Raw genomic sequence first — 122969 nt, 5'->3', positions numbered from 1 at the left:
CTTGTGTGTTTTACAGACGCTTCAAAGTCACCTGACGGGAAAGTGGGTGTGGCATTTGTAGTACCAGAGCTTAAGATGTGCAAAAAAGAAAGGCTAAACAATGATCTTGCTGTATACACCGCAGAACTAGTAGCCATCCTCGCTGCTTTGACCTGGATAGAGGGGAATAGACCAAGGAATGTGTGAGTATGAGTGCTAATTGCCTCAGATTCTGCTTCTGCCCTGATGAGTATTCAGAGTACCATGTCGGAGTCCAGACAGGATATTGTTTTAGAAATTGCACAGATGGTAAATGGACTCATAAACTCAGGCACCGATATCAGCTTCCTATGGGTACCAGCACACGTTGGCTTACGAGGGAACGAGTTGGCGGATAAGTACGCAAAGAAAGCATGTGTGACCCCTGAGGTTACCTTAGAAGTAGCTTATAGCAAGTCAGAGATAAAGTCACTTGTCAAGACAAAGTCCAGGGAGATCTGGCAGAGTGAGTGGAGTGGTGCAGCTACTGGGAGAAAGTACTTTGCCATCCAAGGGGTGGTTGGTCATGCTAGACCAACAGCAAGACCCACCAAAGAGGAGGACATCATATCTAGGATGAGGTTTGGGCGTTCTGGTCTGAACAGTACGCTATTTGTTTTTAAAAAGCATGTTGAGCATTGGGACTAAACGGTATTTACTCGAAAATATTAATGTATGCGGATGACACAACATTTATGATCAAACCAGACATATTATCCTTGGAAAATCTCATAGACGATCTGGACCAATTTACCAAAATATCAGGCTTGAAACCCAACTATGAAAAATGTCACATTATGAGACTAGGTTCACTCAAACACACAAATTTTACTCTTCCATGCCAAATGCCAGTGAAATGGACGGATGGTGGCATCGACGTTTTAGGAATCCATATACCAAAGAACATTAAAGAAATATCGACTTTGAATTTTAACATCAAATTAAAACGGCTCAGCAAAGTACTACAACCTTGGCAAGGAAATAAACTCACTATTTTTGGCAAAACAACACTTGTAAATACACTGGTCGTGTCACAGTTTACATATCTAATGCTCTCCCTTCCAACACCTGCAGAATCCTTCTATAAGGAATACGAACAACAGATATTTAAATTTATATGGAATGGAAAGAAAGATAAAATTAAACGCATATATTTATATAATGATTATAATGTTGGAGGCACGAAACTGTTGAACTTAAAAGCTATGAACTTATCTATAAAAGCATCTCTTATTCCAAAATTATACTTCAACAAGGAATGGTTCTCTAGTAGGCTGGTGGGAAAGATACACCCTTTGTTTAAAAAAAACCTATTCCCCTTTATTCAAATACACTCATCACAACTTTTCACAATGAAGGATATCTTCTCTCAACTCTCGGCTTTCTTGACTGAAGCACTGCAAAGCTGGCTCCACTATCAGTTTCACCCACCAGAAAGGAATGATGAAATACTGCAACAAATGTTATGGCTCAACTCCAATATAATGCTGAAAGGTAGCACCTTTTTTTTAGAACATATGTTCACAAAAGGAATACTTTTTTTCAACGACATTGTGGAGAAAGGTGAAATATTGTCATATGTACAGATAAAACAAAAATATGGTGATGTAGGCACACTGCATCAGTATAATCAGCTGGTAGGATCGATACCTCGAACTTGGAAAAGAAAAATAAAAAGTTTCTCTGTATCACAATGGGTATGCAGGCCCAATATAAAATTGGGTAAGTGGATCACAAAAAAAAAATAAATAAAGAGATGTATAACTTCAATTTGGTGAACAGTAAACTTATAGATATTCCTTATAAATATATTGACTACTGGGAACGTCAGCTGGATACTCCAATACCATGGAAATATGTTTTTAAAACACTATACAAAGCAACACTAGATAATAAAATAAGATATTTCCAATACAAAATGTTCTATAAATTTTTGGAAACAAAAAAAATGTTGTATGTGTGGGAAATAGAACCATCCTCAAACTGTCGATTCTGTCAAGAAGAGGAGGAGACAGTGGAACATCTTTTTTGGTACTGTGCAAACTCTGGGGTGTTTTGGTTTGAGGTTGAAAATTGGTTGTCTGTACACGGCATCCAACTACATACAAGTCTGTTTACGGTGCTATTTGGTAACCTGGCAGAGGCAGAAGGCATACAAAATATAATCCTTTTACTTGGGAAAATGTTTATTTTTGGTTCAAAATGTAAGAATAGATTAAATATCAAAAGGTTTATGAATTATGTTAAACTATATTGTAAAATTGAATGTGGGATGACATATGGAGGTAATAATGAAATGTATGGAAAACGATGGATTAAACTTATAGAAGGGGAACATTGGGAAAACTGAGACAAAGAAAAAAAATAAATAAATTAGCCTAAAAGGTAACTCAAAAAAGATAAATTTGCTATAAAATGGTTTTTTTTGTTATAGTGATCATTTATTCTTTACTTTAATGTTTTTTATTTTTATTTATTGTTGTGTTATTATTATCATTATCATGAGTGAAACAGCCTATGTAAATTGTGTTTTGATCTATGTTATAGACTTGATTAAAAAGGAAAAAAAATAAATAAATAAATAAATAAATAAAAAAAGGATAAAGAAGAAAAAAGGTCCTCCATTAGGGGGGGGTGGTGGATGGGTTGGAAAAAAAAAAAAAAAAAAAAAAAAAAAAAAAGCATGTTGATGGAAAGTGTAGTGTATGTGGTGCTACTGAGACCGTGGAGCATGTAATAGAGCAACGTGTCAGGTTTGACCAGGAGAGGCAGCACCTCATCCTAGGACTAGAGTCAGAAAGTGTGCAATTAAACATTAAAACAATACTACAGAAGAACTCAAGTGAGATGTGCTTTAAGTACCTTTTTCACTATCTAGAAGCCACATGACTGATTAGAAGGATATAATACCTTTTTTTAATTATTTATCTATTCTTATTTTTTTATATTTAGCTGAGATAGTTTTCGCCCAGACTCACACTCCATTTCAATAGGTGGCGGTAATGCTTCCAAAAGTTGTTTGCCAACCGCCAACAAAATAGAAGAAGAAGAAGAAGAAGAAGGGTGAGGTGAGACCATAGACATCATATATGATCTCCATGGTAAGAAAAGAGCTGCTGGAGCCACCGGAGCTTTTACTTACTCACTGGCTCATTAACGTCCTTGTGATAAGTGGTAAGCCCTCAAAGCAAACTAATGTAATATTTTTATCACTTAAGTAGTTGATCAATGGCTCCATAGATGAGTCTCACATACATAGTCAACAAGTAATTCACCTAATCTGCAGAAAAAACATTTATTCGTTTTTTGGACAACATTAAAAAGTAATACAGTTGTTTATTATTTGATGTCACAGATCAGAGCAACCCCACGTAAGATCCAGTGGTCTGGTGACTGGACAGTAGGTAGCACCACTGCTGTGATGTAATTGAGGTCTGTGCGCCTTGGTTTCTTGTAGATGGGGCAGGCGTACAGCTTCGGATCCACAGGAGCATTGGATTTGATGGCAAACATGTGGATGACAGGCATGGGTGTGAAGAGTACTTTGGGTGAGGACTCGATGAGAGTGATGTTCTTTCTGTTCCAACCAGCCCCTTCCAGGAACAAACCATAGACATAAACCCCTTCCTGTAGAGGAAAGGCATTCAATAACAAAATAGCACACGGTTAAATTCCTTTCACATTTCCAGTGAGCAGAAAACACCCACTCACCGTTGGCGAGGCTGTGATCTCCTCCATTGACTTCTTCAGGACATTGTTGTTCAGTGTGACTGTGTCCAGAGCCCAGCCTTTGTTCGCCCTGGTTACTTCTTGTCTCATGGCTGTTAAAAAACCTGCAAACATTCAAGTAAACATTAGGTCTAATAACGTGTAACTTTAGCTGCTGGAAGTCTTTAAGACGTGTCAGCTCCATCATGCTCAAAACTTCAAGGTCTTAACCAGTAATGCAGCCAACTCAGTGTTTGACATTGTAAAAGGCCTCATTCCATCAAAACCACAAACTCACCCTGAGGGTTAAAGAAACCCGTCATCCAAAACGCTTTGGGCCTTCCTTGAAACACCCAACTGTAGAACTGTTTGTTTCTCTGGATAAGCTCGGTGTACCAAAAGCCCAGAGTGGAAGACTCCCAGGAGATCTTCCTCCACAGGCTGGGCACACGAGCGTCAAAAATATTGTCCAGAGCATCACGAAGGTTCTAGGAACAAAGTACATACCAGGAGTTCGAAAGCATTTTAAAGCCTCCTGAAAATCTAATCTAACTCTAACAGACAATCGTTGATGAAAAAACTGAGTAACAAACATACAGAGAAGTGCGTATCTTAAGAAGCAAATATGAAGCGATGTGCTGAGGAATCAGAAATCTTACATCACTCATTATTATTGTGCCATCAATGGCCAGCTTCAGGTCAGTCAGACTCGAGCGCACCACAGAGATGATCCTTTGCATTCGATCCACTTCCTGACGTAGGAAGATGTTCATTGGGTTAAGAGCTCCCATTGTCAACAGTCTGGCTCTGACCTGAACCCATCAAAGTTACAGAGTTTAGATTAAGAGAACGTGTACATTGGCCTGTAAAAAGCCTAATGATCCTACCAACTGACCTCATGTGGAATGTAATTAGCGGGCAGTTTGTCCAACATGTCCTCTGCCATTTTGTGGACGATGGACTCCCGAGTCTCTCCAGATCCCCCTCCACTTTCCTTGGGCTGAATATTTGTGATTGTGTCTAACACCTCAGCAGATGTGTTTGTCTGGTATCTGGTCAACATTCATTATAGAAGAGAAATGCAATAACCTCAAGAAAACCTAAGTATAGTAAATACAACAAGACCGCTTTTAAAGCTGCAGTCGGCAGGTTTTCAAAATTCCGAGTCTAAAGTCGGAAAATTCAAACTGATACACTCTCAGGTCCCTCCCCCAACCTCTAACAAGCTCCGAATCGCCCCCCAAACCCCTCCCCCTCTGTGGACGAGGTTGTGCACGTGAGTTCACACCAGTGTGAGCGCACACAAGCTGGGGCAGACTCACGCTCAGCAGCGTGTGCACAAGCTGTGATTGACAGGTAGGATTCCTCCGCCCTAACTTGATTGGTTAAAAACAGCCGGGAGCGCTCGGTTTTTGCAAGCATGATTACAGGCTTCAGAGGGAGCTACAGATTTCGTTATTTTTCCTAAACAGCCTATTTAATATTCTCCTTCCAGAATCCCATGACAGTTCAAGCTAATATGACTAAAAAAAAGTTGCCGGCCGCAGCTTTAATGCCTCATCATGACGACACTCTCCTTACGTGATATCAGCATTAGCGTGCAGCCCCAGTGCTTGGGGTGAATCCTCAGTGGGTAAACTCTGAATGTTATCCATGTACTCTTCTATTGTCTTACACACCGCAATTTTGTAGCCCGTGTAAAAGCAAAATGTTGGGTCAAACATCTTCTTACTGAACCACACCTGTAATTAAGAACATTGAGCTTCACGTGTCGTATCAAATGTAATACAATGCAACATAAAACACCGGGAGTTGTAACACACGAATCAACAAAAAAACTGGGATTATTACACGAGCAAAACACTTCAACAGGCGTTTGTCATAGTCATCTGTGACCCTTCCTCCATATTGCACCTCAGCGAGCATGTATCGCAAGGTTATCCATGACACATCCTGTGGGGGGGGACACAAAGTAGTGAGTGAGGGAGGGAGGATGACATACAAATATTAAACCAGGGCTGCAAAACGCTCACCTTCTTGGGGCCGCAATCATCCAAGTGTCTTTCAACAAATTCAACACTTGCAGAGAAATCGGCCGAATTGAACTCGTAAGGTATGTTCCAACCTAAGGGTCCAAATTTACGTCGTTCCTTACAAAGCCAAAAAAAAAGAAAAGGTTACCATGTAAAATCAGAAAATCCCTGTGTTATTATGACGAACAGCCTTCCTTCTACTGGAGGAAAAAAGTCACAGACACGAGTTGATTTGTGCTACACTGGAAAATACAAACCACTCAAACTTCAAAAGGCTATAAAATAAACTAAAGCCAACACATTCTCAATAGGGTAATGAGGTGGAAAATTTGCCTAATGCATTATTAAAATGGCACAAATGATTTCATTATCAATTATGAAATTAATAAGAAAAAAAAGGCTACCAAATTAAGTAGTGCCATTGTCAAGGTTACGGTACTTCTAAATATGGTTAGTTCACTCTGTTTCTCATATAACCTGTGCCAGGAGCAAAGCATGTATTCTTTTTTAATATTTCCTTTAAATAAAGTTCCACTATGACACGCGTGAACTTAGAATGCGCAGTACCTGCACAGCAGTGTGTAAAAAGGCCACACCGTACAGCAAAGGCTTCCACATGGGCAGGTTGCTGACTTCCAACTGGTTCTGTGAAATTCCTGCAAATGTTCGTTTCAAACCAGCACGTATTCCCTGGGGGGGGTCGTTGGTGAACTTGATGGAAGACTTAAAAGGTAAAGAGTGAGAGACAGTCTGTGCGTGTACAAAAACTTTTAACACCTTCCTTTTTATGACGATGTTGTCAAGTCTCACCTGTAGGAGTGTGATGGAGAACAGATCGTGTGGCTCTGTGGTGATCCACACCCTGAACGTGTCATGCATGCTCTCTGTAACTGTGATAGTTTCTAGCAGCTCATCCATAAACTGCAACCCCAGGTGACAGTTCTGCAGAAGGACCCAACCTCCCTGTACACATCCAGACACAAAAGCCACGGATCAGGTAAAACAGTCAGCCATTGCTGTTGAAAGCAAGAAGCAACACTCTAGCTTGCACATCAGGACAATCCAATACACTCCCACATGAAAGCATTCACCAGATGCCGTCACCTGCTGGAAGCTGCTTTACTTTGTGAACTTTCTATGAAACCATTTGCTTGTCCACATGCACGAGAGCCACTCCTGAGCCTTGTGGTCATATACGTTCGTTCCAACAACACAGTCAGCATTTATGATTACCGCCCTATGAGGGGTGCTTTCACAAATGCAGTTTGCATCTAGGCTTATAAATGGTATGTAATGTTTTAATACTGCCAGCTGGCATTTCTAAGCCCTGGCTGCAATGCTATTTATAAACTCTGATTTCCATTACAAATCCCACTCAGACATGGTCAATTCTGTGTTTATGGCCATTTGCAAACCACAACTGGCAATATTAACACTATCTAAAACATCAGATGAAAGATGACATCATTAGCTTTTCGATGCTATATCGATTTTACGTCTAAATGTTCCCCTTGCTCAGTATTCATTTATTTATCTTTTTAATGGCGGTCAAACTGTTAGCTGGTCTCAGAGTTCACAGGTTCCCTCCAGACCCTGAATTGAGGGGTTCTTGGTCAAAGAACTGGTACCAATCCTGGAACTGCCTCAGTTGGAAAGGCTTAACTCATGCATTATACTTCTTCAGTAACTTCTAAAAGCACCTCTGTCATTGATGTCTTGACCAGCTTCCTTGCATGCACCTCTTGTCCTTGTCCCATAGATATTGCTCTGCATTCTGTAAACCGAAACAGTGGGAGTATTTACATAGACATGAACATATAGAGTGCATTTAAATAGTGCTTTCCCCCCTGGTCTAATCCACCACTCAGGACTTTGCAGTACAAGCCACAGGCCTTTAACTATACTGTACATACAAAACATAATTATCTTTCTAACACAACATAACACACACACTTACACAAGGATGAAACATTACGGGGAATTAAGGGCCACGGATCAAACCACAGACCTTTCAATTAGTGGAATTTTAACAGCCACAATCAAATGAATTTATGCTCAGGAAAACAAATACATGAGCTGGATTGCCCAGTGAACACCCAAGGTGCCACTGCAAAGAGCACACAGCAACCAACATCCAGGATACAGTTGGTTACCACGGTCACAGGGACATCAATCACAAAATTTGGGTTTCATACCGTTCTAACTGAATCAAAAGTAGATAGCGTCGCAAGTTGGGAACTGGTCTGAATGTAAACACAATCAGACGTCAGGAGATTTTGGCATTACATCTTCAGCAGAAAATAAAAAAGTTCAGTAAAATAAAATAAAAAATGGGGCAGGACAGGGCAAACTCACCGAGATTAAGTTTCTTGGCAAGTGCTTCGATTTGTTCGGTGGGATCTGAGCCCATAGAAAGGAAGCAAATGAGGGGGGTGCGAGGATCACTTTCCTGCCAGGTGCTGTGAAGGTTCAAGAGGACAGGCTCAACGAATCTCATGCCCAAAGAGTCTCCCACATACTTTCTGGCCTGAGACAAGGTGCGATCAGGGCACCAAGACCTGTGAGAAAAAAAGCTTGTGAGGTGATTGCATTTTATAATATGGTGTATTCAAACATGTAATCAACATTCAAGTAGGAGGACCCAACCTTATCAGCAAAAGCTTATGGAAAACATCAAGAGAGTTGTATCCATCTGGAGTGACGCCTTCCTCTGGGGCATCAAGATTGAGCCATGCTTTCCAGTTTTTCCCATTTTGGGACACCTACAAACCATGTCAATACCAAAACTGATGACACTACAAGCAGATGAAGAATTCAGATGTCCAGATCATTCGTGGATCTATGGCTTACCTGGTTTATAATGTTAGTGAACTGTGGCAGCTTGCTGAGTTCTACCAAGTTCAGCCACACCATATCCAGGATCCAGCTGAATGGCTTTGATGGACAGGTCTTCAGGTCAAGAGCTGCGCCACCTATTGTTTCATCAATTATGTTCAGAGATGTCAAGTCCAAAAGGCAATTCAACTTTTCCTGGGAATGATGCACACCTTACCTTTAATAAGAATCTGAAATTTGTTGTGTTGTATTCTGTTATTCTGTAAGTCAATCTTGAGGGCCAGCAGGAGTGTGAAGATGAACTTGTGGTTTTCATAAAGGCTTCTGACTGTGTATCGGAAAACCTCAAACGTCAGATATTCAATAATATTTGCAATCCGCTTCTGAGTTTTGGAGGCCTTCTCAGACCTGCAAAAGCGCATTAATTAAAAACAAAAAATCAGCATAAAAAAACGAGGGAGACAAAGACACAGAGAACAAAGCATATTTGAAGAATACGACCACACCACAGCGTGGTTAAAGAAACATCTTTGTCAACCTATTGTTCTTTCCAGACAAATTTGTTGGTCATTAGAGGAAGTAATGGTTGGAATAGTTTCCGAGCTTTAATCTCAAACATCTTATGATAAGACTGTGCAGACATACTTCTTAAATCACGATAAAGCCATACCTTGCGAGTGACAGATCAAAGATTTTGAGGAACTGACCCAAGGAGGTCTGGTACATGATATTGACCATGCTCATCTCCGTGATGAGGAAGTACAATGTGCTTCCTCGAGAGGCAACTGGATGGTATTCTTCTTGAGCGACATTGATCTTTACTTCTGCTTCAGCTGCAACACTGAGCTTTGCACTAACTTCCGCAGCAGTTTGCTTAGTCGTGGTCAGAATGCCAATCATGGAGTCATCATCAACCAAAGAACCTTTAACCAGACAAACAGACACACTTTCACTTTAGGAAAAAGAACAGGTATGACTGGAGAAACTGGCATTAGTCTACAACAGTAACTATAGGACCTTTAGTGCTGCTGAGTTTGTACAGCAAATTGTCTTCCAACTCCTGCATCTTTCTTTTATTAGCAGTTACATCCTCAATTAGTTTCAATCTTTCTGCTTCTAGCTCCTGTTGAGATGAGTGGAAAAAAACCAAGAGCCAGTCAATATCATATTCTTACACTGGAAAAACAGTTATCTAAAACAATCACAGATAAAGTTATATTTTTAAACCAAATGGGGAAAGCAAGCTGCGTTTCTGGAACAAATGGCACACTCACGTATTTTTCTTTGAGGATGACTCGGCCGAGCAGCTGGTTCTCCAGGCCCTTCATGTTTACAGTGAAATCAATAATGGATGTTTTTGCGCTGACCTCTGGAGTGTATGCTGGATTAGGCAGTTTGGTAGTTATATAGAGCTGGAACCCATCCATTACGTTTACCTCTTTGTCTCCTACTTTGACCTATAAAAAAACATTGAAGACAATTTTAAGAGTGTACACATTTTAAAGTTGTATTGGTAAATTTGAATGGACATGAAGGTTAAAAATACCTTGAAACTGGTCCCAGATTTGATAAAGTTTTTCTCGAGCACGTTGTCCAGGGCAGGGTCGAGCTCCTCAAATATATCCTGTTGTGGAGAAATTAGAGTCGAATCCCGCGTTGGTCAGCCGTCCATTGGGGAGTTTATTGAACAAACCGTCACAGCAAATGTGCATACAGAATGTACAAAATGTCCGACGAGCTCATCTAGTGACACCCTTTTATACCGTTTTATCATAACAAGTGTACGTGGCCCTCTCCGGAGGCGCCTAGCTTTCGCAGTTTATCATAAACACGCTCCTTCTAACTATCAACAATATTCTGAACCAGTCAACAAGGCCCAGGATGTAACTAGGCCAGAAGTCATGAACATGTCATGACATCCTTCTCCCACATAGTCCCCCCTGAAATCACTTATCAGTGATTTAATAAAGAAATAATCTAAAATAAAAGAAAATCATCCCACATAGTTAATTAAGAATTAATTAACATAATCAACACTAAATTATTCTAATAATTCTACAATATCAATCAACGGGACCATTTTGAATACATGAAAAGGAATATATATATGTGTCTACTCGAATCATATTCAATGATTAACTTATATTACACGATATTGATTCCAACAACACTACAAGTTTTACATTGCCATCACACTTGTCCACTGTTCGCAGTGCATAGGTGCGAAAAACCCACCGGCTGCTACTTTCGTAACTCATGTTCTTCTCTTGGGAAAATTCACCTACGGCCCCCCCCACTGGCGACCGACCATTTTACCAAGGTCGCACTCGAACAGTTGACTGACACAATTGGCAATGGACATATCAGTGATCAGTTTTGATTGATAATACACATAGACTGAATACACCACCTTCAAATCAGTTAATCACCGTTTTGTATCAAGTACAATACATAAAATTATGGATTATCACACAACAATAGTAATAAAATGCAATGTAATGCAGCCCCTCCAGTCCCGTCCCATCTCCTGTGCTCTGGTGTCGTCTGCTTCTGGCCGAACATCCGTCCGGCTGGGTCTGGAACTGCTAAGCTAACTCTGGGAGGAGAGGTCGCCAGTACGTCACTCCCAATCAAAGAGATCTTCAGCATCTCTTCTCCCTGTCAGACTATACTTGGTTCCACCCTCGAGGAAAGAAACTTGTGAACCGTCCGTTGATAACCTTCATCCGTTGACCCGCTCTCCCCTGTGTTGGTCCTCAGACCTGGTCTCGCATGGTCATCCGCCTCCTGATTCCTTCCACTGTTTGTTTGAACATCACTTGCAGCAAACACCTTCTCAGAATGGGTATAATGCAACACCCCAATAGGGAAACCATCCTCACTATCAACAATATTGCTATTCCCGCCTTAACTGTCATCGCTCCCCCTTCTCCCAAAATCCCAAACAGACCAGTCCACCACCGTTCACCTCCACCAGCATCACACGTCAGCTCCTCTCTCCGTTCTCTGAACTCCTTCACGGCCGTTGTAAACGTTCTATCAGCTGCAGTGTTCCCGGTTATAAATGTACAACATTTTCCCCAACCATCTGGCACGCACCATTTTCCCTTCTAATATACCTTCTAAAACTTGTCTGTTCTACCAAGCCATCATACTCGTCTCATGTCGTTGTTCTCCAAAGCCTGCAAACCCTTCACTCGTGTAGCTAAGAATTCTCTGTTGGTTGTATTATATGTAATTAGTCCACTCCCCATTTTGTTAAATATGATTCCCTGCAAACCAGCCTCAAATCCAGCTGCAATCTCCCTGCGTGCTTTGAGCTCAAAGGAATCCCTCTCGGCTGCCCTATTGCATCCAAGTAAACGTGCTTATCCCTGATGTAGCCATCACTAGATCTTTTAACTCTCCCTTCTTCCACATCCAATCCTAGCATCTCGTTTACCTTGTCATACACTAACACAACCGATGTATTCATCCTCACCAGTGCCCAAAAACCTATCTCCCTGTTGGGTAGCACATTTAACAAAACATGATCTCCACACATCCCGTAACTCTCAGCCACTGGGTGTGTCTGATCCCCAAAAAGATATAGAGTTAAAATGATCATTTCTATATTTTCACATTATTGATCCAAATAAATAAATCCCAATAAATCTTGTTTTCATTTAACATTAGTACTACCTACGCGAGTTCCAAAAGCATTCAAGCTCACCATCGTAATCTACTCTATAATCAGTGGGAGGCCCCTCCTGTGATGTACTCAGATTAAATTCCGCACAAGAAGACTCAAATTTGTGGCCCTCCCTTATTTTGAAAATAACTATGTAATTTATTTGGCCCGAACATCAATCTGCACTTAATACCACACATAGGAAACAATAACCGTTTATCCTCCTCTGATGTGAACCTACCTTCTCTGCATTCCCGTTGCTGGACCACTGCACAATCCCTGATGGTGTGTGGCTCTGGAACAACAACAGGCAATGCTCCTGGAGCGTCTGCACATACGAGACACTCCGTCGCTGTCAGTTCCCTCGCAGTGTACCATGCCCATCTATACCACATATCCTGTGCTGCCTTAACCCATTTTCCACAGTTACACTGTTTCCCTGACTTTACCTGTGCATGTACACTCCGTCTGTTCTTGGATTAACATGATTATTCTGCCCTGTAGTGCTAATGGTATCAAATCCCCCTAGTCTCCCCCGAAAAATCTTTCTATCCTTACAACCATTGTGAACAACTCCTTCTGACCCAATCTGACCTGATCTTACCAGATTGCCCCTTTGTCGTGGCGTCCAGAGGCGGTGATTTGGTCGTCTCCTCCACCGGACCCATGATCCACACTTCCTCAAATCGTTTATTCCATGAACTTAAATTCAAGCTTAGCAGATACCTCTTCACGACTAGCTCTAGTGTGTATTGCTGGCAAAGTTTGTGGCGTGGCATGGTCTGAGTGGGTGTGTATTGTTGCATCATACTCATCTGACCCAGGCTGGCTACTTCCCTGCGTGGTGGCTTCATCACGGGACCCTTCCAGCCTCTCCAGTCTGCGGGATCCCGTCCCACATCTCCAGGCTTTGTTCTCCTGAGCCCATGCTGTCGGCCAACACCCACACCTGGATGCTCACAGTGTCAGAAATCTTAACCTCTTCCTTTTGTTCATCCTTTCCCTCGGACTTAACTCCATCTGTGTCTTTAGTTCGAACCTTAGTGCAGTGATTCAAATGGTACCATGTGTTGCTACCTTCCACTTGAACTGCTGTTGATGTTGCTCGCACCATTGTGTACGGTCCTTTCCGTCTTGGCTCGTGCCACTTCCTCCGGAACACTTTGATGTACACCTGGTCGCCTGGCACCACTGGCCTCTCAACCAGCTGTTTGAGACTCAAGTCTCTGGACCCCTCCTGTAGATAGATTGTTCTGTGGATTGCAGTTAGTTGCTTCATGTAAGCTGTCCACTCTGTTCGCACCTGCTCAAGTGGGAACTGAGGTGGCGGCCTGGGTCGACCCGTTAGCATTTTATGCGGTGTTAGTGCGTGACTCTATGAGTCTGCATACGAAAGCTCATTAGTGCAAGCGGCAAAGCATCTAGTTAGTTTAGTTGAAACACAGATTCAATTCAATTTCACTTTCCAGGTTCCATTGATCCTCTCAACCATCCCTTGACTCTGTGGATGATAAACGGCCCCACAGCGCTGCTTGATTCGCAGCTGCTGCAGAATGCCTCTTGCACTTTTATAACCAAACACTTAACCATTATTTGAGCTAATCTCTGATGGAATGACAAACAGATGAATCAATTCTCTTACCAAAAAAAAAATTTACGACTATTTATCCAATATGTATGACCAATATCCTTGTGATGGCGCGACCTCTGGCTCCAGTGACACCATTGGTGCCAAAACAGAAAGCTGGCACTTTGATGCTACTTTCGCTGCTTCATCAGCCGCGATATTACCTTTACCAACCATTTTGTTACCTCTATGATTATTTGACATTGTATCACTGCCAATTTACAATTTTCATGACCGCAATCCGCTCCTTCATTTGGACCTCCTGTCGCACTGGACTTCCGTCTGACCTCCTGAACCCTCTCTGCTTCATAACTGCTCCAAACGAAGAGAAAATATCATGAGCATATGCAGAATCTGTGTATACATTCGTAACCTTACCTTTCACCAGTCAACATGCTTCCGTTAGTGCCTTCAGTTCAGCCAACTGTGCCGAACATGGCCGTTCACACTTCTCAGCTTTCACCGTCACAAAGTTTCCACCTTCCTGTTTCACAACTGCAAAACCTCATGATCACCCAAATGATCTCACAACATGAACCATGCACAACATAAGTGACATCAGCCTGCACAAGTGGAGTTGCTCCTATGTCAGGTCTCAGTTTAATGTATCTCACAGCTTCTGCCCCACGCTCATGTGGTTCTCCTTCAAACTCACGTGGAATGACATCTGCAGATCCCGATGTAGTACACTTCTGTATTCTCACATCTGGACGTGTCAAAAGATGCACAACCTGCAAACATCCTGTCCGAGTCACAACATACCTACTCTGATTTATTAGTTCTGAAATCTTATGGTTTTTATTGGAGACATATAAGAAAAATGGCTTCTCATAGACTAGTGTTGGCCGTTTTGGATGACCCTTGCTAATTCCGTTTCAAATTTCCAATGGCTAACTTAGCCTCGGTTGTCCTCTCCAGTTGGACTTCCAACCTTTGATCTTTGGATCTTTCATGATTCCTTCCAGAGGAAGCGCATTTTATTGCATAATCTTCCCAAAAGAAGATCATACTTGTTGTATTTTAATTTTACTTATTATTCATTAGTTATTTATTTATTTATTTTGGACATGGCGCTTTTCTTACTCCCTCCAAGTGGGATGGAGAGATATCAGTAATTCCCTATGGGCTAAATAGATACTCTAATTCAGACTATCAATGCTAAAATTTAAATTAGAAACTTTGTTCCGTTCAAATTTTAGAACTTCGTAATAGTGGCACATTTAAATTTTAAATTCAGAAACTTTGTTTTGTTGTGTCCTAGTAACAGTGACCTATTTAAATTCAAGTTTTAGAAACTTAGTAGTCGTGATACATTTAACTTAAAAACTTTGTTTTGTTTTGTAATACTGACACACATGAGGGCGGTTTTTAAACCCTTTTGAGTACGTCTGATGTAAGTGTACTTCTTACCTCTATATGTCAATGTAAACCAATACTGGGATTCCTCTGCCAGAGGAACGCCTTGGACCTGCCGGGCCACTTGCTCCGCCCCCCAGGGACTGGCCACGGTCCTGCCGAACACTCGGGTTTCTCGGTGCTCTCGGACAGCTGTAAACAAAGTGTCCCCTCTCGCCACAGGCCCAACATGCCCCCGAGGACCTTCGTCCTCCAGGTGCACCTCTTCTTGACCTTTGACAGGGTCGACGATGGACTTGCCCCTGTGATGGCAGTTCAGCGGCCCCCGCTGTCATGGCCTCATTTCGTACCTCTTGCTTCGCTTGCAGTTCTTCTAACTGCAACCGTGCAAGTTCCCTTTGCATATCCTCCTCCTGCTCATTCAGTTTCAGTTCTTTTCTGTATTTGTTTACTGCATGCACCACGTGGTCTCGGAATTGTCCATGTGACATTGAATTCAGCCCCACCACATCCTCCAGCCTCCCCTGAACTGGGGCAGGCAGAGCCTCTTTGATGGAAACTCTGAACAATGTCACCAAAGCTGGGCTCTTCTCGATTTCTCCCTCAGACTCTTGTCTCCATTTCTTCAATTGTTGTGCAATGTACACAGCCGGACTCTCTGTTCCTGACAGTGGCTCCCCCTTTAATGCTTCGAGGTCCACTCCCACAGGAAACTCAGCTCGTAACGCTCTCCAGAGTGCAGCTCGATATGCATTAAAGTCAGTTCCATCAGCTCGGTGGCTCAACATCCAGTCATTCTCACTGTGTCTCAAAATGCCCTCCATGGTAGAAGTTCCAAAACACAGTGCCCACACTGCCTTAATGTGTCCCACAGACAACAGTTTATGCACAGTCTCTTGTTCAAACGCTCTTATCCATCTACTTGCACCTCTGTGAATGTCCGGCAATCGAGCAACCAGCCCCCCTAGGTCGAGCGTCTGCCACGGCACATACTGTCCCTGCGTCATTTCTATCAAACTCGGTGCTGACGCTGTTGGACTCTTATGTTCTTCAGAAGATGCCTTTTGAACTGGAGGTGCCAGTTCGGGTGATTTTTGGTATTGTGGGAGCTGTCCCCTTGCCTGATCTGAATTACAGATGGCGTCTGGCTCAGGAGCTCCATGACTGCTTGATGTAGCTATTTGTAGTTCTGGACGTTCATGAGATATTTTATGATCTTTTATTTCAGAATCTCCTTGTATGTTTGCTGCTCCTGGCAGTGTTGGAAATAGCTCTGCATTTTCAAAGAAATGTAAAACTTTTAATTCAAGCTCTCTCTTTTCCTGTCTCTTTTTGCTTTTGTCCTTTGGTTTGTAAGCTTTAATCCTTTGTTCCATAATCTTACAGGTAGTTACATTGAAAGTGCCACCTTTTGGCCAGGGTGAGACGTTATTTTTTGTTCGTTTTTCCCATTTTAGAGATATCTTTTTAATATCTTTGGAATGTTCAGGATGTTTGGCGCTGATGGTTATTGTTGGTGTTACATCCATTGTTTCACCTAGTTAGTTCCCTTCTATTGTCTTTTGACTTTTTCTTTTTATTTACTCATCTATTTTCTAAATTTTCCTTATTTATTATTCGTATTCCCCCTTTTTTTTTTTTTTTTTGAAAGTCAATTTAAATGAACTAATTATTCAACTCTAATCCATGCTAATTTAATGCTCGGCTAAATTTAGCTTAGATGCAGCTAATTATTGGATTGGATGTTGTCAATGCTAATGTTAAGGTTAGCCTACGTTAGCTTTAAAAGCTTATGCTCTAGGTTGTTTTTTTTTTTTTTTTAAATTAAATTAAACCAATGTTAATTCAATGTTAGGCTAATTTAGCTTTTTGACTTCCGGTTTGGAGTTCGGTTACTATTATTGCTAATGTTAATGTTTGCCAACCAATGCCAATTGATGTTAGCTTCCTAGCTGTTGCTAATAAATGCTAACCTATTGCTAATTAAGATTTAAACCAATATTTGCCTTATTGCTATTGCTAATCAATGCTAATTGTCTTTCTGATCAATGCTAATTATGGCTAATGAAATGCTAGCAAATGCTACTAATGCTAACCAATGCTAACTATTGCTAATCAATGCTACTTATTGCTAATCAATACTAGCTTCCTTGTTGACCAATGCTAATTGAATGCCAATTATGCTATTCAACGCTAGTGATTGCTAATCAATGCTAGTTATTGCTAATCAATACTGTTGATTGCTAATCAATAGTTGCTGTATTGCTAATGCTACCCAATGTTAATTTATTACTAATCAAAAGCTCAGTTAATGCTTACTCTGTATGAAGTGACTCAGGCTAAAGGCGTTGCCCCAACTTTTGCTCACCTCCGGATGCTTCCGATCCAATCCACACACAATGTCCTCCACCAATCCAGATGATCCAATGTACGTCACAGCTACGTCAATTCTGACCAATGAAATAAAAATATTTTTTGACCAATGAAATCTGAACACACCTCTAAATCTAACTCCAGTGAAACACGTCTACGACAGTAACTTCTAACCAATAAAATATGAACACACCTCTAAGCCTGCCTCCAATGAACCACATGAATTTCTAACAAATCAAATATGAACACACCATCACTTCTGCTTCCTAGACTGTTATTAACTCCTCCCAAGCATAACAATTGAACCAGACATAACAATTGAACCACACCCCAACTCAAAATGGCGTTTGTCACACTTTGTAACAAGTTAAGAAAAAGGAGGAAATACAAACTTTCAGCTGGACAGAGAAGAAATACAATTTAACACAGAAATAACAGTTGCACTATTCTTCACCTCAAAATGGCGTTTGTTAAGAAAGAGAGAGAAATACAATTTAACACGCTGTGGACAGGGAAACTACAAATCAAAAGATACAGAAACAATGCATAAGCGAGAAACTTTCTTTATCAGGAATGTCACATTCACGTCGAACGACGTGATGACTCAATGGCCTACGGACAGAACCTCTTCCTTAGGAATTGCGGAACCCTCATTACTCGACTGATAACAACTCTGCAATTAGCACATTACCTAAAGAAAACTAATAATTATTACAGTACAACCATAAATTGCCCCTGGAAGACACAAGGAAAGAAAGTGTGATCACACACGAACATTTGAAGCAGCAGGAAACTCTCAAGGCCAGAGCACGCACCCACACACTAGCCGCGGGAGCGCGCAGCACCCTCTGTCCCCCTGAGAGCCAGAACACAATTCACTCGCCTGTTAAGAATAGAACTTTAGAAACTTAACACCAATCACAGCAGTATTCAATAATTCAATAATAACAAGATGCACTCAACGAAAAAGTCATAGCACATTACTGCAACAACTCCTTATCTCCCCAAGTTATTAATGTGGCAACTATAACAACGAAGCAAATTATAACAATGAAGCAAATTATAACAATGAAGCAAATTATAACAATGAAGCAAATCTGAGTTTAACTTAAAATGCTACGAATACTCAAAAGTCAAGGGATGATATGAGTCAGAACCTTTTTTTTTTTCTTCTCTTTCTTGATTCACACAAACATCAGATTTCACACACACATTGACAGACAACAGAGACCGGTCCCACGCACTCACACCAAGTCGGTCAAAAGTTTTGTCAGTCACCGTTCAAATCTTCACATTTTTAAATTATCAATTTCTTTCATTTAGACTTTTAATTTTTCAGGAGATGTTGGTGTCGGCAATATATGGAATACAAAATGTGTTTTCCCTACAAGCCTTGTGATATGGTTTCTGACCAAAGCAACAGATGCTGACGTGTACTTTACCAGCTTCGCTGTGACCTCTTAATAAAAATCTCCTGTGGCCAATTCCATAAACGAATTTGACTTTTCTTCTCCAAATGTCTTTATACTGAGGTCTCGGATACTCCAAAGAGTTCTAAGCAGATATATAAAATGATATAAACATATATACTTAAACTGTGCCCGTATAGAACTGGAATTGACTTTTTCAGAGTTTTCTTGAACTGCCGTTTTGATTCCACCTCCAAACTTTTATGTTCGCAAGTCAATCAATTACCAGCATTCGTCTACTCCTTGACTAGTGAAAATAACTTTCACATATATTAATGACTAATGCGAACCATAATCCCACGGTAGCCCGAACCCCCAATGCATTAAAGGTCGGCCGTTGGCTTTATGGCATCACTATGGACGAGTGTTTTCCACCCTGCCCGCTCTAAAAGCGTATTATACTATTCCAGTTTAAACTCATCGATTTATTTCCTGCCCGAGCATTAGCGACTAGTCCTTCTTAATTATCACAACAATACATCACACGATAGCCCGACCAACTGCTCACAGCTGTCTGCTTTACAACTCACATAAGCTGCTGTTCACCCAATTTTATCCAAATTCACACATACGGCACCTCTTGGCCCACAGTTTCCCAAACAATTTCAGCAGCCCCCCTGCGCAGAAGTAAACAATGGAAGGGCTTACCGTGTGCAGGATCCGTCTCTCTCCTGTGTCCTTTTAAATTTGGGGAAGCCGGAAGAAGCCGTCAGCTGTGCTCCACTAACCGAGATCAACTGCGTAATGGTAGGAACAAAATCCCACCTGCCGGCTTGTAACAGCCGATGTCGGCTGTCGGGGCACAGCGAACACGCTCCGCCGGGATCCAGATGCAAACTCTCACGAATTCGGGGTCACCATTATGTTGTGGAGAAATTAGAGTCGAATCCCGCGTTGGTCAGCCGTCCATTGGGGAGTTTATTGAACAAACCGTCACAGCAAATGTGCATACAGAATGTACAAAATGTCCGACGAGCTCATCTAGTGACACCCTTTTATACCGTTTTATCATAACAAGTGTACGTGGCCCTCTCCGGAGGCGCCTAGCTTTCGCAGTTTATCATAAACACGCTCCTTCTAACTATCAACAATATTCTGAACCAGTCAACAAGGCCCAGGATGTAACTAGGCCAGAAGTCATGAACATGTCATGACATCCTTCTCCCACAATCCTCAATGAGCATTGGGCGTCCCATGGAAATACAATCTTCCAAATGTGTGCGAAAGAATTTGTGGTTGAGGGACGTGACCTGAACATGAAATCAGTTTACTTCTACGACATGCTTTACTTAAGCGTGTAATTAGGGTAAAAATGACACAAGTGAAAATCATTTGGCTATATACTTGAAGTTCGTTGGCCTCTTCCTTTTTCTTAATCCAAGCTTTTCCCTGAGTCTGTGGATCGATGAGGAGGGGATATCTTGTTGCTTTTGTGACGATGATGCCATTCTGAACTGACAAGTCATCTCCCGGGAGTCCCTGAAGGTTCCACTCACTTATCTTAAATATTAAAAATGATAGTCAATGGTTCAAATGATTTTTTTTTACTTTTCACAGGACTAGTATCAAATAAAAATAGGCTGGCATTGTTCTCACATTGGGAGCATCCACCAGGGCAGAAATGATGTTGAGATTTTCTGTAAAAGGGATTTTGTGCTTCCGGAGCTCCGCCTCCCAGATGTCCTTCAACAACATATCACGGAAACTCTGGTTGAATGGACCGCAGTACGACAAGAAGCCGGTGAGCTGGAGTACGTCACCCACAAGTCTGAAAACAAAGGCAGAAGCAGCTGGACTCATATAAAAGCCATTATCAAAACCTTTTAAATCTGTCCTTGAAGAACCAATCCTTAATTCTAGTAATGAACCTCTTTAAAGACTAACCCCCCTTGGAATATAACATTTTGATATTCAATTGCATTTCCTTTGTAACCTGCCTGTTTATTTGTGACTTAAATTCTTTGCGTTGCTCGATCCAGCGAGCTTTCTCTCCACTAAGTCCGTCAATAAGTGCAGATGCAGCCTGCATTTTATTCCTACACATCTCAGCATCATCCACCAATTCCTGAAAGACAAGACGCCTGTGTCAGCTACAATCTCTAGATTTAAGTCAACGCAGTCGTGACATTTTTCAAAAGGGTGCGTCACACCTGTTTCTCTTTCATTGCAGCGTCGCATTTGGCCTTGACTTTGTCAAACTCTGCTTGCTTTTCAGCCAGCTGAGTCTCTGCCGCGCACAGCTCGTTATTAGCCACAGTTAGACGGTTCTCTTGAATGGCAAGGTTGGCCTGGAAACAAACAATGCAGTTATACTGTAGCATAAAAAGGCTTTGGGCTAAAAATGAGGTTTAATCACCTATTTACCTAAAATGGATTCAAACAGGCTGAGAATAGAGAGTTTTAAATGGCATTATTGGAGAAGAATAGCCGCCTACGACAAATCTAAAATGAAAAAGAAAAAAAAAAAAAACAGTCGCCAACATGATGAACTTTAACTTTACCTTGAGTGGCAACACTTCTTTGTTGATGGCAAAGAATGAGGCCATAGCACGAGTCCATGCGAGCAGACCAGCTACACTACCACACACTTTCTTGGCATTTTCCATGGTGTAATCCTCCATGTCAAAGTAAGGCTGCAGTAGTTCCACAGTTTCCTCGTTAATGCTGTCCTTTGGGAACTGCTGGAGGCTTGTCAAGAAACCAGAGCCACTCATAAGCTGAAAAGGACAAAACAAATGAATTCATGCAAATGCCATTTGTGAGGAAGAACACGCCGCTCAGTTTTGCACTCAGAGCAGAATTATCCAGCTGCCATCTTTTCATCCCCATCCAACTTCAACTTTAAATCGTGCTGCATTCGCTTTAACCCAAAAGCCAGATGTCAAGACTAATTTGTTCTTGCTTTTTGTTTAGTTAAGTTTACTTAAGAAATCAATTTGATAATAATCCAACTTCTTACAGGCCTTCTTTCATTTCATGAGCTTTCAGGCTACCTACTGTACCTTCTCACATATTAATGCACTTTAAGGGTTTTTAGGTGTGAATTGTGTCCAAATTTACATTTGCATGGAAGCATCAAAGCTGTAGAACAAATCTCAAAAAAGGCACACCCTGCAGAAGAGAGGAGCAGAGTTGAGTCCGCTGGCTCACTCCACCTCCTAAAACTAATACTGAAAAAAAGGCCTGCAAATGTGGGCTTGAAAAGAGCTGCTGTGTTATATCTCTGTAGTATTTCAACCAAACATGACACATTTAAGACCTCAGGGCACAATGTGTCTCCTTTAATATATGAGTGGAATTCATATATTTATCATTTGCAACAACTGAATTTTTAGAAAAAGGAAATTTGTTACCTTCAGTGCTTCTGACCATGATGGTTGAAGACAGCTTCGTTCTGGATCACATGTAACAGGGTCTAACTTTTTGTTAAATAAAATCAGACAGCAGTCCATGATCCTCATGACCAGGTGTGGAGGCTTGGCCAATTTTCTCACTGTGGCAATGTCAGCTGGCTTGATGGTCTGTGGAGTTTTTAAGTATATCATGTAACATATCGTAGAATGCACGGTGTAAATATCTTCAAATAAGTCAGAGATATCTCACATTCAGTGCAGCTGTAGCTTCTTCTAAAGCTGGCCTGGCAGCCTCCAGCTTTTCCTCAGCTATAGCTTTCTCATACTCTATTCCATCCACAATTTTCTGGGCTCTGTCCTTCACAACTTGGACCTCATTCTTCACAATGGTTGCAGCTTTAGCACTGACTGTCACCTCTGCCAGCACCTTGGTGAATGCAAAAATAAACATCTCATGCCTTCAAATGCATCATACGCGTGCGTCCATGGTGTTGACCTTTCAAACAGCTTTTCAGAAATGACAAAACCTCTGTCAGCTATTCACATCAAACCAGAAGCTAATTTCCACAATGAACCTATGAATAAACTGATTCTGCTACCTCACTATGTACAGAACTCAAATTGTTCTTAATTTTATGGTTTTACATTACTGTGGAAGTACTGATTGGAGGAAAGTTGCTCATAAACATCCATCCATCATCAATCTTATCTGCAGGTCACAGGAGCTTGGACGTATCTGATTTACCTTGTCAGCTTTGGCAGATGCAATAGCGAGCTCTTTTTCCTTTACTTCAAGATCTTTTGATAATTGAGCCACCGACTTACTGGCCTCCATCAGTTTGTCCAACCCTGGAAATCAGTAACATCTGGTGTAATCTTTTACAGGAGTAGACCATACAAAATCCTCCATAAAGTACACAATCTTTATAAAGACACAACTGCCTTCCTGTTCAAATTCCTTACCAACATTCATGCGCTCTGCCAAAGTGTTGATATAGTTGTGCTTTTCGGCATAAAATGTTTTGTAACCATTTATAAAAGAAAGGTAAGATTTAGGGGTGACGTGAGCTCGTCTTCGAAACCTGAGAGATGAACAACATACAGCGTTAGGACTGTGTTTGATAGCGTATGTTTCTGAACAAATTGGATTTGTGTAAATGTGATACCTTTCAAAGTAACTTTCACATGTTTCAGATACTTTGTGATGATAAGTTCCCATGGTGGTCATCAATGAAGTCTTCACATCAGCTGGACAAACCATGTGAAACTTAGATAAGAAATAGGTGGACACAGCAACCAGAGCCTCATTGGGCCAAGGGGTGAACCAGTCCATTGTGCAGCCGGAAATCAAGCCCGGAAACTTCAGACATCTGGAGCGAAACTTCTGCCCCACCTTTAAACAAGAGTAGAGTAAAACTCCAATGAAAAGGTTCATTTATGGAGGTAGTTATGGGTGTAAGTGTATATATAATGTCACTGTTGAGCATCTAAACATGCTGTGAATAAAAAGAGATTTGGAATAAAAGTAGCAAAAGTTTGGGCGGTTGCTTTTGGGTATAAACAGAAAATATACAAAGTTTCAACTTACCGGTGAGAAGCACAGAACAACGTGTAAATTCTTCCTAAACCGAGATATAAAGTAGTCATAAAGATTGTCAAAAGTTGGTGGAATTCGAGGAAACTCCTTTTTCATAACTGGGATCAGGTTCTGGGTGATCTCTTGCATCTCATCTTTTGCAAAAAGATTGGAGACCTGAAACGATTACAACATGGTCAGGACCAGCGAAGCTTTTCCTTTGAGACGTTACATTCTGCCCCACCTCTTTGTTTCAGTCATACAGGACCAATTCCAGTCCGTTTCAATTAGACTGAAGATTCCAGTGTTCAGTTACACAATCAGCAGATATTCAGATACGCCTTTATACCTTTATGAGATCTCACCTCTCCAGAAGAGAGAATATTGTTGAGGTACTCGAGGAAAGCCTCATCCTTGATTTCGTTGTCTGTAAAGACGAAGGTGATGCCTTTGCCCTCAGCCCCCGCTGTGTTATACAACAGTTTCAGGTCATCCATGAAATTACTCATGTTGTATGTTCTAAGTAAGGAAAAATAAACACCACATAATTGGAAAGAAGGCCCAGCATTTCACTTTCAGTGCAAATGCAACTACAAACAGCTCGTGGCTTCATAGGACACTCATTCTTGTATTTTAAAGGTAGGGTAGGAGATCCTGGATTTTGGGTCCAGCGAAGCTGCATTTTGAAAATACACAGGTAAAAAGTCCCAACCCTTTTCTTCACTTTCCCCCCGAAGGCACGCCTCTAGAGTACATGAACGCGCACGAGCAAGAAGGTGCACGAGCGCTGTTCTGACAGCAAGCATCGATTGTTGCCGTATTTAGTATTTAGTATTTAGTTTATGCTAACTATACGTTTAATAATGCTAGGTGCTAGCCAAGCTGGCTCTAGTTTAGCTTCCTGCCAAGCTTCTAGACGTATAATTCGTTCACGGAGCAGGGTACGCGCACAGGGGGGGGGGGGGGGGGGGGAAGCAGATTGCAGGTGATAGACGGCATCAGAATCCAATCATTGTGAACGATCCGTTCACAAAGATTGCATACTGTTTTTCCTAGATTGTACGTTCTAGAGGCCACTAAAAAATTTCATATTTGTGTCAAAACTTTTAATTAATTGGTTGCAATGGGGGTGTGAAGAGTATTTCAAGCAATATGTAAAAAAATGTTCCAGAAAAAGATCCCCTACCCCGCCTTTAATAGGTACGTTTATCGAATTGAACTTTTTATTTGTTTCCTACTTTTAAGGATAAAATTAATTGCAGTTAATTAGAGCTGATCTTAGTACTGTATTCATGTGCTTGACCAATCACCCGAGACCCTGGAAGAACGTCTATAGTAGGAGCTCACAGTTTATAGAACTCCTTCTGTGGCGTCTTTAATTTCTACTTTGGAGCGGGAGCTTTCCCAGCATAACGGAGACATGAAGGTGACGTGATAGGTCCAGATGAGGTAAGTGTACAGTGACTGGTTGAAGGTATGAACACACCACTGGAACCACTACTATCAAAGGGAAGTAAAAAAAACTAAAACAAACAAACCTATTTAAAACATTGCCTATAAGCAATATATAATAAGAAATTATTGTATTATTATTATTTTTTTGAAACAGAGGAATGGACTTAAAGTGACACCTAGGGCTGACTGAGACAGGTTTGCAGGTTATATCACTTGAATGCAAGCAGAAAAAAAGCCCCTGATGGTTCATTGTCCTTTGGGGAGCGCCTCTAACCCTCAGAGAGCCCCAAGAACAGTTTGATCAGTGTGATTAAAGTCCCTACAAACAGAGCTCTCACAACTATGACTCATCTCACTTGGTTAATGTGATCTGGAAGATGCTGTATCCAGCTATGTATGAGGCCAGGCGCGTCAGACTCTGTTTTCCTGATCCTCCCACTCCCACAAGCAGGGCATTTCCATTGTCAGTGCGAATGATTCGTGAGACCTAAAGAGGAGCAAATCTAAAAAGAATCAGTATTATATCTAGCCTAGTCTACAAGAAATGCATCAGCTATACTCGCTTCAGGTGTCACCTTGACAAGATGAGTCATTGCGTCTTTGAAGAAAACCAGATCCAGGGTGGAGCCCCTTACTACCTCATTGTGCTGAGCTTGATACATCACAAGCTTATCTGACAAGAACTGAAAATCTGGCACCTGAAACAAGTTGTTCATACAGATTATGGTGACAGTTTCCTCCATCAACTTACTACCATGAAACTATCAAGCGCTGATGTACGAATTCAGATTTCACACCAGTTCATAGATCTTAGGGGCATCAAAACAGGCATCATCGTCTTCCTCTCCAGTTGGCTCAGGTGCATCTCGGAGGAAGTCCACAAAATACGGCTCAGAATGAAGCTCTTGAACGAGGTTTGGGTCAACGTGCTCTTGGATGACACGACATACAGCCTTCTCAAACCAATCTCTGTCCTCAGAGCAAATAAACCTGCAACAAAGCAAAGTCTTAGAGTAATGCTTTCTTCCAACTTTTTGTTTTTTAACTTAAAAAAGGATTTTACCTGTCTGCTATCACCCTTGTACATTCACACTTGAAAAGAGCCAATAGGGTGGAGATGTCACCACACTCCTCTGCCTTAACGTTTAACATTCCCTGCCAGATCCTGGACAAGTCCCTCAAATTGAAAATGTAGTGGAACTTTGATGGTGTTGGAAGCATTTTGACCTTCAATGTGGTGTCATAAAACAAGTTAACAAACTTATCAATACCATATACCTATAATCAATTCCTATTATAAACTTCTCATCATATTCCAGGTAAGTACCTTTGTCCACTGCCAAACGATCCTCCCAGCAGACACTAGACATTTAACCATTGCTGATATGCTTGGCTGGAATGCCCTGCATTCATGGAAATATCCAGAGCCAATCACACCTGCACAAAAAGAACATGAAGAAACCGTTAACTGTAAAATGAAAACTACAGTAATGGAAGCAGAACAAATGGGATTATTTTAGACCAACCTACCAAAGATCTTATCAATGGAGGTGTTGGCTGGCAGAGTGCAGTTGAAGACTGTAAAGTGTCTCTTCAGTCTTTGTGGGATGTCATTTCTACCCCCACCAGGGTGGATCATGGCAGCCAGAATCTGTGCATCCTCAATCGTGGTGAAATCTCCTGGTTTATCCAGATTGTACATGCCAGTCATTTCCATCATCTGGCGGACTATCTCATTTGTGATCTGGTTGGATAGCCACATAAAGTAACTCATCAGATTAAAGCGACAGATAGACAGACAGATGTTCATTAAAAAAAAAAAAGAAAGCAACACCTGATCTCCCCATTCGTTGACAATAGGCATATTTATGTCATCGATGAAGATGGTCATCCTGCGTCCTCCTGGGGGTCCATAGGTGCTGCCAATCCTTTTCTCAATGTAACTTTCCACTGATCGCTGTGTACGAAGAAAGTTTTTGCAAACATGAACCAATGTAGGACTGTAAAAATTCAAGCACAAAAAGCATTTTAAAATATCTTTTACCTGATACATCAAGGGCTCTGTGGCAGATGAGAAGTTCAGTGATTTGAACAGATCCGTCTCAGGATCGTATTTCTTTGCATAGCCTTTGATCATCACTGTCTTCGCTGTCCCTTGTTCACCAATAAGCAGTACGGCCTGTACATATAAAACATTTAGAGTTTAGACAAAAAGTAACATATTTTTAAGTATAAACATTATCTAAATATTCTTTTAAAAACCACAAGATCACCTTGTGTTGTTTGGCAATAGTCTCCAGCAAGAAAGAGGTTCTTGTGTTATCCACATTTGGAACAAGAATGGAGGTGTAGTCAGGCACATGGTCAGTTGGATAGACATATTCCTCCACAAGATTGTTCCAGTGACACCATTCACCTAAAACAAAAGTCGCCATTCTTTTTAGTCACATATAAACCCATTCTCATCCCATCGTTGTCAAAGCTGGCGATGTGCTGAACGTATGCACAATGGGTCCTTTCATGTCTGTGCTGTGGCGCACCACTCGAGGCAGTATCAGACATCTAAAGCAAATATTTCTAATACATCTTATTTCACAACAATTAACAACGTATAACTGATACTAAAGATTACTCTCAGGTGGGTATATGCAGTGCGAAGGGGTCTTAACAAAATCTCCGAATCTGATGCCTCTGGAATGAGACCAGATTCTGTAAACCCTGTTGAGGGTAGCAGGAAGCTGAAGCCTTTAACAGCTGCTATTGGTTAAGAAGGCAGGGACGCTAGAGCGTCCAACACAAGACTAATACAGAGACGGACAATCAGACACTCGCAACTACAGTGTAAGCCATGCAGATACAGGGAGGGCACACAAACCCCGCAATAATACCCTTTTTGCTGTGAAGTGCTAACTTAACCACCATGCCACCACATTCAAATGCTTGTTCACTTTAAACTATACAAAAAAAAACATCAAATTGATGCTCTTTTACGTGTCAAATAACTGTACCGTTTGTGTTGACCATGTACTCAAATATAGTCTCTCCCGGCTTGGTTTGAGGCACATCAATTTCGCTTTCATGACCTCTCATGAAGACCTCCAGCTTGTCTCTGTCCTCTAATTCTAAAAGAGCTCCCAGACTCCACATCAGGCAAAAGACAAAGAGGCGCTCAAGGTGCTTGCTTCCAGCAAAGCCCTCTGTCTCCTTGGTTGGGAGGAGGCCCTCCAGCAGATTGACGGACTGAAGAAGGAACATAGTCAAACAATTCAGGCTTCGAGGCATCATCTGATTCTGTTTTTATTCTCAGTCTTTTTTTTTTTTTAAATACACACCTGTATTATGTAGTTACACTCCAAAAGCTCCATTTTGGGTTTAAGGTTTTGCCTCATATACATGTAAACATCCTCAAATGTCTTTTCATATAAACCGATGATGCTCTCTGCCTCTCTAGCAGGGCGCTTCTTGGCCCATCCCTGCAATACAAAAGCCAAGTTCTATCTAAGCACTGCTTACAAAGCATTGTTCTTTTTCAGGAAAAAAAAAGTCTTCAACACTTAGATATCACAAAAGTACCTGGAGGATGGGTAGCCAGCTGAGAGCTGAGGAGCTTATAAAAACCATTCCCACACGGGACACAGTAGCAGGGGAGGCATTATCCATGTTGTGCACCTCAAACACCAACTTGCAGGATGGTGACATGACGATGCGGTCACCATTAGCCAGGGTCAGTGTTTTGTTATCATCCAGGACTGAGTTGAGGTTCTCGATCCATATTGCATCAACGGGACCATCCAGCACAATCCAGATGACTTCCCCTGAAGAGTAAACCCGTCGAAGCAATTAAATGTTTGAGTTCTCCGGCAGCCTCTGGCACTTTGTCAGTCACTAATGAGCCGCTGTCCCACTACTGGATCAAAAGTGGGCGAGCCAGTGTGTGCCAAGGACAACAGCATCTCCACTGTCATTCCCAGAACTTAAAAGGGGCCTGTTTTGGGGTCCCGTAGGAACAGGAGCCTGGGATTTGCCCCAGCTGCTACCCTCGGACCAGACAAGGCTAAGTGTAGTTCCGTATGCGGTGGTGTCAATCTGAAAGGTGGGTTTACATGTCAGGGACGAGGTGCTTACGACCAAGGCACCATTTTGTTTTGTTGTGTTTTGGTTACAACGCACTGTGCAGTAAACCATACTGGCTGTCTCATGTGACGTCTCATATTTTAGCTCTAAATATGCATGAACTGGCATCTATAGCTTAAGAAAAGTGCTCAGCTTCTGAGCTGACATTTTCATTGTCTTGTTGAAGCTGGGCAGTAATATCGTGCAGATGCAGTATTTAGCATCACATTAAAATTGCAACAACCTTTATATTGTGTTATACTGAATGTAATATGATAAAAATGTCTAAAGTACAATACTATGTATTGCTTAGATATTATTTAATACAATACCGTTTTCATTTGGACAGTTTTATATTTTTTCTTAGGATCTCATCTGTATTAATCACAAACACTTTCTTAGCTTAGATGTTGACAAAATGTTGGAATTACCCTTCTTAGCTTTGAGTGACCTCCGCCACAGTGTGGAAAAGATTCCATCAGTCCAATCATTAGTTGCTGCATCCAGACGACCAAACATCTGCGGAGCAGTGATTGCTTTGGGGTTCATGCGCATCTCTCTGTGTGGGGTTCCACATTCACTCAGTGATCTCATAAGAACGTTGATAACCGAGGTCTTCCCGGCCCCACTTGGGCCTAAAGTCATCAGCCCATGGCGCACTCGAGAAGACTCATAAAGCTGACCCAGACAGCAACAGTGATATACCAGTAAGAAAAGTACTTTCCAAAAGCTAACTTTATAATAATTATGCTAAACAACAATTTTAAGGCACCTGAACAAGCTTGAGGTTCCACGGTGGGTGGTTAACGAGACCGGCAAGCTCAACTTGATTAGCAACAGCAGCTTGAAGTTCAGTATATGTGCTGTTGTCCTGCTGGATACCAGGGAACAGGTCATTGATAAGACTAAGGAAGAGGGGCTCATCCTCATCCACCTGAAACACACAGATGGATTTTTTTATTCACAGCACTGTATCCAGTGTACAGAGTATACTTTCACACCCACAATTCAATACAATTCAATATATCACAGCTGTTGGTAAGAACTAAGTTTGTGTGATACCAGTTTGGACAGATTCATGTCACGAAGCACTCTCATGACAGTGCTGGACTCAGTGTCATCAGGTCGAGCTCTTTTACACGCCCCAAGTGTTCTCAACACAGACAGGATGTTCCTTAGTCCAAAGTCATAGTGGACCTGTCAAATAGCAGAGGTTATATGTCAGTAGTTCAATAACCAAACAAAATAGGACTTATGAAATGCTAACAAGATTCTCACCTGTTTTGTGAGTTGCTCCTCACAAAGTTTGTAAAGAACAAAGAATTTCTGTGCTAAGTTAACATTCTCATTGAATCCACAACTGGCTAGTTTGACTCTCATTATAATCTGTCGGAGACAAAAGTGTAGAGGGATGTGTTAGGACCACAGCAAAAAGAAAAACGTTTCTCTCCACAGAAAGAAGCCTTGACCCACCTGCCTGTCTGGCACCATCATGGACACTGTCCTGAACTGCACTTTTAGATTTTCAGGAAGTTCCTGACGGCCTGCATATCCTGGATTCTAGATACAGAGGCATGACATATCTTTGTATATACTGTATATCTAATGTTTTCCATCTAGTTTCAAGGAGTTTCTTTTAATAGGACTGTGTGTTTCCATGTCTTACCATGGTGATAAACAGGCCGAACTCTGGATTCAAGTTCACGCAGTCTCCGTCCGTAAAAATGAAAGTGCTTCTGTGTTTCTTTCGTGATGTCAGAACAATTGAGATCTGCTGAGCAGCAACGGAAAGCACTGGCAGGTCGATTCTGTTGAACTCATCGAAGCAGCCCCAGGACCCTGACTGTGCAAGGCCTGGAAAATAAAAACACAATAGGACATCACATAAATGAAACTGTACACCACTGCTCGATGACTTGTTTCATTGCCTAATGTACCTTTATATATCCTGCCGAGTCCTCTGAAGTCCATTTGGTCCGAGCAGTTGAAGACCACAACGTACTTGCCAAGGCAACGACCCATGTCTTTGGTGGTTTCAGTCTTACCGGTGCCGGCTGGCCCAGCAGGAGCTCCTCCCATACTCATGCCCAGAGCCTGGGCCAGTGTGATATAACACCTTTGTAGAAAAAAAAAAATGTTCTTGAATGCAACATAGGAATTAAAACCTACAAGCAAAGTTGACTTATTACAGCAAGTTGCTTATAAAAATCAATTTTCTCTTTTCTTGCCTGTCAGTCAGAGGGGTGATGACCAGCCGATCAGTACAGCCTAAGAACTCGTTCTGATAGATGAAGTCGACATTAGTTATGGATACAATGACTTTGTCCAGATCCTCCTTGAAGTAAAATCTGCTCTGCTTCAGCCATTCAAAGTCGCTGATACATTTCACACGCTTCTTTACCTGCAAACAAAGCGGAGCTTAACTCAAGTGTTTTACAGAAAGAAAAGAACAGACATTTACTGAAGAAAAAAACCTTACCAGGTCATTAAAAATGTCACTCTGGTGCACATGAATTGTGACAAGTGTTTCATATTTGACTCTGTCAAATTTGCTCAGGTCACAGGTGGTTTGTTTAATGAGCATGCTGAGTAGGTTGTGAAACCTCTTTTTCGTAAGAGGCATGATCTCCTTCTTATCGGCAGCGATTCTTAGGGCCTCTTCAGAATCTCTTGTCCAAAGCATCTGGATTCCTAACAAGCCCACCTTAAAACAGACAAGGCAGAATAAAATGAATCTTGGGAACTCTATGAATATAGAAATCAATTATGATACCATCGTATCTCTCAAAACTACGGAAGCCCAGAGCGGACGTGGTACGTATAAACTTTTTTTTTGATGGTTTTCTCCAGATAACGAGATAATTATCTCGTTATCTGGAGAAAACGATTATTGTTTTCTGGAAATGATCGAAAACCATCAAACAAAAGTTTATACGTACCACGTCCGCTCTGGGCTTCCGTACAAAACTCCAAAGATATTCACACTTGTTATTTAAAAAACTTTTTTCCACAAAGGAGGAAAGTTGTGTCATAGATTTAGTACAAGACTGAAGCTGTGGAGAAAATCTATAACAAAAGCAAATATCACACAGTACAACCTGCTGGAGGTGCAAGCCATGGCGACCTGATAGATACTGGCTTGCATTAGAAATCAACCTGCTAAATGTATTTCCAAGCGGCCACAATGTTGTCTACTCACCTGTGCTTGATATTTGTCAAGGAAAGTGAGAAGGTCAAAGTCTTCATCGTTTATCTCTAGATCTGAAGCTCTGATGATGGAGTGTAAGGAGGCTTGCTGTTGCAGCAACAGCTCTCCAAGCCAGAGCTCCACAGCTCCCTGCGCCATGACACATTTGTCCAGCTGAAAGCAGAAATACACGTTTATCAAACTGCAATTATCAAAGATTTCTAAAAACCGAAGAATTGATACACCCAAGCAATGTTACAGATTAAACTACCAAAGATTAGAAATCTTTTTTTTTTTTCCATTTACACGAACTGTAAAAGGGATTTACAGCCCCAATTTCAATATAGTCGGGACACTCTGTTGAAATTAGGTCAAAGAAAACATAAAATGTTGAAAGTGAGACATTTTACTGTTTAATGAAATATTTTGAACTTGATGGTAGCAAAATGTCTCAAATAAGTTGGGAAGGGATCTGCAATAGGCTGGAAAAGCAAGTGCTACTAAAAGGAAACAGCTGGAGGAACGTGTAGCAGCTGGATATGACTGGGTATTGGAAAAGCCCCTTAAAGTAGCAGGGAGCAGGGGCTCAGCAACCTGCAAAAAAACTATGTCAACAAATGTTGGAGCAATTTCAGAACACTGTTCCTCAAAGTAGCACAATATTTCATTGTCTACTGCAGTGTTTTTCAAACCTGGTCCTCGGGGACCACTGCCCCGCATGTTTTAAAGGTTTCCTGCTCCAACACACCTGATTGAAATGATCAGCTCGTTATCAGGCAACTGCAGAGCTTGTACTGGTCTACAGTACAAAATATCATTCAAAGATTGATAGAATCTATCTATGTAGAATCTCTGTCGTCGTTGGGCCCTCAGGCAGCTCTGTATTACAAACTTTTCACAATAATTTTGTCATGGAATTCACTACATGTGCTCAGGAACACTTCCAGAAACCACTGTCTGTGAGAACAGCTTGCCTTGCCATGCACAAATGCAAGTAAGAAGCTCTATCATGCAAAGAAGAAACCTATGTGAATGCCATCCAGAAACGCTGCCATCTTCTCTGGACCATGGTTCATTTAGAGTGAACTGAGGAAAAGTGTAGAATTGTTTTGTCATTAGACAAATCAAAATTTAAAATTCTTTTTAGAAATCACAGACGCTGCGTCCTCCGGACAAAGAAGGAGTGGGACCATCCATGAGATTTGTAAATCACTGCATTCCGTTTTTAATTATACATTAAACAGTGGTCAAACCTTTTAGGAATTGGGGCTGTACAATGGAATATTTTTACATGTTGAGAAAACCAAAATGAATCAGTTAAACTCTTTAAAAGCACACGACATACCGGTAATTTCTCCCCTTCCTGTGAGAGAACGGCCAAAATCTTGTTATATTTCGTTGGATGAAACTCTGCTTCGTTGACATTGTCAAACACTCCAAGGAGATGAGACTGAAACACAATTGTATCAAAATTGACTTTTGTCAAGTGATAAAATGTCAACTTGAAAGTTATCCAAGTAAAACTTAAAGAGGTCATAGTGATTATTTGAATTTTCATTTTAAGACATCATGCAAACATTCAGATGTATGGCTGTAATTTATATTAATTAAAACAATAACTGAATACATAAATAAATGAATTTAAAAATGATATATATCTATATATAGGTAAATGTATATCCATATATTCATAGTGACAACAATGTTCAAACTCATTCTAACCTGAATTGTATGAGAGTCGCTGGCTTGTCCAAGGATTTCCAAAAGAGATGGATCGGATACAAAGAAGAATCTTGGAAAAAGGAGCCTCTTCTTCTCAAGGTAACTGTTAAATTAGAAATACGTAACATCAACACCCACTGCACTGGTATAACAACAATCTATTTAATTCTGCACATCTTATTTTTTGAGTCAATCTAAAGTATTTGGACTAATGTTGTTCGTAAAGAATTACCCCGCAAGAGATTTCTGACAGAGCTCTAGCTGTTTCTGAAGCTCGGGTAGGTGATGCCCTAACATTGGGTCACCCACACAGCAGTCCACCACTTTTGGCACCTTCTGAGCACGCTGCATGACCTTAATCCAGGACTTGTCGATATCTTGAAAGCGTTTTGCCTCCTGTAATAGAAAAAAAAAGGGCGGTTTGAATTTTACTTAAGGAAGCATTCTAAGGTGTAGTTTTCCTCAGGATAGAAAGCATGAACTGCACCTGTGGGAGGTCTTTGGCGATGTCACCCCCAACAAACACAGCTTCCAAGTAGATCCACAAGTTTTGCACAATAACCCACTGTTCAATGACTTCCGATGATGTTGAAAGATTGGAGAGCCAATCCTGGATCTCTGTTTTGTAGTATGCACTGTACCTGTACAAAGCAGATAAGGACACAAGCTACTTAAAACTTTAAAGGTGTTGTAAAATGCTGTTGGTAAATGTCAAATCTGTTAAGAACAAGATAAGTTTATTTCTACTTCTTCCTCTTTAACTAAGTGCGTACATTCACTTTAGTTTAACAGACTTTCATTATATTGTTCCGGAGTTCAAGGCTCCTTAGGAACTGATTTAATCAGTGGAATGTAAATCTGAAGCTGTTGTTAACTTGTATTACCTGTTGCTTAGCAGTGAGCCCAGTACCATCAAGCTATCCTCCAGGATGGTAAGAATCTCTGCTGTCTCTGCCCCCTTCAGCATTAGTTCTCCTCTATCCTTGAATGTCATCAAACTAAGGGTCTGACCAGACCACAAGTCTTTTACCTGTGACAATTTGGCCTCAATATCCTTCTCTTTTACAGCAGATATGGAGATGTCCTATGAATGAAGAAAGCCAGGCTAAGGAGGTTAGACACATACAAAAAGAAGAAATATTGTTGCTAGAACTGTGGAATTAAATGTATTCAAACTTCCAGCGAACCTCAATATCATCCTTGTACTTCAGCAAAGGGGCTTCCATGATGTTCTTCAGCATAAAGGTTTTGGACTCCACCTCAAATTGGTGTCCAGTTAAGTCTCCAATCCGGTCCCAGTGTCTCCGCATCATGGATTTGTTTGCCATCAATTCCAGCAGCGGGCACGACTCATTGAAATCATCAATGGTCCTCTTTAGGTCAAGGAAGGCTTGCCAGTCCTTTAGTGCTTTGGGCAGCTTCCGGCACCTACAAATAGAGATGATAAACAATATATCTATCACAGGAATACAAAAGAAATCAAAAATACAATGCTGGCACAAAGCAGGTTGTAATGGCTCAGAAATACTCCACCTATTCTGAAATTCCACAAGTTCTGCATTGATCTTTTCAATGTCCACGTCTGTCCACAGGATTTTATAGTACCCACTGATCTTACTCATCACTGTATCATACAGGCCGTAGAGTTTCCGAAGCAGCTCAAGCTCTTTTCTAAAAAAAAAAAAGGAAAAATCCTTAAAAGATATTACAATCTTTGTTAGTTAATATTAATGGAATTTTCATTGATGGCTCTGATAGAAAGCTTTGTCAGGATAGTAACAAACTTCTTCTGGTGTAGAAAGTTATTCTCCGTAACAGGTAAGCCGAGAAGTTGCTCCCCAGAAGTATATGTGGTGAAATTTCTCCACAGTTCATCAAATCTAGCCTGAGTAAAAAGAACATTTTTTGGCAATAAAATTAGATTCAGCAAACGAGAAGAAAACTGCCATGTTTATAAAACCAAAACCAAAATTCAAATTAAATGTAATTTCACATTTTTGTACTGCTGTTTCATGTAGTTTGTAGTCTTTTGATTTGAATTTCTTTTCAATTTGTCTTTATAAGTCTCTATCAAAATAGATAATCTTCCACTCAAAATAAAGCTAAAGGCTTTTCTTCTTCTTCCTCACATGTTTTAAGCGTAAAACATTAACTGGAATATAGAACGGTGAGAGTGAGCAGTAATGGTACCTGAAAGGCTTGCAGCTGCCTGCTGGCTACTTGTGGAGGAATTCCTTCAACCATTGGGCCTTCCTGAAATGCAGGATCATATGAGCTGATAAGAACGTCTACATTTTTCCAAACACCCATAGAAACAAGGTCATTCACAGATTACTTACAGAGTCGTATTCTTCCTTAAAAGAGTAAACATCCTTCTCGAAAACAGCAACACATTCCACAAGGTTTCGTTTGAACTTGGGCTGCATGCAAACCAGCTCATCTTGCACTGATCTCTGAGAAAATCCGAGTTCAAAATTCATTATCGAAGCTTTGTTACAGAGGAACACATCATGAAAAAAATCATTTAAAGAAAAAAGCCTGAATGTCTTGATAGTACTAACAGCTTTAGACTGAAGTTGTGTGAAGAGATGCCTCAGATTGTACACTCCTTCTGCTTCTCTTTTGGTCACTTCTGCTTCATTTTTGGTCAATATTTCAAAGGCTTCCTGTAAACAACATTATTTCATGTTTCTTATCAGTCTGCAATGTTTGCAACTGTAAAGGTCAAAGAGGGAGCTCTGCTTAAGGTACTGTATATGTCTAAAAAAATGAATGACCGTCCTAGTCATACCTCAATAGAAATTAATGTCATATCAGTCTGAATTTCAGCATCTCGAAGCTTTGACAGGGTGCCCATGGCATGACGCACATCTTCCAGATTAGAAACAGAATGCGATACTTGTACAAGGTATTTGTTGATGTGTAAACTGATGTTAATCATTTTCTTCTTGTAATCCTCCTTCAAGTATCTGCAGATCAGTTTCTTCCAGGCTTTGGTCTCAGCCATCAATGCCTTCTTTAATAAACCTAAAAAAAGGAAAGAGAAAGAATTTCCCATGTAAAGCTTGAATCACTCCTTTAAAACACCAAATTAAAAAAAAAAACTAGCAAAGGCTAACATGTGACGGTACAACCAATATCATGGGTTTTCCAATCAGCATTTACCCTGAAAAAGATTGTACACCCTCCTTCAGTTTTAAGGTTTAACAGATCATAATGGATAAATCCTCTGATCCTTACCAGGCCGTAGATACAGTGCCTTGTGAAAGTATTCGGCCCCCTTGAACATTTCAACCTTTTGCCACATTTCAGGCTTCAAACATAAAGATATAACATTTTATTTTTTTGTGAAGAATCAACAACAAGTGGGACACAATCGTGAAGTGGAATGAAATTTATTGGATGTGTCAAACTTTTTTAACAAATAAATAACTGAAAAGTGGGGCGTGCAATATTATTCGGCCCCTTTACTTTCAGTGCAGCAAACTCAGGCCACAGTTACACATAGCCGGGTATTTAGAGAAACGAATATTTCCCCCCCTCCGTTTTCAATAATAACATCGTGCACACAACATCGTTTTCAAAAAACTTGTCATTTACATCAACCCGCATAAAAGCGCGAATAAAGCCATGCAAGCCAATCAAAATCCTCAGAATCGAGGACTTTCCTCATGTGAAGGAGGAGGTAACGCGAGCAAATATCACAACAAAACTGAAGGCAATAAGAGGGAAATATAGACAGTCAGTGGATACTGGACGCAGGAGAGCCACGGAAAAGTGATGCTCCTCTATTTTGAACTGTGCGAGCAGGTTTGGGGTGGCAAATGCAATAAGGCCAGAATCGTTTGCACAAACGTAAAAATTAGTAGAACTTTAACATCATCCATGATAATCCTGATCAGTAGCCAAACAAACTGTAAACATAAGGCGCTCGCATGACGTTAAGCATTTTCTGGCGCATAATGTGACGTTTAAGAACCTAGAACGCCGTTTCTCCCAGTTGACACGGCAACACATAACCGGCGTTATCAGACATCTCCACTTTGGCCGGAGGTTTTAGAAATAATCGTTTTCTGTGATAAAAACGGGGTTTTGGTGTAAATGAGAGGCCAAACCGCAGGAAAATATCTGCGTCTTCCTATTGTGTAAACGGGGCCTCTCTCCAGAAGTTCAGTGAGGATCTCTGAATGATCCAATGTTGTCCCAAATGACTGATGATGATAAACAGAATCCACCTGTGTGTAATCAAGTCTCCGTAGAAATGCAGCTGCTCTGTGATAGTCTCAGGGTTCTGTTCAAAGCGCAGAGAGCATCATGAACAACAAGGAACACACCAGGCAGGTCCGAGATACTGTTGTGGAGAAGTTTAAAGCCGGATTTGGATACAAAAAGTAGGGATGGCCGGTGAAGCCTCATGAAGCTTCCACAGAGTTCATCTGATTGTGCCAGGAAATGAACCAAAGTTTCGGGGCTTTGAAACCACACAGAACAGTGGAATCTGGTGGTGCACCGCAAGTATCATCTGCTTCAACCAGCCTCATTGTCCTTGTTATACTTTAATATGTACAAAATAAAAAGCGTAAAAGAAAGAAAATTGTGATTTTATATGACAAGTGCTTGTGTTACATTGAAAGTGGCTAGTAGTTCTACTAGAACTACTAGCCACCGTACCTTGAAACCTTTATCTTCCACAATAGAAAATGGTTGCACATCCATAACAATCATATCCACCCACACAGAATCAAGCTTTTGCTTCCTTGACACTACAAAAATAAAATTCTGCATATCAAGAAAATAAACGCAGGGCAAACTTGTAAAATGCTGGATTCAAACTCATAACCTTTGGATGCAAAAGCCACTAAGCTAATCACTGAGCTATCAGTTAAGTGACTGCGTCAACCCACCATCTACATGATGTCTAGTTAAAGACATCATCCATAGCTAAGAATAATAGTACACTTTAGTTGTTTTAAATAATTCAGAAACACTTTGCGTAATTAACACACCTTTCTGTCAGAACACAGACAGAGAGGCTTTTGGTACACGGGACACAGCTGTGTAATAATGGCCGCAAGCGCTTTGTTTGTGATATGTGCTAAATAAACAAGTCCAAAATGAATGTATTGTCCTACATAACTTAGATTCTTAAATGTGCTGCCCCCTTATTTTAAGAAGAGAACTATATTAGCATGCATACCCATAATAATAATAAAGCTTATATTTACACTTGAAAAACAAAAACTAGCAAACATCTTACATCACACAATAGTATATTGTACAATAGTAGGGGTGGGCGGTATGGCCTAAAATGTATACCCCGGTAAAATTTGAGCCACTGACGGTATACGGTATATACCGCGGTATGGTACTTTTGTATATAAATTACAACAGAACAGTTTCTCAGTGGTTACCATAGCACCAAATAAACACTTTCAATCAGGATTTTTGCAGCAATATTAAATTAAATTTATTGTGCAAAACAGAAAACACAGGAAATATAAAAAATATATACGTTATATTTATATTTAAAAAACAAGAAAAGGTACATTTCCTCGAATAAACTCTGTGAGAGAAAAGCCGCTGCCTCTTGGATAATGGAACTTTCATAGGCGCCTTCCACTTATTCAACATGCTCAAATATGCGTCATGTTTCAGACACCCCATTTGTGCATGTTAAACTGCTTGTTAATACGATGAGTGTTTTATTACTTTCCATGTCTTCCAAAAGAGAAAATAATCAGGATTTTGAGGATGTTACCGTTACACACCAGCTGAGACGCAGGGTAGCAAAACATTATGGGCGTGAAAACGAAACTTAGAAAATCGGCTCGGCGCATGCGCAAAACCACAAAGTAGCAAATCTCGACAAGTAGGAGAAATCGACAGAACACCGGCTTTGACTCGTTTCATATTCCGGAGCATGGTTACCCCGCAGGTGGTAAAACAAATTACTCGTGTTACCTTGTCTTGCAATTACTGTCGCACGGCATATCCAAGCGGATGTTCAAAACTTTGCATTACTGCCATCTACAGGACTCATGAGCTATTGCGGTATAAGGTATGGCAAAAAAATCTCTACCATTGGTGAAAAATACCGCATAAGGTATGATACCGTGCATACCGCCTACCCCTATACAATAGTATCACCTTATTAGGAGAAACCAAGGTGAAGTGATCCCAAGCCACAAAACGTTTCTTGCCAGAAGCCATGGAAAAGAGCAATGAATTGAATTCAATTCTGACAGGGCAACAGAACTGGTTGGGAAACCAGTTTGGGATTCATTCTCCTTTTATAGAGAATAGCGCGCCCAAGTGTTCAAACGATGAGAGACCTCTGAACCGTGGTTCCACCAAACAATGCATTCGGCGCTTCGGACGTCATCAATCACGTGATTAGCGCCATTTCATACACGCCCCGGAACATTGTGCCGAACCACTTTGCTTCACGAAGATGAAACGAGCGCCGAAGCGTCCGTGTCAAACGAGCCATCCCTAACAAAAAGATTTCCCAAGCTTCCCAAGGAGCACTGTGCAAGCAATCATACTGAAATGAAAGGAGTATCAGACCACTGCAAATCTACCAAGACCCGGCCGTCCCTCCAAACTTTCATCTGGAACAAGGAGAAGACTGATCAGAGATGCAGCCAAGAGGCCCATGATCACTCTGGATGAACTGCAGAGATCTACAGCTGAGGTGGGAGAGTCTGTCCATAGGACAACAATCACACGTACACTGCACAAATCTGGCCTTTATGGAAGAGTGGTAAGAAGAAAGCCATTTCACAAAGATATCCATAAAAAGTGTTGTTTAAAGTTTGCCACAAGCCACCTGGGAGACACACCAAACATGTGGAAGAAGGTGCTCTGGTCAGATGAAACCAAAATCCAACTGTTTGGCCACAATGCAAAACGATATGTTTGGCGTAAAAGCAACACAGCTCATCACCCTGAACACACCATCCCCACTGTCAAACATGGTGGTGGCAGCATCATGGTTTGGGCCGGCTTTTTGTCAGCAGGGACAGGGAGGATGGTCAAAATTGATGGGAAGATGGATGGGGCCAAATACAGGACCATTCTGGAAGAAAACCTGTTGGAGTTTGCAAGAGACCTGAGACTGGGACGGAGATTTATCTTCCAACAAGACAATGATCCAAAACATAAAGCCAAATCTACAATGGAATGGTTCACAAATAAACGTATCTAGGTGTTGGAATGGCCAAGTCAAAGTCCAGACCTGAATCCAATCGAGAATCTGTGGAAAGAGCTGAAGACTGCTGTTCACAAACGCTCTCCATCCAACCTCACTGAGTTCGAGCTGTTTTGCAAGGAAGAATGGGCAAGAATTTCAGTCTCTCAATGTGCAAAACTGATAGAGACATACCCCAAGCAACTTGCAGCTGTAATTGCAGCTAAAGGCGGTGCAGTTTTTTATTTGTTAAAAACGTTTGACACATTGAAATTAGTTTCATTCCACTTCACGATTGTGTCCCACTTGTTGTTTTCTTCACAAAAAAAATACATTTTCTATCTTTGTGTGAAGCCTGAAATGTGGCAAAAGGTTGAAAAGTTCAAGGGACCGAATACTTTCGCAAGGCAGCATAGAAGTAAAAAAGAAAAAAAAAAACAACAGCTTACCTGTTGAAAGTTCAGTAGACCCAAAAACAATCTCAGGCTTGATAGCATCAATGTCTTGCTCAACTGAGTCGTAGTACTGGATTTCAGATTTAATCTGAATCAGGGATGGATTGCTACCCATAAATTCCTGTAAAAAAAAAAAATGAAGACAATTAAACCGTTATCATTATAGGGGAAAAAACAGCCAACATGTCTTCTAGGGAAAACAAACCTGGACTTTGAGGTTCCTGTCCACATTCCAAATCACCCTGAAAGGATCGAAATGCTTCAAAATGTCACTTGCTTGTTCCTTCTGGGAGCTGATTGCAGTTTTCAGATCGACCACAACTTTTTTAATGTCCCTGTGTTCAAAAACACTCTGGAAGAAATTGTTGCCTTTTGTGATGAAAATAGGACAAAAAAAAGGGAAAATAAATTAATTTAAACACAGTTTTAACCAAACGTTGATCTTGACAATTTCATGAACAAAACCAATCCTGTTCAAATGATTGTTTTACTTATCAGACACCTGATTGTCAGATGAAAACAGTAAGCTATTTTGACAATGTCTGTTGTGGGATTTCATTTTTAAAGCAGTATTTGTGCAGCCATTGTATTGTTAAAAGTTACATTTTACGCAGGATAACAGCTTTTTGGGGGATTTAGGTTGCTTGTTGACTGCTGATAAGCTGCATCTTTATACGGTCATTTTCTGGTGGAAACTATAGCAATTGACCTTGTTATCCCATGGAAAGTAGTTTTGTTATCCTCAGATAAAAGTAGAATAAACTCATGATCTCGTGATAATGTCGTCACAATAACTAATTGCAGCCAAGGCCCCTCGCTCCTGTTTACACACACAAGTCAGTGCACTTGAAACATCTTCACAGACTTCTGCATGCTCGTATCTAACAACTTAAAAAATGTATGATATTAAAACTAATATAATACATGAAAGTTTAAATGAAATAATCCTAATTATAACTGATCAAATGACAATTTATGGGAGATCCCCATTTGCGGACTTGTTTTATCAGGTGTCTGCTGTCATGTATGTGCATGCTGACAGTTAGTAACCTTTGTTCTGTGTGTCATCTTGACTGTACTCCTTCTGCCAAGCAACACCCTTGCTAACCTCCAACACACAGTCAACAAGTTGATTTATGGCCTGTTGGATCTCATCTACATTGGGAATCATTACCTGAGGACAAATATCAGACATAGTAGCAACATTGTAGTGCTTGACAAGACAGGCAAAGAATTAAAGATAATGTATTTCCCCTGACCATAAACCATTGTAGCGAATGAAAATCATCCAACCATGAGTAGAAAGAAAAAAATAACTCACCATATTGGGTTTGTCCAGTTGGGCTTCAGACTGAATCAGTGGGACCACCTTCGGCTTAATCTTTGCCCTCTGGTAAGTGCTAAAATACACATTTATTGATTTTACTCTTTCAGAGGTTATTTCCTTTCTTTGTGATACTGTTCTTCTTATTTAAACCCAGAAATACTCACTTGGTGCCACAAATTCTCCTTTTAAGGATCTCCAGGGATAACTTGGTGCTTTTGACAAGTGCATCGAATACCTTTGTACTGAAGAGTTCATAAAGCTTCTTAAACTCCTGAAATGAGGATTTTTTATTTGAGGCATTAATGCCTGTGTTGGCACACAACAGTTTATAGAAAAGACATGTTTTGCAGTTGGTATCCAATCATACCTTTTCGAACTTGATCTGTTTATCTTTCAATGGACCCTCTAAAAGCCTCTTGCTCTCTCTTGAGAAGGTCACACTCCTCCCTGAAATTTATATATATATGTATAAAAAAAGCTGAGATGCTAATTATACGAAAAGAAAAGTCATTTACATTTGTGCTACACACCTTGAACAGGTTCCTCCACAATCTTGGTGCCTTTTGGTTCATAAATAGCACTTAACACATTACCCAACTCCATAACAGCTCCTTTAACATAACTGCATTTGTAATCCAGTGTCTTTGCCCACTCCTTACAACGGTTCTGAAAAACAAAAGAGGAATAGTTGCACTACGAGCGTTTCAATGAAACAGAATTCAGAGTTCATTGGAAAACTCAAAAGTTTACTCAAACCACGACATCGAGCCTTTGCTCTTTGACAAAGTAATGATTGTTTCAAACTCACGTAATGGATGAAAAACACTTTAACTTCCCTTAATGGATATGGAGAATAAAAATAAGATGGTCATGCCTTATTGTGGTCAACCAGCTGCTGCAGCAAAGATGCACGGCCTTCTGGGAGCTCTATCAGAACAGTCTCAGACATGTCTTTGAGGACATCATCAATTTGTATCTTACAAATATCCTGCACCTGAAAAAGAAAGTGGCATCTAGAAGCGTGGCTTTTGTCCAAGAGAGCTGTCACACCAACCCAAACATATCTGAACAATGTGACATTTAACCTGATGTTGATACTTTTCAGTATCAGTAGAATTTTTATTCATCAACAAACCTTTTTTACAAGATTTTGGAGCTCAGACAGAGCAGTTTCAACATTTTGAAAGAACTTGTCCAGGAGGAGGGAAGACCAGGTCAGCAGCACCGAACCGTGTCGAAGTGCAGATTCCACCTGGACATTTTAAGGATGTAGAATTACAATCAAAAGCTCTTCAGGACACGTCTGCTCGAGACATTTCTCAAATCGGCAAAACCCCTTCCCACTGCCTACAGCAGGGTTCACATTCATCAAGTAACAATGTCCCACTAAAGAAGACGGACCACCTGCCGTACACACGGTATGAAAAGCTTACGTTTTTTATTTTTGAAGCCATCAAACTGTTGAAGTCTGCGGGTATGCTCTCACAAGTGGATTCAAAATCTTCCAGAATGGTCTATAAAAAGGCATACAGGTCAAATTCTCTTAAGTTAAACAATCCCGTAAAAAAAATGTAAATCCCGGTTTACCTTTAGTCTGAGGTGATGGGCATTTATTTTGCTTTCCATCTTGATAAGAAGCGAAGCCTGCGTTGGAACCTTATGCCCCATTTTCAACAAACACTTAGCCTCCCGAATGACTTCGGTTATTTTAGGGTCAAAGTTGACGACTAATTTTCCAGTATTTGGGTGGCGAACCAGCAGGGTAATGTTCAAGACTGTTATACGGAACAGAGAAAGCTCGTTTTAACAGTGTGCAATAATGGAATCGACAGGGGCTGTTTTCTGCCATTAGTGTCAAATTATGACATCAGAACAAGAGAACCAACCGTGATCTAGTTTGGAAACTTTCTCCATCCACGTTTCGTGTTGAAGAAGCTCAAAGTCGACCAACATAGCTGCAGTCCCATTGTACATTCTGACCACATCTTGTCCCACGGGACTACATAGGATGTCCGAGTTTTCCTGCAAAGGAAGGGAGATTTGATCGTCGTTAAAATGTCACTGTGAAGTATAACTGTAAAGTTGTTTTGCTGATAGAAACTGTGTCTCACTTTCATGTACAATATCGGCTCCTCTATCTTTTTATAGAGGTGTCTGACCCAACCAATCCTGCCAGCCACTGGTGGCATATTTCTGGATAATGGAATGTCATCCTTCTGATTGTCAAAGACCTGCAAATGAAGTTTACAAAACATACTAAAATCATTAACAGTTTTCTTCCATTTTCAATTCAAAATGTTTCACTCATCTGAAGATTTCTTTCAGCTTAATACGTTTAATAAGGTTTATTGTTTGGTATCTAAGCCCAAGCAAACTGAATACCTTTTTCACAAACTCCACCTCTGAAGCAAAGTGCTGAAGAATAACACCCAAAATGTTGGAAATGTGAGTTGCAAGACAGGGAAGGTTCAGCTTCTGAAAACTATCAAAACAAATTTCATAGATTGCTTATATTTTTTCCTTTTAATGCCACAGTTAGAATAGAGTCTTCATGTCATACTTCCAAATTCTGCAAATTGTACTGACCGCTGTAGCAGGCAAAGAGCTTGCTGAGATGAGATGATGTTTGAGAAGTACGAACACATAAATGCCTGGAGCTGACTCTGTGGAAAAGGACAAGATTGTGGGGATACTCTGAGAATACAACGTCAATATTATTTTCTTTTTTCAGCTTCAAGCTGTGTCGATACAAGCAGTAGATCCTCATTCCTCAGAGATTCTACAATCTTACTAGTCCTTCTTTCTGTTCCTAAACGTGTAATTCTTTTAAGTGTGGCCATGTGTGAATGCAACGGCTGTTTGGAGTAAATGAGTGTTGCTGTGATGTTGCACGTATGAACCTGTTCCCAACTTTCACTAAAGATCTTCATCTGGTTGAGGCTTCCTGAAAAAATGAGCTTGAACCAACATTTGGGTACAAGCTGTAGATTACACTTACCTCAATGTGGCTCATTTGAGCCATGAACTTCACAAAATCAGTTTCAAATTCAGTCGTCCTCGGGGACAACATGTCATACTTCTTCCTTTTCAGATTCATGGACACAGTGTGGAATTGTCTGGCTGATTTCTCAATGCCTTCAATGTTTGACTTTTCAAGAGATTCAAATGTCTTGAACACTGTGATTATTTTCTTGATCTACAAAAGACAATATTCGTCGTCACATTGCAAGGCCTTATGATAGAAGTGGGATGGAGATTTAAGAGAATGAACAAAGACAACACCTTTTCAAGTTGCTTGCAGAAGCTCTCAAACTTGCAAAAAATCTGCATCTCTGAAACCTCAAGGAATGTTTTCCCAGTTTCTTCCATTACTTGTACCTTTTTTTTCTGGAAACAGGTCTGATACTCCTGATATAAGCATGTACAGACCTGCCAAAGATAAAAGAAACATGATGACAGCTACAGTCTACTGATGTCAAAATGTGTAATCTTAAGCCTTGGTAATAATAACCCAAATGTTTAGTAATATCAGCTTCAGTCACCTGCATTTTTCTGATGAGTTTTTCAGCATCTTGATCCCATATAAGACAACTGCCATCGTCAGTAATGTAGGATCTGCATGCTGTGACCATCTGATTTGTGATCTGGAAAAGTGGTCAGTTGTGTGGCTACAGTTTTACAAAGGGAGCTGGATCCTTGCACTGCGTCTTCTCATGAAAGTTACGTTTTCCGGTGACAACTTAAATATTTCAGAAACTGAACACACTTCACTTACTTTGACAAGCAGCGCAGACATCTTTTCGCTTGTATTGTAATATAGTGAAACACGGTAAATCATGTGAATGGCACTGATGACCTTCGGCACATTTTCTGTCATGGAAACCTGAAATCACATTTCAGGATTTAGGAGGGTCAATGAAGATGAATTATCATCTATTTCTACACTTAAGTTTGCCAAACTTCCAAACTTTTTACTAATTCTTTGTTAAAAAAAATGTATATAAGTTGTCTAAATAATGGCTGCCTGGATAGTACAAAACAATGTAATAAGGACATATTAATTCAGTGTTACCAAACACAAACTATTCATTAGAATCAAACTGTTAAATGTACATACGGGGTCACTGTTGTACAGAGGATGTAAGACTTTCTCAAGTGTTGACAAGAATTTGAAATTGTCTTTTGCCTCATTGACACGATATGTTATCCTCGTGTCGAGATCCCGCCACACCTGCACGGGTACAAGACTGCGTTAATAGGAATCCATTGATTGATTTAATAAATCTAGTCATTCACAAATGATCTTAGCATAGGATTTTATCAGAATACATGAAATAATTCAGGACTAGGCTCAGATGTGACACCAACACTTTCCAGTGAAATGAAACAGTGCCTACTCAGCATCATCTTAATGCAGAACGGCTACATACTGTACTGTGTTAACAAATAATCATTTCCAAAAACTATTTTTTTCATACATCTGTGAAGATCACCTACATGCAGTGAACACTGAATCCATGATCATTGCAAGCTATCCAACGTCGATATCTTCTACATTGCAATTTTCAGGCATTTGTCATGATTTATGTATCACAGACTGTTTTTAATTTCTCTTTACATGCAGCAAACCTTAACTACATACACTAAAACTGATACAAAGTGAAAATGTTCAATAGCTTTGGTATTACTCTGTGTACATTGAACACTTGTGTCAGTACCTTCATTATTTTGGAATGGTTGAGATGGAGCACCATCACCACCGCCTTACACTCTGGGCTTTTGATGTGATCGATGATAGAGTTGTACTGTAAAGACATTCGTTTCCAGTGTTCTAACTCACTCAGTGGTCCGGCAGAATCATCCTCTTTCCTCAACAAATCACTCTCCATCAGGACCTGATGACAATGGATACATCACCAACATCACCATTAAGCTTTGCTGTCTGAGCAATCCTATCATATTCCCAATCTTCCATAACTATCTGATCCATCTTGGCCTGATGTCACCATCTCTAACCAATGAGCTTTGTGCCTATCACAGTCATCGCAAATTCATTTTTAGCATTTAACAGCACAAATTAAGGTTGTTGGATCAAATATAATCTCTGAAATCTACCAACCTGCTCGATTTGTTTGCACCATTGCATCAGAATTTCTTCCAGCCGTTGCACCATGTCAAAGTTGGCAGCCGCAGCTTTCATATCATCCAGACAGGCCAGTTTAGACAAGTCAATATCTGTGACTGTTTTCAGATGAACGACGCTCTCATTGCTCCTCTGGATATCTGAAGTATAAATAAGACAAAGTACAAAATCATCAGTACTGGTTACAAACCATCTTTTGGTTACAGTATTGCTTGTTATTGTGTACTTCAACATAAGATGGTTTTAAATCAGTTGAGTAAGATTTGCCCGAGAGATGGAGCTTAAAGTTACAATCTTTCTAAAGAGCCACCCTCCAATAACTTATTCACATTCAGTTGGCAATAAATGTGAAACATTCTTACCATCTAAAGAGTTCAAAAAATGTTTAAAGGAATAGAAGAAGTTCGTTTTAAGTTTTGCTCCATGTCTAGACTTGTCTACAGCTCCCCAGTTCTGTCCTGTAGTAAGGGCTGGAAGCAGTGCATCGTAGGAATCCCTTATTCCTTTCAGGAGGCCATCCCTGGCATCAATCATTGAGAAAAAGATTTCCTGCAAGGCATCAAGAAAAGACAACCCATCACTTAATGAAATCCGAAGCAGAAAACATTTCAACTGTGAGGGAGAAACATGATTTGGTTTGAGATGTTAGGGTTCTCATGAAAATGTGCTCTTGCTTCGAACTACTGACTGACATTACATCAGCTGTGCCAAACTTTGGTACCTGATAATGCATCTGGTTGAGATAGCAGAGTACACAAATATAGAGAGCGTGATTTCTGTAAATCACGTAAAGAACATAAACCACTTCATTTGAAAAAGTAACAAGCAATCAGCTCTGTAAATTCATATGAATTGACCCCACAGAGGTTGAAAAAAGAAACGTTCAGATTATAAACCAGCGGCCAAAACGCACAGCAGCTCACACCTCACATCTGGGCAACAGGAAAAACCAGAGCAGACTAAAAATGAATGTAAACGTGTCAGTCCAAGGGAATGAAATCAAACTTCTCAAAGCCAGACTAATATACGCAGATAATGCAGTTGGGAGTCGAATCCATCCTGCATGTATACACTCAACTAGACTTAATATATTCTCAGCGCTTCACAGATCTTATCCAGGAAAAAGGTAGAGAAGAGGAGGGCAACAAAAAAGAAGAATCACAAGGAGATGCATGCATTTGTAAAAACAAGTAGACCGTCCACATCAAAGTCCGCCATCTTTTTACATAAGAAGCCCCCTCCCACGCTCAAGACGAGAAACAAGTTTGAAGCCAACACAGCACACCATGTCGGTGAGTCGTTACTCTGTAAACGGTGTTTCCGTAGATCAAAGGCTCCTCAGTAAACAGCCATTTTTTGTACGGTGGGGTGTTTGTCTGTGGAGGTTTTACTGCTCGCGTTAGTTTAACATAGTCATCAAATAACGTTGTGGAGCACATAACATTAGCTAACTGCTAATAATGCATTAAACTCCTAACATAACCTTAGTAAAGTAAAATATGTTTGGTTTTAATCCTTAGGTTAAAAAGACCAACAAATGAATAACTTTAAAGGGGAACTCCGGGGCATTTGAAGCGTGTTTCCATTGCTAGAGGTTGTCAAATAATGATAGTATGACACAGAGAGGTGCGTATCTGCGCTCCCTGTGTGGAGATTGCTCTGTCCGCACAGCATGTCATGCGAGGCTAATACGTGGTGGCTAAGGGGCAAGCGCTAACCCTTCCACGTAAAACAACAACTTGCACACTGCAGAAACGTCACACCACTTTATAACCCATCCGACAATAAAGTCACAAGCCTTACCATCAAAACCATATGCATGGTTCTCACATTACTGGCATGGGGACGTTACAAAAAAACTTTATAAACAGCATGTAACTCACCGGCTGGTTGTAGGCTCGCGCATGTGAAAGCCCAAAAGAGTCGATGGAGAATAATCCCATATACAAAACAATTATATTCTCTAGAAAAACTGCGTTCAAGTATTTAAAACATTACAACAATATTACTGGGCATGTATTGTTGTAATGTTTTAAATACTTGAACGCAGTTTTTCTAGAGAATATAATTGTTTTGTATATGGGATTATCCTCCATCGACTCTTTTGGGCTTTCACATGCACGAGCCTACAACCAGCCGGTGAGTTACATGCTGTTTATACAGTTGTTTTGTAACCTCCCCATGCCAGTAATGTGAGAACCATGCATATGGTTTTGATGGTAAGGCTTGTGACTTTATTGTCGGATGGGTTATAAAGTGGTGTGACGTTTCTGCAGTGTGCAAGTTGTTGTTTTACGTGGAAGGGTTAGCGCTTGCCCCTTAGCCACCACGTATTAGCCTCGCATGACATGCTGTGCGGACAGAGCAATCTCCACACAGGGAGCGCAGATACGCACCTCTCTGTGTCATACTATCATTATTTGACAACCTCTAGCAATGGAAACACGCTTCAAATGCCCCGGAGTTCCCCTTTAAGAACATTGTGCATTATCAAAGATCACTTCGCCATCCTAAATGGCTTGTGTATAAACAGTGTTTATTAGTGAATTAACTTTTTTATTAGAGATTCTCTTTGTATGACAATAACTGGACGTGACAGCTGTAACAATGTTATTATTGTGATGTAATACGTTGCTACACACACTGCCATGAGGTGAGCTGCTCAGGGAGGGAACCCGGAGGTTTAAGGAAGATGCTAAGCTAAGACGTAGCTGTGCCATTTTTATCTTTTGTCTTGTTCAATAAAGTTTCCAGAAGCAAGGGTAACACTTTAATCATCAAGTTTGTATAGAGTAGTGATAAAGAATAAGCTGAAACAAAAGCTTTTCTATAAAGTGATTACATCTTTTGATATGACACATAACACAAGAATAAATACTTAACAATTACTGAGACACGCCACCTTTGACCTTACCTCGTGTATGTTTTCTGGGTTCACAGGAATGTCCACTCTGGTCCGTGTGAAGGAGCAGCAGATCCCTGTGAGGCACGTTTTTGCTAAATTGGCTAAAAACAGCCTCATTGCTTTGCCCCCTTTGCTTGGTCCAGGATATACGCGCCCACATTCTGAAATCAAATCCAAATGGTTTTGTAAGAGATGAAAAAACATTCCAGTTCATAATGTTGTGTGGAATATCTGGGTCTTTATCATGCAAGATAATCAATCAAATTTGATTAGAAGACTTTCCCTAAAATTGTATCATCTATCGGTATTTCAGTTTTTCGAAAATAGGACGTTTTTCCTATTTTACTTCAAAAAAAATACTAGTATATAAAACCCGGCATAACAGCTGTCAAACGGAAAAAATTTCAATTAAAATAAGCATGGACAGTCTTTCCAATTGAAGACTTTCCAGATTTCTTCATACCTATTCCTGGGACTTCGGACTCCTGATACACAAACGAAATGGTTTTGCTGCCCCCCGAGGCGAAGAAATGATCAAAAGCGAGCAGCTAGTTAGCAAGAAAAAAGGAAGAACACAAAAAACATTATTAATCATTGCATCATATTACGATGCAAGTATAAAACAACCAAAAACAAAACATAACCTTGGAACGAAACGTTTAGAAAGCATCACACCAAACTGAAGAAAAAGCCACAAAAATAACGCGTTATGAATCAATCCCACAAAACCTCAGCTGATCACCTGACTTCTGATTTGTGTTGGTGAGATATTTCTGCTTTTGATAGCATTAGTACCAGTTTGGAGTCACACTGAGGAGGAACTTACTGAAGGAGAATCCAAAACAAATTCCTCCACCTCTGTTGGTGCCAAAGACAGCCGGTCAGCCAGGATGTCAATCATGTACTTGTGTGCAGGGGTGAGCAGCTTTTTCCTCTCTTCTCTTGCCTGCTTATGTTTGGCCTGAAGGAAGACAAGAGTCGTAAATAGTGTAGAAGTGTATTTGCTCTACGTAACTAGAGCTGTATCTCAACGAATAAGCTGAATCAAATGGGCTGCTTTAATTCTAAAAAGAAACAACTGAAACTTACCTGAGACACACACTTGTTTGCTTTTGGATTGGGTGTGTCCATCATAACGATGTCTGGAAGGGAGAATCACCCCTTAAGCCGTAATACTCAACGGTTCCCTTTATTCCCTCTGAGAAAACACTATTAGCCACTAATGTTGTTGATTTATCAACTTTTTCCTGTAATTCAGTAAATAAAATGCATACAGTGACATCAACAGTCTCCTCAGTTCCTAAGCGCTGGATGTGCAACATCTGATCCATGTTTCAAACATTTTTAAAAGTAATTCCTTCAAATTCAAAGGAGCAGGTAATTACAAAAAAATGTTTTTATTGTGTTTCTATATTATTTAAACTTACTTTGGTGAGGTTCCTGATCAATTTGAGCATGAATAAACGCTAATTATTTTTCTTTCTAGCTGATAAGGTATGTTAGCTCAACCGTTACGTCTCAGTTTATGTTGTTTGTTCATTCACTTTTTCAAGTTTGATATTCTGCTCTTACCGAAACTTTATCATCCGACGTATTTGTAGCTTCCAATGTTCAGCTTTTCTTCTTGTGTCGTTTCTGAGTTTCTGAATTATTGTACCATGGAAATATTTTTCTCCAGCCGTTGAGAACTGCTACTGATTCCAAACGTTTATTTAACCGTTTTTTTGGTTTTGTTTTTTTTAACTTCCTTTTAAACGTTGAGATGTCACGACCGTTGGCGCGTGGATGACGTAGGACTGTTGGATGAGCTAACGTTTTAATAATTAGCTCTCACACTCTGTTTTTAATGGGTTGCTTAAGAATTACAAGTATATGTCCAATATTTTTTTTTTTCCTGAGCCATTACCCAAATTTTGTTCACAGTAAAGTTTTGTTTTGATTGTCAAGAGCTACCACACGCAGTGTGGTGTACAGTAATGGGACAAACTAGTGCATAGCCTTTGAGGACAAAGAGATACATATTTCTAGGTACCAAACTCGGCAAAATGTCTTCCGTCACAATTTGACCTTCTCCTTACACAGGCCTGTGACAGGCCTGTGACAGGCCAAGTTTTAAGAGGTATTATCAAATCCCACATAGCCTGTCCCTTATTCTTGAATGGATAGACTCTATGGTTTAGCGCAACTGCTCTGCAGAAAAATCAACAACAACTTTGTAGTCTTGTTTCAAAATAGACATAAGAATCAGCACCCTCAAAGCAGCGTTCCCAGAGCCTTCATACTCTTAAGGCTGTTCAAGGGCACACAGCCTCGTGTCTTTTGGTCATATTCCCATCCACACAACCAGCAACCTCAAACTGAAAGTTATTTTGATGTGAAAAATAATTCTAAAATCAATCTTTAATGAGCTTTCGGTCTTGATAAAAATGATGGTGCACTTGCACTCAGTGTACATTGAAAGATAGCCCATATTAAAGCTTTGTGTGTTGTTTCATTCACTTGAGGATTTACTAAGTTGATTCAGTGTCACAAAAGGTTGTGTGTAACTGTTGTTGGAATCTATGGCCAGGAGGGGGGAGCAGAGAGCAGAAAAGCAAGACTGAGATATACAAGGAACTGACTCTGGAAGACAAGAAGAACATGAAAACAAAAACAAATAAGCATAAAACAAAGACAAACTTAACAAAACCTAACACAGAACTTGCTTGTTTGCTTGGGCACATCTATTCAAATAGTTGAGTCATTCTGCTGAGTGTATTTATACAGTGCAGTATACAAAAATGAATTTCTAATTTTCAGTGAGTATGACTCTCAGTGACTATTGTGTTGCCTGCAATATGAGGAGAGAGAGCCTACAAATACTGAATAATTCATCATTCTATTACTAACTTGGTCGGCCCCTGAGTTAATTATCTGCTGTTTGATAGCTCCCTCGATACCTTGCTCACAGCATTAGTAGGAACAAAGAATCGTTCCAGTAACACTGTTAATCCATGAAAGACATGTCACGGGCTGACAGCCAGTCACTCTAATGTGTGAGATTAATGTTGAAGCAAAGGTAACATTGAACTCAAACACTGCCCTGCTGATCTGGAACACAGCCTCCAAGCGATGCTTGCACAGAATCATGGGCCAGATGTGATAATATGCTTTTCTTTTCCATAAAGTATCATTTTTCTTCACTAAAGATGCACAGTGTGCAGATCAGTGGAAGCTTTAAAGGTGATTCACTATCACAAATCAATTCAAACCAAGCTATTCACACTCCTGCATGACTTTCTTTCTTTCTTTTGACCAGATATTTTACGGAGAGAAATATCTTAAACAAAAACAACAGACAAGTACATTTTGAATGTCTTTTACCAGATCAGACTAAACAAAAAAATTCTATGTAGCTTTAACTAACACAGAGAATGCAGAACCTTTTCATGTCTAAAACTGTTTGAAATCATATCAAAAACTTGCTTTTTCTCACTTTAGTAAATGTTGAGCACTATGTTTAACACTTTTTTCATGTCTTATGTAGATCCTGGTTGTAAATAGAACACATTATGTATATCATTTTATAGAATAAAAACACAAGAACACAAGCATACTGTGACAAACATTGAGACTCCTGCCACCAAATACAACATTTTGTTGTAAAAGATCTGTGCCAACACTGATGTTCAAGTTTATATCTGAAATGTTTAACTTTGTTTGGGTAGTCCATTGAGATTAGTTTGGTGTCCATAATTTGTCATTATTGTCTTCAGAGTTTAGAAGTACATCAAAAACCATTCGGACATGATGCAGTATACTACATGCATGCTTTTGCCTCTGATAAATATGAGTTCTTATCCATTTACAGTGAAAGCTTAAGATATTACCTCCTAAATGTAATTTTCTCTTTCTTAATTTAGGCTTTTCTCATTTCTTGAGATGATTTGGAATAAAATACTCTTGTTGATATGTTTATATTTTCCAGAAAACCTCTCAGGTTTTAAATTGCTCAGATATGAATAGCTTAGAAAGCCTGACATGCAGTTTATAGAAATTTCAGTGTCTGAGGAAGCAAACAGACAATAGGTTACCGAGGTTGAGTTAACAGGTAATCAACATTGTCTAAAATGGCTCTTCTAACTTTGCGCAAATGTTTAAACAGAGCTGTCATAAAGTGATGAAAGACACAGCTTCCCATAACAGTTTAGTTGACCTTTTTATTACTCTGGTTATTCAATAATCAATTGCTTGCGTGCACTGCATGTGTGCTCAGAATTGTTTGGGAATGAAAATATCTGAAAAACGCGCAGGCATGAAGGGCCCTTGTGAAAAACTCTTTGCTGAAGTTCTATGTTTACTGTTGAACCGTGGATTAGATCAGTAACAAAGGGACATTTTAGGAAGTCCCACGTCAAAGCAAACGTTACTAAAGGGTGGGGGCTGTTTTCATTTAGCCATAAAGGATGTTTCACAGGTGTGGTGGTTAGCACCGTTGCCTCACAGCAAGAAGGTTCCAGGTTCAACTCCCAGCTGGGGCCTTTCTGTGTGGAGTTTGCATGTTCTCCCCGTGTAAGCGTGGGTTCTCTCCGGGTACTCCGGCTTCCTCCCACTGTCCAAAAACATGCATGTTAGGTTAATTGGTGTCTCTAAAATTGTCCTTAGGAGTGAGTGTGAGCGTGTATGGTTGTTTGTCTCATTTGTCTCTGTGTGGCACTGTGATGGACTGGCGGCCTGTCCAGGGTGTACCCCGCCTCTCGCCCATTGACCGCTGGGATAGGCTCCAGCCCCCCCGCGACCCGACCGACGGATTCAGCGGTATAGAAAATGGATGGATGGATGTTTCACACTATATTGAATGTTATTAGTTTAATTTGTCTATATTCATGTCACTACTCGCAATTTGGTATCATGACAAGGTGTGAAATCTTCAAATAAATATAATCCATTTATTGTGTCAACAGACAAATTTTGCTGCTTTTTCTTTATGTGCTACAGCACATGAAAATAACTGTCAACGCATTGTCACAGCCTTGGTGTAATTGTGACATATGGACTGTTGCATCACATATGTAAGGACAATGTGCTCATTGAGAAATTGAGAAATTTCAGTCTTTCCTTGCATTTTCCCCCACTGTTTCATCTCCTTTTTACACATTACAAACTTCTTGGTATTGAAAATGATGTGATTAAGGTTGGGTGTTAAAAATGACTTGACCAAGCTGAGGTTATAAAAACAGGATGACAAGAGCCAAGAGCTCTCCTCACACCACTCCAGTTTTAGTCACTCCTAACATTTGTCATGTTTGTTGGCCTTACAAGGCGAGGAGGGGCCTTGTCTTAGGATTCCTACATTAAAAACATTGCGAGTAAAAGAAATAAAAGTTTGCTTGAACACATGCAGACCCTGTGTTACAAACTGAACTGCTACCTGGAGACAAAGACCAAAATGAACAGGCACCAACACAGGTTTGGGTGAAAATGAACAGAGAGAGTTAGTAAGTAAAGTCACATGACCTGGCCTCAATCAAGGTTGTCAATTGAGAGCACACTCAGATAGTTAAGGCCCTCAACAAGCATCAATCAACACCCCCACTTGTTCTCACATTTACAACAAGAAAAACAAAAACATTGCAAAGAGCAAAATCACATTTTGGTTCGGCAATCACCTAAATAGAAACCTAGAAAAGGCAAGAAGCTTCCCTTTTGTAGCTGGTTTTGTCATTTGGTCAGCAACCATTTGATCTGTTGGGCAATACTCCAAAAACACATCACCATTTTTTACAGTAGATCTTACAAAATGATATTTGATGTCAATGTGTTTGCATCTCTGTCGGCTAAAGGGATTCTTTGCCAATGCAATTGCCCCCTGGTCATCTTCATAAATTACAGGTACATCATAATGAGAGTCAAGATGTTTAAGCATTTGAGACAGGTACAAACATTCTTGTGTAGTGACAGCTAACGCCATGTACTCAGCCTCACATGTTGACAGTGCTACAGTTGGCTGCTTTTTGGTCTTCCAAGAAATCAGAGGACCATTCTTACATAGGCTAACACAATAACCAGATGTACTACGTCGGTCAGTTGCATCTCCTGCCCAATCCGAGTTACCCAGGCTCCGCCCTCGCAGTGACGCAACACCTTCGGCTCTGCTACACTTACTCAGGCAAACTGCTCATTCAGGTGGATTCGAGTTCCCGAAAAAATGGGAACTCCACCCACTTTGTCGGGAAGCAATCGACTTTGAGCAGCGCCAACGGCCCAGGGTAGAGGCGTGTTCAAGGTAGTGACGTGATTGAACTGCCACTCAACCCATGGATTGTACACGGAAGCGCTTCATTCAATATCAACATGGAGCAGCGTCAAGCTTTTGACACTGCTGTAGATGCTGTAAGAAAAGTGTTCGACGGGAGATTCTCGTTAAAAATCGAGCAAAGAACAGCCCTTGAATCATTTCTTGACAGGAAAGACGTTTTCGCCTTGCTCCCTACTGGCTTTGGTAAGAGTTTAATCTACCAGTTAGCCCCGCTGGTAGTTAAATCATACGTCAGAGGAAAGAGTGGTGTAATTGACTTAAGCTTAGGCACAGCCTTTTCTGGCCACAACCAGTAGCAACCCGAGGGAGGCGGGTTGACCAGGCCATTTCGAATCGTATTCGTTATGGTCTTGGTCAGACCAGAATCTCGAAGAGATTTGAAAGTCTATGTTAATCAGGCTAAATCCGAGTCACTATAAGCCACCAACTGTAACCCATCATCACATTTCCTGTAACACAGCATCTTGTCAATTGTGCCTTTCAGATATTTCAGTACATGTTTTACAGTCGTCCACTGCTCTTCTGTTGGCGCACTGAAATATTGTGAAAGTTTACTTACGACACAACTCAAATCTGGTCTAGTGCATGAACTAAGATAGATTAGGCTACCCACTGCTTCTCTGTATTTCCTGAGGTCACTCATCTTTTCATCGTCATCAACTCATTAAGAATGATCTTAAATTCTAAATGACAAAACAGTAACATACAAACTATCAACACAAAATTAAATGAGCCTTGAAAATTCACTAAACATGAGCCCTTTTAAACAGCCAGTCATGTACTGCCCTAAGGGGTTAAACACATTAACTGGGTGGGTCAAACTATGAGTGCCCCCTATTATTTGGTGAAGAAGGCCTACATTCAATCCCACAGGGTGGATGAAGGATCTGCCAGCCAGACTCATTCATTTTTTTGGTCAGAGTTCAAACTGGTTAAAATGGGTTTTAACCAGTAAAACTTTAATCAAGTGACATACTTTAGTCAGCCTCCTTCAGATATGTTCTACAACAACTTTTGAAACATCGATACGCGTAACCTGCATGAAGATGTAATGTTGAGATAACCTGTTAAACCCTAAAGTGAGCATCATTTCCTTAGAGAACTCTTTAGTGCTGCTGGGATTATCCCCCCTGCAGATTGTCGATGGGCCTTGTCCGAACAGAGTAAGCAGGGCAGGGCCTTTGTTAGAGCCTTTCAGACAGAGATACCCCTCCCCGATTCCCCCTGATCCCGAGGCGAGATTGGTCGGGTATCCGTAATTGAGTCATCTGACTCGGTCGGACCTTGCCTTCCACAGCTGAGTAAACCAGCACAAAGAGACTCTGGCTACTTTCCAGGTTAAGTGTGCCGCGTGTGTGCACAATTCCAGCACATTAGCCCCATGCTGTTAAGATGCAAAACACTTTTACTTGACCTCTGAGATGCCCGTGGCTTCTTTCTGTTAGCCTCATTCAGACAGAGCTAAGCCCATAAGAGACAAAATGCTGCTAAAGATGAGTTGAACCAAAAAGCATGGAGATTGAGAGACTGGAGAGACTGCAGCACCAGCAGAGGAATGATAGATTCTTCTTCTGATCTATAAATACCACAGTTAAATAGTTCTGGAAAGCTTGCGGACTTCCACCATGTTTCAATCAAAGCAGTCTCTCCGGCATCAATCTCAGGTGTACTCACACAGAAAAAAATTGAATTGAATTGAATAACTTTACATTAAAGCTGCAGTCTGCAGGATTTGTTGTTGTCATACGTAAAGTCCTACTTTTTGGCATTTTAAGAGTTTACATGATCTATCAGAACGCTTGAAGTTGAAAACGGTGACCTCCGTAGTCGCAAAATGCAAGAAATGCTTATTTTTTAACCGAAAAATAAAAAGTTATTCAACTTTCTGTCCCGCCCCTTCAAAACACATGAGAACTCGTGCACGTAGACGTGCACGCCAGATGCGCCTACACGACTCCTCATTCATCAACTCACCTGTCATTTGCGATCATGGAAGACACAGTAAGTAGACTAGCCCGTAATGAAGTTCAATAGTCCAGATAAATAAGCGTGGGGACGAGCCTACCTTGTATCGCGCGTGCACAATCGGTGATTGACAGGCAGCAGAGCCCAGCTCGTAAACCTGATTGGTTACCTTTTACCGGTCCGGTCTGCAATTTTGTAAACAAACCTGCTGGCTTTGGAGGGACCTAGCGGGACATATAGGGGACCTAGAGAACTCATTTTTTTTTGTATTGGGGTATTTAATGTACTACTTTCAGAATCCCCGGACAGTTCCAGGCATTATGCTTGAAAAAGAGTTGCAGACTGCAGCTTTAATGCCAGCAGTGATCCCAGCAGTCTTCAGAAGTGCAACACGCTGAAAGAATAACAGGGGAGGCCTGTGGTTGCAAGAAAAGCTTCAAAGTTGCTTGATCTGTACGTTTCCATTTTTTACTAAGACTGAGGTGCCCAATATGATGGATTCTATAAGGGAAAAATTATTTTACGTGCACATCTCCTGCAAAACAACTTAGTAAAAGACATTAAAGCAGACATTGTTCCCCGTGATGCATACGAAAGCCATGGGGTTCAACTGGTCGTTCAACTGATTTTACACCTTCAGCGACGTGTTTTTTCACTTTTAATGCAATAAGCAGCATGACTCCACAGCCAAAGTCTTAATGACAATGATTTTGCTTTACTTTTACCTGTGCGGATGATACTCAAACAACAGCTTCCCATCCATCATATGGAAAATAATGTTAAACATCTGCTCTTACTTTTCCTCCAGCAGGTGGCTCTTTGATCAAATTCAGTATAAAAATGTGCCGTCAGTCCCTGACAAAAAGAGTCTGCTTATAAGTTCAGATGGATGTGGACTGACATGTTTATAATTTCTAATGAGATTAACACTCTAGACTAAAAGTTGGATCAATGATTCTGACACAACATATCAAACGGGATCTTTTTGCACACGTACCGACGTGATGCTTGTTAACAAAATGAAACACAAGTTGATGTTGCTCAGTGGTGGGGCTTCTCACAACAGCTTTAAACATACCGGGATCTTCAGACACTTTGATTGAATAAAAATGGACATAATATGCAAGTTTCAGCAACGGATCATAATTGAAGGCCTTAAAAAACAACCCATACATGCAGTTATTTTTCACTTTTATGACATAAAAATCCAAAAAAACAGACACATGTCAAAGTTGTAACACAACAAAATAAAGATGCCAAAGGGGATGGGCAGCTTTACAAAGTAGTTTGTGTTCACATCTGGTGATCATTATGCCAACCAAAGCTTTCACTGCTTTGCTGCACACATAAGAAAATATATGAGAACAAACATTAAGGCTGAAGAAACACACGAGGCAGTTAAGCTGATCGTTATTGTATCCAGTGGATAGTAGGTCAAAAGGAAAGTGAGTATGAAGAGGGTACAGATGAGAGAGCACTGGAGCCACCTCGTATGTAAATGATCACTTCTCAACATAACATGTGGAAAGTGTGCGGCTCTCCTGCTCTTGTGAAATAAACAAATCAGCCTTTTCAGAATGCTGATAAATAGCGCAGAACAATTCATTTGAATAACAGCTTACCACCTGAGATCAGGTGTCAGCTATGAAAAGATGTGAACGTAATTAAAGGGTTTGAAAGGGCTGGCTATTCCATAAGAACAGCTTGTCATGCTTTCAAGTGGACAAGGGCCCCAGCATTTAACCCCAGCAGCTTTGAGGAAAGTCTAAGTGCATCTTCAGCCAGCCTGTTGTTGCTTTTTATTCTTGGAGAAATCACTTGGCCTGATCTGACTCTCCTGAGTGGATATAATGAGGAGGAGGTGTGCATCATCACCAGAAAACAATTACGTAGGTGCTTGGGAACCAAACAGACTGTACGGGCAGAATATTGCATTATCAGCAACAGTAGCTGTGAAGAATAAATGGCGTATAAATAAATTGATCAAATAAAATCACACAAATATGTGGCTTGTGTCTGCAATGGGAAATGGTACAACTGACATTCTGCCCCCGTCAAATGATTCTACATCAGTCCCCCAGCTCAGATGGGGGATGTAAACGTAAAACCCAATGGACATTGTTGCTGAATGTGTCGTGCTCGGGTCTGCTGGACAAACATTTACAAACCAAAACTTCTCAAAAGGAGGCCCTGAAGCTGACATGACCGATCCATTTCACCCGTCTGCACAGCAGCTGGAGGCTCAAAGTCCACCTATTTAGGACCAACTCCTGTGGTCCAGTCAAAAATAATAAACTATATTTTTCATGCTCAACAGAAACTGTGGTCCGTCACATCCTGTAGGATGGTCCAACGGCATTCCTTCCTGTTTCAGAAGTGATGGTGTTTGGTCCCAGTGGCTCTTGCAAATCCCCTCCTGTTGACTTGGGCCCCTTGGTGCAATACAGGAAGCCAACAGTCGCAAACTTGGGTTTTAAGATGGACAGTGATTTTAAATTGGACCGGCAAATTGGTGCAATAGTGAAGTCCAGCTTTTTTTGTATCTTAGTCTAAGTGTATCTGGTCTTAGGTGAAGCCCTTCTTTGCACATACGCACTTTGAAACAGTAATCAACGCCTTTATTACATCTCGGCTAGATTACTGCAATGCACTTTATTCAATTCAATTCAATTCAAAAATACTTTATTTATCCCAGAGGGAAATTAAATGTTGATGTAGCTCAATTAAATCAAAGAGTTATTATAGATGCTGATGGCTGTGGGCAGGAAAGATTTCCTGTAGCGGTCCGTTTTGCATCCAAACTGAAGAAGCCTTTGACTGAAGAGACTCTGTTTTCTGATAACAGTCTCATGGAGAGGATGTTCAGGGTTGTCCATAATTCTCTTGATTTTATGCAAAATCCTTCTTTGCATTATTGTCTCCAGAGGTTCCACAGTCGTCCCCAGAACAGAACCAGCCTTCCTTATCAGGTTGTTGAGTCTTTTTAGGTCCCTGGTTCTGATGCTGCTGCCCCAACAGATGATGCAAGAGGAAATGACGCTCTCAACAACAGACTTGTATTCTGAGTTGTACGTGGTACCGATAACAGATTAGATAAATTCACCCAGCAGGTTGACTGTTTTCGATTCCTTCTTTTACTAACTAATAGAACATACAATAGTGTGTGTGTGGTGCTGGTGCTCCTTTTCTATACAGTGTTGTGTGTGTTGGTGAAATATTGCTTTGCTTATCCCTGGCTTGGGTCTGTGGGACCCATTTTCAGGTTTTGCTGAAGGAAAATGGTATGAATACTTTTTTCACAATGAGATTCACTGGCCAGAGCTCAGTGCTACGCCGTGTGCTACCCCACCTCAGCATGCTGATAGCCCAGCTGCTGATACAACCTCCACACCAACAGGGCCTCCAGTCACCTCACGCTATGGTCGGATTACCAGGCCACCTAAAAGACTGGATCTCTGAAGGGAAAGAAAAATATGTATTCTGGTTGTTGCCAAATGTTTATGTTTGTTTATGAAGTTGCTGCTGCCAGTATAAAACCAGTTGTATTATGTTGCCAAATGTTTATGTTGTTGTCGCTGCCGGTATAATGTACAACAGTGATAGGTTTTGGCATGATAAAACAAGTAACTTTCTTGAGTACTCAGTAGGCCTTTGTTTCAGGTCTCAGTTCATATGCCATTGCTTTAATTAAGAAAAGGGAGATGTTGCAGGACATGTGCTGCCACCTAGCCTGGCGACGCCATCCTACGTACTTCCGCCCAAAGATTTTGGCTCCGCACATAGTCTGGCCAAATCCCCCTACCTCGGTTCGCTCAGTGTTTTGCCAATCAGCAAACAGTTGCGAGTGGTGACGCAGAACTCACGCGCGGAGTCCATTGTAGTCCATATAATTGTAGTTCAACCGCAGCGGAAATAAACATGGCGACGGAAGAACGCTAGAAGCTATCCATGAAGTTGTCTCAACTCTGGAGATCATTACACAATTAAAACGAGAGCAAGAGGAATGCCTCGTCAATTTTGTTAGTGGCAAGGATGTCGTAGCTCTCCTTCCAACTGGCTTTGGGAAAAGTTTGATTTATCAAATGGTACCGGTATAATGAAAGCGGATGTGGGAAGCGTGATTCGCGAGCTAGAGCCTCGCGAGAGTAAGCATGAACCTCGGCGCATAACCAACGTCATTTCTAAACATTATCATTGGTTAAGGGAACTCCGTTACTCCAATAAATTTAAGTTGCTGGGTAAGGTCCCGCCCTCCATGGAAACGGATTCCTCTTGGGTTTTCCCAGACTGTTTGACAGAGTCAACAGTCGGCTTTCGCCCAGGCTAGCTGCCACCTGCCTTTATAAATGTGTTGCTGCTGCCATCTGTCTTTGTTATGTGGTACTGCATTGGTGGTTCTCCTGGTGTATGTTTACCCACTGTAACTTGCGCTCTGCTGTTTTAGAACATGAATAGTCAAGTATACCAACACCACTGTGTCCTCGTTCATGAAACAAAGTGTGTGTGTGTGTATATATATGTATATATTAGTGGTGGGCATAGATTATTTTTTTTAATCTAGATTAATCTCACTGAAATCTTGAAATTAATCTAGATTAATCTAGATTAAAATGGCTCATTCAGGGGGGACAATCCGCGGCGTTCACGGAAACAGACGTGTAAACTTTGGTTCCTATCCAAACAATAGTCGTTTAATCCTGAGACTGTTGCAATTGCCGTGTCGAGTGCTTCCATACAATAGTGTAGTAACCCCAAGCATACCTTTCTCACTGCAATTAAGTTTTATTTCGGATTTATTTCGGATTTACTTTCGAATTTAGTTTATTTTCACAGCTGCCTCTGCTATTCCTGCTCTTCTCAGGTGTACCTAATGTAGTTTTACATAATTTGTAAAAGTGATGTATATCTTGTATAACAAATTGTAAATAACAACATGTTTATTCGTGTTCCTGCCCTCTCTTTCCTCATGTTTTTTTCCGCGGGGGTGCTGCACAGCCGCGGGGCCTTTAAGAATTGAACATTCTAAATGTGACGTCACGAGCTACCAAAGCTACCAAAGCAAATTCTCAAGCGAAGCTTCTCCAGCGAGTCAGCAACATTAGGGCAGACCAGTTTATTCACATGCATGGCTCCAGCAGTTTCTCTAGCTACGCCAACTTCTCATATTCAGCACTTGTTGGGAGGGCCAGATGGTGCTGCTGTTGAGATAGCGTTGTGTGCAGTGCGTCTCTGTTGCGCCACACGCGCAGTATCCTCCCTGCGGCCACCATATTAGGAGCGCTGTCTGTTCCAACAGGGCAGATTTTGTCAACTATCCCCCACAGATAAGCGACCTCCATAAACTGCCTAGCACAGGCTTCTGAAAAGTAGCGTTCTTCTGTTTTAATCACACCTAACGGCAGACAAAGTACATCGGCCCACACCCGAGCTAAAATATCAAGGTAAAAGTCATCACAGTTTGCTTAGGCTACCTATTTTGACCCAGTTCCCAACCCAACTTTGAGAATAGATTAACGGCGATATTTTTTATATCGCCCGATAAGACTCTCAAATTATCGCAGCACGTTAACGCCGATAACGGCCCACCACTAGTGTGTGTGTGTGTATGTGTATATATATATATATACATATATATATATATATATATATATATATATATATATATGTATAGTGTGCGTACTGTAAAAAAGCATAAAATCTATCTCTCTTTGTTTCTACATTGTCCTGCTTTTTTGTCCTTCGCCAATCACATCGGTGGTTTTTGACTGCTGGGCGTATAAAAAGAAAAAACACATGAAAGATAATGTTGCTAATATTTTGCTAATGTCTCTTCAGGCTCCCACCAGCTGCAACATCCCACCTGGGCCAGCCACACCCACCACCTCCACTGGGAGGTCATACCGCTCGGTATACTTTCATACTCATGTAACCTAGCTGACTGTTTGTTTGTTTGTTTGTTTTCTGTGTGGTATACTGTTTCCGTTTTGTTTCCAATCATGGTGGCATATTTTACACTAACACGTGACAATATAATAACGTCTTTGGTATTTTGTTTATATTTTAAAACTCCTCAGGGTTCCTGCTCCAGCGCTACCATACCTTTACCAGCAACAGACCTTGCTCAGTAAGTACTCATTCATATTCATGTTCATATTTGTTTGATTTACTTCTCATTTACCTCTCAGTAACCTCTCATCTTTGATGGTCCATGTTATTTAGTTAAACATTCCTTAAATAAACAAACAGTACAATCTATAATTCTCTTCAGTCAGAAAGATGATGAGTGATGTGAATGCTCATCTGTTAGGTCTATAATTTCCTCTTGAATAACCCTTGTTTGTTATAGAAACATGCCAAATGTCATATTCTTTGCTGTGTTCTAGAATGACTAACAAGGAAGACATCAGATTTCCAAAGAGGAGCTTGAACATGTTCTTTCACTGAAAACCACCTTTACAGAAGCGGCATCTATTCTTTCAATCTCGAGGCCAAATTTCTACAAGTTACTGCAAGACTATAACATCCCAACGTCAAAATTTAAGAGCATCAGTGATCAACAATTGGATCTTGAAGTGTCACAAATAAAAACTGAACACCCAAATATTAGAGAAGTGATGCTTATGGGGCATGTCCGCTCCAAAAACATTGTGGTTCAAAGACAACGTGTAAGAGATTCACTGCTAAGGATGGACCCAGTTGGTGTCTTAGCCAGGAGAAGAACAGCAATAGTTCGGCGAGTGTACTCTGTCCCACATCCAAATTTTATATGGCATGTCGACGGAAATCACAAGTTGATTAGGTGGAAATTGGTTGTTCAAGGTGCCATAGACGGCTACAGTAGGATGTTGATGTGTCTTCACTGTTCCAACAATAATCGTGCTGAAACTGTGAGAGACCACTTCACTGCAGCTGTTGGACAGTTTGGCAGACCACTGCACATCAGGACTGATCACAGAGGAGAGAACGCTCAGATTTGGGAGGACATGCATGCAAGCAGGGCTGAAGGCTCTGTCTTAACAGGAAGTTCTGTACACAACCAGAGGATCGAGCGTTTTAACCGAGACTTGAACAAAAACTGCAGCCATATTTATGCACCCATTTTTTATGAACTGGAATCCCTGAGTATCCTAGACATAGATAATGCAACAGACCTATTTTGTCTCCATTAGCTCTTTCTACCCAGAATCAACCGTACTTTGGAGGAATTCTAAGCTGGATTTAACAATCACTCTATCTCATCTGAAGGAGATAGAACACCAGTTCAGCTTTTTAGTCTGGACAATGATTTGCCTCATCTTCACAACCCAGAACTCTCAACAGCAGGGATAGTTTTTTGTTCCTCACCAAACTCTAGAAGAGGATTTTCCCCATTGAATGGCAGGGATTTGCAAGAACTGAATGATGCCATTAACCCTCTTCTACATGACAACAACAATGGCAAAACATTGTTTCAGAGAACACAACAGTTTATTTTGGATAAACTTGTAAATGTGTGATCTCAGCATAACATGGACAACTGGGTAACATTAGCCTCATTGTACTTTCAAAAGTCCACTTTTGTAAAGAGCTTGAGGAGGAGTAGGATGAGGAGAAAGAACACATTCTTCAGTTTGTCACAACATATTCAACATCAGTGAATCTGAATAAACATGCCTTTCAATGGTGAGGAGGGGAATTAAAAAATGTAATCTGAAAAGTACTCCAAATTTCTACTTAAGTACCTTACTTGAGTAAATGTACATAGTTTCATTCCTTCACTACTGTTTGTTGAGTATAAAAAAACTAGTAACTCTAGTTGCTGATTTAACTCGAGTTAAATTCATAACAAGATGAAAAGAATGTGGAGCAAGATGGGAAAACACAAGCTATAGTCTTTATTTTTCAGCTTTCTTATGTAATGCAATTGAAACCACTGCTTTCTAATATGAACAAACTCTATATGCCTCAAATCTCCTCTATGGAATACATTTACACATGGACACCATCAGCCACTGGGCTGTAGTGGAAAGTTTTAGGGTTGTTACCATGCGAGGGGCAGAGGGTACACAGAACAACACAGCAGCCTGATGAACTGATTTCAGTAAATTATTAGTAGATTTACAGTAAAAATTAAAACTAGGACAGCACATTTATGCTAAAGTTGTGCTTGCAACAACAAAGCCTTTACTTGTACTTTAATGGTAGCTGTTAAACATCTCAAAACACAACAATACTTTAGTCCAGTTGTAGACAACATAAATACTAATAGCACCTCATATCCGAAACTAAAGAGTGGAATCCTGACATTTGTTGAAATGGTGCTGAATAAAAATCCATTCATTAATGCCACTAGGAAGCAGTAGTTGAATTCATCATCATCAGTCATTGTTGTTGCATTCACAAAAAGGTGAAGCTCGTTGGCACACGTATGTGCAGTGGGAAGATATCTGTCTTCATCATGAATAAATATTCATTTAGGAGTTGGATGAAAAACCAATGGCTGGGACTTTGCTGCTCCCTGTAGCAAACGCAAAGATGTGACCAGGGCTCAAAGTCTTCAGGAATGCCTCCTCCTCCTCGGTTAGAGTCCTGTCCCCATATGTGTCTCTCAGCTCTTTATCTAAAACAGAGGTCTTCAACAGGGGGTCCGCGGAGGTACTGCAGGGGGGTCGCGAAATCTTTGGTTGATTAGACAATTTTTAACATTTAAAAAAAAAAAAAAAAATTTTTTTTTTTTCAAACAATTTTTTCTCACAAATTTTGTGCACACGTGTGCCATTCACAGATGCTTTGAGGATTCATTGCCCCATCTACATGCATGTTTAAAGTTAAAATCTGTGGATTATTTGAATAGCTCAGTGTTGTATGCAAGATGTTTGTTTATAAATGGCAGTGGCACGGCAACCCTGTGCCTTGCACATGTTTAAAATAAAGACATGAATATATTAACCTGTGTATTATTTGAATAGCTTAGTATTGAATGTACAATAACAGAGTAGCTATATTTATAAACGGCACTAGGCCCCGTTAAATATAAAACACAATTGTATGCCATATTAATAGTAGGGGGGTCCCTGCTCCAACTCTCCATCAGTTTGGGGGTCCCTGGCCTGAAAAACGTTGAAGACCCCTGATCTGAAAGCAAAGGGAAACCAGTGTTGACTTGGAGACTCGGAAATACTCAGGTTTAAGAAAGACTGAATCAATGACTAATTGAATAACTAATGGTTTACTGTAGAGGTATTTTGGTGAAAAAGCAATGTTATTCTTACAAGCTATCATAACAACTGTATTCTTGTTACATGGTACATAAACATTAGATAGGCACAGCTTCATGAGTTGTAAAGAATAAAATAAATCTGTACGTTTCCTGGATTTCCTTATTGTATAATATACTGAATTAAAAATACAAACTTACTTTCAAGACATTGGAGAAACTCCCTAAATGTTCCCATCATCAACTCCTCCCTAACTCTTCCGTTGCTCCCCAGTACAGAGTAGCTTGGTTTGAGAATACCAGCTACAAAATCAGCTGCTCGACCTTTGACCTTTCCTGGTATGTCAAGCAGCACATGCAAGCTGGGGTTCTCTCTAAGGAGTGATAAAAACTAGAAGGAAATTCAACACCATAAATGAAAGGCCATAAAAATGAGTAGTTATGGTTAAAGGCGGGGTAGGGGATCTTTTTCTGGAACATTTTTTTACATATTGCTTGAAATACTCTTCACACCCCCATTGCAACCAATTAATTAAAAGTTTTGACACAAATATGAAAAGTTTTAGTGGCCTCTAGAACGTACAATCTAGGAAAAACAGTATGCAATCATTGTGAACGGACCGTTCCTTCTCCCTGTGCGCGTACCCTGCTCCGTGAACGTCCAGAAGCTTGGCAGGAAGCTAAACTAGAGCCAGCTTGGCTAGCACCTAGCATTATTAAACGTATAGTTAGCATAAACTAAGTACTAAATACGGCAACGATCGATGCTTGCTGGCAGAACAGCGCTCGTGCACCTTCGTGCTCGTGCGCGTTCATGTACTCTAGAGGCGTGCCTTCGGGGGAAAAGTGAAGAAAAGGGTTGGGACTTTTTACCGGTGTATTTTCAAAATGCAGCTTCGCTGGACTCAAAATCCAGGATCTCCTACCCTACCTTTAAATGGGGATATGGCAATTCTTAGTCATTTTACCACAGCACGGAGCAAATATGATACAGAACTGTGAGGTGAATCTTACTCCATAGTGGGACAAGCCATCAATGAGTTGATCAAGACAGCTCTGCCGTTGCACAACAGTATGGTATAGAACTGCATTTTTCACAAACAAATCTCTGTTGGCCATGGTGACAACAAGTGGAAGACCCTCACCTTATATCGCCATTAGTCACAGCTGCTGACTGCTTTCTCCAAATCATCCTGCAAGGTTGCCTGTTGAACCTAAATATTACAGATCAGATCTTTAAAATCTTATTTTCTCAGGGTGGTCAGTGGTGTAGTGGGTTAAGCAGCCGCCCCATGTACAGAGGCTACAGTCCTTGCTGCAGTGGGCCCCGGTTCGAGTCCCGCACCGGACAGTCGTTTGCTGCATGTCTTCCCCCTCTCTCTGCTTCCTGTCTCTCTCCAACTGTCCTATCATTAAAGGCATAAAAAGCCCCCCCAAAAATCTTATTTTCTCAAATGACTGCATTTAATCAACATTTACAGAAGTACTATGTAGCATTTCACTTACACTTAGTTACCTACCAATGGCAAGAAAGTCATTTTTAGTTATTTATTGGGTAATATGAAACCAAAATTATTTTGATAATGCATTCTACCAAAATAAAAGTAACTGTACTGCTGTGGAATAGTCAAAAAAAGCAAAGGCTTGCTACAATAGTCTTCAGGTCAGAATATTGCCCATTACCTTTTTAGGTTGAAGGATGTCCCCAGACACAATGTAGTCCACGACACTCGGGGACAGGAATGCAGGTGCTTCAGCCCCTACAGTTATTATTACTGTAGACTTCATCCTGCCAATGGTTCCATACAGTCCATTTTGCAAGTGGAGAATGTTCAGTCTTGGTGTGCATCCATTTGGTGTGCCTGAAAGATTAAATAAATTAACACCGCATTCTGTATCGTGTACTCTGGCATTTTCAAACCAATATATTTAGAAAAAACCTTCAAAAGCTCCACTGTCTTGGAAGATAGGCTTCACCAGTAATCGGAAAAACTCTCGCCTGGGACCTCCAAGGTCGGCAGCATCTTCCTCAGCGTCATGTTCATGGCTTGCAAATGTGACATAAAGCATGTCACAGCTTTGTGCAAAACAGGTTCTCTTAAACACACGTTGGGCTGTTGGCCAAGCATTGGCTCGACTGATATAGATCTGTCTTGTTTCCGATGTTATAACTCTTTCACTGTGAGCTTGTAGAAGGCCTGCAACTTCTTCTTTGCTCGGCATTTCAGATGACCTATATTAAAAAAAAGACAATGACAAAGATAAACAGACCTTTGGCTACCTCTGCATTTACTCCACTATCACCTTCAGTGCATGAGGAATTGTTCCATGTTGTTTGCGATGTTTACGCTGGTGTAAACAAGAGTTTTACTGTAGTAAAAAAATACTTGTAACTCTTACTTTAGAATATTAACAGCACAGTCTTCTAGTAGACAACACTGAATTGCCTCTTCAAGATTCTCATCTTCCTCCAGATGAACAGGGCTGAGCAAACGAAGATAAACAGGGACAACAGAAAATTCAGCAGAAAGCCCAGAAAGAGAGAGAGAGAGACTTATATCAGAAGTTCATAATGTAAATAGACCAACATCTACACTGCTGTATTTCTATGAAGCCCAAACAATATCTTACACAACTTGTGCCACATTATAAGGAAACAATCGTCTCGGGTCCCCTGCCTGGCCCTGATTTTCTCTTGAGTGCTGCTCTCTGTCTCCTGACATCTGGCCTCACTGTCCCTTGGTGGTGAAGGCACTGGACTCCGCATTGCATAAAGAAAAGGAAGTCAAAGGGAAATATTTTTGTAATGATGTTAATCTAATCTTGTCTAAGTGCAACTTAACCCTAATTCCATCTTTTAAGCGTGTTTCCTTTAAAAGGCAGCCTTTAAGGATTTAGGGTGAAGCAAAACTGAATGAGATGAGCAAGGTTTGAGAGTTGCCTCTCCCATTCGGTACAAATGACTGAATTGTGCTACTAAGCTCAGTCTACATCTCTTATAATGACTTGTAGGTAGATGAATGAAGACATCCAATCCAAATACAGTTTACAGGTCGCTTACAGTGATCCCACTGAGTCTGACAAAACAAAAACAAACTGCTGCTTAAATTCTGTTAGGTTGGCATTTAATGTTAAGCTTTGGTCACACTACATGACTTTCAAAGTCTTAAAGGGATAGTTCGCCTCTTTTGACATGAAGCTGTATGACATCCCATATTAGCAACATCATTTATGAACATTTTCTTACTCCCTGCTGCGTCCTGTGAGCCGAGTTCCAGCCTCGTTTTGGCGTTGACGAAGGTAGTCCGGATAGTTGGCTGGGGTCACAAAAATAAAGCGTCTTGCTTCTCAAAACAATATCTGTTCAAAAGAGTAATACATTTGCATCACAAAATCGGTAGCCATAAAAAAATCAGACCTCACAATCGCATGGCGCTATTTCTCTCTCCCTTCATATCACTACAGGCTGTGTAAACCGAAAAGCAGACCGAGCAGTCCCCTGCTTCCGAGCAGTAAACACCGTAACAGGTGCAGCTGTCGCTATGAAGGGAGGCAAAAATAGCGCCAAGCGATTGTGAGGTCTGACTTTTTCTGGATAACCATTTTGTGATGCAAATGTATTACTCTTTTGAACGCATATTGTTTTGAGAAACAAGACGCTTTATTTTTGTGACCCCAGCCAACTAGCCGGACTACCTTCGTCAACGCCAAAACGAGGCCGGAACTCGGCTCACAGGACGCAGCAGGTTTTTTTTTTTTTTAACCCTTCTGCTTGGGGTACCTAGCACACAGGTTCCAGGTAGCCAAGGTAACCAGTCAGGTTACGAGCGGGGCTCTGCTGCCTGTCAATCACCGATTGTGCACGCGCGATACAAGGTAGGCTCGTCTCCACGCTTATTTATCTAGACTATTGAACTTCATTACGGGCTAGTCTACTTACTGTGTCTTCCATGATCGCAAATGACAGGTGAGCTGATGAATGAGGAGTCGTGTACGCGCATCTGGCGTGCACTTAGGCCTGCACGAGTTCTCATGTGTTTTGATGGGGCGGGACAGGAAGTTGAATAACTTTTTATTTTTCGGTTAAAAAATAAGCATTTCTTGCATCTTGCGACCACGGAGGTCACTGTTTTCAACTTTAAGCGTTCTGATAGATCATGTAAACTCTTAAAATGCCAAAAAGTAGGACTTTACGTATGACAACAAGAAATCCTGCAGACTGCAGCTTTAAGCTGAAGAAGCTTGGAGGTGGTTCCAAATTATGGATGTTATGTGTTATTTGCTGTTATTTGCTATTTACGCTTCGGCACGCACTCCGCCCACCCCTGAGGGTCCCCTTTGTACGGTGGGAACGCAAGCTGACCCCAAAGCGAGCCGAACCGTAGCGTACTGCATAGTGGAAACGAGGCTTAAGATTTATATGCAAAGATAAATGATCTTTGTAAAAATTGACAACAATGTCAAGTTTTCAACTATTTACTTGGAATTGCGTTGTTTTTTCTGCATAACCAGAAAGAAGATAAACGAGCGACTTTATCATTTGACCACAGATGTCAAAAGAGGCAGACCCTGAGGAGGAGATGGGCAGAGTGGAGTGGAGTGGGTCCCTCCGCTTTCCTAAAGTGACCCACTTGAACAGAGGAGTGAACTAACAGGTCTCCTGTAGTGTATCCCAGATATTTCATGAGGACCTCAGGATGCTGAAGGATTGTTCCTTTGAATGTGGTACAGCCTTCTGCATTTTCAGTGGTCAGTCCTCAGAACATGGTGGAGTTTTTATTTTCCCAAAAGCCTCTGCACGCATTCTCCAAACATTCATTAGTGGTTCTTGTAAATCTTTGGAGAACCACAGACTAATGTTGACTGAATGTTCTGTGTCCACGTGGCGCCGACACGCTGCAGCACTCGCTGCTTCACCAAAAAGCCACCTGCCAACTTTCATTTGAACACCGTTTCAGCTTCATCGATGTGGCATTATTAGGAGGCCACTTTTACAATCAGCAGTTAGCGTCCGACCGGCTTGTGGTGGTTGTTTTCCACCTTGTGGGTAAACCATTCATGCTTTCATAAAGACTATAAAATGTGGCAATGCAACCTGGGAAGTTTCAGTAAGAAGTAGAGCAGAATCAGCAGTTTGCAGTGAATGAAAGCTTTATTTTGACTCTGGATGTATACAGCTGACTGAATTTGGTTCAGCAGTTGGCAGAGTCGGAGGGTCCTGCCTGCGGATCAGCACACTGCAGAGCCGGGTCAGTCGGTTGGAAGACGATGGGCATCCCTTCAGTCCTCCTTCTGAGTTTCCTAAGAGACGCCAAACAGCACCCGCAGAGTAAACATCACAGCATATCTGCCGGCTTATGGATTTTAAATTCTAAAAAACATTTCTATGATGAGGAAAACCAGTTGACTGTCAAAGGAACAGTAGTATTCCTATGTTTAGGCTAAGCTCATTGTTACAGGTTATGAGGTTATGACTCAATCGTTTTTTGTTTCATTTATCTAGAGGATTCCCAAAGAGCTATGGATATCACAAGGACTCTTGCTGAAATGATTGTTAAGGATATACACCTGTGGTTGAAGATGAGGGTTTTAGGAATTTTGTAAAGACACTCGATCATCGCTACAAGATTCCAAGTAGGAAAAATTTAATGGGAGACAAATTGTAGCTATTGTAGCTTTCTTTCACCACAGCACAAGAGCAGCAGAGAGGCTCAAAGAAATTCAGAAACAACCAAAGTTACCAGAACACAAACTGATCCAGTCAGCTGAAACATGGTGGAACTCTGTCTTTTACATGTTTGAGAGACTACTTGAGCAAAAGGAAGCTGTTACTACAGCACTTTGTCTTTGTGGAAAACGCTCACTGTGCTCGAGTGAGGAAGATTGGTCCATGGCTAGTCTCTCCATTGATGCCCTGAGACCATTCGAAGAGGTCACAAAAGAGATATCGACAGAGAAACATGCCTCAGTTTCAAAAGTGATACCCCTGGTTCCATTACTTCGGAGATCAACTGCAACTCATGAGAGCCAAGGTATCAAGCTAGCTGCTGAGCTCTGATCACGATGCCAGCACCGTCTCAGAGCCATTGAAACCTTTTATGGTCTTGCTGTCAGCACATTCCTGGACACAAGATTTAAAAACCTCGGGTTCCGTGACATGGCAAATGTTGAAGCTGTGAAAAAACGACTGATCACTGAAATGCATTCAGTGAACCGGACCTCAGTGTCAGCTCCTGAACCAAGTACAAGCTCTGCCACCGGCTCTGTCTCAGTGGCTGCTCCTGCAACTACCTCAAGCTCACCTGCAGCAATAGGTGGGATATGGGCAGAATTTGACTCCCAAGTCCTTGCATTCCAGGAACATCGCACACCTGGAACTGATGCCTTTATTGAAATGCGCCGGTACTCAGAAGAGAAGCCAATACCACGGGATGGAGACCCCCTTCTTTGGTGGAAAACAAATGAGCAGCCTCACTTTGTGATGTAGCTTTTTCTTTTTAACATAATCTGTTGTGAAACCAAACTTCTTTTTATCTCCTCTACTTTCTGTCTCCTTTGAGTCATGTCAAGGTCCTTGTACTTATCACCGTGTTTCGTTTCATAGTGTCGTCTAATGTTGTACTCCTTAGTTATAGCCACGCTGACTCCACAAACAAGACAGACAGGTCTGTCTTTTATATATGTAAACAGATATTCTTCCTCCCACCGGTTTTCTGCCTTTCTTTTCGACATTTTTGGGAAGGGGTAGCACGGTGAAAGTTTCTGGGTCTTGTCCTGATTGACGCGCCAAAACAACAGCAGAGCATTATGGGATTTGTAGTATTAGCGGCTAATGCGCTGTATACAAAAATTCGACGAGAACTCTATGGGCCCGCCATCTTGCCTGCCGCCATTACTGCGTGCCAGCAGAGTGTGACAGTCTGACAGTTGCCGGTGCCCTCTAATGGTTTTTCAATGAAAGCATCCTGCAGGGCTGCCGCTAATGGGACCAACACGCAAGGCACGCAGTAATCGCGGTGCTGCTTTACTTTCGGGTTTTGTCTATAACACTGGGTGGTCAGCTCTAGTAGTCATTTGGGATTGCCTCGCGGGCCAAATATAATTACACTGCGGGCCAGAGTTTGACACCCATGGTATAACACAACTTTGTGTCTCATGTGACAGTTTTATATTCAACAGAAACAACTCATCAACATCTTTCAGCTCATTTGTACAATTTCAGCTTTAACAATTGCACAAAATGCCACTGCCTCTTTTTTCTGTCAACATGAAGGACACATCCATCAACACGAACCTGATATTTACTGTCAGTTATCTCCACATGCTAAACCTGAACAGGGAGCGTACACTTAATAACAACAATAATGCATAAAATGGTGAAAGTCATCCAGTTCATCTCCTTTAATGGTAATTGTGAAAATGAATAAATAAAAGTAACACTTTCACAGGACAGTGTCGGAGAAGTTAAAGCAATAAATAAAGCGTGAGTGGTTGAGGTGAACCTCTGTTTGATGGCACAAGCCTCCATCTTCTCTACAGGAGGAGCCTGAACATCACAGCATCTCCTCTGCCGTCTCCTCCTGTGTCTGGGTGCTACTCGCACATCTGGCCTCTCTCACAGTCACAGCTTTGGCCTGAAAACATTACATCACATTTATTTATGTGTGTACACGTGCAGCATAATGTTGGCAGACCACCAGCAGAACTGAACCCCCCCCCCCCCCCCCCCCACAAAATGCTTTATTTTGTAATGCAAACCAAACCTTTAGCAAATATCGATGCAGTTTATTCAGGAAAAAGGTTTTCCACGAGGAGTAAAGGCCTGTTTTCTGCATCGCGCAGGCTTTTATTCACTCATTTCTCTTCTCTACATCCCCCTTCTTGATTTAACTCTCAGCCAACATCTTAAATATTTAGAGCTAATGGTGTCACATGCGCTCTGGGGCCGGACCGAGGTGCTTTCAACCTGTACCAGGCAGCTCTAAAATTATTTTTCACCTTTGTTTTTGGGTCCTAGATATCTAACACCTATTCCAGAACTGATCCAGTCCAGTCTAAAGAGTGTCGTTTTTCATCTGGACCCGGTTCAAGGTGGTCTAAATCCCCCCAAAAACAGTGAAATGGTTGCATGTCCAACTTAGTGATTGTGAGATCAGGACACACCAGAAACAGGAAATGATCCTGACTGAATGATCCAGTCAAAAGAAAGAAGTGAAACGTTCCATTTTCTCTGTCGTCTTTGTGTTTTGCTCTTCAGGACCAGAATCAGATTAGAATCGGAGCAGAATTGGAGCACAATCTTGTAGTGTAAACATGTGTGTTACCTCTTGTATGTCCTTTTCGTGGGAGAAGATGTTGAGCTCTTCCAAAGCAGCCACAGTGAGTTCCTCAACACTCAGTGAGAAGCCCAAAAATCCCTCCAGGGTCTCCCAGTCTTCCAGATTCACACACAGGTAACACAGGTCTCTGATCACAGGCAGCTGAAGGATAAAACATCATTTAGTAGGGGTGGGAGAAAATATCGATACAGTGACATATCGCGACATTTGGCGTGGCGATATTGTATCGATTCAGAAACACCAAATATCGATATTTTGGTCACATACACCTAAAAAATAAACTTTGTATTATGCACCAAAATAAAATCAATTGCTTCTTTAGTCCACTAAATGGTGCTAACCGTTCACTGTCTGGTGCGCTCAACACAGCGAAGCGCGGCTCTCGTAAAATCTGGCTGGCACGTGAACTAGGTCATAGGTGATCACAGCACAGCAACATGTCGGGAGGAGAACTGATAAATGCGCCATCAAAATTTAAGTCAAATGTCTGGACTTATTTTGGACTTTTGAACAAAGAGGGAAAGAAAGACATTGACATGACACATGCGATCTGCAGGGACTCTAGTGCGAAAGTGAAATACTCCGGGAACACATCTAACATAAGAGTTCACCTCTCTGTTACCACCCAGCAGCACTGGCAGGTGAGGGGGGCCAAACGAAACCAGCGCTTGGAAAAACACAATAATTAAAAAAAAAAAAAATCAACCGACACTGGACACTGAGATTGGCAAAGCTACCTTCACATTGTGAGCGTGCAAGGAAGTTAACTCAGTCCATTGTTTACTTCATGCTGAAAGACATCCGTCCATTCAGCGTGGTGGAAAATGCCGGGTTTTGCAACATGTTAAAGACGCTTGAGCCCAGGTATGTGATTACGTCTCGCCATTTCTTTGCCGAGACGGCTGTGCCTAAACTCTACCGAGGAACTAAGCTTGAAGTCGAAGAATCCTTGAGAACAGCAGGAAGGGTTGCATTAACTAGTGACGCTTTGACGTCGAGGTCAGTGGACTCGTACATGACTGTAACATTGCACCACATCACAGAGGACTGGGAACTGCAGTCTTATGTAGCCTACTCCAAACGCGAGCGGTACATGAAAGCCACACCGGGGCCAACATCGCAGACCTCCTGCGAAATGCAGCAGAAGAACGGGGGATTGCAGACAAACACTTGGTTGTTGTAACAGACAGCGCTTCTAATATCTGTGTCGCTGTGTCGGGATACGTCCATGTCAACTTAATCTCGCATCACAGCAGGAATTAAAGCTGCCAACAGTAGCCAGGCTTATGGCGAGAGTGCTGCGCATCGCTGCCGCTTTGGAATGAAAGCAGAAAATGTTGCAGCTTCCGAGCCACAAACTCAAAACTGACGTAACCACGTGATGGAATAGTGCAGGGGTGGCCAACCCGCGGCTCCCGAGTGACTCATGAGCAGTCCATTTTATTGGAGTAAATATTTGAAGTAAGGTGAATTGACTGAAAACTTTTTTTTAACAGATAAGCATGTTGATCAAGATTAATTATGTTGGTATCCTTTGCAGCTGAAAATTTGTCTATATATCGTGATATTTGGTATCGTGGTGTCTCTGGCGATTCCCACCCCTACTGATTATATCGAATCGCAATACTTGTAGAATGGCAATTATCAAGAATCGTGATAAAATCGAATCGGGACCAAAGCATATTGTCCCACCCCTATCATTTAGGTCATATTTTTGCACAGCAGAACACAGAACTTTGTCCCGCTCACCTTCTGCTTCATGACTTCCACTTTGTCCTTCAGAGCTGGCACCAAACTGTTGGGCGGCAGGCCCGTCTCCAGCTGACAGATGCGGTCGCTGTATTTGCTGACCTGTGAGCTGAGCTGGTCTGGCTCCAGCTGTCTGAGTGTGGTCTGGAGGCGGGGGAACATTAAAGGACACCGTGGAGCTTAGAACCCACACTTCCTTGTATGAGTGATCAGTCTGACATCAGGTGTGCGCCTCACCTGCTGCCATCTGGCCCGTAAAGAGTCCCATTCCTCCAGGGAGTCCCACAGGAGCTGCGTCAACCTGAACTCTGCAGCCAAGTCCTTCAGTGAGCGAAACTCAGTGGCCTCCATCTTTATTCGCCAGAACAGAGGAAGAACAGAGCTGTGATGAACCAGGTTTAGACCATCACCCCACCTGCTCCTCCCTCCCAGCTGCCATCCTGACTGATTGGAGTTCGAATGTTTATCAGAGTAACTGCTCAGAAACTCTGATCCGGGGCGGCAGTGGTTCACCGTGTAAATGCCTTCATGGCCTCTGGTTTTAGAGTTTCCTGTTAGCAGTGGTTACTTTGGGCTCAGTACTCAGTTAGGCTTTGGTCCTTTGTGTTGCTCGTAACTGGAGGCAGTTAGTTTTAAAACTTGTCCTAAATGACACTGAAACACAATTACCTTTCACCCATGTTGGAGGCACAAGGTTTAGGGGTGTGAGTTAAGTGGAGAAAGAGAACTAATACTCTAACATCCCTCACCAATCTGGAGGATCCCGAGGTGTTCCCAGCCCAGATGGGATATATAATCCCTCCAGTGAGTTCTGGGTCTGCCCCGGGGCCTGAAAAAACCTCCAAAGGGAGGCGTCTAGGAGGCATCTGAACCAGATGAACTCCGTTGAGCAGCTGAAATCTGGGATTCAGCAGGAATGGACCCAGATTCCTCTGAAAAACTGCAACAATCAGTATCCTCAGTTCCCAAAGCATTAAAAAGTGTCATTAAAGGAAGCTGATGGAGCAAGATAGGAAACATGACTCTGGAACAGCTTTAACTGAGTGTTGCTGCTTCAGATTCTACATTTGGTTCTGTTTCCTAAATACAAAGAAGCTGGTCAGTGAAGACTCTGAGAATCTTTTTTTTTTCTTGTTTCTGTTAAATAAACTTTTCTGGAAAAAGGGTTTGTGATTTCTGAGTTAGCAGCGACTCAGAAAGATGCTGGAGGTTGTAAAATGTGGGAGTGGCCAGGCTGAAGTTTGTGAACCCTAACTGCTGAATATCACTGCCGTTTCTGCTCTGCACCGGAAAACAACTGCGGCACCTTCAGTTTCTGCTGGAAGGAATTGTAGGAAGACGCCTGAGCCTGAAGATCTTCGATGGAAATCTGGACTTCCTGCAGTCGGAGACGCACTTGGGAGGAATCTGCGTTGATGTTGAGGATATCTGAAACCTACACGTAAAAAAAAATAAAGTAGAAGCAGCGTACATGCACACGAACACATCAGGAGCACGAAAAAAGAGGAGTATGTGGAGTATAAGGATAGCTTGTAAGATATCCATCACTGAAACAGAGATAATCTCCAGATACCTGTGACCGGACTCTGATTTCGTTGACCTTGTGCTGTAGTTCCTTCATGTCTGTGCTCAGGGATCTGCAGAACTTGCTCATGCTGGAGTTTCTCTCTACTGCTGCACAGGCGATGTTGCCAAGGAAGTCGTCCATGTAGGGCTCCACTGAGGCAAACTCCACGTGGTCGTCGAGGGGCATGGGAAGTGAGTACATTCTGATCAGATTGTACATTTCACAAACTGACTCCACCTCCTTTCCGATGTCCAAAGTCTGGGAGGGACAGAGGATGACATCAAATACAACATTTGCTGTCACCTTTGACTGTAATTGGTTATTTACTCCTGTTAACAATAAGCGCACGCCTCACCCTGTCTTCTATCTCATCCAGGTATATGAGAGAGCCGGCCATCTCAGCAGTGGTAGAGGGCCGTAACTCCAGCTTCGAATTGGCTTCTCGAATCTCGGCGAGAATGACATCTCGTTTCTTTCTGGCCTCCTCGTTGATGGCCTGAAGTGGAAGAGGATAACGCTGATTTCTGCACAGATTGGCCATTTGGTTTCATCGCAGGTTGTATTACCGAATCGTGAGGTCTGATAGGGAGCAGACTATTTCTATGATCTAAGAATTGAAAAGCTCGTCCTGACCTGCAGAGAACAGATGGAAGAAGTCACAATCTGGTCTTTGAGCTGTGTGTTGTTCAGCAGCAGCAAACCGAAATGTCTCTTCTCTTTGATGTCTAACGCCTGCTTGTGTTGACTGTTATAAGATTCCAGCATTTTCTCAAAGGAGACCAAACCTGTGAGGCCAAGTCAGAATAAACAGAATGATCCCCTTAAACATAACTCCTAATGTACAGCTTGCATACACTGATACGTAAACCGATCAAAAGGTAACTCTGCTTCTGTGAAGTCTTTCTGTAAACCTTCACTCAAGCTTTCTTTAAGCAGGTAGAGCTGCCTTTGACACACGCGCGAAACTACCAGGGTGGCACGGGGTGGCAGCTGCCACCACTGAAAAGGGGTCTGCCACCCCACCTGCCACCCCAGTCAAAAAATACCAGCTGATGATTTATTGGATAATTATTATTAATATCGTTTTAAGATCAAATCAAATGCAAAACAATCCGAAATCGGTGTCAAACTGCAGAATGTTAAATTTGAAAAAGAAACACGTTGGTCCACCCCCCTCCCCCCCATCACGAATGGTTGCATCCATATCGCAGAATCTCTTTGCCTTGACGTGGAGTCAGGACTCAAGCTGTCAGATGGAGCCTGTTCACAGGTGGATAACATGCAACAAGTTTAATATGGTTTCCAAACGTTTATAATTCCTCATAGATGGAAGGCGCTGTACAAAATAAAAGTATTATTATTATTATTTTCAAGCCAGTTTGAGTCTCATTCATGAAACGTTCGTAAAGTTACGAACGGATTTGCACCAAAAAAAATCTCTGGATAACCGCTAGCTACGTTTTACCTCATGTCACGGTTAGCCACAAGATAGCTTTTCAAGCCAGTTCGGTAACTAGATAGCTGGCGCTACCTAACTGAAAAACGTTGATAACTAGCTAGCTGCTGGCTAGCCTTTGACATCTTGAACTTGAAGTTTGTTAAGAGATTTGCTGCACAGCACAGCAATCGTCGCATACAGCTTCTGTAAATTTGATACTGTATAGCAATCAGTTGATATACATGTTTTATTATTGTTATTGTTAATGGGGGAAAAATAAAGAAATTGTTCTCACAAACCTGTCTAACCTATTCTGTACACATACACTCACAAAATACTTTGGCAGGCAGGCCTTTGAGGGAGGGCTTTACTTCTAGGATAATGCTGGAATTTTGTAAAGTGCTGGGAAGTCCTCAAATTTCTAAATCATTCCTATGGCTTGATTTTGCTTTCAAAGTGCCTCAGATTGATTCGATTGAATTAACAACGTTCAACATTTTCCATCCATTATCTATACCGCTGAATCCATCGATCGGGTCGCGGGGGGGCTGGAGCCTATCCCAGCAGTCAATGGGCGAGAGGCGGGGTACACCCTGGACAGGCCGCCAGTCCATCGCAGGGCCACATAGAGACAAACGAGACAAACAACCATACACGCTCACACTCACTCCTAAGGACAATTTAGAGATGCCAATCAACCAAACATGCATGATTTTTTGGACAGTGGGAGGAAGCCGGAGTACCCGGAGAGAACCTCAACATTTTCCACCGGGGGGGATATATCAAATATTGAATTTATCACACTTGGGTGTTGAAAAAACTGTTGTATATGGGTTCATATAAAGTACAAAGTAAGATGGGCTTCCTAAAAAATTTGACACCCTACAATATATGCCTGCCACCCCATGTATAAATCAGTAGAATTGCCACTGCTTTGACACAGTAGATCCTGCCACCTGTACTCTCTGAGATGGGGAAACCAGGCATGGCACCGGTCATACCTCAGGGACAAACACCTGGATCCACCCTCCTTCTTGCATCACTGCTCTGCAGATGATACCAAACTGTTCCTATCCCACTGTGATCCCACTGTTTCTGTGCTCATTTATCTGATTTACCCACATGGAGGAAGGAAATTCACCTTCAACTCAACCTCTCAAAGACTGAGCTGTTTGAGATCCAAGCCAATCGTTCAATCCAACAGAAAAACTGCCTCTTCAACTTCCTTCTAAGCGAAGGCCACAAGAAACCCAGGTGCCATGATGGATGAGCTCTTCTTTTCTCCTTCTCTACCTTTAAGAACATCTCTTCAGAGAACACCTCCTCTCCTCTCACCTCTAACAGCCGAACACGCCTGACCAACACTTCCTTATACTGAAGAATACACACTGAAGCTTGTTATTCCCCATTTGTACGTCACTTTGGATAAAAGCTAAGTGACTAAATGTAGATGTGGTGTCATTTAAACTGTATAAATTTAGTCAAACAAACTGAATTTGTGGTTTTCTTTCTGACTTATTTGTGTTGGTTTGAAACGCCCCAGATTCTTTGTGCTGTTAAATGTCATGTTTATGTGATAGAAAACAGAAGTGGTGCTTATGTGCTGCAGATTACCTCGATCCTGCTGCCCCATCACACCCACATTCAGACTCTTCTTCTCTTTGGAGGACATTAGAAAAGACTCAAACGTGTGACAGTACACCTTTGCCGCCTTAAAGGCCTGCTGGACTAAATCCTGAAGGGGAGGGAACAAAGGTCAGTCCAGACAGAGTACAAGCTAAACAAGTGAACAGGAAGTTAAAACCCACCCTGATGCTTTGCTTGACACTTTGAAAGTGAGTATCTGTCTGGAGGATCATCTGCAAACAGGGACCTTCTTCGTATTTGTTCTTCAGCCCCTATAATTCAACATAAAACTGCATTAAATGTAGGCATACTGTGATATTAATGACATATCAACATGAACATTTAGGACAGTTATCCTGACTACACCCATCAGGCTGTTGGGTTTTTACCTTACACTCGTCGGTCATGGTCAGCAGATCGAAATCAGGATCTGCTCCGAGCGGTTTAACTGACATCACCGTCTTCTCAAACTGCTCGATGACCTCTGCGACAGCCTCCTGCAGAAATCATTCAGGTGTAAGGTTCTGAAGAGGAAAAGGAAACTCCAAACTAACAACTGAAATCTAAACAAACCTGCCAGTCTTCCTCGGAGGGTTTGAAAGTCAGACCGTTTGAGTCCAGCATCGGCTCACACACCAACAGAGGACGGACGTTTGGGTCCTGCGACGCCGCACACTGAAGAGACACACCAGCAAAAACCAAAGTCAACGCGGCTCTGCTTCTGCTCCACAGGCTGATCTGCTGTGAGTGTCCTACCTTGGTGTCGGTTTGAGCTCCAGCAGCCTTAGCGTTGCGGCTCCAGCTCTGACTGACGGCATGGCCGGGCGTCCGAGCCACCTGCTCCTGGATTACAGTCAGAAGCTTTTCGGCTGCGTTCACCACCGGGTAATGCCAAGTGTAGACCAGCAAATAGTCGACCAAATGAATGAAGCTGGGCAGGTAAGAGACAAAGAGTGGGCGGAGTGATAACTGACCGGGGGGGTACAGTACCACACTGAGTAAAAGGTCAATTAAAAACAAGTTCAATCATTTGCAAATTATTTAGCCAGTTAAAAATAGTATAATATAACATTTCAGATGATAAAAGTAGAGATTTATTTTCTTTGTATGATAGAATCTGAACTTAATTTATGGATGCAGGTTTAAACCATGTGCACCGAAATGTACACTGAAATGTTTTTAATGGACTTTTGCCACCGACAAGCATAAAACTGAAAATAACTTTGGAATAGTGGGGGGGTGCTGCAGGGTACCGGAGTCCTTTCTGCGAGCTATTCGGTCCATTTATAACCAAAGTAAGATCTGTGTCCATGTTCTTGGTACAAAGCGGAGCTGGTTTTCTCCACCAGGCCTGCCCTTCGTCACCGATCCTGTTTGTGGGATCAGTGACATGGTCATGGCTTCTTCAAGCCATGACAATGTCGGGATGAAAGTCGGCTCCTCCAGATCTGAGCTCCTGGTTCTGGGTCGGGGATGAGTCTCTGCCACAGCTGGAGAAGTTTCAGAATCGCCCACCCTCCAGGGGGAGGAGCTCCACCATCCGGAGGGAGCTCGGAGTCGAGTCGCTGCTCCTCCACATAGAAAGGAGTCAGCTGAGGTGGTTCATCTGGTTAGGATGCCTCCTGGGAGGAGGCCCCGGGTCAGAACCAGAACTCACTGGAGGGATTATATATTCCATCGGACCTGGGAACACCTCGGGATCCAAAGGAGGAGCTGGAGAGGCTTGCTGGGGAGAGGGATTTCTGGGTTTCCCTGCTGGACCTGTTGGCTCTGTGACCTCTGATAAGGTTGAGGAAGACGATGGATGGATAATAGAAGACAAAGACTTGCTGGTCATTCTGTGGAGCCTTTGAGGCAGAACAACTTCAAATCCTGGTTCATTGAATTCTTCTATCCTGAAGGCAGATCACTTTGATTATTCTAAGTAATATTTTTAATCTGAATTAATCACATTTTTATTGCTTTTAAAAGCTGGAGAAGACCTGGAGCCACCGGACAGATAAGTTGGGAATGTTTCAGATATCACTTGCATCCCATTTTTTTTTTCAACTGTTTCTCACTTTTATATTTTGTCTTTGTACTGTTCTCCATACACAGGGTTTTAGAAAATGTGTAAATGACAGCATTCTTATTGACCTTTTCCACAGCTTGAGACAAAAAGCACATAAAATCAACAAGAAGTAAGAAATGTCCTCACTGGATGAACCGGCAGGAGAAGCAGTTTAGCCCCTGAAGAGGTTCCTCGTCATCTTTTGGAGGTGAGTGAAACAGCAACACTTGGATCTCGCTGCTTCTGGACTGATACTCCAACATGTAGTCACGGCCGGCACCAAGTGTAATCTCCTTAACCTTCTCTTTAAACTTCTCAAGAACAAGCCAAACCTGAAAAAAAAAAAAGGCCCACAGAGATGTAAAAATCCATGGATATACTGCACAACGGAAATGTTTCTGCACAGATGGACGACTGCACCTCTTCCAGGTGTTTGATCTGGGTGTCCTGGAACTCCTGCAGAGTGTATGTGTGCTTTCTCTTAATGTGACAGAAGTCTGGGACACAGACTTGGCTGCACATTTTCCTGATTTCTCTCAGTGCGGGACCAAGAGACTGCGCGACATTTTCAAATGTTGACAACAACACAAGATACAGATGGTTTCTTTCAGCATATTTACACTGCGTGGTGTTCAGTTTTGAACAAAATTAACATCTGAACAAACCTCACTGGCAGAAGGCAGAAGGTTATGGAGGAAACCTCTAACACAACCAGACTTGAATCTTTTCAGCTCCAAAACGTTGGCCTGCCAGATGTAGAAGTACTTCCACTTTTTATAGAGAGCAAAGAAGGGGATCTGAAGTAGCCTGCGGAGGTCCACCTGCGGCTCTATGGCAGTGTACTTAGCCTTGTCCATACTCAGCGACATCTCACGAAAAAGGTTGTCGATGTTGGAATCACGGTACAGAGAGTCACGCTCCTGCTGGGTGCTGCGCCGAACCAAACGTGGCCTTTTCAGGAGACTCTGGGATAACAGAGCAGAGACAAAGTGGTGGAGAAACACAAGGAAGGATGAATTTCCTCCTGCAAACATAAAGCTGGAGCTAAAACAAAAGCTTTGGCTGACGTGTATGAACCTCTTAAGCACATAATGTGAACTCTGCCTAATCTTAATGTTGCCTTTATTCTACAATAAAGAAGTTACTTCCTCATAGAAAACACTTTGAGGAACTCGTCCACTCTGCTCTGTGAGCAGTGTTTAAGGTGCATGTTTGATTAAACTATTACACCTGTGGAAATAAAAGCTCTTGGGTGTTTGACCTTGGGGTCACCTTGCTGGGACATCCACTCCTGGGAAGATTGACAGCTGTCCTGAATGTTTTCCACCTGTGAATAATCTTTCTCTCTGTAGAACGATGAACTCCAAATAGTTTGGAAATGGCCTTATAACACTTCCCAGATTGATGGGCAGCAACAATTGCTTCTGTAAGATCATTGCTGATGCCTTTCCTCCTTGGCATCGTGTTAACATACACCTGAATGCTCCAAAACTTCTGCTTTTATAGAGGTGCTCACACTGACTGATGATCAATTAATCAGTGCATTGATCAGCAGAACCTGGCTGCTAGTAAACAAAGACACAGTGTAATATGTCATGTGTTCATCTGAGTTTGTTTTTACTGAATTTTGCCACCTGCTGAGGAGCAGATTATCTTTCTTTTTTAATGTCCGAATTGGTTGAACCTTTGAATTCAAAAAGAGCAAACTTTCTATTTTACCTGCCAGTAGACGGGTTGATTTATATGTGATCACAAAATAAATTCAGAGAAAGGAGCAAAGACCAAAACACAATTCATTCGTCATACAAGCCTGTCACTGACCTTTGTAGTGGACTGTGGCTCTTTCTCAGCTAAAGACAACTGAGCGTTCCTGTCTGGAAGCAACGTCAGCTGACGGGCTTTGATGCGAGGACTGTCTTGTTTTTGTGTTTCACGCCTCTTGAGCTCAACCTATTTTAACAAGAAGCAAATGACATCTGCAAAAGATCCATAACTATGATTTGATCACAGAGCACAATTTCAAATAATATCTTACAAATCATTCACATATTACATTCAATAGAAAATAGTACAAAGACAACATGTCGCAAGCAGAAACTGAGATATTATTAATATTTTGGCGGCATCCTCATTTTCATCCACTTTAGCTCGCCGTGCATGATTTCTAAACTGAATTTCAGATTTTATGAGGTTTGAAATGAGGAGGGTGGATCACTCGTAATGGGAAGAAACAGCAGAATGGACTGAGAACCTTTTCCAGAACTCTGAAGTCACATTAAAAAACTGTTCAAAGAATGATGGTGTAGCCATTCCTGAGGCAGGCTCTCTGTTCCAACAGCCCTCCACAAGTCTTCAGTCTTATTTCATTTGTTGCAGATTGATTAATCGGGTCAATTTTTGCCATTAATTTAACTCATTGGCTGCCAGCCATTTTCAGTGAAGAGAGAGCCATACTGCCAAGTGTTTTACAGTATTTTGACTGATTTTCCAAGACCCACAGAAAACTGTGTCTTATGACTATGTACACACCGAAATTACCAAACGAAAGAGTAGACTCTCTTCTTTCATCAGGAAAAAAAAAGCTTGTTTCTACCATTTTCAGTCCTTTAGTAATAGACAGTACAACATAGGTTGGTTTCACCAAAAACAGCTGTTTGACCAAAAAAACGGAGAAAACAAGCTTCTTTTTTTTTGTGCAAAGTGGCACTGCTGCCACCTTGCGGGTAATGTTGCCAGTATATTCTCTGTTTAGTGTTTGCAAGCCTAAGATTTAGTGACAAACTCCGCTAGATTGTCCCCCAGCCCGCTCCGTTAAAAAACGCAATTGACGTCTATAGACGTCTTTGGCAGTCAACGTTTTTTTTTTAAATTGACGTCTATAGACGTCAATGGCACCGAAAGAGTTAATAATAAGGAGGAGATAAACCGCCTGTGACTGACCTTTGCAGTGGACTGTGGTTGTGGGAGGGCATACGGCTGTTCGCTGTGTTCATGTCGCTGAGCGTTCCAACCTAGAAAAATCATCTGGTCACGAGCATTCGTGTGTTGAAGGATGGGATGTTTCCATGTCACACGTCTCTTCAGCACAGCCTTCGTTAAGAAGCAAATGATCCACACTGTAACTATTTATTTCAACTTCAATCCTGTTCAAATATCATCCTGAAATAATAAAACCCCGAATCCTGAAAAAGGGCGGCGTGTTTAACGCGAACAAAAACAGAAAGCAATGATCTACAAACCTCATGAACCAAGGGAAAACATGTGAAAGTGGGATATTTTAGCCCCTCGTTAAAAATGTGAAGCTGATGGCAGCAGCACGTCTGAAAAAAGGTGGAACAGCAGCTACAAAAGGCTGGAAAAGGTCGATTGTAATGGCAATAAACATTCTGCAACTATTAGGTTCATTAGCAACAGGTCACCTGAGAAGAGCACCTTAGAGAGGGAGAGTCTCTCAGAGGTAAAGATGGCCTGAGGTTCAGTAGTATGCAGAAACTGTGGAGTAGTATCAGAAAAATATCTATTCTGTTCATACTGTGAATTAAATATTGATTCATGAGATTTGCAAATTGTTGCATTTTGTTTTTATTTATATTTTACACAGCATCCGAGGAGGTTTTAATATTTGCTTTCACTCTGCTTCTTTGGACTGGCGTTGCTTCACAAAGGCTGACATACCACTGGAAGGATTAACCTCAGTGAATAATTTACAATATTCCCAAATATCTCGGTTTATCTTTCTCACCTGTGGGTCTTTTACAGGTCCTGGAGGTCTTGACGGGACAGTTAAGGGCTGCAAGTCAGGGAGCTTGTGCTGCCATTCTGAAACAGTTTGTCAATGAGAGATAAACATTTTTCTGATTGATTTATTTATGAAGTATTTAAATGTGTGGTATAAGCTTTTCCTACCTCTGGAGTTGCTGTGTTTGCTTTGACCAGAAACACCAGGCAGAGAATCCCTCAGAGATCCAGAAGCCGTGTCACTTATCCTCCCAGACTTTGGAGGGCAGGACATCCTGTTCAAATCCTCTTCAAAAAAAGAATTTGTAGAAGTCCTTAAATCTACTCAGGTGAAAGATAAATATACTTTATTGTTCCTCAAATATATACACAAGTTTAGTAGTATTTTGCTCATGTACCAACAAAAAGGTGTGCTAACTAGAGCTATAAGAAAAGTATGCTAATGTCACACTTTGAACAATTTTTCATAACACAAATAATTGTACTCAATTGGAATATTTTAAAAGAAAACAGGCCTTAAATATTTTTTTTTTTGTTAAATATATATTGAAGTGCACTTATTAGACTTGTTTTCAAAAGTACAAATACTTACACTTCAAATTCTGCTTTTCTACGATTTAATTTCCACTAAGATATGTTTTGCACAAATTCAGTTGTTTCAAAATATCAAACTTAAAGTTAACAAATCATTACCACACTTTACTAAAGATTAGTCTGACTGCAAGTACACATAAGTATGCTAAAATTATATCTTTTTGTTGACCAAACTTTGCCGGAAGCGAATTTTAGCTAGTTTTAGTTAGCTAATTTTAGGTCAGAGGCAGTTTTCAACATTGAAATCCGATTAAATTCATATTATCCAACATGGTTCATTTCTGGGAAAAAAAGGCTTTCTTGATAAAATATTATTTAAATGATATTCAAAAGCACATACCTTATCAAGGTATGTTTCTTTGTGATGCGAAGTTTTTCAATTAGCTTTCACGACCAACCGCAGTTATTTGTGCCGTTAATGACCGTTATGTAGCTGTAATGATCGGTTTCCCAACGACATGGATGCGAGCAGGGTTGCCCATAGATACGTAGACGCCTCGTAGACTGACGCTGCCAATTGGAGCTGACGTATCAGCGCGGCCGCCATCTTGGATGACTGAGGACGGTTAATATCTTTTTTTTTTTTTTTTTTTTTTTTTTTTAAATTGCAACAACACATCAAAAACAAACATTGTAAAGGCGGGGTACAGTGCAATAACTAATCAAAAGAGGGAAAAAAAATTATAAGTTGCCATTAAATCAATAGTCCTTTCGGCATTTCGGCTGTTTAGTCCTTCTAAAGAGTTCAAATAAAATTTGAGTTCGTTTTTGAAAGCAACAAAAGATGGTTTCCTTCCTCCCCATTTACATTTATGAATATGGTATTTTCCCAAGATTATAAAAAGATTTAAAATAAAGATATACGGTACACAAAAATCATCTCTTTCAAAGAAAAGTAAAATATCTTTCATACTTAAAGAAACATGACAAGACCATACCTCAAAACACAGACGCTCAACCTCAATCCAAAAAAATCTTGAGTAAAAACATTTGTAAAATAAATGACAAATAGATTCAGACGTAATACCACAGAAAACACATAAATCTGGCAGATCAATTTTGAATCTTTGTAAAAGTGTGTTTGTGGGGTAAATTAAATGTAATATTTTAAATGAAACTTCCTTGACTTTATTATTTAGTACAGATTTATTAAGGCCAGGCCAAATTTTATCCCAATCAACATAGGCAAACAAGCCATTCCAATAACTTTTACACCTTGGAGTAACAGGTATTTGTATCATCTGTCTTAACCATTTATTATTACATTTTCTATCTCTAATGTTTACACCATTAAGAAATATATTGCTATAAATGTGTGGATTAGACTGCTCGCAGGGAGCTTGAGATAGTATTCTCATAAAACCATTAGGAATAGCATCAAATACAATACTGTACTTTCTAGGCTGAATTGGGACAGCAAATTTATTTAAAAATTCTGAATATATAAGGAACAAACCTTGATAGTTAATTAACTGAGAAATAAACAAGATGTCATTACTAATCTAATTTAAAAAAAAAATAAATTTCTTTTTAAAAGTAATGAGATGATTGTTCCAAATAATCTGTTTGTTAGGTGAGAAGTTGCGTGTGTAGGTCAAAAGCCAACAGAGGAGGACTTGTTTGAGGACGGTTAATATCCCCAACTACAATAATCATAACTCCCCAAATATTTACCAGATTTTTTGGTTTGTTACAACGGCAAAGATTTAGTTATGATACAGGACGCTGTCACACAATAAAAATACGTGCTTTCATGCTGAAAGACTTTGTATTATGCTCTTTAACAAAGATATATTGGTAAGCTATGGCATATTGATAAATGTATAAATGAATTTAAATATAAATTTCATATTTTAATAAAGAAACAAGTTTAAGTGTTCATTTGAATTTATTTCATGGTCTCTCACACACACACGGACACACACGACCCTTCTGTAAGACACATACATACAAGCTCCCATTTAGGATTCAAGGATTTTTTATAAGGGACCGAGCAGTGAAACTGCAAGGACCCTATTGTATCTGTAAGGTTTATTATTATTATTATTATTAGGGACCGAACAGTGAAACTGCAAGGACCCTATTGTATCTGTAAGGTTTATTATTATTATTATTATTAGGGACCGAACAGTGAAACTGCAAGGACCCTATTGTATCTGTAAGGTTTATTATTATTTTTTTTTTTCTCCGTTTTTCTTTCTTATTCTTTGCAAAAGGTACTCGAAACCTCAGGAAATTTTTCGAGCGCCACCTGCCAGTCGACGACATGAAAGAATCTAAACTTTATATTTTTGGGAGTCGCTCATTGACTCTGTAGCGCGCCCCTATAATGCTTAAAAATGGTCCCCTTAATAGGATTAGTTTCGCGTGGGACAACGAAATTCGGTACACTCATTCATCATGCCCAGACGCACAAAAAAGTCTCCTGCCGCCATGATCCCACGTACACAGGAAGGCGGCCATTTTGGATGGAAAGTGCGTTTTCGTGCCATTTTTGACCGATTTCACGCCTTGCTTAAGATCGAACTTGTCCTACAGATTTAATGCTACAGACTTGAAACTTGGCCAGGTTACTCTTAAGACATGGGGGGGGGGGGGGAATTCATGGAGAAACGTTTTCAAAACTTAAAGGGCGTGGGCTATTTGCTATTTGGGGAGTTATGATTATTGTAGTTGGGGATATTAACCGTCCTCTGTCATCCAAGATGGCGGCCGCGCTGATACGTCAGCTCCAATTGGCAGCGTCAGTCTATGAGGCGTCTACGTATCTATGGGCAACCCTGCTCGCATCCATGTCGTTGGGAAACCGATCATTACAGCTACATAACGGTCATTAACGGCACAAATAACTGCGGTTGGTCGTGAAAGCTAGTTGAGTTCAATTGTGTTTTGAGGTATGGTCTTGTCATGTTTCTTTAAGTATGAAAGATATTTTACTTTTCTTTGAAAGAGATGATTTTTGTGTACCGTATATCTTTATTTTAAATCTTTTTATAATCTTGGGAAAATACCATATTCATAAATGTAAATGGGGAGGAAGGAAACCATCTTTTGTTGCTTTCAAAAACGAACTCAAATTTTATTTGAACTCTTTAGAAGGACTAAACAGCCGAAATGCCGAAAGGACTATTGATTTAATGGCAACTTATAATTTTTTTTCCCTCTTTTGATTAGTTATTGCACTGTACCCCGCCTTTACAATGTTTGTTTTTGATGTGTTGTTGCAATTAAAAAAAAAAAAAAAAAAAAAAAAAAAAGATATTAACCGTCCTCAGTCATCCAAGATGGCGGCCGCGCTGATACGTCAGCTCCAATTGGCAGCGTCAGTCTACGAGGCGTCTACGTATCTATGGGCAACCCTGCTCGCATCCATGTCGTTGGGAAACCGATCATTACAGCTACATAACGGTCATTAACGGCACAAATAACTGCGGTTGGTCGTGAAAGCTAATTGAAAAACTTCGCATCACAAAGACACATACCTTGATAAGGTATGTGCTTTTGAATATCATTTAAATAATATTTTATCAAGAAAGCCTTTTTTTCCCAGAAATGAACCATGTTGGATAATATGAATTTAATCGGATTTCAATGTTGAAAACTGCCTCTGACCTAAAATTAGCTAACTAAAACTAGCTAAAATTCGCTTCCGGCAAAGTTTGGTCAACAAAAAGATATAATTTTAGCATACTTATGTGTACTTGCAGTCAGACTAATCTTTAGTAAAGTGTGGTAATGATTTGTTAACTTTAAGTTTGATATTTTGAAACAACTGAATTTGTGCAAAACATATCTTAGTGGAAATTAAATCGTAGAAAAGCAGAATTTGAAGTGTAAGTATTTGTACTTTTGAAAACAAGTCTAATAAGTGCACTTCAATATATATTTAACAAAAAAAAAAATATTTAAGGCCTGTTTTCTTTTAAAATATTCCAATTGAGTACAATTATTTGTGTTATGAAAAATTGTTCAAAGTGTGACATTAGCATACTTTTCTTATAGCTCTAGTTAGCACACCTTTTTGTTGGTACATGAGCAAAATACTACTAAACTTGTGTATATATTTGAGGAACAATAAAGTATATTTATCTTTCACCTGAGTAGATTTAAGGACTTCTACAAATTCTTTTTTTGAAGAGGATTTGAACAGGATGTCCTGCCCTCCAAAGTCTGGGAGGATAAGTGACACGGCTTCTGGATCTCTGAGGGATTCTCTGCCTGGTGTTTCTGGTCAAAGCAAACACAGCAACTCCAGAGGTAGGAAAAGCTTATACCACACATTTAAATACTTCATAAATAAATCAATCAGAAAAATGTTTATCTCTCATTGACAAACTGTTTCAGAATGGCAGCACAAGCTCCCTGACTTGCAGCCCTTAACTGTCCCGTCAAGACCTCCAGGACCTGTAAAAGACCCACAGGTGAGAAAGATAAACCGAGATATTTGGGAATATTGTAAATTATTCACTGAGGTTAATCCTTCCAGTGGTATGTCAGCCTTTGTGAAGCAACGCCAGTCCAAAGAAGCAGAGTGAAAGCAAATATTAAAACCTCCTCGGATGCTGTGTAAAATATAAATAAAAACAAAATGCAACAATTTGCAAATCTCATGAATCAATATTTAATTCACAGTATGAACAGAATAGATATTTTTCTGATACTACTCCACAGTTTCTGCATACTACTGAACCTCAGGCCATCTTTACCTCTGAGAGACTCTCCCTCTCTAAGGTGCTCTTCTCAGGTGACCTGTTGCTAATGAACCTAATAGTTGCAGAATGTTTATTGCCATTACAATCGACCTTTTCCAGCCTTTTGTAGCTGCTGTTCCACCTTTTTTCAGACGTGCTGCTGCCATCAGCTTCACATTTTTAACGAGGGGCTAAAATATCCCACTTTCACATGTTTTCCCTTGGTTCATGAGGTTTGTAGATCATTGCTTTCTGTTTTTGTTCGCGTTAAACACGCCGCCCTTTTTCAGGATTCGGGGTTTTATTATTTCAGGATGATATTTGAACAGGATTGAAGTTGAAATAAATAGTTACAGTGTGGATCATTTGCTTCTTAACGAAGGCTGTGCTGAAGAGACGTGTGACATGGAAACATCCCATCCTTCAACACACGAATGCTCGTGACCAGATGATTTTTCTAGGTTGGAACGCTCAGCGACATGAACACAGCGAACAGCCGTATGCCCTCCCACAACCACAGTCCACTGCAAAGGTCAGTCACAGGCGGTTTATCTCCTCCTTATTATTAACTCTTTCGGTGCCATTGACGTCTATAGACGTCAATTTAAAAAAAAAACGTTGACTGCCAAAGACGTCTATAGACGTCAATTGCGTTTTTTAACGGAGCGGGCTGGGGGACAATCTAGCGGAGTTTGTCACTAAATCTTAGGCTTGCAAACACTAAACAGAGAATATACTGGCAACATTACCCGCAAGGTGGCAGCAGTGCCACTTTGCACAAAAAAAAAGAAGCTTGTTTTCTCCGTTTTTTTGGTCAAACAGCTGTTTTTGGTGAAACCAACCTATGTTGTACTGTCTATTACTAAAGGACTGAAAATGGTAGAAACAAGCTTTTTTTTTCCTGATGAAAGAAGAGAGTCTACTCTTTCGTTTGGTAATTTCGGTGTGTACATAGTCATAAGACACAGTTTTCTGTGGGTCTTGGAAAATCAGTCAAAATACTGTAAAACACTTGGCAGTATGGCTCTCTCTTCACTGAAAATGGCTGGCAGCCAATGAGTTAAATTAATGGCAAAAATTGACCCGATTAATCAATCTGCAACAAATGAAATAAGACTGAAGACTTGTGGAGGGCTGTTGGAACAGAGAGCCTGCCTCAGGAATGGCTACACCATCATTCTTTGAACAGTTTTTTAATGTGACTTCAGAGTTCTGGAAAAGGTTCTCAGTCCATTCTGCTGTTTCTTCCCATTACGAGTGATCCACCCTCCTCATTTCAAACCTCATAAAATCTGAAATTCAGTTTAGAAATCATGCACGGCGAGCTAAAGTGGATGAAAATGAGGATGCCGCCAAAATATTAATAATATCTCAGTTTCTGCTTGCGACATGTTGTCTTTGTACTATTTTCTATTGAATGTAATATGTGAATGATTTGTAAGATATTATTTGAAATTGTGCTCTGTGATCAAATCATAGTTATGGATCTTTTGCAGATGTCATTTGCTTCTTGTTAAAATAGGTTGAGCTCAAGAGGCGTGAAACACAAAAACAAGACAGTCCTCGCATCAAAGCCCGTCAGCTGACGTTGCTTCCAGACAGGAACGCTCAGTTGTCTTTAGCTGAGAAAGAGCCACAGTCCACTACAAAGGTCAGTGACAGGCTTGTATGACGAATGAATTGTGTTTTGGTCTTTGCTCCTTTCTCTGAATTTATTTTGTGATCACATATAAATCAACCCGTCTACTGGCAGGTAAAATAGAAAGTTTGCTCTTTTTGAATTCAAAGGTTCAACCAATTCGGACATTAAAAAAGAAAGATAATCTGCTCCTCAGCAGGTGGCAAAATTCAGTAAAAACAAACTCAGATGAACACATGACATATTACACTGTGTCTTTGTTTACTAGCAGCCAGGTTCTGCTGATCAATGCACTGATTAATTGATCATCAGTCAGTGTGAGCACCTCTATAAAAGCAGAAGTTTTGGAGCATTCAGGTGTATGTTAACACGATGCCAAGGAGGAAAGGCATCAGCAATGATCTTACAGAAGCAATTGTTGCTGCCCATCAATCTGGGAAGTGTTATAAGGCCATTTCCAAACTATTTGGAGTTCATCGTTCTACAGAGAGAAAGATTATTCACAGGTGGAAAACATTCAGGACAGCTGTCAATCTTCCCAGGAGTGGATGTCCCAGCAAGGTGACCCCAAGGTCAAACACCCAAGAGCTTTTATTTCCACAGGTGTAATAGTTTAATCAAACATGCACCTTAAACACTGCTCACAGAGCAGAGTGGACGAGTTCCTCAAAGTGTTTTCTATGAGGAAGTAACTTCTTTATTGTAGAATAAAGGCAACATTAAGATTAGGCAGAGTTCACATTATGTGCTTAAGAGGTTCATACACGTCAGCCAAAGCTTTTGTTTTAGCTCCAGCTTTATGTTTGCAGGAGGAAATTCATCCTTCCTTGTGTTTCTCCACCACTTTGTCTCTGCTCTGTTATCCCAGAGTCTCCTGAAAAGGCCACGTTTGGTTCGGCGCAGCACCCAGCAGGAGCGTGACTCTCTGTACCGTGATTCCAACATCGACAACCTTTTTCGTGAGATGTCGCTGAGTATGGACAAGGCTAAGTACACTGCCATAGAGCCGCAGGTGGACCTCCGCAGGCTACTTCAGATCCCCTTCTTTGCTCTCTATAAAAAGTGGAAGTACTTCTACATCTGGCAGGCCAACGTTTTGGAGCTGAAAAGATTCAAGTCTGGTTGTGTTAGAGGTTTCCTCCATAACCTTCTGCCTTCTGCCAGTGAGGTTTGTTCAGATGTTAATTTTGTTCAAAACTGAACACCACGCAGTGTAAATATGCTGAAAGAAACCATCTGTATCTTGTGTTGTTGTCAACATTTGAAAATGTCGCGCAGTCTCTTGGTCCCGCACTGAGAGAAATCAGGAAAATGTGCAGCCAAGTCTGTGTCCCAGACTTCTGTCACATTAAGAGAAAGCACACATACACTCTGCAGGAGTTCCAGGACACCCAGATCAAACACCTGGAAGAGGTGCAGTCGTCCATCTGTGCAGAAACATTTCCGTTGTGCAGTATATCCATGGATTTTTACATCTCTGTGGGCCTTTTTTTTTTTTCAGGTTTGGCTTGTTCTTGAGAAGTTTAAAGAGAAGGTTAAGGAGATTACACTTGGTGCCGGCCGTGACTACATGTTGGAGTATCAGTCCAGAAGCAGCGAGATCCAAGTGTTGCTGTTTCACTCACCTCCAAAAGATGACGAGGAACCTCTTCAGGGGCTAAACTGCTTCTCCTGCCGGTTCATCCAGTGAGGACATTTCTTACTTCTTGTTGATTTTATGTGCTTTTTGTCTCAAGCTGTGGAAAAGGTCAATAAGAATGCTGTCATTTACACATTTTCTAAAACCCTGTGTATGGAGAACAGTACAAAGACAAAATATAAAAGTGAGAAACAGTTGAAAAAAAAAATGGGATGCAAGTGATATCTGAAACATTCCCAACTTATCTGTCCGGTGGCTCCAGGTCTTCTCCAGCTTTTAAAAGCAATAAAAATGTGATTAATTCAGATTAAAAATATTACTTAGAATAATCAAAGTGATCTGCCTTCAGGATAGAAGAATTCAATGAACCAGGATTTGAAGTTGTTCTGCCTCAAAGGCTCCACAGAATGACCAGCAAGTCTTTGTCTTCTATTATCCATCCATCGTCTTCCTCAACCTTATCAGAGGTCACAGAGCCAACAGGTCCAGCAGGGAAACCCAGAAATCCCTCTCCCCAGCAAGCCTCTCCAGCTCCTCCTTTGGATCCCGAGGTGTTCCCAGGTCCGATGGAATATATAATCCCTCCAGTGAGTTCTGGTTCTGACCCGGGGCCTCCTCCCAGGAGGCATCCTAACCAGATGAACCACCTCAGCTGACTCCTTTCTATGTGGAGGAGCAGCGACTCGACTCCGAGCTCCCTCCGGATGGTGGAGCTCCTCCCCCTGGAGGGTGGGCGATTCTGAAACTTCTCCAGCTGTGGCAGAGACTCATCCCCGACCCAGAACCAGGAGCTCAGATCTGGAGGAGCCGACTTTCATCCCGACATTGTCATGGCTTGAAGAAGCCATGACCATGTCACTGATCCCACAAACAGGATCGGTGACGAAGGGCAGGCCTGGTGGAGAAAACCAGCTCCGCTTTGTACCAAGAACATGGACACAGATCTTACTTTGGTTATAAATGGACCGAATAGCTCGCAGAAAGGACTCCGGTACCCTGCAGCACCCCCCCACTATTCCAAAGTTATTTTCAGTTTTATGCTTGTCGGTGGCAAAAGTCCATTAAAAACATTTCAGTGTACATTTCGGTGCACATGGTTTAAACCTGCATCCATAAATTAAGTTCAGATTCTATCATACAAAGAAAATAAATCTCTACTTTTATCATCTGAAATGTTATATTATACTATTTTTAACTGGCTAAATAATTTGCAAATGATTGAACTTGTTTTTAATTGACCTTTTACTCAGTGTGGTACTGTACCCCCCCGGTCAGTTATCACTCCGCCCACTCTTTGTCTCTTACCTGCCCAGCTTCATTCATTTGGTCGACTATTTGCTGGTCTACACTTGGCATTACCTGGTGGTGAACGCAGCCGAAAAGCTTCTGACTGTAATCCAGGAGCAGGTGGCTCGGACGCCCGGCCATGCCGTCAGTCAGAGCTGGAGCCGCAACGCTAAGGCTGCTGGAGCTCAAACCGACACCAAGGTAGGACACTCACAGCAGATCAGCCTGTGGAGCAGAAGCAGAGCCGCGTTGACTTTGGTTTTTGCTGGTGTGTCTCTTCAGTGTGCGGCGTCGCAGGACCCAAACGTCCGTCCTCTGTTGGTGTGTGAGCCGATGCTGGACTCAAACGGTCTGACTTTCAAACCCTCCGAGGAAGACTGGCAGGTTTGTTTAGATTTCAGTTGTTAGTTTGGAGTTTCCTTTTCCTCTTCAGAACCTTACACCTGAATGATTTCTGCAGGAGGCTGTCGCAGAGGTCATCGAGCAGTTTGAGAAGACGGTGATGTCAGTTAAACCGCTCGGAGCAGATCCTGATTTCGATCTGCTGACCATGACCGACGAGTGTAAGGTAAAAACCCAACAGCCTGATGGGTGTAGTCAGGATAACTGTCCTAAATGTTCATGTTGATATGTCATTAATATCACAGTATGCCTACATTTAATGCAGTTTTATGTTGAATTATAGGGGCTGAAGAACAAATACGAAGAAGGTCCCTGTTTGCAGATGATCCTCCAGACAGATACTCACTTTCAAAGTGTCAAGCAAAGCATCAGGGTGGGTTTTAACTTCCTGTTCACTTGTTTAGCTTGTACTCTGTCTGGACTGACCTTTGTTCCCTCCCCTTCAGGATTTAGTCCAGCAGGCCTTTAAGGCGGCAAAGGTGTACTGTCACACGTTTGAGTCTTTTCTAATGTCCTCCAAAGAGAAGAAGAGTCTGAATGTGGGTGTGATGGGGCAGCAGGATCGAGGTAATCTGCAGCACATAAGCACCACTTCTGTTTTCTATCACATAAACATGACATTTAACAGCACAAAGAATCTGGGGCGTTTCAAACCAACACAAATAAGTCAGAAAGAAAACCACAAATTCAGTTTGTTTGACTAAATTTATACAGTTTAAATGACACCACATCTACATTTAGTCACTTAGCTTTTATCCAAAGTGACGTACAAATGGGGAATAACAAGCTTCAGTGTGTATTCTTCAGTATAAGGAAGTGTTGGTCAGGCGTGTTCGGCTGTTAGAGGTGAGAGGAGAGGAGGTGTTCTCTGAAGAGATGTTCTTAAAGGTAGAGAAGGAGAAAAGAAGAGCTCATCCATCATGGCACCTGGGTTTCTTGTGGCCTTCGCTTAGAAGGAAGTTGAAGAGGCAGTTTTTCTGTTGGATTGAACGATTGGCTTGGATCTCAAACAGCTCAGTCTTTGAGAGGTTGAGTTGAAGGTGAATTTCCTTCCTCCATGTGGGTAAATCAGATAAATGAGCACAGAAACAGTGGGATCACAGTGGGATAGGAACAGTTTGGTATCATCTGCAGAGCAGTGATGCAAGAAGGAGGGTGGATCCAGGTGTTTGTCCCTGAGGTATGACCGGTGCCATGCCTGGTTTCCCCATCTCAGAGAGTACAGGTGGCAGGATCTACTGTGTCAAAGCAGTGGCAATTCTACTGATTTATACATGGGGTGGCAGGCATATATTGTAGGGTGTCAAATTTTTTAGGAAGCCCATCTTACTTTGTACTTTATATGAACCCATATACAACAGTTTTTTCAACACCCAAGTGTGATAAATTCAATATTTGATATATCCCCCCCGGTGGAAAATGTTGAGGTTCTCTCCGGGTACTCCGGCTTCCTCCCACTGTCCAAAAAATCATGCATGTTTGGTTGATTGGCATCTCTAAATTGTCCTTAGGAGTGAGTGTGAGCGTGTATGGTTGTTTGTCTCGTTTGTCTCTATGTGGCCCTGCGATGGACTGGCGGCCTGTCCAGGGTGTACCCCGCCTCTCGCCCATTGACTGCTGGGATAGGCTCCAGCCCCCCCGCGACCCGATCGATGGATTCAGCGGTATAGATAATGGATGGAAAATGTTGAACGTTGTTAATTCAATCGAATCAATCTGAGGCACTTTGAAAGCAAAATCAAGCCATAGGAATGATTTAGAAATTTGAGGACTTCCCAGCACTTTACAAAATTCCAGCATTATCCTAGAAGTAAAGCCCTCCCTCAAAGGCCTGCCTGCCAAAGTATTTTGTGAGTGTATGTGTACAGAATAGGTTAGACAGGTTTGTGAGAACAATTTCTTTATTTTTCCCCCATTAACAATAACAATAATAAAACATGTATATCAACTGATTGCTATACAGTATCAAATTTACAGAAGCTGTATGCGACGATTGCTGTGCTGTGCAGCAAATCTCTTAACAAACTTCAAGTTCAAGATGTCAAAGGCTAGCCAGCAGCTAGCTAGTTATCAACGTTTTTCAGTTAGGTAGCGCCAGCTATCTAGTTACCGAACTGGCTTGAAAAGCTATCTTGTGGCTAACCGTGACATGAGGTAAAACGTAGCTAGCGGTTATCCAGAGATTTTTTTTGGTGCAAATCCGTTCGTAACTTTACGAACGTTTCATGAATGAGACTCAAACTGGCTTGAAAATAATAATAATAATACTTTTATTTTGTACAGCGCCTTCCATCTATGAGGAATTATAAACGTTTGGAAACCATATTAAACTTGTTGCATGTTATCCACCTGTGAACAGGCTCCATCTGACAGCTTGAGTCCTGACTCCACGTCAAGGCAAAGAGATTCTGCGATATGGATGCAACCATTCGTGATGGGGGGGAGGGGGGTGGACCAACGTGTTTCTTTTTCAAATTTAACATTCTGCAGTTTGACACCGATTTCGGATTGTTTTGCATTTGATTTGATCTTAAAACGATATTAATAATAATTATCCAATAAATCATCAGCTGGTATTTTTTGACTGGGGTGGCAGGTGGGGTGGCAGACCCCTTTTCAGTGGTGGCAGCTGCCACCCCGTGCCACCCTGGTAGTTTCGCGCGTGTGTCAAAGGCAGCTCTACCTGCTTAAAGAAAGCTTGAGTGAAGGTTTACAGAAAGACTTCACAGAAGCAGAGTTACCTTTTGATCGGTTTACGTATCAGTGTATGCAAGCTGTACATTAGGAGTTATGTTTAAGGGGATCATTCTGTTTATTCTGACTTGGCCTCACAGGTTTGGTCTCCTTTGAGAAAATGCTGGAATCTTATAACAGTCAACACAAGCAGGCGTTAGACATCAAAGAGAAGAGACATTTCGGTTTGCTGCTGCTGAACAACACACAGCTCAAAGACCAGATTGTGACTTCTTCCATCTGTTCTCTGCAGGTCAGGACGAGCTTTTCAATTCTTAGATCATAGAAATAGTCTGCTCCCTATCAGACCTCACGATTCGGTAATACAACCTGCGATGAAACCAAATGGCCAATCTGTGCAGAAATCAGCGTTATCCTCTTCCACTTCAGGCCATCAACGAGGAGGCCAGAAAGAAACGAGATGTCATTCTCGCCGAGATTCGAGAAGCCAATTCGAAGCTGGAGTTACGGCCCTCTACCACTGCTGAGATGGCCGGCTCTCTCATATACCTGGATGAGATAGAAGACAGGGTGAGGCGTGCGCTTATTGTTAACAGGAGTAAATAACCAATTACAGTCAAAGGTGACAGCAAATGTTGTATTTGATGTCATCCTCTGTCCCTCCCAGACTTTGGACATCGGAAAGGAGGTGGAGTCAGTTTGTGAAATGTACAATCTGATCAGAATGTACTCACTTCCCATGCCCCTCGACGACCACGTGGAGTTTGCCTCAGTGGAGCCCTACATGGACGACTTCCTTGGCAACATCGCCTGTGCAGCAGTAGAGAGAAACTCCAGCATGAGCAAGTTCTGCAGATCCCTGAGCACAGACATGAAGGAACTACAGCACAAGGTCAACGAAATCAGAGTCCGGTCACAGGTATTTGGAGATTATCTCTGTTTCAGTGATGGATATCTTACAAGCTATCCTTATACTCCACATACTCCTCTTTTTTCGTGCTCCTGATGTGTTCGTGTGCATGTACGCTGCTTCTACTTTATTTTTTTTTACGTGTAGGTTTCAGATATCCTCAACATCAACGCAGATTCCTCCCAAGTGCGTCTCCGACTGCAGGAAGTCCAGATTTCCATCGAAGATCTTCAGGCTCAGGCGTCTTCCTACAATTCCTTCCAGCAGAAACTGAAGGTGCCGCAGTTGTTTTCCGGTGCAGAGCAGAAACGGCAGTGATATTCAGCAGTTAGGGTTCACAAACTTCAGCCTGGCCACTCCCACATTTTACAACCTCCAGCATCTTTCTGAGTCGCTGCTAACTCAGAAATCACAAACCCTTTTTCCAGAAAAGTTTATTTAACAGAAACAAGAAAAAAAAAAGATTCTCAGAGTCTTCACTGACCAGCTTCTTTGTATTTAGGAAACAGAACCAAATGTAGAATCTGAAGCAGCAACACTCAGTTAAAGCTGTTCCAGAGTCATGTTTCCTATCTTGCTCCATCAGCTTCCTTTAATGACACTTTTTAATGCTTTGGGAACTGAGGATACTGATTGTTGCAGTTTTTCAGAGGAATCTGGGTCCATTCCTGCTGAATCCCAGATTTCAGCTGCTCAACGGAGTTCATCTGGTTCAGATGCCTCCTAGACGCCTCCCTTTGGAGGTTTTTTCAGGCCCCGGGGCAGACCCAGAACTCACTGGAGGGATTATATATCCCATCTGGGCTGGGAACACCTCGGGATCCTCCAGATTGGTGAGGGATGTTAGAGTATTAGTTCTCTTTCTCCACTTAACTCACACCCCTAAACCTTGTGCCTCCAACATGGGTGAAAGGTAATTGTGTTTCAGTGTCATTTAGGACAAGTTTTAAAACTAACTGCCTCCAGTTACGAGCAACACAAAGGACCAAAGCCTAACTGAGTACTGAGCCCAAAGTAACCACTGCTAACAGGAAACTCTAAAACCAGAGGCCATGAAGGCATTTACACGGTGAACCACTGCCGCCCCGGATCAGAGTTTCTGAGCAGTTACTCTGATAAACATTCGAACTCCAATCAGTCAGGATGGCAGCTGGGAGGGAGGAGCAGGTGGGGTGATGGTCTAAACCTGGTTCATCACAGCTCTGTTCTTCCTCTGTTCTGGCGAATAAAGATGGAGGCCACTGAGTTTCGCTCACTGAAGGACTTGGCTGCAGAGTTCAGGTTGACGCAGCTCCTGTGGGACTCCCTGGAGGAATGGGACTCTTTACGGGCCAGATGGCAGCAGGTGAGGCGCACACCTGATGTCAGACTGATCACTCATACAAGGAAGTGTGGGTTCTAAGCTCCACGGTGTCCTTTAATGTTCCCCCGCCTCCAGACCACACTCAGACAGCTGGAGCCAGACCAGCTCAGCTCACAGGTCAGCAAATACAGCGACCGCATCTGTCAGCTGGAGACGGGCCTGCCGCCCAACAGTTTGGTGCCAGCTCTGAAGGACAAAGTGGAAGTCATGAAGCAGAAGGTGAGCGGGACAAAGTTCTGTGTTCTGCTGTGCAAAAATATGACCTAAATGATAGGGGTGGGACAATATGCTTTGGTCCCGATTCGATTTTATCACGATTCTTGATAATTGCCATTCTACAAGTATTGCGATTCGATATAATCAGTAGGGGTGGGAATCGCCAGAGACACCACGATACCAAATATCACGATATATAGACAAATTTTCAGCTGCAAAGGATACCAACATAATTAATCTTGATCAACATGCTTATCTGTTAAAAAAAAGTTTTCAGTCAATTCACCTTACTTCAAATATTTACTCCAATAAAATGGACTGCTCATGAGTCACTCGGGAGCCGCGGGTTGGCCACCCCTGCACTATTCCATCACGTGGTTACGTCAGTTTTGAGTTTGTGGCTCGGAAGCTGCAACATTTTCTGCTTTCATTCCAAAGCGGCAGCGATGCGCAGCACTCTCGCCATAAGCCTGGCTACTGTTGGCAGCTTTAATTCCTGCTGTGATGCGAGATTAAGTTGACATGGACGTATCCCGACACAGCGACACAGATATTAGAAGCGCTGTCTGTTACAACAACCAAGTGTTTGTCTGCAATCCCCCGTTCTTCTGCTGCATTTCGCAGGAGGTCTGCGATGTTGGCCCCGGTGTGGCTTTCATGTACCGCTCGCGTTTGGAGTAGGCTACATAAGACTGCAGTTCCCAGTCCTCTGTGATGTGGTGCAATGTTACAGTCATGTACGAGTCCACTGACCTCGACGTCAAAGCGTCACTAGTTAATGCAACCCTTCCTGCTGTTCTCAAGGATTCTTCGACTTCAAGCTTAGTTCCTCGGTAGAGTTTAGGCACAGCCGTCTCGGCAAAGAAATGGCGAGACGTAATCACATACCTGGGCTCAAGCGTCTTTAACATGTTGCAAAACCCGGCATTTTCCACCACGCTGAATGGACGGATGTCTTTCAGCATGAAGTAAACAATGGACTGAGTTAACTTCCTTGCACGCTCACAATGTGAAGGTAGCTTTGCCAATCTCAGTGTCCAGTGTCGGTTGATTTTTTTTTTTTTTAATTATTGTGTTTTTCCAAGCGCTGGTTTCGTTTGGCCCCCCTCACCTGCCAGTGCTGCTGGGTGGTAACAGAGAGGTGAACTCTTATGTTAGATGTGTTCCCGGAGTATTTCACTTTCGCACTAGAGTCCCTGCAGATCGCATGTGTCATGTCAATGTCTTTCTTTCCCTCTTTGTTCAAAAGTCCAAAATAAGTCCAGACATTTGACTTAAATTTTGATGGCGCATTTATCAGTTCTCCTCCCGACATGTTGCTGTGCTGTGATCACCTATGACCTAGTTCACGTGCCAGCCAGATTTTACGAGAGCCGCGCTTCGCTGTGTTGAGCGCACCAGACAGTGAACGGTTAGCACCATTTAGTGGACTAAAGAAGCAATTGATTTTATTTTGGTGCATAATACAAAGTTTATTTTTTAGGTGTATGTGACCAAAATATCGATATTTGGTGTTTCTGAATCGATACAATATCGCCACGCCAAATGTCGCGATATGTCACTGTATCGATATTTTCTCCCACCCCTACTAAATGATGTTTTATCCTTCAGCTGCCTGTGATCAGAGACCTGTGTTACCTGTGTGTGAATCTGGAAGACTGGGAGACCCTGGAGGGATTTTTGGGCTTCTCACTGAGTGTTGAGGAACTCACTGTGGCTGCTTTGGAAGAGCTCAACATCTTCTCCCACGAAAAGGACATACAAGAGGTAACACACATGTTTACACTACAAGATTGTGCTCCAATTCTGCTCCGATTCTGCTCTGATTCTGGTCCTGAAGAGCAAAACACAAAGACGACAGAGAAAATGGAACGTTTCACTTCTTTCTTTTGACTGGATCATTCAGTCAGGATCATTTCCTGTTTCTGGTGTGTCCTGATCTCACAATCACTAAGTTGGACATGCAACCATTTCACTGTTTTTGGGGGGATTTAGACCACCTTGAACCGGGTCCAGATGAAAAACGACACTCTTTAGACTGGACTGGATCAGTTCTGGAATAGGTGTTAGATATCTAGGACCCAAAAACAAAGGTGAAAAATAATTTTAGAGCTGCCTGGTACAGGTTGAAAGCACCTCGGTCCGGCCCCAGAGCGCATGTGACACCATTAGCTCTAAATATTTAAGATGTTGGCTGAGAGTTAAATCAAGAAGGGGGATGTAGAGAAGAGAAATGAGTGAATAAAAGCCTGCGCGATGCAGAAAACAGGCCTTTACTCCTCGTGGAAAACCTTTTTCCTGAATAAACTGCATCGATATTTGCTAAAGGTTTGGTGTGCATTACAAAATAAAGCATTTTGTGGGGGGGGGGGGGGGGTTCAGTTCTGCTGGTGGTCTGCCAACATTATGCTGCACGTGTACACACATAAATAAATGTGATGTAATGTTTTCAGGCCAAAGCTGCGACTGTGAGTGAGGCCAGATGTGCGAGTAGCACCCAGACACAGGAGGAGACGGCAGAGGAGATGCTGTGATGTTCAGGCTCCTCCTGTAGAGAAGATGGAGGCTTGTGCCATCAAACAGAGGTTCACCTCAACCACTCACGCTTTATTTATTGCTTTAACTTCTCCGACACTGTCCTGTGAAAGTGTTACTTTTATTTATTCATTTTCACAATTACCATAAAGGAGATGAACTGGATGACTTTCACCATTTTATGCATTATTGTTGTTATTAAGTGTACGCTCCCTGTTCAGGTTTAGCATGTGGAGATAACTGACAGTAAATATCAGGTTCGTGTTGATGGATGTGTCCTTCATGTTGACAGAAAAAAGAGGCAGTGGCATTTTGTGCAATTGTTAAAGCTGAAATTGTACAAATGAGCTGAAAGATGTTGATGAGTTGTTTCTGTTGAATATAAAACTGTCACATGAGACACAAAGTTGTGTTATACCATGGGTGTCAAACTCTGGCCCGCAGTGTAATTATATTTGGCCCGCGAGGCAATCCCAAATGACTACTAGAGCTGACCACCCAGTGTTATAGACAAAACCCGAAAGTAAAGCAGCACCGCGATTACTGCGTGCCTTGCGTGTTGGTCCCATTAGCGGCAGCCCTGCAGGATGCTTTCATTGAAAAACCATTAGAGGGCACCGGCAACTGTCAGACTGTCACACTCTGCTGGCACGCAGTAATGGCGGCAGGCAAGATGGCGGGCCCATAGAGTTCTCGTCGAATTTTTGTATACAGCGCATTAGCCGCTAATACTACAAATCCCATAATGCTCTGCTGTTGTTTTGGCGCGTCAATCAGGACAAGACCCAGAAACTTTCACCGTGCTACCCCTTCCCAAAAATGTCGAAAAGAAAGGCAGAAAACCGGTGGGAGGAAGAATATCTGTTTACATATATAAAAGACAGACCTGTCTGTCTTGTTTGTGGAGTCAGCGTGGCTATAACTAAGGAGTACAACATTAGACGACACTATGAAACGAAACACGGTGATAAGTACAAGGACCTTGACATGACTCAAAGGAGACAGAAAGTAGAGGAGATAAAAAGAAGTTTGGTTTCACAACAGATTATGTTAAAAAGAAAAAGCTACATCACAAAGTGAGGCTGCTCATTTGTTTTCCACCAAAGAAGGGGGTCTCCATCCCGTGGTATTGGCTTCTCTTCTGAGTACCGGCGCATTTCAATAAAGGCATCAGTTCCAGGTGTGCGATGTTCCTGGAATGCAAGGACTTGGGAGTCAAATTCTGCCCATATCCCACCTATTGCTGCAGGTGAGCTTGAGGTAGTTGCAGGAGCAGCCACTGAGACAGAGCCGGTGGCAGAGCTTGTACTTGGTTCAGGAGCTGACACTGAGGTCCGGTTCACTGACTGCATTTCAGTGATCAGTCGTTTTTTCACAGCTTCAACATTTGCCATGTCACGGAACCCGAGGTTTTTAAATCTTGTGTCCAGGAATGTGCTGACAGCAAGACCATAAAAGGTTTCAATGGCTCTGAGACGGTGCTGGCATCGTGATCAGAGCTCAGCAGCTAGCTTGATACCTTGGCTCTCATGAGTTGCAGTTGACCTCCGAAGTGATGGAACCAGGGGTATCACTTTTGAAACTGAGGCATGTTTCTCTGTCGATATCTCTTTTGTGACCTCTTCGAATGGTCTCAGGGCATCAATGGAGAGACTAGCCATGGACCAATCTTCCTCACTCGAGCACAGTGAGCGTTTTCCACAAAGACAAAGTGCTGTAGTAACAGCTTCCTTTTGCTCAAGTAGTCTCTCAAACATGTAAAAGACAGAGTTCCACCATGTTTCAGCTGACTGGATCAGTTTGTGTTCTGGTAACTTTGGTTGTTTCTGAATTTCTTTGAGCCTCTCTGCTGCTCTTGTGCTGTGGTGAAAGAAAGCTACAATAGCTACAATTTGTCTCCCATTAAATTTTTCCTACTTGGAATCTTGTAGCGATGATCGAGTGTCTTTACAAAATTCCTAAAACCCTCATCTTCAACCACAGGTGTATATCCTTAACAATCATTTCAGCAAGAGTCCTTGTGATATCCATAGCTCTTTGGGAATCCTCTAGATAAATGAAACAAAAAATGATTGAGTCATAACCTCATAACCTGTAACAATGAGCTTAGCCTAAACATAGGAATACTACTGTTCCTTTGACAGTCAACTGGTTTTCCTCATCATAGAAATGTTTTTTAGAATTTAAAATCCATAAGCCGGCAGATATGCTGTGATGTTTACTCTGCGGGTGCTGTTTGGCGTCTCTTAGGAAACTCAGAAGGAGGACTGAAGGGATGCCCATCGTCTTCCAACCGACTGACCCGGCTCTGCAGTGTGCTGATCCGCAGGCAGGACCCTCCGACTCTGCCAACTGCTGAACCAAATTCAGTCAGCTGTATACATCCAGAGTCAAAATAAAGCTTTCATTCACTGCAAACTGCTGATGCTGCTCTACTTCTTACTGAAACTTCCCAGGTTGCATTGCCACATTTTATAGTCTTTATGAAAGCATGAATGGTTTACCCACAAGGTGGAAAACAACCACCACAAGCCGGTCGGACGCTAACTGCTGATTGTAAAAGTGGCCTCCTAATAATGCCACATCGATGAAGCTGAAACGGTGTTCAAATGAAAGTTGGCAGGTAGCTTTTTGGTGAAGCAGCGAGTGCTGCAGCGTGTCGGCGCCACGTGGACACAGAACATTCAGTCAACATTAGTCTGTGGTTCTCCAAAGATTTACAAGAACCACTAATGAATGTTTGGAGAATGCGTGCAGAGGCTTTTGGGAAAATAAAAACTCCACCATGTTCTGAGGACTGACCACTGAAAATGCAGAAGGCTGTACCACATTCAAAGGAACAATCCTTCAGCATCCTGAGGTCCTCATGAAATATCTGGGATACACTACAGGAGACCTGTTAGTTCACTCCTCTGTTCAAGTGGGTCACTTTAGGAAAGCGGAGGGACCCACTCCACTCCACTCTGCCCATCTCCTCCTCAGGGTCTGCCTCTTTTGACATCTGTGGTCAAATGATAAAGTCGCTCGTTTATCTTCTTTCTGGTTATGCAGAAAAAACAACGCAATTCCAAGTAAATAGTTGAAAACTTGACATTGTTGTCAATTTTTACAAAGATCATTTATCTTTGCATATAAATCTTAAGCCTCGTTTCCACTATGCAGTACGCTACGGTTCGGCTCGCTTTGGGGTCAGCTTGCGTTCCCACCGTACAAAGGGGACCCTCAGGGGTGGGCGGAGTGCGTGCCGAAGCGTAAATAGCAAATAACAGCAAATAACACATAACATCCATAATTTGGAACCACCTCCAAGCTTCTTCAGCTTAAAGCTGCAGTCTGCAGGATTTCTTGTTGTCATACGTAAAGTCCTACTTTTTGGCATTTTAAGAGTTTACATGATCTATCAGAACGCTTAAAGTTGAAAACAGTGACCTCCGTGGTCGCAAGATGCAAGAAATGCTTATTTTTTAACCGAAAAATAAAAAGTTATTCAACTTCCTGTCCCGCCCCATCAAAACACATGAGAACTCGTGCAGGCCTAAGTGCACGCCAGATGCGCGTACACGACTCCTCATTCATCAGCTCACCTGTCATTTGCGATCATGGAAGACACAGTAAGTAGACTAGCCCGTAATGAAGTTCAATAGTCTAGATAAATAAGCGCGGGGACGAGCCTACCTTGTATCGCGCGTGCACAATCGGTGATTGACAGGCAGCAGAGCCCCGCTCGTAACCTGACTGGTTACCTTGGCTACCTGGAACCTGTGTGCTAGGTACCCCAAGCAGAAGGGTTAAAAAAAAAAAAAACCTGCTGCGTCCTGTGAGCCGAGTTCCGGCCTCGTTTTGGCGTTGACGAAGGTAGTCCGGCTAGTTGGCTGGGGTCACAAAAATAAAGCGTCTTGTTTCTCAAAACAATATGCGTTCAAAAGAGTAATACATTTGCATCACAAAATGGTTATCCAGAAAAAGTCAGACCTCACAATCGCTTGGCGCTATTTTTGCCTCCCTTCATAGCGACAGCTGCACCTGTTACGGTGTTTACTGCTCGGAAGCAGGGGACTGCTCGGTCTGCTTTTCGGTTTACACAGCCTGTAGTGATATGAAGGGAGAGAGAAATAGCGCCATGCGATTGTGAGGTCTGATTTTTTTATGGCTACCGATTTTGTGATGCAAATGTATTACTCTTTTGAACAGATATTGTTTTGAGAAGCAAGACGCTTTATTTTTGTGACCCCAGCCAACTATCCGGACTACCTTCGTCAACGCCAAAACGAGGCTGGAACTCGGCTCACAGGACGCAGCAGGGAGTAAGAAAATGTTCATAAATGATGTTGCTAATATGGGATGTCATACAGCTTCATGTCAAAAGAGGCGAACTATCCCTTTAAGACTTTGAAAGTCATGTAGTGTGACCAAAGCTTAACATTAAATGCCAACCTGACAGAATTTAAGCAGCAGTTTGTTTTTGTTTTGTCAGACTCAGTGGGATCACTGTAAGCCTGTAAACTGTATTTGGATGGGATGTCTTCATTCATCTACCTACAAGTCATTATAAGAGATGTAGACAGAGCTTAGTAGCACAATTCAGTCATTTGTACCGAATGGGAGAGGCAACTCTCAAACCTTGCTCATCTCATTCAGTTTTGCTTCACCCTAAATCCTTAAAGGCTGCCTTTTAAAGGAAACACGCTTAAAAGATGGAATTAGGGTTAAGTTGCACTTAGATAAGATTAGATTAACATCATTACAAAAATATTTCCCTTTGACTTCCTTTTCTTTATGCAATGCGGAGTCCAGTGCCTTCACCACCAAGGGACAGTGAGGCCAGATGTCAGGAGACAGAGAGCAGCACTCAAGAGAAAATCAGGGCCAGGCAGGGGACCCGAGACGATTGTTTCCTTATAATGTGGCACAAGTTGTGTAAGATATTGTTTGGGCTTCATAGAAATACAGCAGTGTAGATGTTGGTCTATTTACATTATGAACTTCTGATATAAGTCTCTCTCTCTCTCTTTCTGGGCTTTCTGCTGAATTTTCTGTTGTCCCTGTTTATCTTCGTTTGCTCAGCCCTGTTCATCTGGAGGAAGATGAGAATCTTGAAGAGGCAATTCAGTGTTGTCTACTAGAAGACTGTGCTGTTAATATTCTAAAGTAAGAGTTACAAGTATTTTTTTACTACAGTAAAACTCTTGTTTACACCAGCGTAAACATCGCAAACAACATGGAACAATTCCTCATGCACTGAAGGTGATAGTGGAGTAAATGCAGAGGTAGCCAAAGGTCTGTTTATCTTTGTCATTGTCTTTTTTTTAATATAGGTCATCTGAAATGCCGAGCAAAGAAGAAGTTGCAGGCCTTCTACAAGCTCACAGTGAGAGAGTTATAACATCGGAAACAAGACAGATCTATATTAGTCGAGCCAATGCTTGGCCAACAGCCCAACGTGTGTTTAAGAGAACCTGTTTTGCACAAAGCTGTGACATGATGCTTTATATCACATTTGCAAGCCATGAACATGACGCTGAGGAAGATGCTGCCGACCTTGGAGGTCCCAGGCGAGAGTTTTTCCGATTACTGGTGAAGCCTATCTTCCAAGACAGTGGAGCTTTTGAAGGTTTTTTCTAAATATATTGGTTTGAAAATGCCAGAGTACACGATACAGAATGCGGTGTTAATTTATTTAATCTTTCAGGCACACCAAATGGATGCACACCAAGACTGAACATTCTCCACTTGCAAAATGGACTGTATGGAACCATTGGCAGGATGAAGTCTACAGTAATAATAACTGTAGGGGCTGAAGCACCTGCATTCCTGTCCCCGAGTGTCGTGGACTACATTGTGTCTGGGGACATCCTTCAACCTAAAAAGGTAATGGGCAATATTCTGACCTGAAGACTATTGTAGCAAGCCTTTGCTTTTTTTGACTATTCCACAGCAGTACAGTTACTTTTATTTTGGTAGAATGCATTATCAAAATAATTTTGGTTTCATATTACCCAATAAATAACTAAAAATGACTTTCTTGCCATTGGTAGGTAACTAAGTGTAAGTGAAATGCTACATAGTACTTCTGTAAATGTTGATTAAATGCAGTCATTTGAGAAAATAAGATTTTTGGGGGGGCTTTTTATGCCTTTAATGATAGGACAGTTGGAGAGAGACAGGAAGCAGAGAGAGGGGGAAGACATGCAGCAAACGACTGTCCGGTGCGGGACTCGAACCGGGGCCCACTGCAGCAAGGACTGTAGCCTCTGTACATGGGGCGGCTGCTTAACCCACTACACCACTGACCACCCTGAGAAAATAAGATTTTAAAGATCTGATCTGTAATATTTAGGTTCAACAGGCAACCTTGCAGGATGATTTGGAGAAAGCAGTCAGCAGCTGTGACTAATGGCGATATAAGGTGAGGGTCTTCCACTTGTTGTCACCATGGCCAACAGAGATTTGTTTGTGAAAAATGCAGTTCTATACCATACTGTTGTGCAACGGCAGAGCTGTCTTGATCAACTCATTGATGGCTTGTCCCACTATGGAGTAAGATTCACCTCACAGTTCTGTATCATATTTGCTCCGTGCTGTGGTAAAATGACTAAGAATTGCCATATCCCCATTTAAAGGTAGGGTAGGAGATCCTGGATTTTGAGTCCAGCGAAGCTGCATTTTGAAAATACACCGGTAAAAAGTCCCAACCCTTTTCTTCACTTTTCCCCCGAAGGCACGCCTCTAGAGTACATGAACGCGCACGAGCACGAAGGTGCACGAGCGCTGTTCTGCCAGCAAGCATCGATCGTTGCCGTATTTAGTACTTAGTTTATGCTAACTATACGTTTAATAATGCTAGGTGCTAGCCAAGCTGGCTCTAGTTTAGCTTCCTGCCAAGCTTCTGGACATTCACGGAGCAGGGTACGCGCACAGGGAGAAGGAACGGTCCGTTCACAATGATTGGATACTGTTTTTCCTAGATTGTACGTTCTAGAGGCCACTAAAACTTTTCATATTTGTGTCAAAACTTTTAATTAATTGGTTGCAATGGGGGTGTGAAGAGTATTTCAAGCAATATGTAAAAAAATGTTCCAGAAAAAGATCCCCTACCCCGCCTTTAACCATAACTACTCATTTTTATGGCCTTTCATTTATGGTGTTGAATTTCCTTCTAGGTTTTATCACTCCTGAGAGAGAACCCCAGCTTGCATGTGCTGCTTGACATACCAGGAAAGGTCAAAGGTCGAGCAGCTGATTTTGTAGCTGGTATTCACAAACCAAGCTACTCTGTACTGGGGAGCAACGGAAGAGTTAGGGAGGAGTTGATGATGGGAACATTTAGGGAGTTTCTCCAATGTCTTGAAAGTAAGTTTGTATTTTTAATTCAGTATATTATACAATAAGGAAATCCAGGAAACGTACAGATTTATTTTATTCTTTACAACTCATGAAGCTGTGCCTATCTAATGTTTATGTACCATGTAACAAGAATACAGTTGTTATGATAGCTTGTAAGAATAACATTGCTTTTTCACCAAAATACCTCTACAGTAAACCATTAGTTATTCAATTAGTCATTGATTCAGTCTTTCTTAAACCTGAGTATTTCCGAGTCTCCAAGTCAACACTGGTTTCCCTTTGCTTTCAGATCAGGGGTCTTCAACGTTTTTCAGGCCAGGGACCCCCAAACTGATGGAGAGTTGGAGCAGGGACCCCCCTACTATTAATATGGCATACAATTGTGTTTTATATTTAACGGGGCCTAGTGCCGTTTATAAATATAGCTACTCTGTTATTGTACATTCAATACTAAGCTATTCAAATAATACACAGGTTAATATATTCATGTCTTTATTTTAAACATGTGCAAGGCACAGGGTTGCCGTGCCACTGCCATTTATAAACAAACATCTTGCATACAACACTGAGCTATTCAAATAATCCACAGATTTTAACTTTAAACATGTATGTAGATGGGGCAATGAATCCTCAAAGCATCTGTGAATGGCACACGTGTGCACAAAATTTGTGAGAAAAAATTGTTTGAAAAAAAAAAAAAATTTTTTTTTTTTTTTAAATGTTAAAAATTGTCTAATCAACCAAAGATTTCGCGACCCCCCTGCAGTACCTCCGCGGACCCCCTGTTGAAGACCTCTGTTTTAGATAAAGAGCTGAGAGACACATATGGGGACAGGACTCTAACCGAGGAGGAGGAGGCATTCCTGAAGACTTTGAGCCCTGGTCACATCTTTGCGTTTGCTACAGGGAGCAGCAAAGTCCCAGCCATTGGTTTTTCATCCAACTCCTAAATGAATATTTATTCATGATGAAGACAGATATCTTCCCACTGCACATACGTGTGCCAACGAGCTTCACCTTTTTGTGAATGCAACAACAATGACTGATGATGATGAATTCAACTACTGCTTCCTAGTGGCATTAATGAATGGATTTTTATTCAGCACCATTTAAACAAATGTCAGGATTCCACTCTTTAGTTTCGGATATGAGGTGCTATTAGTATTTATGTTGTCTACAACTGGACTAAAGTATTGTTGTGTTTTGAGATGTTTAACAGCTACCATTAAAGTACAAGTAAAGGCTTTGTTGTTGCAAGCACAACTTTAGCATAAATGTGCTGTCCTAGTTTTAATTTTTACTGTAAATCTACTAATAATTCACTGAAATCAGTTCATCAGGCTGCTGTGTTGTTCTGTGTACCCTCTGCCCCTCGCATGGTAACAACCCTAAAACTTTCCACTACAGCCCAGTGGCTGATGGTGTCCATGTGTAAATGTATTCCATAGAGGAGATTTGAGGCATATAGAGTTTGTTCATATTAGAAAGCAGTGGTTTCAATTGCATTACATAAGAAAGCTGAAAAATAAAGACTATAGCTTGTGTTTTCCCATCTTGCTCCACATTCTTTTCATCTTGTTATGAATTTAACTCGAGTTAAATTAGCAACTAGAGTTACTAGTTTTTTTATACTCAACAAACAGTAGTGAAGGAATGAAACTATGTACATTTACTCAAGTAAGGTACTTAAGTAGAAATTTGGAGTACTTTTCAGATCACATTTTTTAATTCCCCTCCTCACCATTGAAAGCCATGTTTATTCAGATTCACTGATGTTGAATATGTTGTGACAAACTGAAGAATGTGTTCTTTCTCCTCATCCTACTCCTCCTCAAGCTCTTTACAAAAGTGGACTTTTGAAAGTACAATGAGGCTAATGTTACCCAGTTGTCCATGTTATGCTGAGATCACACATTTACAAGTTTATCCAAAATAAACTGTTGTGTTCTCTGAAACAATGTTTTGCCATTGTTGTTGTCATGTAGAAGAGGGTTAATGGCATCATTCAGTTCTTGCAAATCCCTGCCATTCAATGGGGAAAATCCTCTTCTAGAGTTTGGTGAGGAACAAAAAACTATCCCTGCTGTTGAGAGTTCTGGGTTGTGAAGATGAGGCAAATCATTGTCCAGACTAAAAAGCTGAACTGGTGTTCTATCTCCTTCAGATGAGATAGAGTGATTGTTAAATCCAGCTTAGAATTCCTCCAAAGTACGGTTGATTCTGGGTAGAAAGAGCTAATGGAGACAAAATAGGTCTGTTGCATTATCTATGTCTAGGATACTCAGGGATTCCAGTTCATAAAAAATGGGTGCATAAATATGGCTGCAGTTTTTGTTCAAGTCTCGGTTAAAACGCTCGATCCTCTGGTTGTGTACAGAACTTCCTGTTAAGACAGAGCCTTCAGCCCTGCTTGCATGCATGTCCTCCCAAATCTGAGCGTTCTCTCCTCTGTGATCAGTCCTGATGTGCAGTGGTCTGCCAAACTGTCCAACAGCTGCAGTGAAGTGGTCTCTCACAGTTTCAGCACGATTATTGTTGGAACAGTGAAGACACATCAACATCCTACTGTAGCCGTCTATGGCACCTTGAACAACCAATTTCCACCTAATCAACTTGTGATTTCCGTCGACATGCCATATAAAATTTGGATGTGGGACAGAGTACACTCGCCGAACTATTGCTGTTCTTCTCCTGGCTAAGACACCAACTGGGTCCATCCTTAGCAGTGAATCTCTTACACGTTGTCTTTGAACCACAATGTTTTTGGAGCGGACATGCCCCATAAGCATCACTTCTCTAATATTTGGGTGTTCAGTTTTTATTTGTGACACTTCAAGATCCAATTGTTGATCACTGATGCTCTTAAATTTTGACGTTGGGATGTTATAGTCTTGCAGTAACTTGTAGAAATTTGGCCTCGAGATTGAAAGAATAGATGCCGCTTCTGTAAAGGTGGTTTTCAGTGAAAGAACATGTTCAAGCTCCTCTTTGGAAATCTGATGTCTTCCTTGTTAGTCATTCTAGAACACAGCAAAGAATATGACATTTGGCATGTTTCTATAACAAACAAGGGTTATTCAAGAGGAAATTATAGACCTAACAGATGAGCATTCACATCACTCATCATCTTTCTGACTGAAGAGAATTATAGATTGTACTGTTTGTTTATTTAAGGAATGTTTAACTAAATAACATGGACCATCAAAGATGAGAGGTTACTGAGAGGTAAATGAGAAGTAAATCAAACAAATATGAACATGAATATGAATGAGTACTTACTGAGCAAGGTCTGTTGCTGGTAAAGGTATGGTAGCGCTGGAGCAGGAACCCTGAGGAGTTTTAAAATATAAACAAAATACCAAAGACGTTATTATATTGTCACGTGTTAGTGTAAAATATGCCACCATGATTGGAAACAAAACGGAAACAGTATACCACACAGAAAACAAACAAACAAACAAACAGCCAGCTAGGTTACATGAGTATGAAAGTATACCGAGCGGTATGACGTCCCAGTGGAGGTGGTGGGTGTGGCTGGCCCAGGTGGGATGTTGCAGCTGGTGGGAGCCTGAAGAGACATTAGCAAAATATTAGCAACATTATCTTTCATGTGTTTTTTCTTTTTATACGCCCAGAAGTCAAAAACCACCGATGTGATTGGCGAAGGACAAAAAAGCAGGACAATGTAGAAACAAAGAGAGATAGATTTTATGCTTTTTTACAGTACGCACACTATACATATATATATATATATATATATATATATACATGTATATATATATAAAAAATATCGCCGTTAATCTATTCTCAAAGTTGGGTTGGGAACTGGGTCAAAATAGGTAGCCTAAGCAAACTGTGATGACTTTTACCTTGATATTTTAGCTCGGGTGTGGGCCGATGTACTTTGTCTGCCGTTAGGTGTGATTAAAACAGAAGAACGCTACTTTTCAGAAGCCTGTGCTAGGCAGTTTATGGAGGTCGCTTATCTGTGGGGGATAGTTGACAAAATCTGCCCTGTTGGAACAGACAGCGCTCCTAATATGGTGGCCGCAGGGAGGATACTGCGCGTGTGGCGCAACAGAGACGCACTGCACACAACGCTATCTCAACAGCAGCACCATCTCGCCCTCCCAACAAGTGCTGAATATGAGAAGTTGGCGTAGCTAGAGAAACTGCTGGAGCCATGCATGTGAATAAACTGGTCTGCCCTAATGTTGCTGACTCGCTGGAGAAGCTTCGCTTGAGAATTTGCTTTGGTAGCTTTGGTAGCTCGTGACGTCACATTTAGAATGTTCAATTCTTAAAGGCCCCGCGGCTATGCAGCACCCCCGCGGAAAAAAACATGAGGAAAGAGAGGGCAGGAACACGAATAAACATGTTGTTATTTACAATTTGTTATACAAGATATACATCACTTTTACAAATTATGTAAAACTACATTAGGTACACCTGAGAAGAGCAGGAATAGCAGAGGCAGCTGTGAAAATAAACTAAATTCGAAATTAAATCCGAAATAAATCCGAAATAAAACTTAATTGCAGTGAGAAAGGTATGCTTGGGGTTACTACACTATTGTATGGAAGCACTCGACACGGCAATTGCAACAGTCTCAGGATTAAACTACTACTGTTTGGATAGGAACCAAAGTTTACACGTCTGTTTCCGTGAACGCCGCGGATTGTCCCCCCTGAATGAGCCATTTTAATCTAGATTAATCTAGATTAATTTCAAGATTTCAGTGAGATTAATCTAGATTAAAAAAAATAATCTATGCCCACCACTAATATATACATATATATACACACACACATACTTTGTTTCATGAACGAGGACACAGTGGTGCTGGTATACTTGACTATTCATGTTGTAAAACAGCAGAGCGCAAGTTACAGTGGGTAAACATACACCAGGAGAACCACCGATGCAGTACCACATAACAAAGACAGATGGCAGCAGCAACACATTTATAAAGGCAGGTGGCAGCTAGCCTGGGCGAAAGCCGACTGTTGACTCTGTCAAACAGTCTGGGAAAACCCAAGAGGAATCCGTTTCCATGGAGGGCGGGACCTTACCCAGCAACTTAAATTTATTGGAGTAACGGAGTTCCCTTAACCAATGATAATGTTTAGAAATGACGTTGGTTATGCGCCGAGGTTCATGCTTACTCTCGCGAGGCTCTAGCTCGCGAATCACGCTTCCCACATCCGCTTTCATTATACCGGTACCATTTGATAAATCAAACTTTTCCCAAAGCCAGTTGGAAGGAGAGCTACGACATCCTTGCCACTAACAAAATTGACGAGGCATTCCTCTTGCTCTCGTTTTAATTGTGTAATGATCTCCAGAGTTGAGACAACTTCATGGATAGCTTCTAGCGTTCTTCCGTCACCATGTTGATTTCCGCTGCGGTTGAACTACAATTATATGGACTACAATGGACTCCGCGCGTGAGTTCTGCGTCACCACTCGCAACTGTTTGCTGATTGGCAAAACACTGAGCGAACCGAGGTAGGGGGATTTGGCCAGACTATGTGCGGAGCCAAAATCTTTGGGCGGAAGTACGTAGGATGGCGTCGCCAGGCTAGGTGGCAGCACATGTCCTGCAACATCTCCCTTTTCTTAATTAAAGCAATGGCATATGAACTGAGACCTGAAACAAAGGCCTACTGAGTACTCAAGAAAGTTACTTGTTTTATCATGCCAAAACCTATCACTGTTGTACATTATACCGGCAGCGACAACAACATAAACATTTGGCAACATAATACAACTGGTTTTATACTGGCAGCAGCAACTTCATAAACAAACATAAACATTTGGCAACAACCAGAATACATATTTTTCTTTCCCTTCAGAGATCCAGTCTTTTAGGTGGCCTGGTAATCCGACCATAGCGTGAGGTGACTGGAGGCCCTGTTGGTGTGGAGGTTGTATCAGCAGCTGGGCTATCAGCATGCTGAGGTGGGGTAGCACACGGCGTAGCACTGAGCTCTGGCCAGTGAATCTCATTGTGAAAAAAGTATTCATACCATTTTCCTTCAGCAAAACCTGAAAATGGGTCCCACAGACCCAAGCCAGGGATAAGCAAAGCAATATTTCACCAACACACACAACACTGTATAGAAAAGGAGCACCAGCACCACACACACACTATTGTATGTTCTATTAGTTCGTAAAAGAAGGAATCGAAAACAGTCAACCTGCTGGGTGAATTTATCTAATCTGTTATCGGTACCACGTACAACTCAGAATACAAGTCTGTTGTTGAGAGCGTCATTTCCTCTTGCATCATCTGTTGGGGCAGCAGCATCAGAACCAGGGACCTAAAAAGACTCAACAACCTGATAAGGAAGGCTGGTTCTGTTCTGGGGACGACTGTGGAACCTCTGGAGACAATAATGCAAAGAAGGATTTTGCATAAAATCAAGAGAATTATGGACAACCCTGCACTGCACGAAGAGAGGGATTTGTGTCACTGTGGACGGCAGTGAACTTCCGCGAATTTGCCTAATTTTCGGACGCACCTGGGCGCTTGCAGGCAGACAAACTTTAAGTTTGTTGAGCGACAAAATCGTCGGAAACGAACCCGACTCGCGGCGGGCTCTCACAGCGGGGTGCTAATGGCCCAGCGATTAGCACCCCGCTGTGAGAGTGCCTGGACCTCTCACTGGCCTCGCTGGTATTGGACGAAAAAGGCACGTGATTACATGAAAAAGCTCCTGTAAAGCTGTCCGCCCATTGGCCAATAAGGTTAATATATGCATACTTTATATGGGCATATCATTCAGCAATTATGATTAATAATTGTGATTATGATTACTAATATTCCTGGGATGTTTGTGTACTTCATATATTCACGTCATTCTTATAAGCTGCACTATGACTAGGCTAATGCAGGCATGAATGACGTGATTCTATTGAGAATGAAAAAGGAAACTTTTTTTTTTTAAAGCGCTTTTATTGCCACACCACACAATGTACATAGCTTACATTGTAATAAGAACCATGTTGATAATAAAGAATTGAAAACTATATACACACACTGCTGTAGCCTACGATATATAGCCTGGAAAACCAGCGCCAACTGCTGGACGGCAAAATGTTTTGCCTGCGGTTGGGTCTGGCCTCGATCCACTTGTCATTTTGAAAATACTGCCCTGAATCTGGCAGATGGCAACTAAACCAATCACAACGCAGAGATGTGTTTTGAATCAACGCGGGCGGGCCAGAGGGTTCTGAGGGAGTGACGACAGAGCAGTGCGACGTTGGGCAGTGGAAGCGAACATAGACAAGCGAAAGCACAACAAGAAAGATGGCGGCGGCAATGGAACAGTGCTCGTTTGATTCAGCCTTGGCACACAGCCATTATAACGAACAGCCTTGCCACTCTCTATTAAGCCCCATTGTACTAGCCTGGAAAACCAGCGCCAACTGCTGGACGGCAAAATGTTTTGCCTGCGGTTGGGTCTGGCCTCGATCCACTTGTCATTTTGAAAATACTGCCCTGAATCTGGCAGATGGCAACTAAACCAATCACAACGCAGAGATGTGTTTTGAATCAACGCGGGCGGGCCAGAGGGTTCTGAGGGAGTGACGACAGAGCAGTGCGACGTTGGGCAGTGGAAGCGAACATAGACAAGCGAAAGCACAACAAGAAAGATGGCGGCGGCAATGGAACAGTGCTCGTTTGATTCAGCCTTGGCACACAGCCATTATAACGAACAGCCTTGCCACTCTCTATTAAGCCCCATTGTACCGGCTTTTTGGCTGCAGTTCCACCAGAATTCCACTGGGAGCGTCGGTGGAGACCAGAATGAATGGGGCCCAATGGAGCTAGATGCTACAAATGGTCAGTTTCACCTAAGTCTCCTCAAGAGCGCTCAGATTTGAATGTAGTTTCTGAGAGCTCAACATGGGTTTCAAGTAAAAAATCAACTGAACGAGTACATATATCCCTTTGATTTCTTACTGGTTGGCTTCTTGTTGTCCACAACGCGCTAGCATTGTGCTAATGACAGCTGGTCGACCAGCTATGTATGACGTCATATACACTTCAAATCCTTTTTTTAAGCAAATGAGTGGCTCTAAAAATCTAAAACTCAGCCATGGGTATTTTCTAAACACCCTCTTTCGAAAACAACATTCGAATTACTAGAGAAAAAATTATATCTTGAG

General features: G+C 41.5%; 1 pseudogene; it reads right to left on the bottom strand.

The window, feature by feature from the left end:
* Positions 1–3357: 3357 nt before the first annotated feature.
* LOC142376963 (dynein axonemal heavy chain 8-like) lies at positions 3358–71012 on the bottom strand (annotated as a pseudogene).
* Between the last annotated feature and the right edge of the window lie 51957 nt (positions 71013–122969).

The sequence above is a fragment of the Odontesthes bonariensis genome, chromosome 3 (genome assembly GCF_027942865.1).
Source record: "Odontesthes bonariensis isolate fOdoBon6 chromosome 3, fOdoBon6.hap1, whole genome shotgun sequence".
Lineage (NCBI taxonomy): Eukaryota > Metazoa > Chordata > Actinopteri > Atheriniformes > Atherinopsidae > Odontesthes > Odontesthes bonariensis.
This window is presented reverse-complemented; position numbering and strand designations above follow the sequence as displayed.